The sequence below is a fragment of the Cyprinus carpio genome, chromosome A8, assembly GCF_018340385.1.
Source record: "Cyprinus carpio isolate SPL01 chromosome A8, ASM1834038v1, whole genome shotgun sequence".
NCBI classification, from domain to species: domain Eukaryota; kingdom Metazoa; phylum Chordata; class Actinopteri; order Cypriniformes; family Cyprinidae; genus Cyprinus; species Cyprinus carpio.
The window spans coordinates 6072166-6216344 of NC_056579.1; the positions used below are offsets into that span (position 1 = coordinate 6072166).

At 35.1% G+C, this 144179-nt stretch overlaps 5 protein-coding genes across 16 annotated transcripts in view; 3 read left to right on the top strand and 2 right to left on the bottom strand.

The window, feature by feature from the left end:
- Positions 1-1442: 1442 nt before the first annotated feature.
- On the top strand, positions 1443-84219 carry LOC109094839 (tight junction protein ZO-2-like). Of its 7 annotated transcripts, none has more exons than XM_042761785.1 (23): positions 1443-1555; positions 53317-53370; positions 56520-56644; positions 57997-58099; positions 59121-59736; positions 61020-61123; positions 62463-62616; positions 67205-67316; positions 67690-67811; positions 68543-68609; positions 70125-70275; positions 70654-70762; positions 73306-73525; positions 73729-73910; positions 74717-74812; positions 75220-75299; positions 75444-75654; positions 76176-76276; positions 77741-77962; positions 79721-79837; positions 81306-81653; positions 82441-82526; positions 83059-84219. In XM_042761785.1, exons 1-23 carry the CDS (start codon positions 1475-1477, stop codon positions 83228-83230), a joined length of 3633 nt encoding a protein of 1210 aa, XP_042617719.1. In that variant the 5' UTR covers positions 1443-1474; the 3' UTR covers positions 83231-84219. The 7 variants fall into 7 exon arrangements, with proteins under 7 accessions (XP_042617719.1, XP_042617717.1, XP_042617718.1 ...); XM_042761783.1 differs by lacking the exon at positions 1443-1555 and adding an exon at positions 12793-12954; XM_042761784.1 differs by lacking the exon at positions 1443-1555 and adding an exon at positions 12793-12954 and having other exon boundaries at positions 68546-68609.
- Positions 84220-84388: 169 nt separating this feature from the next.
- ca8h9orf116 (chromosome A8 C9orf116 homolog) lies at positions 84389-85992 on the bottom strand. Its single transcript, XM_019108907.2, has 3 exons — positions 85703-85992; positions 84786-84864; positions 84389-84708 (listed from the first exon to the last, which is right to left on the bottom strand). Exons 1-3 carry the CDS (start codon positions 85912-85914, stop codon positions 84526-84528), a joined length of 474 nt encoding a protein of 157 aa, XP_018964452.1. The 5' UTR covers positions 85915-85992; the 3' UTR covers positions 84389-84525.
- Positions 85993-98568: 12576 nt separating this feature from the next.
- On the bottom strand, positions 98569-123209 carry LOC109095219 (formin-binding protein 1-like). 5 transcript variants are annotated; one of them, XM_042761792.1, is made up of 18 exons: positions 122886-123208; positions 121008-121123; positions 117822-117878; positions 116623-116770; positions 114698-114760; positions 114212-114316; positions 112491-112505; positions 108430-108558; positions 108179-108325; positions 105628-105807; positions 104386-104571; positions 104158-104172; positions 103790-103899; positions 102669-102801; positions 102376-102503; positions 101827-101984; positions 100643-100801; positions 98569-99259 (listed from the first exon to the last, which is right to left on the bottom strand). In XM_042761792.1, the coding sequence occupies exons 1-18, from the start codon at positions 122958-122960 to the stop codon at positions 99252-99254; spliced, it is 1932 nt and encodes a 643-aa protein (XP_042617726.1). In that variant the 5' UTR covers positions 122961-123208; the 3' UTR covers positions 98569-99251. The 5 variants fall into 5 exon arrangements, with proteins under 5 accessions (XP_042617726.1, XP_042617727.1, XP_042617725.1 ...); XM_042761791.1 differs by lacking the exon at positions 98569-99259 and having other exon boundaries at positions 99273-100801; XM_019108903.2 differs by lacking the exon at positions 98569-99259 and having other exon boundaries at positions 99275-100801; positions 101827-101969; positions 122886-123207.
- A 1027-nt stretch (positions 123210-124236) lies between these two features.
- Positions 124237-139611, top strand: ift81 (intraflagellar transport 81 homolog). Its single transcript, XM_042761794.1, is given in 18 exon segments — positions 124237-124639; positions 124910-125010; positions 125162-125339; positions 126177-126266; positions 126349-126414; positions 126669-126779; positions 126927-127008; positions 128315-128478; positions 128849-128944; positions 129662-129808; positions 133850-133999; positions 135138-135266; positions 136171-136260; positions 136411-136497; positions 136622-136660; positions 136747-136832; positions 137739-137784; positions 138562-139611. Coding segments are annotated over 18 exon segments (2019 nt in total). The 5' UTR covers positions 124237-124465; the 3' UTR covers positions 138745-139611.
- A 1969-nt stretch (positions 139612-141580) lies between these two features.
- The window catches only part of LOC109094837 (sarcoplasmic/endoplasmic reticulum calcium ATPase 2), a 25249-nt gene continuing 22650 nt past the window's right edge, over positions 141581-144179 (top strand). Inside the window, exons 1-4 of one of the 2 annotated variants that reach the window (XM_042761799.1) lie at positions 141581-141934; positions 142036-142186; positions 143571-143588; positions 143672-143754. In XM_042761799.1, coding sequence (XP_042617733.1) covers positions 142069-142186; positions 143571-143588; positions 143672-143754 — 219 coding nt within the window. In that variant the 5' untranslated portion in view covers positions 141581-141934; positions 142036-142068. The remainder of the gene's footprint in view (positions 141935-142035; positions 142187-143570; positions 143589-143671; positions 143755-144179) is intronic. The other variant, XM_042761800.1, reaches the window with a different exon arrangement.

Below are 144179 nucleotides of genomic sequence, written 5' to 3' on the forward strand. Positions count from 1 at the left end.
TTACCTCTGCAAAAAAATCTTAAGGTTTTGGAAGCCTGTGTGTTGCTATGTGTGTTTGCAGTGTTTTATTTATTTAAATTTTTGTAGTATATTTCTATGTGGTTGCACTCAAACTCTTCCAGAGCATTAACAGTCTCTGGCATGGCTTATCAAGCATTGTGATGGCTGTATGTGGCCAGATGTATGCATCCTAAATCATTAAAAATTTTTTTAAAAAAGACATCACTCACAGTAACATGAACTTGACCATCTTGCAGACACTTGACTTCATTATATTACATGATTTGGACAAATAATAATACTTTTATTCAGCAAGGATGCATTAAATCTATCTTTTTTTTTCATTGTTACTATATGTATATATATATAATATATACAAATAAACAGATTTTCCTTTGAAGTTTGTATGAATTTTATTTATTGTGGTTTTAAGAAAAATATTAAAGAGCACAACCATTTTCAACACTGATAATAATAAGAAATATTTAAGCAACAAATCAGCATATTAGAATGATTTCTGATGGATCATATGACCTTAAAGCCTAGAGTAATGTCGCTGAAAATTCAGCTTTGTCACATGAATAAATTTTACATTTTAAAATATATGAAATAGAAAAAAATATTTTAAAATGTAAAACTATTCACAATTTTTTTTTGATCAAATGTTAATGTATGTGTAAACATATGTCTCATTGTTTTTTTTACCTTAATGTCATTGCAAACCTGTAAGTTTTTCCTTTGGAACACAAAAGAAGCTATTTTGAACAATCAAACAACCCCACTGCCTTCATTATACGGGGTTATAACGGGGTTTTTAAAAGAAAAGCATGCTGAATAAATGTCACTCAGTTGCTTTGTATTTGTTTTTACAACTTTGTTCATGAGAGTGTGTGTTTGTTAGAAAGAGCATCATGTGTGCTCTATATCCTGTATGTCACATCCACATGCTGAGGAAGATTTACACAGAAACACCCTACAGTGTGCAGAGGGCTGACTGTGTTATTGGATGCATGTTTATGTGTGTGAGAGAGCATGTCAGCCAGAATCAAGGCTCATGACTCTGTGTGTGTGTGTGTGTGTGTGTGTGTGTGTGTGTGTGTGTGTGTGTGTGTGTGTGGAGGGGGAGGACAGTTGCCATTGGCTGGCTGGTTCGGGGCTGCACCTGTTGTGTGTATGTGTGTGTGTGTGTGTGTGTGTGTGTGTGTGTGTGTGTGTGTGTGTGTGTGTGTGTGTGAGTGAGTGTGCACGGGTTCAGAGCACATAGGTCCTACGCTAGAGAGTGGAGGCAACAACCTTCTCTCTCTCTTTCTCTCTTTCACTCTTTCTCTCTTTCTCTCTCTTTCTCCTCGTCTCTCCCACTCGTGCCTCACTCTCAGCTCTGACAACATCCAGGGACCCAAACCTCTCCTCCCTTCTTTTTTCATCTTCAACTCTTTCATTCTGTCTGTCCATCTGTCCCTCTTGAGCCGTCACCATGCGTCTGGGAATTACGGGCTTCATTACGGATATCCTCAGCACCTCCAGCAACATCTGCTTCTGCTGGATGGAGGGGAAGGTAGAGTGACCCTTCTCCTCTCCTCTGGAGAGCAGGAGAGGAACTTAACTTTTTTAACACTTTGTCTTTCTCTTTTATGACGTGCTGCTTTGGTGTTTTATTGTATCGAATGAGCCTGGTTTAGTTGGAATGATCTTAGTGTGAATGTTTCTTGGCAAACAGGGGTGTTTTGATGTGTTGAGCGGCGGCATCTCGCTGTCACAACATGTGGCCACCGAGTGTGGGAAGACAAATAGACAAAGAGAGAAACCTCTAGATTAATGACAAATAACTCAGAGGCGGACGTCTTGATGACACTCCTACTTGTTAGAAACCAGACTGACAGCTCTAGATGGATTTTATTCTGTAGGATGTGTTCTGTTGCAGTCACCTTGTTGATTGAAAGCACTGTTCACCCAAAAAATAACAATTCTGTCATCATTTACACAGCCTTGTGTTGTTTCAGACCTGTATGAGAAGTTTAGTAAAATACTGATGCTGATCTTGTCCATAAGATGAGAGTGAATTGGAACTGGGGCTGCCAAGCCACAACAAATTATCATAAAAATAGAGAAAAAAAGTAGTCAATATGAGTGCTATATTTCAAATCCTCTGAAGTCATTTGATAGTTTTGTTATATTATTTGGTGCTTTGCCCTTGAAATAAATTTCCAAAATGTTGGATTTCAATGGCATTTTATTATATATATATATATATATATATATATATATATATATATATATATATATATATATATATATATATATATATATATATATATATAAAGACATTATTTTAAAGTATAAACTGTAAATATACTGTACTTTAATGCTAAATTACATATTTTATATTTCTATATATTTTATCATGTATATTATACATTCAATTTATATATAATATATACAATTTATATTTTGCTCATATTTTGAACCTCTTTTTTTATTCTATTTTGACTGACAATTACAGACCTCAGAGTTTTGTGGTTTTTGGTCCATGTCTGTTAGTTCTGAGGTGTTCTACATGCTAGTGTACTCTAAAAAGTCGGGAGAACTAACTTAGATATGCACATTTATTAAAAGTAATAACAAGTGGCAAATCATGTTTCAAATCTCATTCACTTGCATTCAAATATCTATCAGTAAGTATTGCGACAAGTTTAATGTTAGATACATCAGTTGATCTTGCATGTTGCATCATTGTTGCCAAGCCTGAATGTATGAGCATTTTACTTTTTCAGTGAAATGTTCCTTTAAATTCTGTGCTTACGGCTTTGGAGACTCATTGTACCTGTATTTCTATTCATAATTGGCAGTTGTTGTTTTTTTATATTTTGTGTGGGGTTTCAGCTCAGAATTGCTAAGGATAATGGGAATGATATGTTTAGTGCCTCTTTCACAAGCTTTCACAAGTCTTTGTGATCTTAGAGGAGAAATCAACAAGTTTTGACAAGCGATAAATCCACGCTCACCACCCAGCGACAGACATTCATTTGCTTTTATTTGCTTTGGAGTCCTACATACAAGATCCTAGAGCTACAAAACTGTCATTAAAAATGAAATAAAGAGCAAAATTGTTGTTTTCACATGACACTTCTAGCCTACTTTCCTTGGACTTTTCACATTGCTTTTAAAGCACTGTAATTACAGAGTCAGTAATTGAATAGCACAGCCTAAGTGTGTCACCAGTAATTCTGTTTAAACAATTTTGTTTCCAGTAATGTGTAATACATGTCTGTGTGTGGGTTTAAGCAGAGGCATTTTCCCTCCCATCCCAAACGCTGTGAATCTCCCAGCTCAACGTGAGTGGGAGGACATATTTCATTTTCTAATCAGTCTGTCCTGGATGTATTACGACATCACTTGGCCAGATTAATGCTTCCATATTGATTGATCAATTTGGACGTGTAGATCTATGACTGTGATGTAGCTGGCCAGCTTAACTCATCCGACACTGTTTATTCCCAGAGGTCCAATAGATCATACTGTCTCCAGAGTGCTGCTCTTCTGCATAATGGAGCCACATACCCATTCCTATCCATCTCTGCCCATAATATTCATGGATATCTGATTAACAGTGGCATATTTTAAAATAAAGGATTTTTTTTTTGTTTTTTGTTTTTTGTAAATGATCTTTGTGAAATGCCACAAATAGTGTTTAAATGAAATGCTGGCACACCCATCTTGCCCTCTTCTCATAATTGTTAAGTCTGGGTAAAATCAGATGACAAGAACTGGCCAATTTTGGTTGGTTGTCCTGTATTGCATGTATACTGTCAAAATGCTGCCTTTAGATGGAGTTTATTCAGTAGGATGTTGTGTTATGCTCACGTAGTTGCTTAACGGCAACAAATTATGGCAGTTGTGCCATCTTTTACTCATCCTCATGTCATTTCAAACTTTTATGACTTTCTTTTATCTGTGGAACACAAAAAGAGAAGTTTAGCTAACTGTTATTGCTATTCTTTTCTATATAGTTCTCAAGTCTGATTGTCTCCATTTTGGGTGGTTGTCCTTTTGAGATGTTGTGTTACTGTTAAAATGCCTTAAAGGTTATTGAAAATGTGGTTCAAGGAGGTTTAGAGTCCCAAAGGTGTATTGGTACACCAAAATAGACTGTTCTTCTTTAAAGCATTGGAAAAATCGCTTCATCTGCAAAATGCAAATGAACCCAGAGACTTTGCATCGATCCCGAATGACCCGGTGAAACACGACATTGCTGTTGATTTTAGCAATAGTTCATCTGCTTTTAAAGCTCTAAAAACCAAAGATGATTTGCATTAGTTGCATCCGTGTTGAACAGGATGGCTGATCTTCGCTGACATTCCTCCCAAGGCTGAAATGTTTGAAGCCTGCGGGACAGCAATCATGTGTGCCGTTTTTAGGATGCTGAGCTCGTCCGCAGGCGTCAATATGTGTCAGGTCACTGTGGTTCTGCGAGCAGCCAGTATCCAGTAAAGCCAACCCGTTTGGAACAGACAAGCTTAACCATGTTTTCGTTACTTAAATTTTGATGAGCTTGTAAATAATGGATGGCATTATAATGAATAGAGTGAAGTGCACATTGAGGTCACGGTTTGTTTCAAGCAAGATTTTGGAAAACATTTGCCATTTTTGACCTTGAAATAAATTGCTGAAACAAGACAACCACATGATTTCTTTCTTCCAGGTGGATGCCAGTGTCTTTTGCAATATTCCTCTGGGATGCATGAGTATGCATTTATTTAGATGTATATGTTTATGCTGTAGTTAGTGCTGTAGTGGCAAACTGACTCTCCTATCAACAACATGTCCTGACCAGATTTCATCCCAAAATCAAAAATCATATGAAGTAAAATATAATACTTTGCTTAAAGGAAATTAAACTGTTTTAGGACTATTTCAGATCTATTATGTATTTATTTATTGTTTGTTTGTGTTGCTTTGCATTGCGTTGTGACCTTAATTTCATGGCAAAAGGATTGGATTTTTTTTTTCTTCCAGGGGAACAAACCCAAAATATTCATGACTATCAAATCAGCTTTCTAGATCGAAAACAGCTGTATATGTAATATTGTATTGTATTGTTAAAATATATATCTGAATGTATGAAATATGTAATAATTGAGCTTTTCTTTTCTTTTCTTTTTAAATATAAATTAGTTTGTTGTTTAATTGTTTTTATAATTTATATCTTAAAATATTGCATATATATATATATATATATATATATATATATATGATATATTAATCTATATAGATTAAATATAGATTATAAATAATAATGTAATAGTTTAAAATAAATACATTTATTTATTTAATAAATTGTAAAATGTATGAATCAATTAATTAAAAGAAAAAATAAATTACATATTTTGTTGATGTTTATTTATACATAACTCCTCATAGACCACTCCACGATGCATTTTAGAAAATTGCTCATTAACAGCCTGTAGTGAAACTCCTGTTACTGTGATATTCATGCACTGCCCTTTAACCTTTGTATATTTAAAGGGCACAAGTAAAGTTTGTACACTTGATCATACACACACATACACACACACACACACACACACACACACACACACACACACACACTGGAGATTATACTGACTGGAGATTCTCGTCACATTTATGTGGTCTCCTGTGCTCTGCTGATTAGAATTTAATAAGGTGTTTTTCATATAGATATACTCAATTGATCGTATTCTGCATGCTGGAATGTCATTTGCCATTTTCAGAATTATGTCACATTACTTGTGGAGGACGGGCATGTTTAATAGATTCATGTGGAGGATGTGACATTCTGCTGTGTTTTATGGGAAAGATTAAAGAGATTTAAGTGCATCACCGTGTCAGTGTCTTCCCACTGAGCAGCTTGGTGCTGCAGAAAACAGCAGCAGATAGGGCTGATTGCATCTGACCTATGAACCCTGTGGACTGCAGGCTCTTCCTTCCAGCTGTTATGATCAAGGTGGTCTATAATAACTGGAGAAATCTATCTATTAGCTTTCCCATTCATTTCAAAGGCAGTGCAATATTATATTATATTATATTATATTATATTATATTATATTATATTATATTATATTATATTATATTATTATATTATATTATATTATATTATATTATATTATATTATATTATATTATATTATATTATATTATATTATATTATATTATATTATATTATATTATAAAGCTAACCAGCTAAACTCTGACCTGTTGGTTATGATATGCTACTAGAGATTTAGAAAATCCCTCGACTGATTTTATAGCTAGTACAAAGGGCCATCACGTGAACCATGAAACACAGATGAAGGTTAACACAAGAGGGTCATTATCTCTCTTCCCATGGCCTCCTCTGCCCCCTCTCTTCATCATCTTCTGTCCTCTAATCCTTCCCGGGCCTTCTGGCTTTCCTCCGCTGTTTCCTGTGCTCTGTCCTTCCCTCTCCTGGAGATTCCCTGTGATGTTCAAACTGTGATTCAGTCCGATGACTGTCAGGAGAAGGCATCCGCCTCATTTCAGTGAGGTCTCATGTAAATTAATCTCAGTAATGATCTACAGGTTTGCTGTGGATATGTGATAGTTAGTTTTAACTTTTTTTTTTTTTTTTTGCCTTTATGAGACTTAGTAATAAAGTCTACTCATCTTTTTTCAAACTGCTTTATTAAACCATGTTTAACAATTTAATAAAATATAAATATAAATTTAAATATACATTTATAAAAAAAGAACAAATTTTATAAAAACATGACTGACTTTTTGGTCTTTAGTCTGCTGATTGTTATTTAACAAGGCATTTTCCATATTGATTATATGTTCTCAGGTCATTATGAATTTAAAATGTCAGAAAGAGTCTGCTCTTTTTGGGTGCTGTTCACAGATTATATCCAAAATAGATTCTTGATTCACTAAGTGAATTCAAGAATCACTTAAACATCTCAACAAGTGAGTGAGTTTAACCCTAGAACTGCTTGTGAATGAATAATTCAGACAGGTTTAGTGAACTGAATCAATCAATCAATCATTTAATATATTATCAATAATCACCTGAGCCAATTCTTTAAACGAGTAATTTGTTAACCACAGAACTATTTGCAAATGAATAATTTTTTTGTGAACTGAATCAACCAATGAATTAATAATTACAATTTAAAAACTGATTAATTTGTTCATGAATCAAATATTTATCAGGCATTTTATTCTATACTGTACTGTGAATCATTACGAAAAATATTCTTGATTCAGTGAGTCAGTTAGTTCAAGAATTGGTTGTACCAGCTCTTTAAGTGAATGAGAGTGAGTGAATATGAGAACTGCTTGTGAATGAATCATTCAAACTAAATACATTATACTGTACTCACTGTAAGTACTGTAAAGTGATGCTGCAAGCTGGATTCAAACTTACATCACTCACATGAACACCACAGACGATACTCAATTGTTTGTTTATCAGTACCCAACATGACATCAGTTTAGTAGATGGGATCCTCTCCTGGTATCTTCTCTCGTGTTTTCCAGCTCTCTCAACACCCCCACCACTCACGTCCTGATCACAGAGAAAAGGAGAGGTAATTAACTGCAAGACAGATGGTAGAGGGAAACGGGACATATTCGCAGTACAGACACAATGCCCATAATTACTCTTTTCTGAACCGCTGTACTGAGAACACTGCGGGCCATCATTACATAATCACCTTATGGTTCAGACCATGGCAAATACACTCGGAGATGACACAACACTTTCTCACGTCACAAACGATGATTGATAACCAATCTCACAAATGAAATGAGTGCAGACTATTTGCAGTACTTGTGTCCTCCGCACTGTCAGTCAAACGGCACTCTCTGGGCAAACATTGCTGGAAATGTTGGCAAGTTGCATTGAGGAATGACACAGGGCAGTCTTGCTGAAGTTGGCACAGATATTCATGACTGGCATTTGGCTGTGAACCACTGCCCAGGTGCACTGCAGTGCCGGTGGAAGACAACTGGCTTTCTCAGCAAAATACTGTACTTTGGATGTATATTTCAAGGACAAATACGTGCCCTCATGGTACCACCTGAGAAATTCATTTTTCCTCTTGTTTTATCACTTTCTTTAATGCCTGAACTCTATAAATGTCCAGAGCAGAATGTGATTTGTACATAAAAAGTTATATGCAAGTCAAAGATCTGTGTGACGGCCGACTCCAGATAAAGCATGCGGAGGCTTTCTTGTCAATTATTGTGCTGGGCTTCAAGAGGGAAAAACGAGGAAAGCTTGTATTATTTTGACAGGTCTGGCATGTGAATCCCTTTAGTCTGTGGGTCTGCTCATGCATGAACAATCACTTTTATTTAACCAACCATTTTTTATATATTTTTATATATACCAGTTTAAGATGTGGTGCAATGAAAATGCTGACTACATCAGCAGAAATATGTGTAGTGTCAAACTTTGACAAATCTAGTGATTATTTTGTAACATATGGAAGCCTCATAGTAAAAAAATAAAACCGGTAATTGTGAAAAAGTTTTAAAATAAGTGAGATTTAAAATAGCAATTATGAGAAATAAAATAGCTGTGCCAATATCATGGAATCAATTACAAGTTGCAGGAAGAGATAAAATATATACCTCTCTAATGCACTGTAAGTTGCTATGGATAAAAGCACCTGACAAATGCATAAATGTAAATTACAAGAATCAAAATATATTAAGATATGTAGACCTAATTGCAAGAAATGGTAACACTTTATAATAAGGTCCATTTAGTTAGCATTAGTTAATGCAGTAACTAACAAGTATGTAGCGATGAACAATACATTTGTTAAAGTATTTATTTATCTCAACTGTTTGTTGGTAGTTCATGTTAGCATTTGCCCATTGAATAATATTAAGAAATACAACTTTTGTTTTTAATAATGTATTGGTATATGTTAAAAAGAAATTAACATTAACAGAGATTTATAAATGCTTTTTATATTTTTCATCCTTAGTTCATGTTAACTAATGTTAACAGATAGAAACTTATTGTAATGTATTGAAATTATGTTTTTAATAGTTTTTTGCTCTTCACTCTGAGGCACAAACAAAAAAGAAAGAAAGAAATAGAAAAAAAAAAACAGAAAAAGTAGCTGCTATGGAATACAGATATCTTTTGCTAAACCAACTAGAATTTCCTTTTGAAGCCATGACCCTCACAATAACACTCATTCTGTCTGTCTTTCTGGAAAAATCGTGATTGTGATCATATGCACTTGTAAATGGCCCTGTATCGTTTGGCAGAATTGAAACACTTATTCATGTATGTTTTTATGAAGCATAAAGCATCACTGACATTATGTTTTACATCATAGTGGCACAATGCCACAACACCATCATCAGCACCGCGCTTCAGTGGTAGGCTTATTGAATCAGGACCTTGGAGGTGTTTTTCTATCAACCCGCCATCTTTTTGAGTGTGTGTGTGTGTGTGTGTGTGTGTGTGTGTGTGTGTGTGTGTGTGTGTGTGTGTGTGTGTGTGTGTGTGTGTGTGTGTGTGTGTGTCTGTTTTTCATGAGTCAGAGCAGATGAGGCTCGGGTGAGCCCTGCAGGTCAGTTGTATAGGGAGGTGTCACATCAGAGTCTGATCCCCGCTGTCAGTTTGAGATTGATGTCTGGCCGTGACATTGCCTACTCAAAATCCCTTCTCACACGCAGCTCTGCTGGCATCCAGCGATACAAAAATAAACACATCGCTCTCAGAGCAAGACAGCACTGTGTATTTATCATAGACTGCCACCAATGAGTTCTGGGATGGATTTTGAGGTTGAGGGATCTGTCACCTTCAGTGTTTCCATTTCCTGTCACACACACTACTCCTCCCTTTCACTCTCTCTCACCTCAGACAAGAGGTCAAATAAGGGTTACGTAATACTATCCTGAAATGGTGTGTGTGTGTGTGTGTGTGTGTGTGTGTGTGTATCTGATGATGTATGTTCTCATCTATCTGTCCATCCATATGAACATATTTACGCCAGTCTTCAGTGTCACATGATCCTTCAGAAATCATTCTAATGTGCTTATTTGGTGCTCAGTTATTATAAATTATTACTGTAAAAGGTGAAATGTTTTTTTTGTGAATAAAACATATGAATAAAGAACAGCATTTATATGAAAAATAAATATTTTAGTCACTTTGTAAATGATAAAATGAAATATGAAAATTCTTTGTTCTTGTTGTCTGTCTTTAAACTTTTGCATGGTATCATGGTTTCTTCAAAAATATTAAGCAGCAAAAACTCTTTTGAACATTAATAATAATTAGAAATGTTTCTTCATCACAAGAAACAGATACACACACACACTTTTATACACACAGTTACCACAAAAATAAGATACTAATTTATTATATTTCATAGTCATTAAATTACAAAATATCAAACCAAGTGACTTTTATTTTGAAGAAAGCGACCACAAGCACACTTTTCTAGCAATAGTTTGCACAAACATGTTTGTTAGGTTTAAAATGATAAAACAATGCATATGCTGTTCAAAATGATGACAAAAAGTGTTAATCCAGTTCAGTTCACATTTACTGTATTTATATAGCACTTTTCATGATAGATATCATTTTAAAGCCGCTTTACGTGAGATGCATGTTTATGCAAGTGTTAGTGCATCATGTTCTCAGTTAATGTGAAGGACAAGACACTAGTTAACCATTTTAATGTCTATCCACCCCTCTGCTCCTAAAAAACATTTTAAACATTAGCTACTGATAATCTTGCCAGAATAAATGCCAGATGCTTGCATGGCTCTCCACTTGAGTCATCTGTGGTGTGAAGAGGCCGTTCTCTTTAACCGTGTGTTTTCCCTCCACTCCTTCTGTCTCTTTTGGGATGACAGTTTGCATTGTGGGCTGTTTTGTCCTGTTCTGTTTCTTCCATTAGAGACAGATTGTGTGACTGCTAGCACCGCTAACCAGCCTCCTACACCCCTCTCAGCAGGGCAGCTCCAGCCCATATCTCCTCTCTTGCTGTCACATCCTATTACAGCAGACCCGGTTCTCGTGCATCTGCACAGCTTGTGGCAACGGTCGCCTGCGTCTCAGACCTGCTGTCTGGGGCCAGTAGTCTGACTGCTGCTAGACGCGGCCTTCATCGAACATCTATACATGTGTGTCCCTTTCTTCGCGTACTTTGTAGGGTGTGTCGGTGATTTTTGACATTAAGTGTGTGAGACAGAAGTCTTTGTTCACATGTGTGGCAACATACAGTACAGGAGTGTGTTTATGTATGCCTGACTGCCCAGGTTAGCTGCGGTAGTCCAGTGTCAAATGAGTCTGTCTGGTGGCTCGTTTGCCTCTGAATTGATGGACTAAACTCTGCGGGTTTACTAACGAGGCCCTGGACAGCAATGCCTCAGGCCAGAGCCCACATACATCACGTCATGGACCGCCACCACGCTGTGTGTGGGAGATTATATTAGCTTTAGAAAGAGACACTGTCCTTCTGAAAGCATCAACAACTGAGAGACTTTCTATCTATCTATAGATCTGTCTGTCTATTGCTCTGTCTGTCTGTCTGTCTATCTATCGGTTGGTCTGTCTGTCTGTCTGTCTGTCTGTCTATCTATCTGTCTATCTATCTGTCGGTCTGTCTGTCTGTCTGTCTGTCTGACTGTCTGTCTGTCTATCTGTCGGTCTGTCTGTCTGTCTGTCTGTCTGTCTGTCTGTCTATCTATCGGTCGGTCGGTCTGTCTGTCTGTCTGTCTGTCTGTCTATCTATCTGTCGGTCGGTCGGTCTGTCTGTCTGTCTGTCTGTCTGTCGGTCGGTCGGTCGGTCTGTCTTTCTGTCTGTCTGTCTGTCTGTCTGTCTATCTATCTATCGGTTGGTCTGTCTGTCTGTCTGTCTGTCTGTCTATCTATCTATCTATCTATCTGTCGGTCTGTCTGACTGACTGTCTGTCTGTCTGTCTGTCTGTCTGTCTGTCGGTCTGTCTGTCTGTCTGTCTGTCTGTCTGTCTATCTATCTATCTATCTATCTATCGGTCGGTCGGTCGGTCTGTCTGTCTGTCTGTCTGTCTGTCTGTCTGTCTGTCTGTCTGTCTGTCTGTCTATCGGTCGGTCGGTCGGTCTTTCTGTCTGTCTGTCTGTCTGTCTATCTATCGGTCGGTCTGTCTGTCTGTCTGTCTGACTGTCTGTCTGTCTGTCTGTCTGTCTGTCTGTCGGTCGGTCGGTCTGTCTGACTGTCTGTCTGTCTGTCTGTCTATCGGTCTGTCTGACTGTCTGTCTGTCTGTCTGTCTGTCTGTCTATCGGTCTGTTTGACTGTCTGTCTGTCTGTCTGTCTATCTATCTGTCGGTCTGTCTGTCTGTCTGTCTGTCTGTCTGTCTGTCGGTCGGTCGGTCTGTCTGACTGTCTGTCTGTCTGTCTGTCTGTCTGTCTGTCTGTCTGTCTGTCTGTCTATCGGTCTGTTTGACTGTCTGTCTGTCTGTCTGTGTCTATCTGTCTATGTGTGTGTCTGTCTGTCTGTCTGTCTGTCTGTCTGTCTGTCTATCTATCTATCTATCGATTGGTCTGTCTGCCTATCTGTCTGTCTGTCTGTTTATCTATCTATCTACACAGAACAAATGACATTAGGCTTGTTATGATAATTTCCCGACTATTCTTTTAGAAGGCTATTGTTTTAATATCACGTTTTCTTCTCATGACAACTAATTGCTTTAACAATCTCCAATCAATCAGTGAGCTAAATAAATGGAAGTAAACTGAACTGATAGCTGCAGTCATCCAGGTTAGGCTACAGCTGGCATATGTGCTAATCTGCATGTTCTATTATAGGGACCAATACTCCTCAGAGTTGTTCCCCTCCAGCTACTCCAGGGAGAACAATTACTGGACCAGCGAACCACAATACATGTACCTAGCAGAGTTACGCCGCTCATCTGTATGCAGTTTAACACCGCTGTGGAAGGTATTTCATGTTTCCATTCATTTTCATTCTTTTTAATGTTTCTTTGAATTCACCCAATCATGTCATCTGATATCTTTTCATTTTCATTTAAAATTTTATAGTGGACATATTCTACCTTTTCATACCATTATGTTTCTTGGGCTATACTTATAATGTTAGACAATGTTAAAAATAGCTATAATTTCGTTTTTATATAACCACGTTCACCTTCACTCTGGTTCTGTAAACTCTGGATAGAAATAAATCTGACCCAAAAGCTTTTTATTCTTTTGACATTATTGCATCTTATACATATTCATCATGCTATTATTACCGAACAATTGTTTTTCACCCAAGAGCATTTCCATTTGTCGTGTCATAGACCTAACATGATCAACAACAGGGCCACAGGGTCCACATAAAGAGCAACAGCACCAGAGCCCTTGCAGAAATATCTTGTTTATAAAACCACATCATTTCAGTGCAAGTTTTCTTTGTTTATTTAGTCGGCATCTCCTTCAGATTAAAAATTCACATACAGGTGCATCTCAATAAATTAGAATGTTGTGGAAAAGTTCATTTATTTCAGTAATTCAACTCAAATTGTGAAAGTCATGTATTAAATAAATTCAGTGCACACAGACTGAATTAGTTTAAGTCTTTGGTTCTTTTAATTGTGATGATTTTGGCTCGCATTTAACAAAAACCCACCAATTCACTATCTCAACAAATTAGAATATGGTGACATGCCAATCAGTTAATCAACTCAAAACACCTGCAAAGGTTTCCTGAGCCTTCAAAATGGTCTCTAAGTTTGGTTCACTAGGCTACACAATCATGGGGAAAACTGCTGATCTGACAGTTGTCCAGAAGACAATCATTGACACCCTTCACAATAAGGGTAAGACACAAACATTCATTGCCAAAGAAGCTGGCTGTTCACAGAGTGCTGTATCCAAGCATGTTAACAGAAAATTGAGTGGAAGGAAAAAGTGTAATAGAAAAAGATGCACAACCAACCTAGAGAATTATAGCCTTATGAGGATTGTCAAGCAAAATCGATTCAAGAATTTGAGTGAACTTCCCAAGGAATGGACTTTTCAAGAGCCACCACACACAGACGTGTCAAGGAATCTGGCTACAGTTGTTGTATTCCCCTTGTTAAGCCACTCCTGAGGCGTCTTACCCGGGCTAAGGAGAAGAAGAACTGGACTGTTGCCCAGTGGTCCAAAGTCCTCTTTTCAGATGAGAGCAAGTTTTGTATTTCATTTGGAAACCAAGGTCGTAGAGTCTGGAGGAAGGATGGAGAAGCTCATAGCCCAAGTTGCTTGAAGTCCAGTGTTAAGTTTCCATAGTCTGTGATGATTTGGGGTACAGTGTCTTCTGCTGGTGTTGGTCCATTGTGTTTTTTGAAAACCAAAGTCACTGTACCTGTTTACCAAGAAATTTTGGAGCACTTTATGCTTCCTTCTGCTGACCAGCTTTTTGAAGATGCTGATTTAATTTTCCACCAGGATTTGGCACCTGCCCACACTACCAAAAGCACCAAAAGTTGGTTAAATGACCATGGTGTTTGTGTGCTTGACTGGCCCGCAAACTCACCAGACCTGAACCCCATAGAGAATCTACGTGGTATTGTCAAGAGGAAAATGAGAAACAAGAGACCAAAAAAATGCAGATGAGCTGAAGGCCACTGTCAAAGAAACCAGGGCTTCCATATCACCTCAGCAGTGCCACAAACTGATCACCTCCATGCCACGCCGAATTGAGGCAGTAATTAAAGCAGAAGGAGCCCATACCAAGTATTGAGTACATGTACAGTAAATGAACATACTTTCCAGAAGGCCAACAATTCACTAAAAAAAATTTTATTGGTCTTATGAAGTATTCTAATTTGTTGAGGTGAATTGGTGGGTTTTTGTTAAATGTAAGCCAAAATCATCACAATTAAAAGAACCAAAGACTTAAATGACTTCATTCTGTGTGCATTGAATTTATTTAATACACGAGTTTCACAATTTGAGTTGAATTACTGAAATGAACTTTTCCACGACATTCTAATTTATTGAGATGCACCTGTATATATATAGGTCATTTTGACATTATTAACATCATGCAAACAGTTGAAATCCTGCAGACTGCATGGAAAACTTGCCTTTAATTTAAAGTCTAAGCCTTTAATAAGCATTCAACAAAATCTACCTTTGTGTCCTACGTGTGACATTTCACTCAATCTCTATTCAATGAGCAGAGCCAGAAAGGGTTTGATGGTTTAATGCATCTGGCAAATCAGACAGAGGTGTAATGTAGTTGTTTGTATTGTACTTGTATTGTATTCTCTCTTGGGTGTCTTTATTATTTTACTGCTCTAAAGATATTAGCATAAATCCCATTAGTTCCTATGCAAAGTTCATTTAATGTTGGTGGCTATTACATCCAAATTTATTTAAATATTAAAAGTGAAGTGTGTATTTATTAAATGTTATTTTTTCCATTTGCATCTATCTAATGTGATGATGAAACTCAAGCTTGCTTGAGCATTTCATAATGTAAATTTAAAGCTCAATCAATGCTGCATAAACTTTTTGAAAGTAAAAAAATTAAGGGCAAGCAGGAGAAAATATTTTCATTTCGAAAAATTACACATCCTTTTTGAATTGGGTCAACTACACAACTGCCCCTCAGTCTATTCATATTTTGGAAATTATTCATATCTCTTGTTCCTCTCATTACATCAACAGGCTGCAACAGCATTTATTTTCATGCATAATGCATGTAAAAAAGTGATGCATCATGCATGTTAAAACAACTTGAACCACTAAGCTGACATAATAGTTCAGATGTGACCTGTATCATCTCTGGCTGGACACATTAGCTGGGTTGGCCTTTTAATATGTCTGCTGATTTAGACTTTTCACTGAAGCTGGCATTTGGTAGCTCTGATTTATGTGCTGACCCAGAGGGAGAACATAAAGGAGATGGTCAGGGTGACCTTCATCCATCCATTGCTTTCAGTCCAGCACAGAGGATGTGTCTTATACTCTTGTTGTCATGAATGAACTAATCAGTTATTGTCATCACAGGCAGGTGCACAATTGTTCTGTACTCTGTACAAACTTTTAGCTTATTATCACATCCACATAAATATCTTTGGGCTGTTTGCAAATACAGTAGATCTCATTTCTCTTCATTTTTTTAAATAATTAATGATTTTTCAGGCTAATGAGATATGGGACATTCATACTATTCAGTACATGTTCAGATAATTTCAATATTGGATAAATAAAATAAGTTATATGTTATACCAAATATGTTAGTTTTCTATGATCACAATGTCCCAGTTAAGTGAATTCCAGATAATTTCTCACTTTCAAATTAATTCATATTAACTAGATGTGTCTTTCTTCCGTTTCTTTAATTGAAATGTTTCAAATAAAACAGGTTTTGTTGGGAACATTGTTGATGTTCTCAATACCACTTTATGTGTTGTTAGAATTTTGTTCAAGGATCCAATATATTTTGTTTAGATTTATTTTTATTTATCTTTTCATAGTTATGGATACTAAATTAAGTCTGTATATTTGCATTTGCTCTTTTTTTAGGTATATTTTTGTGATAATATTAAATGGATTTGATTAATTCTGTGATGTTTTGTGGTTTTAGTTTTTGTAAAATTACAGAAATTGGTAAAACAATATTAAAAATATTCTCAAAATCTGGAAATATTGTTTTGTAGAACTTCTATAAATTAAAGCACAAGCATAATTTTAAGGTTAGAGTTCAAAAGGTACTGCATAGAACTGGAATGATCCATGTGCCTAGTGTATAATAGGAAATTATTATTTCTTTTTTTTTTTGTATATGTAAATGTTACACTCTGTAAATCCCTTGCCTAGTCAATCTGGTTAATCATTCTTAATCAAATGAATGAGATCTAGTCACTCATGTGAAAAGAACCCCTCTTGTGTTTAAAAGTGGTATTACATGAACAATTCTTACCAGCTGAGTGTAGAGATTCTGGACCATTCAGCTTTTATTCATAATGATGGTAACCTAAACCGCAAGTTAAGACAGCTTCACATGCTATACATAAATCTAAAGTATGCTTAAAATGATGAGATTGAGACTATGTCCGATCTGTTGTGTTCCAGCTGACATGACTGTTCTGCAGCAGGAACTGGACACTGACTCAAATGGGTGTACTTTGTGTGGACTTATTTATTTATTCATCCATTCATATCGGTTATTTCTGTCCTGGTCGAGATTGGCTCATGGTTTTGAGATGTATTATTCACTCAAGCGTAGCTTCAGGCAGTGTAATCTAGACAGAGGGCACACCCTTCATACTTCATGTCAATGCATATTTCAGCAGCAATACCAGTCTTACACTTTGAGAGTCCAGCCAGTGCTGTGCAGGATGAAACATTATTACTGACCTTTGACCTGTAATGATGTGTGATATCCAGAGGGTGGGCTTTTATTTATAATGCCTTTCTTGAGAAATGATGATGCATGTGCATTCTGATTGGTCAGTTTAAAATCAAAGGAGCCTTTATGCTAACAGCCTCCTCTGACAGTGTAGTATTTAACCTCTAAAGCCTGACATATTACATAATAGTAAAATATATATATATATATATATATATATATACATTTTTTTCCCTAATAGAATGGTTTATTGAACTTTAACACAAATTCTAGAAATAAATTAATAAATAAAAGTTTGCATATGTGTTTTTGTTGAGTATCATATTTGATATATAGTGTTAAAATTTTTGCTCATATAATGAGAATATGGAGCTTGAGTAGGAAAAAAACTCCTCGATTTTTTGGTGCAGTTGCTGATATGATTCTGAGTTGATCTGACAGCTTGTAATGTAAAACAATGAGATCTTTATGAAAATATAGCAGACTACTTACATAAAATGCATAAAAATATCAGTCATCACACCATAATTCCCAATAATGTATCAAATAAACATTCCTCAAAGGCCTGATTTTAATCACATTATAACTGCTTTCTCTAAAGTATATATGGATAATTAAGTAAACCTAAATTGCTACAGTATAGTGTGTTGATCTTGAAATATTACTAAAAATACAAAAGTTATTCTTATGCAGCAAAAAGACATGAACTTGACTTGAAGGGGGACATTTTTACAATTACTTTAATTTTACGATTACTAAATGGCCTTTTACTTGCTGAAAAAGTAAACTTTCATTCAGACAACAGAAGGCATGCAGTAGATTGTGTGCAACAGGTTTTTCAGCAAATTTTTGATCATGTTGATAATTTAGAGGGGTTTTGCGTATCAAATATGATACAGTAGGTTTACAGGGTTAAAACTCACTTGAGCTACTTCAAAATAGATGTGTTTGCATTATATCCATCTAGGTTATGCACGTTACTAAGTGAACTGATTAAGGGAACAGAACATTTTGTTTCTTTGGTTTATTTTGCTTCTTTGCCTCCTCTGATAGACTGTCATTGCTTTTTAAGGTTTTTTTTCATGGTCAACATGTTGATTGTGGTGAGAAGCATGCCCATTTTCTGATTAAATTGAAATAAGGGCTTCAGCAAACTAGTGATAACTGCAAAGCCGCCACACTGTGCTTCATCTCCACTCCATGAACTCAACAGCCTGTTAATCTTTTCTAATTAAAATGTGTAAGACAGCTGAATCAAATCATGCCCGCTAGGCCACGCTCGACTATTTCACTGGATCACAATATTTTTTTAGACTTCATTCTAAGCTGCATCTTCACTCCAGAGTGCTTTTACATAATTTTATGCGGCTCTACTGACATGCTTTTTCTGTAGGTGCTAATTATGCCAGATTATATTGAACCCTTGTTATTTTTCTCACCTTTCCTCACACCTAACATGGATTTGCCGAGGGATAGAGCAGCTTTCGTATACTCTTTCATTTCAGTGACAGATCCAATCCGGCTTTTGTGTTCTGCTGAGTTCACACTTGATGCACCTGTGCGACACAAAAGGTCCCTTCTTGCTTCTATTCCGCACATCTCAGAGTTTTATGAATTATAAATTCAAAGCAGTGTAGAGAGAGAGAGTACTGTATCTTAAATGTTGTGTAGCCAACAGAATTTTAATTCATAAGTTGGAACTGTATTTAAATTTGAATTATTCCCTGAAATGTAGAATGCATTTTTATTAGACCTATTCCTCTAAACTAAGTAGTGTCACAATTATTCAAAATATGAACAAAACATTTTCAAATGTTGCCATATTGCTTAAAAATAAAGTTTCTTTATTGTCATATATGGTTAAATGAAGAACCTTCAACAGAATCTTTTCATTCCACAGAAAGATTCTTTATAGTAGAAAAAGGTTCTTAAGATTAATAAAGTTTTTCACACTAATAAAAAAATTGGTTCTTTGGGGAAAGCAAAATGGTTCTTCTATGGCATCACTAAAAAAAAAAAAACCCTATTGATAAAGTGCCACAAAAATGTCCACCACATTTTTAAATATATAGCCTAATCATGTTTCAATATATAGGCTAATCATATTGAGGACATATTGAGGTAAATTAGAGCATTCTGGGATTTTTACCACCATTTAATTATCACCATCAATGTTTATTGTTATCATCTAATGTTTTTGGAAGTACCGCACATGTTGTATGATATAATGTTTATGGGTTATTCATAATGGAATTTATTAATGTGAACATTGCCATTTTCCACATATTTTACCTCTTCCAGGATATTCAGCTAGAATAAAATGTAGGACGGGACTTGATTTTAGCCATTACAAATTGGTTTCTATCATTAAAAGTTGGTGTTATACAGTATACCAGAAAAGATGGGCAAAGTGAAATCAGCAGTCAAGGAAAGTCATTTCAGAACAATGGAAGAACATAGAAGCCATAGAAGAAAGATTTTTGGTTCTCCAAAGCACCTTTCAGTGACCAGTTTCTAAAATAACCATTTTATTCTTAGTGTGAAGAACATTTTTTTACTATAAAGAATGTTTTGTGCAATGAAAACATCCAATGGAGAATTAAATTATATTAACATAATTCCTTTTTAGTCCTACGTCTTTAAATTTAAATTTGAATTATACTGTTTGTTCAAATTCAGCATTTGAATCTGAATCAAAAAGGCTTTCTCAATTCAATGCTGAATGGCACACAACCCAGTAAAGCCACTTGTGATAAAGAGGCCAGTCACTGAATCAGACTGGTTCATGATTACAGCAAGGTCAGTCACCAGAATATCACTTAACACAACACACTCCATCACTTGTGCACACATTCACAACAAATATGCAGACATGTTTGACCACACATTATGACATAAAAGATGTCATAAGAATGCTAATGCATGTGAAACATGATTCAACAAGCTAAAATATACTTGAACACACATCATGACATCACTCACTCAGATACTTAATAAATGCTGCTCTAATCCGTAATGTTGTTGGCCAACACAGCCCCTTGTGGTGACATCATCTATAAGAGAGGATGCTGGGAGATGTCAAAAGACTTCTGTGACAGAGTTCATGTATGAGTAAACAAGCTCACTGGGTGTTTCTGTTCTGTTGACAGTACGCTGCTCTGAGTGGGACCATCGAGGTCATAGCTGTATCTCGGACAGGGTGTTTCTCATATACGCACATACAATTATGTTCTGTTGCTTTAAGCACTTTGAGAATTAATTATAGCAGTTTCTTTACACTCAGATATGAGTTATACCAGAAGCTTCTGCATGTTCCAAAGGTTTCTTTTGTAATTTAGATGTTTTAAATTTAGATCTAAACAGATAAATTTAGATCCTCGTGAAAATATCTCATGAAAAGACTTTGGCTTTGGAGTCTGGTTTTGAGAGCGTTGACAAGTTTGGTCTGAAAAATCAGACTGGAGTTTTGACACTTTGTCATTTGGTCCTTCGTGTTTCAGTGAGGGCTTTGGATGGACTGTTGTTGACATAGGCCAAAAACACCAGGCACATTTATAATGTTACTTCATTTCGTTTTGGAAATAGTAGTTGTTTTCTGTTCTATAGTATATATATATATATATATATGCACACTACCGTTGTCATTGATAGCAACATGCCCAGCCAGCTATATTAGAAGTACATAGGCTATGTAAGTATATATATAATATAATATATATATATATATATATATATATATATATATATATATATATATATATATATATATATTATATATATATATATATATACGCTACCGTTCAAAAGTTTGGTATCAGTAAGTCTTGTAATGTTTTTTAAAGAATTCTCTTCTGCTCATCAAGGCTGCATTTATTTTATCAAAAATGCAAAAAAAAAAAAAAAAAAAAAAAAAAAACTGTAATCTTGCAAAATGTTATTAAAATATAAAATAATGGTTTCTATTTAATTATCCTTTAATATATATATTATATCTTTATATCTGTGATGCAAAGCTGAATTTCTAGCATCATGACTCCAGTATAAAAGTGTCACATGATCCTTCAGAAATCATTCCAATATGCGGATTTATTATTAGAATTATCAATGTTGGCAACAGTTGTACTGCCAAATATTGTTTTGAAAACTGCGATACTTTTTTCAGGATTCTTTGATGAATAAAAAGTTAAAAAGAACAGCATTTATTCAAAATAGAAATCTTTTCTAACAATATAAATCTTTTCTATCACTTATTATCAATTTATATATATATATACTTACATAGCCTATGTACTTCTAATATAGCTGGCTGGGCATGTTGCTATCAACGACAATGTCATGGGTTCAATTCTAAGAGACTGACAATATGTATATGTACACTACTATGTCTACACTTCTTACAAGACTTCTTAAATACTAACAGTACATATAGCTAGAATTAAGTTATGAAACATTGATTTTGTCTTGCACATTTTGTCTTGCACCAGGTATGTATGTGTACACCTCACGATTTATCATTTTTATTAAGATTTTAATGACTATCATCAATATCTGACTTGTTTCAAAATAAATACTGTATCTGCGTTTTATAAACACCTATCATTAAACTTTTTCTGTAATAAACCATGTTTATATTAAACATGACATACTTTCTTATAGTATTAACACAGATTAAAGCTTCTCTTTCGTGATATCAGAAGTTGTTCTCTACCCTTGACAGTAAACACGGTTTTAGTGTATTATCATGCAACTCTCTCAGGGAACAGTTAAATCAATGTTTGCCCGCTGGGCGCAACCATTCCTTGAGCGGGGGAGGATGATTAATTAAGAAACGCGTACATTAAAGAGCATTTGAAGGTAACAGATTAAACTGGATTATTTTTAATTAACTATAAATATGTTGTTTATATTATATACATATTCTTTAATTACAACGCGGGGCATGTACATAAGCTGTGCGCGAGCACATGAAATCCCTTTCCAGTAATTGGTGCAATCGTGAAGTAGGTTGGCTCGGGTTGAAAGTCGCTCGTAGCAAAAAATGTTTCCCAGACTCTGCCTTCGCGTACTCAGACGCTGATCACTCCACCAGGAACGATTGCACAAGGATCTCTTGCTCAAAGCCATGCGGAATCCAAGAGGCTGACGACAACGACAGATCCGAAATAATCGCCATTATTCCAGCGCTGAAGTAGTTTTTTTGAACAAAGAAATCAGGATGCCCGTGAGAGGCGGAGGAAGAGTTGCTTATCCGAGTAAAAGCGACAATGTTGTAAGTATCGCTGCTCGGAGGAATGTCATGTACAGTTTTTCCGAAACAGTTTTTTGTTTGTTTGTGGAATAAAAACCTAAGCGTTAGAATATAAGAATGTTTTAACCCACATATTGTATATTAATTTTGTTTATGATAATAAGGTTGCTTCAGCTAATGGAATGCTGCACTGTGAACTTCACCTGTTGAGTTTCCCTCAGGGCAGCACTCTCCTGTCAACTTTATCCCAAATAATTTCTAATGGTCTTTAGTTGTGTTTTATTGTCATTTAGAGACGCCCACGTCTAAATACCATTTCATAGAAACAAAACAGGGATTGTTGTACAGTTGTAGTGCTTTCGCTTTGGGAGTTTCTGACATGTTTGGCCTGAAAAGTCAGGATTGAAGTTTACTTTGACGCTTTGTCGTTCGGTCTCGTGTGTTCCGGTGAGGACTTGAGAGAGAGATTGTTGTTATAAGCCAAAAACACTACAGGCACAGGTGTTGTTTTCACATTCTTTTCCCAATTCCAGGTTTAGCTAATTTCTATTCTGTTTCTAACAGCACAATTTGATATTGAGCATTTTGTACTTCTAAAATATAAATTATTAAGCAAGTTGTTAAGCACTAGTATATACATTTTTAATATTTGTTTTTGGACAATATGAGTCAAAAGTTTGTACACAGTATTTTTTTTAAATTAGTATGCACATTTTATATAACAGTAAAGTTTAAGTTATGAAATAACACAAAACGAAGTAAAGGAATTATATAGTGACTACAAAATGATAAACAAATGTAAATGATTTTATGTGTAATTTCATTAGTCAATCCTAGGATGCTTTTTAAACAGTATTGGAGATTGAAAGTATGCTAGACACTTGTTGATTGCGTTTCCTTCACTTTCTCTGATATTCAGTATGTATTTTAATATATTTTGCATTTGCAACATTAAGAAAAAAATATTTTTCTTCATGAAAAAGGCATGATCTACTGAGTACATAACAGTCTACAGCTTTCAATGAAATGAACACAAAAGGTACAATAAAATCCTGTTTTATATCGGCAGCAAAATTATCACAAGCATCTGGCCTCTACTGTCTAGGCAATAAAAAAACCCATGTGATTTATATTTGCCTACAAAACTAGTTCCTTCAAGCATTTACATAAAAAAAAAAAAATCAGGATAAAGATTAAATAATTCAGTCAAGTCTTTCTTAACTTGTGAGTGGCAGTGAACTTTCCTATAACTCAATCTTTGCATCAGCTCTAGTATTTATGATTTGATATCGCTCAACTACTATTGCATCAGAAAATAATGTTTTTTAAGTGTTAGTGATGCAGACAGTATTCCTGGAGCTCTCTGTGAGTGCTGGGACCAGGTCACCTTGACTCGCTTTGAGTAAAACTCTGGTTGTGTCTCATTACATATCGTGAGCTGCCTAGGTACTGTAGAATGCATTTTGGGGCATTTTAGGCAAGTTTTCAACCAGCTGAGCTGATGTTGCCCAAAAATGCAGTTTAGGTAGGCAGCACACTACATTTTACAACTCAGACTATCTTGCCCCTTGTTGCCTCATCCGAATGGACAGCTGATGTTGTCACCTCAGTGTGGAGGTGTTGCGTTCACCCCTATGGCCCCCTCATTTGGCTTGGTATTTTCTGTCTGGTTTGGCCCAGCGGGAGAGCAGCTTGGGCTGCAGATTATCAGACCTCATTATTCAGGAGTGAAGAGGCCTGGTTCTGATGTTAGGATGAGAAGAGTTGTGAAAGTGAAAGTGACGTGACATTCAGCCAAGTATGGTGACCCATACTCAGAATTCGTGCTCTGCATTTAACCCATCCGAAGTGCACACACACAGAGCAGTGAACACACACACACACACTGTGAACACACACCCGGAGCAGTGGGCAGCCCATTTTTATGCTGCGGCGCCCGGGGAGCAGTTGGGGGGTTCGATGCCTTGCTCAAGGGCACCTAAGTCATGGTATTGAAGGTGGAGAGAGAACTGTACATGCACTCCCCCCACCCACAATTCCTGCCGGCCCGAGACTCGAACTCACAACCCTTCGATTGGGAGTCCGACTCTCTAACCATTAGGCCACGACTTCCCACAAATCACACCGGGACTTATGGCTTCTCAAGAGCCAATCTTCTTATACTCACTCTCACAAAACCGATTTAAAGTCTTTACTACTACTGTGAGCATTATTCTGGTTCACGTAATGAAAGTTTTAGGACTCGTTTGTCTGTAGAATGTGCACAAATGCAATCATGCATAACATCCAGATGCGTTCAGATGCAATATTAATGTTCTTATGCATGTGTGTTATTCTAAAAACTAAATTTCTATTATTTATTTAAATTAAATTAAAGTAGTCTATGAGGCTTGTATACTGAATTTCAAATCTAACGAATTTCTTTGATAGCTTTGTGGGAGGGACAGACCACTCTATGGAAATCTCTTTGATCATTCTGCACATTTGAACTGAGGTGACTCATTCAGTGACAGACACATCTACCTGATTTGCATCCGTTTTCAGAATAAAATAGACATGGCAACGTATTACTCCTGGTTTGGTGTCATTGATTCCAAATCGTCATTGATTATTTCATTTGTTGTAGCAGAACGTGACTTGTCAAATGAGATTTGAGAGATGCTGTGTAGGGAAATCATTTCTGCATGTTTGTCAAATGACTTCTAAATACTCTGTATATAGTGCATGAGTCATACAAACTACTTTAAAAAAATTTCTGATTATTTATTTTTTTAAACTAAACAACTATTGGTCACCATGAACACAATGTCATTGCTGGAAAAGAGAAAGTCATAGTGGTTTGAAATAACATGAGTATGAGTAAATGATGATTGAATCTTCACTGCTGGGTGAACTAACAGTGTAGATACGGTCTTCCTTAGGGCTTGATGCTTACTTTTCCACCAAGCTGAAAAATAGGAGCACATGAAAAAAATTTAGAGACACACAATGAAAATGATCAAATAATGTGTTTTTCCTTGATAAAGGGATACAAGGAGATATTTAATGTAATACAAAATGTGCAGGTTTTTAAATATTTTTATATAAAAACCTATATATATAATATATTTATATTATGATATATTCAATTGTATTTATTAATTATGCAATTATTTATAGGCCTACTTTAAACTATAAACAGTGTGTATACTAGTAAAAAAAATGTTGTGCGAGCTCTATTAAAATATTTAATAAAGCATTATTAAATATGTGTTCTGAGTTCGTCACACCATAGAAAAATGTTAACCACCCAGCCAAATTTAAATGAGAAAAAAAAGCCAAGTAAGTTTCTGCTCTCAAGCACTGGGGGCGTGTCCACTGATGGCACAGAAACCACGCCCACTCGCGGGAAAGCTTCCGTCTCTCTCAACTGTCAGATACCGCTACAACATGAATAAATGCTCCCTCTAGCAGCTTATTTGGATTTGCCATACTCGTTTGGTAAAATACATTTACTAGCTAGCAAACTGTAGGCTATAGTAACTAACTAACCTAACTGATGGTCTCTAGATATTAATTGTGTTTGACTTAAAGCGGTGCTGCGCAGACAGATTAGTGTACGACATCAAAGTACCACAAGAGCTACTGTATAAGAGAGCAGATGACTCTGCATGCTTTCGATTCATTCCCGTGGTACTTTGATGTCATACACCGATTGGTCTGCACAGTGCTGCTTCAAGCTGAAAACACTTATTATCGTGTTAGGGGAGGGGCCATACTCAGTGGCTCCAGTGCCAGATACAGTTTACTGATGCCAGATACAGTTTACTGATGCTAGCAACAGTTTATTGTGTAGCCAAAATACCAATTATCATAGGAAGAAAATAAAAACTACATGCATGCTGCGGGACTTTTATATATAAACAGTCCTGAAATATACCAAGACTCTTATTTTAAAATGGGAATGCTTTACTATTGCTGGCAGCTCATTCAAAAAGATAAAATATGCGCTCTTATAACCATCTACAGCAAAGTACAATATAAAAACTAAACACTGTCATAATATATCAACAGTAAATATGCAGTATTCACTGATTGATTGCCATGCTGTTACTTTAAAACATGCAACGCTCATATTTATTTGATTAAATCATAGGCTTTTGAAGTTTAACAATCACATTAGGCTGTGTTGTGATTCCTGAGGACCTTTTGTCACACCCATGTTCCTAAATACATTTTAGTTGCAAATGCGAGTGAAAAGCTCATGCTATCGGGTCCTGATTACTGTTAAAATTACCTATTGTATTGTTTTTAGCATTTTAGTGTAGTTTCTTATTGGGCACATCTGGGGTGGCTTGCTCCCCCGGACCAAACACGTGGAGCAACATACTTGAATCCGGCCTAATCCACTAGAAGGCTTTTAATTCTGGCTAGTTGCCTCTAATCTCCCACAAGGCTGCTTGGCTTTGGTTTTTCTGCTTCAATCATACCTTTTAATTAGGATTCTCTGTTTGCAGATTCATATTCAGACATAATTTCCTCTGATAATATGTCATGCACGTCCTGAACGAGGACAAAAACAACACACAAAGTACTGTAGTCTTGTTGTTTTTGTGCATTATCTTGATAGACATCCTGATGTTTTCAGGCTGTATTACGTCTGCACATACACCAGTGCATGTCATATCACAGCTGGTTTATTGCAAACGCTTTGTGCCAGACACAAGGGCACTCCGTTTACATTCCTCCTGCACAGGCTGCACTGCTGTAGTGGTTCGGACGCAATAATGGTTCCACCTGTCTCTCACATTCACTTCAAAGGATTAAATTAATAAAATTACTAGTATATGTTAATAATCAGTTTTGACACCAAATTTGCCATCTCACTATAAGTCTAAATGGGGTGTGTGGCATGATTGTGTCAAATGTGATTGCCAAATGTTTCTTGGAGGGGAAGAGCTGTAATTTGCTTCTGCATGAAGATGAACTATAATTCTGTAATAAAAATCTTTTGTTTGGCGTATCTGGCTCACCAAGAGCCAAGGCTGTAACCATGTCTTGAACATTGAGGGTAGGGTGATTTTTCTAATTTATAGATTCATTTATTTTTTGGGGGATTTATTTTTTTTTTTTTTTTTTTTTTATTATTCGTAAGCCTAATACCGTATGTCGGAAAACAAAAAATGGCAAAATATTTCTTGTCTCATCAAATTAAAATCGAATTACGTAAATTACGCAAATGATTCAGCCTATATATTCAATTTTTAAAAAGTATTTATTTAAAAAAGTTGAAGTATTTTGTCACTGAATATTACTGTTGGTTGTCTAACATTTTGTAAAACAATATTCAAATATTAAATGTTTAGCTACTTAAATATTAAATATGTAATATCTCACACTGAGAAAAAACAAACAAAACTGAAGCATCTTGCTGGGATTTGTGTTTGGTAACAGTACAACCCGCTGCCTTTGATTTGATTGGCCCTCTCAAAAACATTTTGACAATGACGATCGCTGTTAGACCAATGGCCAGCCTAAAAATGTAACTTAAAACTTTTTTCATCCTACTAACAAACGGAACCGCATCAAAAATATCAAATATTGAGGTAGACAATCTGGCCTTTTCTGATTATTGGGGATGATTTGTAACCCTCAATGTTTATGGTGGTTACAGCCTTTTAAAGGCTTGTTCACACCAGTCATTATAAATATAAAAGAATTGCAAGAAGAGTTCACACCAGAACTATAACCATAATGACACAAAGGAATAATATTGCTGGAATCACTTTAAAATGATTTTTTTTGCCAGCTGATGAATGATCAAAACATTGACAAAAATAGCATTAATCGGAATCCATCCTGATGGATGGCAAAACTGCAGTGCACGTTTATAATAAACAGAACGTAATCGTGCATTGGTGTGGATGCTAATGTAGTCATAGTTCTCGTTCTTGTTGTGAACAGATCTTAAGAGCTGCTAGGCATCTAGCTGAGGCACTTTTTGAACATTTTAGCCTGAAATAGTAATGTTTTTCTTTGTAGTTTGTGGCAGGATATGCTTCTAAATGACATGGAACAGTTTGAGCTTCTGTGTTGAATATTTTGGGCCTTTGCCCCTCTCTCAGGGTGTACATCCTGTATACATACACATTTATCAGTAGTTCAGTTCATGCAAGCTGTGTGATTGTTTGATCTCTGTTGGACACACAGAGTGATGTCAAGATCAGTTCTCATGTACTGTTGTTTCCTGTCTTCTCATCAAAATTTTGTTTAAAGAAAAAGGTCCACTTGTTTTCTTAAAAAGTGACGTGACATTCAGCCAAGTATGGTGACCCATACTCAGAATTAGTGCTCTGCATTTAACCCATCCGAAGTGCACACACACAGAGCAGTGAACACACACACACACACTGTGAAACACAGTCCGGAGCAGTGGGCAGCCATTTTTATGCTGCGGCGCCCGGGGAGCAGTTGGGGGTTCGATGCCTTGCTCAAGGGCACCTAAGTCGTGGTATTGAAGGTGGAGAGAGAACTGTACATACACTCCCCCCACCCACAATTCCTGCCGGCCCGAGACTCGAACTCACAACCCTTCGATTGGGAGTCCGACTCTCTAACCATTAGGCCACGACTCCCCCTTCTTTCAGATTGACTTGTTAGACAAAGTCTTATGACTTTCCAGAATTTGTTATTTCCTCTCTGGTTGCAAGGAATAAGATTGGGCTTATCTAGGAACGTACAGGATGAGGACAGTTTACAGTTTGCTTCCTCTGCTGCATTGCTTCCCTTCTGAACTGTACCACACCCTAAAGATTGCCGACCCTGTGCACAGAGAAAACTCATTAGATCCCTACGGCTCTCCAGACGTTGGGCTAATCACCATGTTGATGACAGAGATTTCTGGGAAGTTCATCTCTGTCCTCCTCTATCATATTTGACATGAGTCATGTGTTGTGGATGCAATAAACATTTTGTTATTGCATCCAGAGTCATGTGTTGTGGATGCAATAACCATTTTGTAATCCCAGGTCATGCTTATTATTTTTGTTGTGTTACTTCAATTTATGCTTTAATTGAATTTACCTCAGTGTCAATTATATAGCAGATATGCGCCAGTTCGTTTTCAGGTTTCTGCAATTACTTGGTCATAAAAAGATGCTTCTTTTAGCTGGAGGGCAAATGTGTTGTTTAGAAGGGCTTTTTTGATATCCCCTGAGAATATAGTTCATTAGCGATTTCTAGGTGAGATTACTTAACAGGGCCAACAGCATGTAATTGTTTTTGAAAAAACAATGATACAGGACAACAATTTATATATTCTTTTTAGTCTTTCAGTTGCATTTTATGGCAATTTATTATTTTCATTTGTTAGTAAAGTACTAGCTTAAAGTTGCCATGAATTTTTTTGAATGCATATTATAGATCTTCTTGTGAGTGATTCATCCATTTATGTTTCTTGTTTCATTAAAAAAAATAAAAATAAAAAATTGACCACGGAATGTTTAATCAAAATTCCTAACTCAATCTGCTGGTGAACAGTTTAAATAAGGTATGATACTGTTGAACCAATTTTTATTTGTACATTTTCCATTTTTAATTTTAATTTTAGTTAGTTTTAGTAATAGTAATTTTGTTGTGTGTGTTAGTTAACTACTGTATAATAACCTTGATGGCAAAAATGACAAAGGTCTCTCCTTTGATCTATGCCAGACATCTCCAATTATTTAGTCTGGCGCTTCTGTGTCATTGTGAATTAAAATATAATTTACTAAAACTGAAATGTATAATTATAAGTAATAATTTTGTCTATGACATAAAAACTACAGTGAAGTTAACAATCCATTGAGTAACTAAAATTAAACTTAAAATTAAACTAAAGTTTAAAGGAAATTTTAAAACTTTTAAATTAAAATGAAATTAAATCATTTTATATCTAAATATTTAAATGTATTCAGCAAAAACAATTAAATATTGAATCTGACCTTATTACACTTCATTAAAAAAGTATTTTAATCCTCAATTAACCCAACTAGATCCTTTGCATTTATCTGTGAAAAAAAAAACACTAATGCTTTGGGAATTACAAATATTTGCACAAATCCATTTATAGAGCAATTAGTGTGTGTCAGAGATGTGATCTCAGACAGACAGCAGAAGAGGGGCGGACAGGAGCGGGCCAGTGGATGAATAAAGAGTTGTTTACACTAGTGCACCGAGACACTGGCAGTGAAAGCGGAGCATTGTTCCTCCATAGACGCTCTCTGAAACAATAAAGCTCTCATGCTGGATAGACCCTCAGACGAAGAGAGGGGGAGATTGAGGATGGGAAAACTGTTAAGCCTGCTTACTGTATGTGATATAAAGGTGATCCCAGATCTAAATTTCCACTTGTGTGGGAAGAAAACTAGTCTTCTTCCTGGTGCTCTTATACTGTGTGTGTATATGGTGTTACTTTAAACATTGGGTGTATTTTGTCAAGTAATGCCTCAGGACCAAGAGCGCTACGTTATTTTCATTGATTTAAAGAATCTTAAAGTAACATGAAAATGCCTTCCGTGCTAATATATTTGCTACAGTATTATTTGTAAGAACTTGTAATAGGCTTTTGAACACTCTTTTATTTAAAATTAAATATTATTTATGAATTGATCTAATTCATTATTTTAGGGCTACAACTAATTGATAAAATCGATAATGAAAATGATCAACAACGGATGTCATTATCGATTGGTTACATCCACCCACCACGCATGGAAAACTTCTGCCCATCACGTTAAATTGCAGCAATGAATAATGCATTGACAGATTGTCATTATGTTCAATTGCAGATGTCATTAACGAATTGGTAGTGTGTGTTAATATTTATATTTAGTTGTGATATTAATTTTGTTGATATATGTTATTGGATGTTAAATTTAGGTTTAAAAGTCAACATGTAATTCAAGTATTTTATGATGGTAAGTAACTGTAAAGGGATAACCGGGTGATTGAATATAAATGTAATATGTTTTTTTGTACATTTACAGAATAAAGAAATGACCGTAACAGGTTACTGTGTTCAGAGTGAATGTGTGTGTTCCTGCAGAACATTCCTCTTATCTGTTAAGACTGAGTTTGTGGTTTTTCTTCATCATTATTACTTCCATTTTTAATATTGGGAATTAAACTGGCCTTTCTCCATTTGTCTGTTTAAACTGTGCTTTATAACTCCTTTACACATTAATGTATAGCATATAGATATATTCACCTTACAGTATGTTTTCATAGCATTCATATTTATCATGATCAGGCCCACAGGCTTTTTACTACTTTAGACATTATTGCACCTTGGATTATTTTAATATATTAATATTTAATTTATTACTAATATTTATTTTTTTCATTATTTGATTTTAGTTGATTTTAATTTAATTATTACTTTATTTGAAACTGTATAAATACATATTTTTATTGTAGTATTGAAGTGCTGGTTCTTTGTGACATCCCTGTTGTCCCTAAACTCACATTGTCTGGAACATGAAATTGCTTTGGTGCTCATATATTCCTACACCCTAAGCTCAAATACCGCTCTTTCTCAGAAAGCGTTGTGATCCGTCAGCACATTAGCTGAGAGAAAACAAGAATAAGACCACGAGGTTTGAAATGTCAATAAGAATCCACTGTCCTTAAAAATGAAACAAACCTTCCCTACCCACCCTCCCCCCGCTGGCCTGCGGCCTGTTGGCATTCGACATGCTTTGGTTTTGAGGTTTCTTTTATTTAGTGACTGCTCTCGTATTCCCAGCGGAGCTCTACTCAGTCATTCGGAAACGTCTTGGTATCCCTCATGGAAAACAAAGGGAGGGAGTGTTGGTTTCGTGAGCGGCAGGTTTGTGTCGTCTGCTGCGAGTGAGAGAGTCTCCTGTGTTCATCATATTACCTTTCAGCTCATCATCAGAAAGCCTCAACCTCATTGGCTGAAACCTGCACAGTGGGCAGAGCCAAGTGCCCTTATATGTCCCTGAGGGTAGATCCATTTTTTTCCCCTATGCAAAGCATTGTGGGAAGTATACAGGTGTAATCTGCTACCTTCTTATCTTTCCTCATTTGTTTGTTTTATTTTAATGTGTTTACTTTGCAAAGCAATGGAATGTGGATAGTTGAGGATCTCGGATCCACTTGAGAATCGCTGCGCAGGATGGCTGTTAGGTTTCTGCATCAGGTAACCTCTGCCGGGCTGTAGGTGTGCACCTGACACCTAAAGGAAAAGCTTACAGTTCACCGGCTTTTTCTGTGCTGTATGAACGCTGTTGTTGACTTTTGACTTGATGTAAAGCTCGTCCTGAGCTGCGTAAGATGCAGGCATTCATAACTGATGCTGGTGTTTGGCTTTAATTACTGAATCAAGTGAAGCAAAATTCACTTTTGCAAATAAGAACTAGAGCTAAAACCTGAATCTACTAGATGACTGCATCTGCTAAACCTTACCAGTCTTTTATTAGGAATTAATTTTTAAAGGTTTTAGATAGGACTATCTGTCTGTCTGTCTGTCTGTCTGTTGTCGTTCAGTTGTTTTATGTGCTTTCATTCTTTCTGTCATAACCCTCTATGGACACCTTGGCAATTGAATCGCCATTGGCTAGTAAATTTTATAGATTACTCGCCAGACTGAAAAAAATATATATATGTTTTTAAAATGACACAGCTTTTTAAATACCTGAAAGTACACTCTTAACATCAGTCATTCTATCTGTCTGTTGTTCTATCCTTTAGAAAAAGTTTTATCTTTTGTTCTTTACTCCTTTAACAATTATACTAAGTATTACAAAAAAGTTTTACGTATTTGTAATAAATAACAGGTGTTATTTTTCATAGAATTGCATTTTTCTTTGATAACACATTGAAGTTTGGGCTTATTATATGTGTTTTGATGGCTTGTTTGGGGTTTCTTTGCTTGCTTTACCTTCAGCTGATTAAATAACAAGATTGCATGTATCAGTTTACCAAACACAGAGGACCATAAACAGCAACTGTTTTGGCAAACAAATTCTCTTTCTTGGCACAGCCTTTTTTTGTGTTATTTTGAACTAGAGCTTTTCTTCTGGCATTAGCAAATGTTTTGGCATGTTGGAATGTACGGAAAACTCTGGAAATCCCGGCGGATTGTTTCATTAACACATTGCCATTTAAAAACAAGTGAGTGTTGCATGGTATCCTGAGTGACTCACTTATATGCAATTATAGCTGCCCATGATACAATACAATCTGTTTAGTTTGATGTGCTTGAGGGATTTAGTTGTACCAAACAGGATATACATGAAAACATCTGTAGAACTTGATTTCTGTAGTTTTGGTCTTTGATTAATGAAGAAGAGTCTTACACATACATGTTTGTGGAATGTACACTGTTAGACATTTCAAAGGGTGTCTACAGTAACTTACTGGCAGCACAGTAGCAAACTGTACCGTTTTACAGTAAATTACTATAAAAAATCCAATTCATCAGTATACTACTGTAGTTAATTTATTTTAATATAGATTTAATTTGATTTTATATATTTTTTTTTTTTATATAGACTTAATTTGATTTTTTTTATCCTATACTGTATGTACTACTGGCATTCAATTAAAACAGACACAATAATTACAAAATATCAAATTCTTTATTTAAAACATTGCATGTATAACACTTAAAAATACAGTCTTCCAGTGCTGAAACAGTTTATCTTCACCATCTCTCCTGTCTTAGGGCATTTTGCAGTGCATTATGTTGTATTATCTGGATTTATCCTCATAAAAATCTTTAGGCAACAGAAACATAATGGGAAAATAAATACATAGCTGTCTTTGCTCACCATCCACTTTGTTAGTGACAGAAATGTGTTCCCTGAAATACAAGAAGTATAGAAGTGACACACTTTTAAAATGCAAATCCCATACAAAATACACAATCCTCTCAAAACCATAACTTACTTGTTCTCTTACCTGAATTATCAGTCTCAGGGTGGTTGGCATGCTCATGTCTTTCTAGATGCTTCATTGCAGTTGCCTTTAAACCACAAATACAAAAAAATGCAGTAAAACTTAAATTCTATTAAAAACTATAACAAACGAATTCTAAAACTAAGGCAGCTAGCCATAAAACTAGTTTAACCTAGCTAACATATGAATTTATTTTCTCAATAGGCTACTGGCCAACATTAACTAACACCTGAACAAAGATAAGCGTTGCTCGATAAAAATAATTTTAATTCAGTATGTTAATTCAGTATGCTGACATAGTCGTTTGAAAGGACAGCGCAGTTTAACTTGGTAAAGTTACCTCAATGTTACCGGGTAATTTGTTAACTGGTGTGCAAAAATCTGACAAAACACACACACACACAGATATACATACCTATATTTTTACCTTGCTTGCTGGACTTATTCTGACGTAAGGTGCATCGATACACAGCGCAGATGTTCTCCAGAACTCTTCCACTCCCGTGGGTTCATCAGACAATTACAGAAATGTCTAACAGTGTAGGGTCGGGTCAGATGGGAAGTGGGTAAAATTAGTCTCTAAACATGCCTGGGAGTTTGTCACCTTGAATAGATGTTTGGGTGTGCGTCAAGCTTGGCTTCCTAATGACCTCTGTTTTCGGGATGAGCAAGCTTTGCACATCCTCTTTTCACTAATAGTTAGACAACTATTGTTTTAGTCTCATTGTTTACAGTGCAAGCGTGACCTCTTTCTCAGTGCTCAAGTTATTTTAGAAAAGGCTCCACAAATTATGCATCAGTGTAAAACTCATTATAAGATTACGTGAGCACTGGTTTACATGAACCCTCCAATCCCACGCCGAGATCACGGGAAACATGCTGCTGTTCTGGATTAGATGCCTCTTTGTTCCAGGGATGTAAAATCACTGTGGCAGAATAACTGACGACGCACTCTGCACTTTTTCTTTTGAAAATTTTAGCGAGTGGCGTCAGATTGCACAGCAGGAATGCTCTATATATGGAGATGAGGTTGGAAACCCTCACAGAAGATGACACTGTGACCTTCAGATCTCCTTACTGCATGTACTTCAGTGTCAGAATGGTTGTGATGTTTGTGGCTTTTGGATATTTGGCTTGCAGGGATGCTGTCACCAGCAGCATTTGCCATAACCCTGACCTGCCCTAAAAATACCTGAGCTCCTTGATGATGCCTCTTGTTTAAGAGTGCTTCTGTATACTTGAGCACTAGAGGTCAGAGTTGGACTACGTTTACACTAGTGCATTTTTTTATTTTAATACGCAAAACTTTTGCTTTGTCGTTTACACTGTTTTTCGACCCTCGAAAACGCTGCAGACCCAGTATTAGTTTGAAAACACTGGGGTTGCTTTCAGTGTATATGAACCAAAACGGAGACTTTTGAAAACGATGGTGTGGCTGCCCACATTTGCGCTGCGTAACCTTGACAACTGTGTAAACCGTAACATCATGCACATTGTTGTACCTGCATGAATGGTCATGTGACCTACATTTTTGGTTGTGAAGTGTGGACGGAGAACGTTTCTGAAATGTGAAAATGCGAGTGTAGACGAGGATCGTTTTCATTTTAAAACGAAAACGCACTAGTGTAAACGTAGCCTTAGGGTTGCATGCAAAGGGTTGAATTCTTGTTAACTGAACAACTAACAGCTGAAATGAGCCCAATATTCTTTAGTGCTAATTTTGAATACAGAGGTCTTTAAGTCAGCCCTCTTCAAAAGTACCAGTAGTGCTAAGTCGATTTTATTTATTTAGTAATACTTGCATTAATGTCATCCAGGTTCTTATTAGGGTTATTTTAGTAATAATAAATATGCTATTATAATAAATGTTTATTTATTTTTATCTTTATTTAAATTTTTCATTTAAATTTTACTTTTAGCAATTTTGTTATGTGGTTTTGTCCTTTTTATTGTTTTAACTTAAATTTGTTTTGTTACAGTTAGTAACAAACATTAAAAAAAAAATATATATATATATATTAACCTTGTTTTTCATCTAATGATTGTTTTATAAAAATAGTGTTTAAAACAAGTTTAGAAAAATAAATAAAAAATTAAACGTTTGTTAGTCAATATTAATTTATTTTTATTTATTTATTTATTTTTTGGTATAGTATTAGTTTTAGTTTACTAATAACCCTGGTCTGACTATTTGTGTTCTCTGTTTGCTTGTCTTGAATAATTGCTAGACTTCTTGGACTTCATCTAGGATGCATTCATTTAGATAACTGTTGATTAAATTACTGGTTTTCATGCTGTTTATTTATTTATTTTTTGATTACCCTTACATCCTTCAACTGTGGATCTACAATAACACAGGCTCTATAAATTTTTGAAATATTATTTAAAGGTGACATGGCATGAAAATCTGACTTTTCCAGGTTTTAAGTGTTATGATCAGGTCCCCGGTGCATCTACAAATCAAGGAAATGCGAAAAAGATTAACCCAGTAACTTTGTTTTGGTAAGCCTTTTTCTGCAAGCGTCTGAAATAATGAGTACGTCTGATTTTGCTTTTAAACGTGACATATCATGGGATTTTGTTTTAATATTAAAGCATTTTAGTGTGTAATTTTATGAAAATGTGACTTTTATTTTTTTTCGCAAGCGACAAGGCTTTATTTTTTCTAATGCCATGGTGAAAGTTTGAGCAAAACATGCTAACTGTTCTGTCTTTGGCTGCACAGAGCAGACGAGAGAGCAGTGGATTTATTGATTTATTTACTGTATATTGCCGCTGCCACACAGATCTAAAATAAACATGCGATTTATTTCCCAGCTGTTTACCTTCACAGACATAATCGACCTTTTTCATAACTCCTGTGTTTTTAACGTAAAACTTGAGAGCTTAGTTTAGTACTCACGTGCTGTGACAGCCGCTTTCTGTCCATGTGCTTCAGATGTGTGCACTCAGAAAACCCTAGATCAGAAGTTTAAACTAATATGGTTCAAAACGCATGATTTCAGCGTGATAAACATGATAATCAGAACCAAAACAGATGTTTTTAGCAGGTCCGAGCTGTAATGACGCAGCTCTATTCTGGAAAAGAGGGAGGGGAGCAGCAGCTCATTTGCATTTAAAGACACAGGCCCAAAAAACAGCGTGTTTCTGCTTAACACTCAAAATTATATAATGAATGATCTGTGGGTTTTTTTTTAGCTGAAACTTCACAGACACATTATAAGGACACCAGAGACTTATATTGTAAACACCAGAGACTTATATATTGTAAAAAGGGGGATAATATGTCTCCTTTAAATAAATGGGCGGCTGCAGACTGTAAAACAAACAGTGCAGTTGTGAATGTCATTGTTGATCAGTGTTATATTGACTCAAAACAAACTCCATTCCAAATAGAGATTGACACGCCGACCTCAAAATGACCCTCAGACTGATTATTGGATACTCAAGCACTCATGTATCCACAAATGTACTACATGAGATACTTTAAACTTTTAAATTTCACTTTTGGCCCTTCACATTCATACCAGCACCCTGCAGGACCCAGCATGAGGATAGCAAGCACAGATAACAAACACCAGCGATAGGCGTTCGGCCCAGTTTCCACTTCTGCTTAGAGGCTTTAGCCTGGACTCAGATGAGCTTCATGAGGACACGACTGATAAACAGCCAGGAGAAGCTTCCCCTGCATGGGCTGATTTACGTTTTACCCACTTTACATGCTCTTTTTTTTTTTTTTTTTCTTCAATGTCCACCATTTAACATGCCTCCAGCTGCATAGTAGGCAATTACCGAGTGTAGTTGCTATTCTGAGATGCTAAGTCTCTCTCTTTATGTGTGTGTGTGTGTGTGTATAATGTTTCAACATCCAATGCCAGAAACCTGTTCATGGTATCATTTACATCACATAGCAGAAGTGTGCGTGGCTAAGTGAGGTGTCATCCCTCAGAACACGGAGGCTGGGATGGCATCGGTAGCAGTTGTATTATTAGCAGAAGGAGTGGCTCTAGAAGAATTCGCCTAATTTCTTGTAGCCTTTTGGACGTGTTTTTATGTCCGACACCCCTCAACCAGCCACTTGAAGGAATTCAATATGATATACAGATGAGCCTGGGCCATCCACACATTTATCTCACACCATGATTTAAATGTGCCAGCCGTCTCCTGCCCTGCTACAGAACACTGGATCCCTGTCTAAGATGCACACTGACCCTCTTTATAAACGTCAATAAGATGTAGACAACACTGTTTTAAAGTCTCATAACCGGATGGGAAATAGTTGGGCATCGGTTAGTTTTGTACTCTAGGTTGGCGGTGGAGAAAAATGTGGCAGCTGCTTGGGGAAACGGCACGATTTGTTTCTCTTTGGAGATGAAACGGCGCTTCAAATGAGTCGGAACAGAACAGGGTCATCTGATTTAGGACGCTGGAAGAGGATGTGGACTTGGGTAATGCGCTTGTGTTTCTGTACTTTCATCTTGATTTATTGTCTAATAGAGGTGTCACTGGGAATTTGGACTTTCTGAAGTGTCTCTTAAGAACATGCCAAAGTATTCAGCCAGCTTTTCTATCAATTTTTTAAGCTTTACTTTGATGACGTTGATGTTAAAATGCTGACACTTTTCCATAATTTCTGACTGCATGATTTTTTAATTTGTGGGGAACAGAATTGTTTAATATTTTAGAGTGGTTAGAGATGACTTTTAATAAGACATGAACATGGCGTAGGTTTAATGCGTTAGTTTCTCAGAACAGTGCTGATTCACTTCATGTCAACTGATCCAACTCTTCCGATCAAGTTTTGAATTACATTTTGAGTTTTTTCTTTCTTCATCTCTTGTTTTGACGCATTCACTGCCATTCAAAAGTTTGTGGGTCGGTGGGTTTTAAAAAAGTTTTAATGTCTTATGTTCACCTAGGCTGTGTTTATTTGATCAAAAATACAGAAAAATTGTGAAATATTGTAATTCCTACTTATTCTTATTCCTATAATGGCAAAGCTGAATTTTCAGCATCATTACTCCATTCTTCAGTGTCACATGATCCTTCAGAAATCATTCTAGAAACATTTTTCATTACTGTCAATGTTGAAAACAGTTGTGCTGCTTAATATTTTTGTGGAAACTGTAATATATTTTATTTTTTCATTTTTTTTTTTAAAGAACAGCTTTTATTTGATAGAGAATTCTTTTGAAACATTATAAATGTCTTTACTGTCACTTTTGATGAATTTAATGCATTCTTGCTGAATAAAGGTATTAATATCTTTAAAAAAAATCTTACTACTCTCAAACTTCTGAACGGCAGTGCTAGCTGGTTTTTGCTATAGATGAATGCTTTTAGATTTATCACAATGTGCCATAACTGTTTTAAGCATTAATTGTAAAATTCATTTGTTATGGGCTGTTAGGTGCTAAAATATGTTAAGTGTCTTTTATTTAAGGAAACATGCAGAAAGGGGGAAATGTTTTATTACAGGAGAAACCATATGGAAAGTGACAATGAATTTCAAGAAGGCTCTTAATCATGTGCTAACAGTCTGCTCACAGCTTGAGCAGAATTCTCTCTGAATCCTCCGCAGTTTCTCTGAGCTTGTTATATGTCATGGTGTATGCAGAGAGGACTGTGTATGTGGTGTTGAAAAAGTATTTGTTAAACTGCAAGGTAGAAATAGTGAAGGGCATTTGCAGCATTTACACTGTGATCTTATTTTTTTTAACCACACATGAAATGGTTAGCTTCCTGACAGATATCACTGACATAGGTGTCTTCACAAATCACACTAGTCTCTGTGACAGCATTATAGAGTCTAATGCAGCCTCTGTTTGTCATTTGTGATGCTTACATTGGATTGGCTTAAATCTCTTTTGTAGAGAAGCTGTGTTGTTTAAGGGTGCGTTCACACTTGTAGTTCGGTTCTCTTGGTTCGTTTGGTCCGGACCAAAAAAAACCTGATTCATTTGGTCCTGGTCCGCTTAGCGCTAACACTGGCATTTTTGACAGCAAACCTAAAGATACCGAACCTAAAGGCATAGTGATATGTTTACAACCTGATTGGTTGGGTTGAATGACGTATATTTCGTGACGGAACTCACTGAACACCACAAACGAAAGGCTTGTTCAAGTGCATCTGTGCATCTGTGCTGCACACTCTGATCGACGTATGACATCAAAGTAACGGGAGATTGATTGGAGTGCAGACGACTTTTTAATGCTTTGAATCGCTCTCGTGGTACTTTGATGTCGTACAGCAATCATTCTGCGCAGACTGATTGGTGTATGACATCAAAGTACCCATATACCAAACGGTCTGCTAAGCACCGCTTTAAGTTGAGTACACTAATGCCGTCTGCAGGACTAAGCGTGCTCATTGCAGCGTGTACTTGTGATTTTATTTTCACCATCTGCGAACTCACAAAGAGCTCATAAAAGGCACTTTATCTCCTCGTTGCTCCACGTTTGCCCTCTACTCATTTTGTTTTAGATACACTGCTCGTTCTGCGTCATCAAATTGCATGACGTCATTCGAACCGCACCAGAGGTTGTTTGGAAGCGGACTGAGACCAATCTTTTAGCGGTCTGCTTGTGTGGTACGCACCAGGGTTCGGATGGCAGTGTTCACACTTACTCAAACGAACTGCACTAACAGAGCAATTGCACCAGAGTTCGTTTTAATCGAACCAAACATGACAAGTGTGAACACACCCTAAGGGTTTGGTTTTAATTTTGCCAAACATGTGAAGTTTTTGATTTGAATGGGTGATTAAATTGTATTCTTATTAAAATGTATTTTTATTTTATTTGATACTTTATATAGATAAATCAGATACAGTATCTTTATAGCAAATGATTTTACCCTTTTTTTATTATTATATTACATTTTATGTTTTTTTTATAACACAACAACTAGATTACATTAATTTGAATGGCTCCAACAAACAGTGTTTGTACATGAATTTTGATTAATTCTGCAGGGATTTTTTTTTTTTTTTGTAAATTTTTTGTTAACATTTAGAAAAAAATATTACTGCTATCGCTACCTATTTTTGCCATGTTTTCAGAGTATTTTTTTTTTCCAAAAGACACACTGATTTCTGTATTACATTTTTCAGTGTCACTCCCCAGAGTTTCTTGTTCAAGTATATCTAGATTATAAAGACTTTCTTTCTCCATCCATTGTTGCAGTTGTTTTCTGAGACAGTTAGTGCTTTATTTTGGAGGACTGCCTGTCTAGTGGAGCAAACAAAGAGCATCAGTCTGTGGATGTCTGTCCCTGTGCTGCTTTCTCTGGAAGTGGAAGTTCACTCGCTCTAGTTTACACCCCAGTGTTCTGAGGAATGAGTGACTGTGCCCCAGTAAGTTTTTTTTTTCTTCTTCTGTTGGGGATTTATTGTTTTCTCATAGGAATAATGTCAAGCCTTTTTGCTTTTTGGTCACATGTTAAATTACTGTCTGTTTTAGTGTCAGTAGTGAATAATAGAAATAAACCACTTATATCATGTTTGTCATGAAACAGCTTGTGAATACACATTGTTGCTGTTATTGTAAGACAGTATGACATTCCTATACATTTACATTTAATAATTTAGCAGACGCTTTTATCCAAAGTGACTTACAAATGAGAACAATAGAAGCAATCAGACCAACGAGAGAACAACAACAGCATACAAGTGCCATGACAAGTCTCAGTTAGTCTAGTACAGAACTCATAGCAAGGTTTTTTTTTTTTTTCCAAGAATAGGATAGACCAGAAAAGAAAAGGTAAGTACTAGTATTAGTTGGTTAAGTGCTGGTGAAAAAGATGAGTCTTTAGATGTTTTTTGAAAATGAGTAAAGACTCGGATGTTCGAATTGAGATCGGGAGGTCATTCCACCAGCTGGGCGCAGTCCAGGAAAAGGTCCATGAGAGTGACTTTGAACCTCTTTGGGATGGCAACACAAGGTGCCGTTAACTTGCAGAATGCAAGCTAGCCTTTAGTGCTAGCAACACCAAGGTATTGATTGAAATAAATGAAATTATAATGTTCAGTGTTAGTTGCTTTTGATCAAAGTGTCTGCCAGATGCACAAATGTAAGTGTAATTATACTGTGTAAGAACTATTTTCATAATCAATTAATCTGTTGATTATTCCTTTCGTTAATCAGATATTTGACATCTAGCCATAAAAACAATGTGCAAGTACAAATGAATAAAAGTTACAATGTAGTGATTGGTTAAAAAAATCATATATATATCAGATGTTTGGGATCAGTAATTTTTTTTTAAAAGAAACTAATATTTTCATTCAGTAAGGATGCATTAAACTTATAAAAATATTTGTCACAAAAGATTTTTATTTCAAATTAATCAAAATACTGAATTCATCAAAAATTTCCATTTTTACAAAAATACTAAGCAGCACAACTTTTTTTAAAATTGATAAGACATTTGTTTATTTGTATATATTTCTTGCAAATCAGCATATGAGAATGATTTCTGAAGGATCATGTGACACTGAAGACTGGAGTAATGATGATGAAAATTCAGCTTTGTCCCCACAGAAATAAATGTAATTTTAAAATATATTAAAATAAAAAAAAATATTTTGCAATGTTGCCGTGGAACACACATTTTTAAGGTAATGTGTAAATTCATAATCAGTCATTATATTTGTCTGAGTTGAAAATGCCTAGGCCTGTATAATTAAATTGTACAGTAACTGAAATGATGTCAAGCATGAATGTATTAGCTGCTAGGTGCATCAACGGGTAGTCATCATCTTGTAAGGTATTAGTTAAGGACTAGGGGTCGTGCTAATATGGACAGTGACAGCAAGAGATTGTTAGTGGGCGTAAAGCCTTCTAATCTTTTCACTGCTAACAGAGATAGCGTTGTGAGTGCCTGGTTTATGACCCATGATCTCTTATTGTCTCATGTTTACAAATCCAGCTGTCTCTTTCAGGTTTGAGTGACATCAAGCCTACATCACTAAGAGAATGCTTGGAAATAGATTAGATTAAAAGGGGGCGTTTTCACAATTTCCTCATTTAGTTAATCTCGTTTCTGCCTCCATAGGTGCCTAATTCACTAAACAAGGAAGTGATTAATCTCCCAGCTGAACGTTTTCTTCCTGAAATGTATTGTAATGTAATAAGTGAGTTGCAACATAAATTTGCAAGAGGTTTTGGGTTTGTATCCCATTTAGAACATTCCTGATATAAATGCAATAAGCCACATTTTGTTTTGAGACATAAATAGTAGAAATGCACTGAATATATTCGGCTGTAAATAATAAATAATTATAATAATAATTAAGTTTATATAAAAAAATAGCCTTAAATGTTTATTTACAGCGATTTTTTTTTTGTGTGTGTTGATTTTTAAATAAATTTGTTTAAATAATTGATTATTTATTAAACTATTTTCAGTTCCAGTTTTCGGCTAAATGAAAACTTAAATTTCAGTAAAAAAAATGCATCTCTGATAAATAGATAACACTAAAATACTTACTGTATATGCTATGAATACATATGCAAGTGGAAGCTATCCTGCTAAAGCGTTTTTAAAAACATGGCAAAGTTTCCTCAGCGGTACGCAATGTTGTATCGCTGCAGTCTCTTGAGATTTCTTGAGAGTGTGTGCATAGGCTTATATTGTATACACGCCGTCTGTAGGTATTGATCTGTGTGTGTGTGTGTGTGTGCGTGTGTAAATGTAGGCCAGTTGTGTATTAGGATTACATAAGAAGAGAGCCGGCAGAATCATAGTGAGAGTACGAGAGAGAGAGCACCGACATGAAAACGGTGCTGTGCCGAAAGTGGGCACGCGCTGTGCAGTCTTTCAGGACTCGCCGTGGCTCCGTGAGTCTTATTTATAGTCCCTCTCTCTCTCCCTCTCCCTCTCTCTCTCCGGGCACCTAATCTTCTCCGCCTCAGAGCTTAATTAGATTGGAGGTTGAGTGGCCATGGGGAGAGATGAGTGTGAACTGGCTCCCCTTTGGTTGCTGCGTGCGCCTGCAGAGAGCCCAGAGATGGAGGCGGCGTGGAGGGGCGCGAATCGAGGTGCGGGGGGAGACCGAGGAGCTAAGGAACAGCTTCATCATCCTCTTCTCACCCAGGCATGCGTCATGCCTGCTCAGACTGCTGGTGGGGATGGAAAAAAAGGCGCTTGCGGTGGCTTGATCCTCCAGGGATAAACCCTTCCATCAGCTGCCACCTTAGAGAGAAGATTGTCGTGTTTCTACCCCCTTTCCTAGATCCCGCAGTAGGCTCGATTTGTACGGAGTTGGTTTGTATCGCGTTAGTGGGCGTGTTTTGTGATTGTGTGCAAAGTTTCGTGACGTGTCGTATTGTATGTCAGCAAAGCGTTTGGGTTTGTGGATTGTTTGTGCTTGGGGAAATTTGTGGTTTTATGTTGCTCGTTGAAATGAAACTTTGGGAACTAATGATAATGAGCGGAATGTAAACCGCAGATTGAATGTTTGAACGAAGCATCCTAGTTGGCGTGTGTGAGCCGGTAATGCCGGTGCAGGTGTGTGCGTGTGGATTTCACTGGCTCCTGTCGCATAGCGTAGCTTTTGCTGGCAGTGGCTGCACTGCCTCTGTTGATCCATCTGTTTAAACACTTCCTCTGTCTGGGGTTTCTGCTTCAGTCATTACCGTGAGAGGCAGAGGGGAGCAGGTGTTTGGGTCTCTGTATCCCCCAGGTGTGAGGAGTATTTTTAGAGTGACTGGCAAAGCGGTGTTTGTGGATTGATGTGTATGAGTGCGTGTGCTTGGGCTGGGCGATGTAATGAATATATTCACAGTGATTTAGCAATGAAGTTAAGCTATGTTATGTATAGCGCAATTTATTTTATTGCATTTTTCATTAAGTGGACTAAAGTCATTCGACTAATTTCACAGTCCTGCTTTAAAGGAGTGGTTGACTGGGTTTTTTTTTTCTAGGCTTGATTGTGTCTATGGGGTGAAGTCTAACATGTGTTAATGCTTCGTAAAAAAAAAAAAAGCATTATTTTTCACATAATTTACCTTTATTCCAGAACCCCACTGTCCCTTCTTCTGTAAACGTGCTGATATTTTCCTGCTTTTATGAAGCCCCTCCCTCAGAAATACGCGATCGGCTCTGATTGGTTAGCTAATCCAGTGTGTTGTGATTGGCTAAACTGCCTCTAGTGCACGTCTAAAGGTCCCACCCCTCACCTTGGTGCTCCGGTTGTATTGTAAACAATGGCGTCGTCTATATTGCTTATCAATTTGAGCCCGATTGAGATGCAGAGAATATTAATGAAGCGGACCGCGCAGAACCTGTGCAAGCACTGCTCTTAATGGTATGTTTTTTTTGTTTGTTTGTTGTCTCATACTTTTAGATATACTGTTATTTGTAAATGCTTCTGCTTCTGTTAGCTATTAATATACGGTTTTATCCAGATTAAAGCTTTAACAGCAACCACACATGCGTCCATGTTTAACGCTTCTCATAGCTATGTGAAAATAAGTTTATAAATGGAACAGTTCATTGTTTGAGCTGAGCTGGTGATCTGAATGAGAGAGAGAGAGAGAGTTGCAGAGCATGTGCAGAGCAGGGGGACGCGAGGAGAGAGAGCAGTTGGACACGAGGTGCTTTATTAAGTTGAGCTTTTGTGGGTCATTTAGATTTTTTAGATTGTGGTTTCGCGATTCATATATGAATAGATTTTTACGTGCACTCCTATTTTTCTCTCTCTTCTCTACACTGGGTTTGTGATGTCATAAACCCAGTAAGTAACTCGTTGTAGTCCCTAAAAGCCGTTTTTGTAGGCATTAAACTACCAGAATTTTAAGACAATATCTCCATTTGCGTTCAGAGCTGCAACTTTGCAGATAGTGTGTAATGTTGCAGTTTGAGCATAGACAATAACTAATGGTAAAAAAGTGAAATTGCAATCAACCATCCCTTTAAGTATTAAGACAGATGTCTCATTAGCATCTATGTTAGATGTGTTATTTTAATTTATTTAATTAAACTCTTTTTTAATTTGTTTTGTGATTAATTTGTTTTTTTTTTTTTTTTTTTTTTGTAAAATACATATAAACATATCTGTTTAAAACTAAGTATAGTAATATTGGTGTAATTAATATATATAATATTTTTTGTGTTAGTTTCGAAAACATGCCTTGATTATTTTAAGTAGATTTCTAACGTGTTTTAGTTGCATTTAAGCAAACAAATTTATACTACTAGTCTTCTCAACAGATCTGTAAATACCCTTTTAAGCCAATACAAAAAAATACTTAAAAAAAAAAAAAAAATGTAAGTATATGTGTGTATTTTTTCTGAAATGGCTTAATAGGGTCTTTACAGATCTGTTGGACATATCTTTATTTATTTTTTAAAGCTTTAATATCTAAATATTGAATACTGTTTATCTTATTTTATCTTAAAACACACAGCCCTTGTATGTACACTCTAAAAACAAATCTGTAAAAATAGGGCACAATGTACTGTATAATTTGAAGGATTTTTTTTTTTTTATTTATTTAGGTGTTGTGATATTAAGGAACGTCTTTTTGCTCTTTTCATAGCACAAAGTTCAAACATATCAACATTAGTGACAGACAGATATATTGTCCAAGCCGATTAATCGACCAATTTGGTATTACTGACCTGATCATGATCATGCTGGATTAGGTGATTTACAAAAGGTTTTTTTTTTTTTCCATTCTTTTGTCAAAAATCTACCATAAGCTTTGTCAAATAAGTAATATATTTATAAAACATTTTCAGTCAATTTTGTTTAAAAAAAAAAGTGTATGTTTGATTTTACAATTTTGTAAACGTTGTCATAACTTTTATAAGTATTATAATCAATCACCCTGCTTTACTGATATCAGCATCAGGTATTAAAAAACCCATAGTGGTGGACTGCTAATAAATATCAACCAGGACATCCCTGTCATATGGAGGGGTGTATTATTATACAGTTTTGCCTTTGTTTTCTTTTGACAAGTGTGACAGTCGATTTACTGCTCTAGTGTGTGTGTGTGTGCGTGTGTGTGTGCGTCACATACCCTACTCCTTGTCATACGTCTAACCTGTTGTATCTGCCTGTGTGGACAGACGGTTCAGACATGTTAGTGTGATGGGCTGCAGTCTGCAGGTTGAGTTTACAGGCTGTCCCGGCGGCCCTGTTCCCCTAGGTCTGTGTGGTGTGGACTGCTTCATGCTGATAGGCCTGTTGACAGGAAACAGTGTTGCAGAAACATCTCAGCTTATTGGGACCATCAGGGTCCTCCTCACAGGCTGCTCTCAGGGTCCTGAGCCAAGCCAGAGAGAGATGAGAGTCTTGACCTTGTTGTGAGGAGTTTACTAAATAAGACTGGAGAAAGAGATGGAGAGTTTTTTTTTTTTTTTTTAGGTTAGTTCTCAGGAGGGGTGGGTGTTGGAGATGAGATGTCTTAAGTATTGCAGTCAGAATGTTCTTTCAGTGTTTACTTAAAACAAAACATTTTCCCTGAAAGTTTGAAATAGAATAGTGTGCAAGAGTACGATTATAAAGACTTTGGAGCTGTGAAAGGACCCGTTAAATGTCTCCGACAACTTCTGTATTCCCATTTAGCCACATGTTAGAAACCGCCTTTTTCAAGACAAGTAAATGCTTTTAAAAATCTCAAGGGGGTATTACTGATGTATTTTATGTTGTAGAATAAAACATGAAAATATCTTGAGCTTGTGTTCACAACAGACCTTACTTCAAGGGATAGCTCACCCAAAAATTAAAATAACCGATGATTTACTCACTCTCAAGCAGGGGTGTGCGATATGACGATTTTTCATCGTGGATGATAAAAATGTCTCCATGATCTGCTTTTGAAGAAATATCGTAGTATCGTGCTACAGTGCACATTCCATCAGCTGCAGTTCTGGCACCTCCGTCAAATACTGTACAACGCCACATGCATTCACATCAGTGTTAACTCAGCGGTAGTTACTCTCACAGGAGTTACTCTCTCATTATTTGCATGTGCTTTTCAATGTTTCATTCCCGCGCTGGTCTGACCTGTGCTTTTTCTGAAAAGCATGCACGCTAAAGCCTGTCAAACAGCGCCTGATTATTGAACTAAGTTATCTTTTGCGCTAATACTGTCAAAACACACATAGTATTTTAGAACAAAACACAAAGAGAAAAATTACTCGCTGCTCTTGACTGAAGAAATATAATACAGTGGCTTTAGGAATCAGTTTATATAGCATTTTATTTTTATATTTGTTCATTCAATTTCTTGAATGCTCCTGCCAAATACACCTATTGTACCTGAAAATTTAGTTTGTTTTATTTGTATATTATGTGTAGTTGTAATGTGTATCTTTGTCATTCTTTTATCCATGTTGTTAAAAATAAGAACAAAGATTTTTATCTTCACCCTCTTTGGCCTAAATATCTGCCATTCTTTTTTTTTTGTTTTACCTTGAAATTCTTTGACTTTATGATAGGGAAGTTAGTTTGGCTGTAATGCTCAGACAACTTGCAAAATAGTAAAACCAACATGACAAAAAAACGTGATAAAATCGTGAATCGTGATATTTCATGATATGATTTTTTTTCCATATCGCCCACCCCCACTCTCAAGGCATCCTAGGTGTATATAACTTTATTCTTTCAGTCTAATACTACCAGAGTTCTATTAAAAAATGTCCTGGCTCTTCCAAGCTTTATAATGGCAGTGAATGGGTGTTATTTTTCAATGGTCCAAAATAAATCCAATAAACTGCATCCATCCATCATAAGATGTGTCCCACACAGCTCCGAGGGTAAGCCAAGAGGAGGCTGGTTTTTCTTTGCAAAACAAAGGAAACTTTGCTCCTGAAAACAAAATCTTGGTTTTTGCGAGGCTAGCATATTCTCAACGGACCTAGTGCTACGCTTACATCCCATGTCAAGTGCTAGAACGTGACTCTCTCTCACGTGCGACAGTTAGTGGAAGCTAGAGATTACTGTTTATAAAGTTTTAAATATGGATATTTTTCTTACAATAAAATAATCAAGGTCTTTGTTAAACCCCGAAGCCTTGTGGAGCACTTTTTATGATGGATGGATGCGGTTAATGGGCTTCTTTTGGACTATTGAAAAATAACACCCATTCACTGCCATTATAAAGCTTGGAAGAGCCAGGACATTTTTTAATAGAACTCTGATTGGATTCGTCTGAAAGAAGAAAGTCATATACACCTAGGATGCCTTGAGGGTGAGTAAATTGGGTAATTTTTCATTCTTGGGGGAGCCATCCCTTTCAGGCATTTAAACAAAAACACATTCCAACAAACATTGATTTCAGGATGACAGACCTGGAAGTGCTAATGTGCATTCGTTTACAGTTTTGGCCTACAAGAATATTCATCCCTGCAGCACTCTATAGGGATGGGGCCTGTCCAGCTTTAACAATGACTTTACAAAAATGTCATAAAAAAAAAAGCCCATTCGATTACATTCCTCTAAGTAACTCATCTGAAGCTATGCAATGGTACAATATGAAACTGAAATGTAAAGTTTTGTTTGCTGAGAACCTTCCCCACCTTCGTAGCTCTTTAATCCTGTCATGTGAGTTCAGATAAGTTTTGATATTAGAGATGATCGACCAGTGATATTTTATGATTTTCACTGACATCAAACCTGATGGTGCAGAAAGAAAAATATGGGTTTGGAACAACATGAGGGTGAATTTAAATTTTGGGGGTGAACTGTTAGTTAATGCTCATATATAGGGATGTAACGATTCACTCAACTCACAATTCGATTCACGATTTTGATTTCACGATTCGATTCAATTCATGATTTATATATATATTTTTAAACAAAATATTTAAAACAAATCATGAATTAAATGTGTCCTTTTAATATTGCTTGGACAAAATTCTGTACATTTCTTTGTGAAATTGAAATAACTATAATAATATACTAATATAGCACTTGCACATTATTGCTCTTTTGTTGGTTTTGATTACTTCTGTGGTCCTCATTTGTAAGTCGCTTTGGATAAAAGCATCTGCTAAATGACAAAATTTAAGCAGAATGTAAATGTAAATAAAAAAACTACATTGAAATTTTAAAACAGGCCCCAAATCAAATAAATAACACAAATAAAATAAATCTCTTCATATAAACAAAATAAGGCTTTGTCTGTTCTCTTTCCATTTAAAGAATCAACCACTGCATTTCAATCATGTTCCAAACAAAGATGCTGCATACATGCAACAAGAGCAGTTTTTCAATTTCGAAATTTTAAGTTCATGTGGTTTTCAGTACGTTTCTTAAATTGTACAACTCGATCTTTTAGAATGGGCAGTTTATGATAAACAAAACTTGATCATTGATCAATACAGTATTATTTTTCTTTTGAATTATTATTATATATTTTTTTTGCAATTGTATCCACTTAAAAAGTCCAAAGTTTCAGGATTTTCAGCCATTTCACTGCTCTTCTCCAGTTGGCGGTTGCCCATGTGTGAAGGCAAGAAAGGAGCAATGCGGTCAGCTGTTCTATAAATGTTAAAAGCGGTTTAAACACATTAAGAAATACTCACTGTCAATGTACATTTCACGTCTCATGGATATCTAGTTTAGCATCTCAACCAATTTGAATCGCCACATATTTGAATCGATTTTCACTCATATACTCATAAGTGAATTTTTGTTTATTAACTTGCTCAGGCAAACTAGATTTAGAGAACATGCTCATAATTGTTGTTCATTTTAACATTTGGAAACTCCTCAGGGACATTCCTGTGGCGTTCTTTGATTTATGAAGCAAGCAGCTTGATAATTTTCCATTTAGCTATGAAACTTTCCATCATTTTTCCAGAACAAGGAGGTGAGTGCATTATAGAAGCAGCCTTCAAATGATACAGCATCTTTAGCTCTCTTGCTATCTGTCTTTCTCATCACCGTCTTATAAACAATATATCTCCACTAGCCACCCACAGAAAACATCCCAGCGCAGGAGGAGAGGAGGATAGCTGTCTTAACATATCAGCATCAGGCTCTTTATTCACTTTATCTCTCTAGATTAGTTTTATTTGCTGCATAGCGCACTCTCTGAGCGCTTGTGGAGAGCCAAACAAATGCACGTCCACACTAATTGAATGCTTCCGTAGTAGTTTGAGGGCAGATATCTGCAGGCACAATCCTCTAATTAGAGCCGCATGCCAACCCGGGGAGGGGAAGTGTGGGTTTGTAAGGAAAAGCTAAAGAGAAGTGCAGAAAATGAAAAACAAAATGTAGATAAATGTACATTTTACTTGACATGGAGAGGAGAATCAGGTGTAGATTAGGATATTGTTTAGATTAAACAGAAACGTATTTAATTAAAGGCAGCTATTTTAAGAAGCTTAAACCGGACCGGTTGTCAACGTCACCATGGTTTAACCTTGTGTCCTCATGGTTTAGTTGAGGTTGGATGGTACTGTGACTCTTTCTAGTTAATCATCAATATTGATGGGTACGTCTGTCTATTATATTGAACAAACACACCCTTGAGCTGTATGTGTGTGTATGTGTGAGGTTGTCTGGCCGGTTGTTTATATGTGTCCTAGAGAGGGATATGCAGAACCAGGTGTCGTGTTTAAGGACATTGGCTAGCATAGATCCGTGAGTTGACATGGATTCAGCCCTCATATGTCTTTATTATTCTTTAAAAAAAAAAAAAAAGTGCTTTCGCCCTTGTGAGCTGTGGAAATGACAGGCCCATCCTTCATACACACTCTTCTGCCATATCTGGTAGACCCTCAGTTTGATGCAGTGACGTAATGAGTCGTACCAAATAATGAGGCGTTCACAGGTATTTCTGGATGATACCATATAGCCGGGGAGGGTCTTCATTTATTGATTATTGATTAATATTCATTTTCATAATCTCATTTTAAGGAATATACTGGGTTATTTACAACTTTATGGTGAAGTGTGTATAATAAAATAATGTGATAAAAATAAGATGTACACTACTGTTCAAAAGTTTGGGGTTGGATGGATTTTAAAATGTTTTTGAATGCGTCTTGGGCACAAGAAAGTTGTATTTATTTGATCAAAAATACAGTTAAAACAGTAATATTATTATTTTTCCAGTTTAAAATATTGTAAAATGACAAAGCTGAATTTTCAACATCATCACTCCAGTCTTCAGTGTCACATGATCCATGAAATCATTCTAATATGCTGATTTGCTGCCCAAGAAACATTTCTTACTATTGTGTTGGTTAATATTTTCGTGGAAATTGTTATATTTTTTTCAGGATTCTTTGATTTAAATATAAAAGTAAAAATGCATTTAAAAAAAAAAACTGAAATATTTGTAACATTATAAATGTCTTTATGCATCAATTTAAGTATTAAGTACAAAGTATTTTAACCCTAAAAAATGACACACTTCACCTTTAAACTGTATAGATAGAATCTGTGGTATGCTGTTGATTAGATAAAATTGCAGAAATTTTGACTTCAGTTTGACGTCAGTTTGTAAAAAAAAAAAAGGTTTTTAAGGTGGGTTTTTTTTTATTCCAGGAGAAGGAACTGCTGATTATGTGTGTCCAGTGTAATTGCCACAGATGCTGTCATGCTTAAGTTGTACTTGACCAGGAATATTCCTTTAATGTTATGTGTGCATCCATGTAATTATGAAATAATTCATTCAGGACACTTCATTTAAGACCAATTTGTGTATGAGCCACTCAACCCTGCATGTCACTCCACACAGCATACTGACATTAGTGATGCCTGGCTGGTGATTAATGATGGTTTCTTTCTCTTTCCACACAGAGCTCAGGAATGGAGGAGACGGTTTGGGAGCAGTACACTGTGACTTTACAGCGGGTATGAAACTCTTTTACATTAACTAACATAAACTAGCTCACTCAGTGCAGGTTTAGGAGTTGCATGTTTACTCAGGCTAAACGCCAGCCTCTCTAACACACAACAATATCTGAAACTCACCATCACTGATGTGCAGGGTGTAGAGATTATGATTATATCTGAATATTAACATTGACCATGTTTACATCCACATTTGGTTTAGACTTTATTCCAGTGCACACTACTGTTCAAAAGTTTGGAGTATGAAAGAAGCCTTAAATGCTCAAAAAGTCAGTAAATACAGTAAAATTGTTAAATATTATTAGTTTCAAATTAATATTTTGTATTTTAATAGGTTTTAAAATTGCATCACAGAAATAAATACAAAGCTGAATTTTCAGCATCATTACTCCAGTCTTCAGTGTCACATGATCCTTCAGAAATCATTCTAATATGCTGATTTGCTGCACAAGAAACATTTCTTATTATCAGCATTGCAAAGCAGTCATGTTGCTTTATGTGTAATGTATATTTTTTTGGAATCCTTGATACATTTATTTTTTTTCGGAATCAAAATGACAGCTTTTTTATAAATCTAAATATAAATCTAGTGTAACATAATATAAATGTCTTTACTGTCACTTTTGGTCAGTTTAATTTGTCCATGCTGAATAACAGTATTGATTTCTGTCAAAAAAAAAAATCTTACTGACCCCAAACTTGACCAGTAATGTGTAATCACTTGCATGTTCTTTTCTCTCTATTCTCTTATGGATATACTGGAGGTGCTTGCAATTAATTTGATTAATTCAGTACAACAGTTAAATTTCTCATTCATGCTTTTGATAACTGAACTTGAGTCTTCTTACCATCATATTATGTCCATATGGACACATGCATGTATAAATGAACAGTGGATATTCCAAATAAGGTGTTTTCGTGAAACATAGTTGTCATTTTACCAACAGCTTATGAGCATCAAAATGTTTTGTGCTTGGGATCTCTTTGTACAAGTACTTCTGTCCATCAGATAAAGTTACCCCTCCTCCTTTCTCTTCTCATCTCCTCCTTCTTTCCACTCAAGCACAACAGGATGTGCATCTTTGTGTTCACACACGCTATCCAAACACACATTGATGCTATCGCCAACATCTACATCAGACTCATGCTGGGAAAACATCACAGTGCTTTGGCATGTCAGATCTCTGGGTTCAGATAAGAATAGACTCATCTTATCTCTGCAACATAAAAGGATAGATATAAGCTATAAGCTTTGGAAATTTTGGGACAAAAGGGTACTTAGAAGTTTATGTGGCATATCATGATCTATATCGTTTCTGTGATATTCAGTTACTCAGAAACGTAATATAAGCTTTTGGTTACTGCCCACTGGCAGTCTGTACGGTATCTCTTATCATGGAAAAAGGTCAGATAGATCTAGGGATGCACTGATCATGATTTTTCACAAGCGATTCTGATTGACAGCCAATTCCCAATTATTATTATTTTTTATTAAGCAATAGACGAAAAAAAATGAAATAGTACATGAATAAGAAATACAATATAGCATCAACAGTTTTTGTGGTTAAAATTAGAGCAAAACAAAAAAACAACAAAACCCAGAATGGTTTGACTTAAGCTTTGTACAATTTCACAGTTTCATAAAAATAGATTAAAATAATTTAAAACATAAAGATGCTACCAGCAGTTGTTTTTTTTTTAATCAAATTGTAGTTTTAAGATAAAATAAAATGACAATCCTACACAAAACTAGGGTTGAGTGATGCACCTAAAAAGTTAGTACGTTTACATGAACAACAATACTCCAAGTTTAATACGATTAAGACAATACTCTGATTAAGAATCTACCATGTAAACCGAGATTCTTGCTTACCTTAATCCGGCTGAAGTCATAATCAAGTAAACACTAATCAAATTAAGACGTGGAGTATTCCTATTTTAGTCACATTACTGAAGACATGTGAACACCTTAATCACATTATTACCATCGTGTAGGACTTTGCACCGTATTTTGCGACAGGACACACACGGCAGTGGTCAACTGTTTGACGGCAAATAAAAGCGCTTCATTACCGCCATCGTCTGTATGCCCATACAAAAAAATTAACTGCACTTGAAGCTTTCATAAAATTAAAAATGAAACACCCAAAACTGTACATGGCATCATCACGAAGACAAACTATATGTTTATACTTGAAATTCCACAGGGGACGTTGGATGGCGTCGTGTGGTGACGTAATGACGTGTGCCATTAATCGAACTATGTACTATAACATGTAAAATGGGACCATTCTAAAATCAGCTCATGTAAACACCTTAATCATAATATTGACTTGTTTAGAATATGGTAAATAATTAGATTACTGATGTCCATGTAAATGTAGTCATTGATGGCTCGATATCTAAATTATGCAAGTATTTGACAAGCTAAGAACACAAGTCTATCAATGGTTTCTGGTTTAAGTGATGCTCTGTGGCATGTCATTATGTTCCCACTGGCATTAAAAACACTTTGTATGGGGAGTTAGCTGCTGGAATGCATAAGCACTTTTTGGCTAGTTTTGCAGGAGAAGTGAAATTTCCTGTTGGTGTCGACCTTGACACATTAATCTAAAATTTCAACAATATTTGTTATTGACAATATTCTGTAATTTTATTGTGATTATTAGCTTTCATCACTTAAATACAGTATATTGTTCAGCCCTACACAGAATTAGGCCAAAAATGCCCTCAAAAAATGGTTTTGATTGAGGATTTTTTGACCAGTGTATCTCTAAATAAATCCATCCAACACTGCAACACAGATTGCATTAAGCCTGTGATACCCACTCATTAGAGTTCCTCTGAGGCAGGTACAGCAGGTTGTTATTTGGCCAAGCACTGTGGTGGAACCATGTCTCCATTAGCATTAGCTAGGCATGCAATAGCTTTCTGAAAAACGCACTGTGGTGGCACACAGTCACCGCTTATGAAAGATTCATCTTATAAGCACATGGATGTGATTGTGTAACACCACTGGCCATTTGCGCATTTCTATGAAGTGATATTAAACACTCCTGCCCTGGGCAGGCTAGCTGTGATGTATGACTGAGGAAATGCGTTAGTGGTATTTTCTCACTGAAAGTGATTTCTCTCTCTTTCTCTTGCAGGACTCTAAGATGGGCTTTGGAATTGCTGTGTCCGGGGGCCGGGACAATCCAAACGTGGAAACCGGAGAGATGTCCATCATTGTATCAGATGTGCTGCCAGGAGGACCGGCCGATGGACTGCTCTTGTACGTTACACTCACCTAATGCATACATGTTTAGCATATTGGTAAACCATTATTTTGACACCAGCATAGGCAGGTTGATAAGCATTGAGTTTGCATGTAGAGCTCTTCAAAACGACATGAAATCATATATAACCATGTTTACTGTCCTAATAAATGTCCTTGGTGTTATTGTGCATGCTATATTAGTGCATGTTATCGTAAAGTAATTAAGACTGGGTAAAATTATATAATTCAATAATAGAGCAATGCAGTGATGACATATTTTTGTAGGCCGACCCCAAAGTTTGCATCATTCTGGTTTCATTGACAAAACCTGATAAGATTTTTTCATTGGCTTTTGGATTATTGCGGGAAAAAATAAGCTCTGTGACCAAAACAAAAGTTTATGATTCTTTCACGATTTGTTTATCATAGCAATCTTCACAATTTAACACAACTTTTATGGATTCTGAAGCCAAACTTTCGCTCCTTTCCAAAATATTAGAGAAGGTTGTTTTTACACAATTGCAATCATTTTTAAGTCAACATGGTTTGCAGGAAGTATTTAAGTCTGGTTTTAAATCACTCCACAGCACAGAAATGTTCCTGTTGAAAGTTTATATTGACCTGTTACTAGCTACTGACTCAGGTGATTATGCTGTCCTCATGCTCCTGGATCTTACGGCTGGATTTTACCCTGTAGACCATAACATCCTGATTTCTCGGTTGGAGCATTGCGTGGGAGTTAGGGGAACTGCGTTGGAGTCGTTTAGATCTTATTTATCTGACAGAAGTTTTTCAGTCCATCTTGGGTATTTTATGTCATACTCTGCATCCCTCTCGTGTGATGTCCCTCAGGGTTCCATTCTTGGTCCTATTTTATTTCATAAACTAACATCACCACCACTGAGCTTCTCACAACTCTCTCGGTCTTTCTTTAAAAACATTATTTCTAAAAGTTTGAGTTCAAGTAAATTGTAAGAGTCACAAAAGGGGTATTACTAATGTATTTTATTATGCAGAATTTAATGTGTAAATATCTTGAGCTTGTGTAAACCACAGACCTCATTTCAAAAATCCCACTGACTTCAGGACAATGGAAGCGGATAGCTAAAATGCTAACTTGTTTTCAGGTTTTGGCCTGCAAAAATATGTCATCCCTGCATGACTCTATATCACAGCCTACTTTTTACATTCCAGTGTGACACTAATTCAATGAAAAAAAAAAATCAGTCCTACATTATTTCATACATTATAATCATTCTCAGAAATGCATTGCATACCACATTATGGAGGTGAAATGCTTTGCAAGTGGCAAGTGTTTTAACAATGAATGTGTCGGTATTTTGTTGTTTTGGTTTTCTTGGGGACAGTGAGAATGACCGCGTGATGCAGGTCAATACCGTCACCATGGATAATGTGCCTCATTCATTTGCTGTGCAGTCACTTCGGAAATGTGGGAAAGTGGCAAAAATAGTAAGTATTTTTCAAGTTGTCCATTATGAGAGGCCTTCTAGAATAAGTTTACTTACTTTGGATACTAGCATTGGTTAGCAGTGTCAGATATTAGCATTTTTATATTTAAGGGCCAGTATGTGCCTCCTGGAATTTATTTTTCAGGGTAATTTTTTAACTTTTATGAACACATTTTTGAAACATATTTCTAACTATCCATTTATGTCAAATACGTGAATTTAAAGTAAATTAATATAATTATGGTTTTGTAATTGAATTGAAGCTGTAATAAATAATAGATGAAAAACTTTCAAATAAATTAAAAAATTAAGAAAATGTAAAAATTAGAAATTAAAAAATAATAAAATGCCGAAAACACGAAATTACTAAAACTTAAATTAAAATAAAAACCGAAAATATATAAAACTATGATATTATATAAATAATCCTAAAATAATATTATATTAATGATTATAATATGAATTAAATAAATGTAGCAGATGTTACCTATGAATTAAAATTAGTTAAAGAAGTAATGCAAGATATCATAAATGCATAAATAATGTAAAATCATAAATTCTTTACTCAAATAAATTTTAAATATTCAACATGTACATAATGACAGTATTTTTTTTAGGTTAATTTATTTTGAGTTTATATTTTATGAATATTAAGAAATCTATTAAAAGTTAAAAATAATAGTAAAAAAAAAAATTATAAAATAAATAATAATAAAAAACATTCATTTTACCTCCCAAATTTAATTTTTTTTGCATATTTATTTGTTTTTTATTTGTTTTTTATTTATTTTTTTTACACTTTTGTTTGCATTATTTCTCTGGTAATTGCTGTATATGTAGTGTAGTGCTTTCTGTGTGTTTTAAAACATGCTAATTCACAAGCAGCCTTCAAATGAATGTACTGCAAGTGATCCAAGATTAAGTAATGATCATACAGTAAGATAAATGTTTGCTTTTAGATATGGTTCTTTTGATAACAGTGGGCTGAATGAAAGACTAATTTTATTCATCGCTTCCCACAGACTGTAAAGAGGCCTCGCAAGGTGGCTGTCCTCAAGCGTCCACCGTCCCCGAGCGGGGATAGCCGCGATTACAACATATCCAGCTATTATCCTGAGGACAACCGCAGCGTTCACAGTGACCCGGACTCTGATTACCCCCGGGGAAATGGCGGCCTGGGCTACCCCCGTGAAAGAGAGCACGACCGCAGCCTCGACAAGAACCGGATAGACTACCTGGAGCCGGATTACCGCAGCCAGGACTATGACTCCCGGCGGGAATGGAGCAGAGGCAGGAGTGCGGAGAGGTCGCCCAGCTCTGACAGCGGTTACCGCAGGGACGGCAGCCGGGGCCGGACACTGGAGCGCGGAGCCAGCCCAGAGCCTCGCTCTCACAAGCAGCACAGTAGAGGCCGCGGTGCGGGAGGAAGCCCTGCCGGAAGCTATGGGAGGGACCAGGGCTATGACACTCGGAGGTATGACACTCGTTTGGATGACAAGATGATCAGGAGTCACAGCAGGGACCGGCTGCAGGATCGCACACCTTCACCCAGCAGAGAGCGAGACAGAGGAAAAGACAACTATGAGCCCCTGGAGCCGCCCATCAATGTGATGCTGGTGAAAAACAGGCCCAATGAAGGTGAGCGTTGCGGGACTTTTGTCACTAATAGCATATTTTGACATTAAAGTTAGGTGACTGGAAAAAAAAGAATAAAACAGTTTAGTGGGATTAAAGTTAGGTGACTGGAAAAAAAATAACAGTTCCACTGAGCACTAAAAACAGCTTTGGGAATACATGTCTACTTTATCCAAAATGACAGTCAAGGGGTCCCAGTAACAAGTTTAAATATTTTTTTCTAAACTGGAATTAATTATTTTATTGTTTGTGGCAGTGAGGGTTATAATTAATATTTTTTTTAGGTTTTAATTTTTATTGTGAGTGGTTATAATTTTTTTTTTTTTTTTTTTTTTAAATTAATTTTTTTTGATTAATTTTTCTGTAAATAGTTTTTTTTTTTTTTTTTTTGAAGGATTGTTTTGTTTATTTTTTTTTTTTTTGAATAAATTGATCAAAAGTGACAGTAAAGACATTTATAATGTAATGGATGGTGTGAATGTGATTTTTGGATTTATTGATGTAGAACAAAAAGTTATTTTAAACATTGCAGCATACTTCCATACTACATCAAACATTTTTATCTCAAAAGAGTCAAATATGGCTTGATATGACCCTTTTTCAAGAGCAGAGCCTTTATTCCTGCTCTAGAGATCAGGTCAGATGCTGTGGAAATAATACACAATATAAAAGGACCGTATGATCTTTTTCCCATTTCTTTTTTCACTCTCTCTCGTGTCCTTTCACACTGTTTCCTTTGGACCTCCACACATCCATCCTAAGACAGTTTGTCCTCATTGGAGTTTGATGATATTTAAATCTGATTTATTTTTGAAGGCCCTGTCAGATTTCAGAAGACATATATTCTTGTGACTACACATAAAGCGGCCCGTCTCCTCTGATTTCCTCACCAGCCCTTCATAATTCACAGCCCACAAGGGCAAAGTGGGTCGTGCTGTTTATTACCAGATTATCTTGCCTAGGGTTGTGAAATCGGAATCGGTTGTTTTTTTTAGAACTGGGTTTAGTTTTTAGAACAAATTTGGAACTGAAAGAGTTTCATCATGTTCAGTTTTGTAAGTGATTCTTGTACGTTCGGCAGAGAGCTCTGATTCTGATCAATACTCCACATTTTCATTTTCCATTTAAATTGTTTGTGGTGTTTGAGCCATTCAGCAGCCATTAACTAACAGCTGGAGGGATTGCTGTGTACTTAAAAGGGTCAAGGTCATCAGGCTGTTAGGCTCATGTTAGGATCATGTTAGCGTTGCTGCACAGAACCAATGTTTCGTTTTGATTTGCTGTAGAGTACGGCCTCCGGCTGGGCAGCCAGATCTTCATCAAAGAGATGACCAGCACTGGATTGGCTGCCAGAGATGGAAGTCTCCAGGAGGGTGACATCATTCTCAAGGTGCCTATCAGACCCTTCACACTTGACATAAAATTGCTGGATTTACTCCAGTGCTTTACATATTCAATGGCTGATTCATGTGGCTGATGACAATATCTAGAGCAATGTTAAGAATAATTTTTGTTGAATAAAGCTAAAATGTAGAAGAAAAAAAAAACTAAAAAAAAAGTATATATATATATATATATATATATATATATTATATATATATATATATATATATATATATTATTATTTTTTTTTTTTTTTTTTTTTTGATGAATAAATATTAAATTAAAATGCTTAAACAACAACAAAAAAATCTTTCCTTGGCAACTAACTGAAATAATGTTAAATAGTGCTAAATTAATACAACTACAACGGAAATTAAAAATACGTTAAAGCTATAAAAAAACATAATAAAATAAAAATAAAACCCAATGCAAAATATTAATTAATATTATATAAATAATACCAAAATAAAGCTGTATAGACCATGGTGGCTGATGGCCAATGTAATGCAGATACATTAATAATATTACACAGTTTAAAGATGAATGATATACAAACTATTTATCAAAATACAATACATTTACATTATTTTACAATACTTGTTTTATTTAATTTTACCAAATATTTACTTAAAAATAAACTTTGTAAAAACAAGTAATTATCAAAATAACAAGATTTAAAAAGAATATAAATGTGTAATTTCAGACATAAATTTTGAATATTATATTTTTATATAATAATTTTTAATTATTTATATATATATATATATATATATATATATTTAATATATATATATATATATATATATATATATATATATATATATATATATATATATATATATATATATACATATATATATATATATATATATATATATACACATATATACATATATACATATATATATACACATATATATATATACACATATATATATATATACACATATACATATATATTATATATACACATATTATATATATATATATATATATATATATATATATAAATGCATGTGTTATTTTAGTTAACATTTAAGAAACAAAAATTTTTTTTTATGTTTTTGGATTCATTCTAATTGTTTTGAAAAGTGTATGGACATATATGGATCTAAATATTATATTTTAATATAATCTATTAATTGACATTAATAGTAGTAGTATTTGCAATGACAGTATCAGGGGAAGTTACCAATTATAATGATTTATTTTGTTCTAATGATGAATATTAGTGTTGTTAATGTAATTGTCCATCAACCATTCACACATCTCCATCCACTCAAACTCCTTAACATCAGGCTTAAACCAATAATGATATGTCTTTTTTTCTTCTTCTTTTTTTTCAGATCAACGGGACGGTGACGGAGAACCTCTCTCTGAGTGACGCTGGCAAGCTGATTGAGAAATCACGGGGCAGGCTGCAACTGGTGGTCCAGAGAGACCACCGACAGATCCTGGTGCGCATTCCTGCCCTGGCAGACAGCGACTCGGAGCCTGATGGTAAGTTCCTCCTACCACACTGCATTTCTTCATAGACTAGTATTCATTACAGCGCTTCCAGAGCCGTGATGCTCACCCTCTGACTGCTTGCTCTCCAACACTATGCTTTAATTAAAATCAGGTAGCATGAATTGGCCCTGATAAATCAGATTAGCAATATCATGTACACATTTGCTAGGCACTGAGATTGTAATAAATTACCCGTAATTATGCACGTCACTATTAATAGACTCGAAATGAGTGCTGAAGCACAAAACCCAATTTGTCACCGTCTGTGTCAGAGCAGGGTTATCATCCAGTGACATAATTTCAGATGTATGTCATGGATTTAATGAGTCTGGTCCTCTATAGAGGTGATACAGCGGTAATGCAGTTGGACACGGGTTATAAAACTTCCTCTGGGTGTAGAGTTATAGATTGATAGTATATTTAACAGAAACACATAGTTATTTAGAAATTACAAGACTGTTTTGTCAGATGCAGACTGTGTCTTTTTAGCAAAGAGCTGAGATTTACAGCCCCTATTCATATCTGCTATTAACATCCGTCTCGGGTGATCTGCCCACTAGTGGACCACATCAGAGATAGTATAGTGAGACAGACCATTTATAGAAAATAAGAATGGGAGGAATAGTAACACTCAATATAGCAGCTGTGTTAAAGTCTTATAATTCACGTCATCTAAATGGATTCAAATAGTATGTTAAATAAAAAATAAATTAAATTAAATGTAAATTGATTTAAATAAAAACAATGTTCCATTTTAATTTTAATAGTTGTTAAATCATTTTTTTTATTTTTACTAGTTTTTGTTTTTATGTATGTTTATAGTTTTTTTTTTTTTTTTTTCAGTTTTAGTTCTTTTGTTACATGAAGTTAAACTAAATTAAAAGGAGAAATGTAGCTGAAATAGTTTTTTTGTATTTTATTTCATTTCAGTCAACATTTTTTTTATTTCAAGATTTTTTTTTAATGGTTTTAGTTTCAGTTTTAGCTAACTATATTAACCCTATTTTAACCCTATTTTAAATTTTATTTAATTTATTGTAATTGTTTTGAAAGTACATGGACATATATGGATGTTGATAGCAGTTATCTTAACCCTACTATCAGATACATAGACACGGTTGTTTACACTCACAACACAATTAATATTTTAAGACCAGAAAGATGCGCTTAAATGAGAAAAAGCAAACCGCATTGTTACAACAGAAATGCTATTTTTGTGTTCTCTTTTTACAGATAATACAGCTATGTCATACTTTTAGCTGATGGACCGCAGAGACACAACAAGTCTGGTTGTCTTTGATCTTTAATAATGACTGTGCCTCAACAAACCTGTAAAACTTTCACACTGTGCTCTTATATTTTTATGCTAACCTCCTTTTTTAATACCTTCTTTAATCAATAAATAAGTCTACTCAATGTTATGTCTGTGTGGTGGTGACTTATTTAATCTTGGTGGAGAAGCTGTGTCTGGAAGGGTGTCACAGTCTCTCAGATGCTATTTCATACTGTTCAGCTGTTGTTAGGGTGGGACAGCTGGATATCCTATGGCTTTTTCTGAACTACCATCTTCGAGGTATTAAATGAAGGTGGAAGGAAGTATATTTCAGTGCAGAAAAAGCACCTGCTTGTTGAGTGGGGCTGGGCGGTACAACTTAATGCATTCCCACTGTATTCAACGACGTAGGAAAATGAGTCACCGTAGGCATTGTGTGTGCTGCTTTGAGCCGGTTGGAGAAGTAGAATCAAGATTAGATTTACACCCTGCCATAAAAATGCAGCACATACTGTTTCCTTCTTACGCGCCATTGTGCACTACTTTTCATTTTGACTAGATGATTTGATTGCCAGCTTTCAGCTATTTCCTCATTTTTATTGTTCATTGTATTCAAGAAGCTGTGACTTTGGTAGCATAGCGTTCATAGATAGGTTGAACAGTGATGCTCAAGGCTTGCTGTTGTAAATCAGTGTCGTCCCCTGTGTCTTTATCCTGATTTAGTTTAGTGTGCAATTGAATATGACCCCAGCATGTTCATGTTTTTCATAAGTCTATGGAAATTCAGGTGATTGTGTCTAAAGACAACATGCATTCACAACACATTTAACTTCCGTAATGCAACATAATTATTGGTAAAACAGTATAGTCAATAAAAAATGAATGTGGGTTGGGACTTGACTCTGTGTTGGATTTGATTCAATTGCTATGAATGGGAAGAAGGTTTTTTTGTTGTTGTTTTTTCAATTTAGTAAAAAAGAAAGAATTTTTTTTTTCTTTAAATAAGAAATAAAAAATTGGTTTCTTTTGAGGGAATAAAATAAGACCAAGGACATGTTACAAAAGTATATATAATTATTTTTTTTTTTTATGAAACTCCTTATATATATATATATATATATATATATATATATATATATATATATATATATATATATATATATATATATATATATATATATATTTTTTATGAAACTCCTAAGATTATATTATATATATATATTACTTTATTTTAATTTATTTGTTGGATTTTTTGTTGTTTTAAGTATGTGGGTAAATTTTGATATTTAAAGCAAATATTTTTTTTCCCCAAGCATTATCACCCAGCCCTACTCCCTAACCTTTTCTGTGTGTGTCATACTCTTTGTCAGTATCTCGGTTATATGGTGTGTGCGTGTGTTGTCACAGTAGTGCTGCGAACTGAATCAGTGATGGTGGTTGGTCGTGCTGTTTTGGGTTGTATTCAGGGAATGTATACACAGCTGTCTCAACTCTGGTTTGTTCTCCCCCTTTTAAGAAGCAGACTGTAATTTCATCCCCGCCGAACAGATGGAAACACACCTCTCTCCTCCACAGCATTGAAAACACCAGCTCCCTGCTCCTTCCTGATAGTCCTCGGAAACTACTTTTACATGCAGCCTAATAATCTATAAATGATCTGACCAACAGCCTAATCAAAATGAAAAAAACCTTCAAGCAAACAGTTAAAGATTAAATTACAGCTTTATTTAAATAAATTATAAATATATTGGGATGCTACTTCTGATTTTCCTTTTAAATTCATTAAGCCACATGAGAAGAAACTTTCTTAGGATCATTTTAGATGAGTTATAAAAGCAAACATTCAGAAGTGATGCTGACTGTCTTCTTTGCAGGATTCAAGCTTCTCGCTTTTATGGTAACATGACACTTAATGCTGCTCTTGCACAACATTCTCAGTGAATTTAGTTAGGATATTTATTTAACACATGTAAATAGATGTTTTCATCATATTGCAGATTTTAAGGTACATATAAATAGTACAGTTAGAATCTGCAGTTAAATGGAATTTAATGTGGAGCAAAGGAAATTTTGTGCTTGAAAACATAGAAGATAGATTTACATTTTTATTTTTTGCAGTTTTCTTATTGAATGCATTCTCTTTTTATAAATGGTGCAGAATATATATATATATTGGATTTGTGATCCCAGATTTTCATTTACAGAGAAAAATGTTACCAATTTTGTGAATTATACTGTATCTTTATCTCCAGACAGTGCTATGAGCATATTTATCTCTGTTAGCTCTGAGCATTAACCCCCGAACTCTGAAGCAGGTGGGCGGCAGTGTCCTTTTGCTCTGTTATGGATGGAGTGTGTTGTAGATTTGGAGGACACTCGGCGCTCAGAAGAGCAGAGGAGTTCTGTTAATGCACTGGACATGCACTTAGATCACCAGCAGACCACACAGTAACTCTTTCCTTCCTCCCTGGCCGTCACTACTTCTGTCTTGCTTTCCCTTTCAGGGCGATACTTCATTTTCCTTGCTGTGCTTCTTGTTGGTTTTACTTGTAATTGAATAATTCTCAACGATCCTGGACAAAGTAAAGCTTTAGAATAAGAAATTAAAGGAATAGTTCACCCTCATATTGTTAAAAAAGCTGTGATACTACGTTTCTTTTGTGTAGCAAAAATTGTAATATTTAGAAGAACGTTCATGCAGGAAAACTGACTATGGTCTGGAAATGACACAAAAGTAGTTAATATGAGCTGTAAACTCGAGAAATGCTGCAGCTGATTCACTGAACTATTCCTTTAACTGTCAATATACTGTAGTGTCAGTGTATGCAAGCACTAGCTGCTTTTGCACACAAATCTGCTTTCCAAGACAGTTTCTATAGATATCACTTCCTGTCTGTCCTTTTTTCTCTTCCTCTCTCAGGGTGTTTTGTTCCTAAAGATTAATCACACCTGTCCGACACACCTTCTGCCTCTGTATAACGCTGCTATTAGTCTCTCCATGACAGCTTTATGAAATTCTGGGCACTTGGGTCACGTAGGCATTGTAAATCAGCACGATTTGGGTCGTGTGTTTGGTCAAACCACATGGATATGCTGTGGTCAGAACCACAGAATATCTAAACATAAGTGATTGTTATAACGGGGCAGATCTTGGCAAATTAACACCAAGTCATCAGTAACACGGTGGTCTGTTCTCTGTGGTTGTGGGTCCATTTAATTCTGTCTCTTCTGGGCCTCGTCTCTTTCCTGTCCTAGAAGTTGAAGGAAAGTCTATTGCTTCTCATTGTAGACTTTTATTTCTTTCAGATATTTCTGAGATGGAGTCGTACCATTCCTACTCACCTCAAGATGACCAAAGGTCACGTCAATCTGACCTCTCCTCACACTCTTCCAATGACGTAGCACGAGAGCACGCCAGGTGAGGACCACCTGAAGATCAGCTCCTGATATTAGGGATACATAATACGATGGTTCAAAAAGTCTTTGGACATTTAAATTGATAGTTCGCCAAAACAATTGACATTTTCTACACAAAGATTAAAAAAAAATGCCATGCAATGACAGTCAGTGTGGTCCAGTGTTTGGAAACCAGTGATCTGGATGAATATCTGCATTAAATAACAAAACATCAAACTAAGTGATACTTAAAGAAAAGAGCACAAGCACATCTTTCAGTCAGTATATTTAATAAATAGCTTAAGATATTCAAAAGCTGGTTGTGAAATGTTATTGGAACATGTATATTCTCAGTCAGAAATTGTGTTAGATCTAAACTGTTGTTGTATTTTCAGGGAAGATCCTCAAAGCAGATTGGCAAAGACTGCTGTAACTTCCTCTCCTTACAAATCTCCAGAGAAGCCACGTCCAGCCCAGGAGGAGAGAGTAGAACCACAGGAAGAAGATCCACCACCACGTAAGAACATGATTCTGTACATACCTCGAAGTTTGATAGTAGATAAAGACCCACACTTTTGGTTTGTTGATGAAGCGGAGAATTGACAGAAACTATTAGAAACTGCAGCATTGCATAGGTTAAAAACAATGGATGTTAGGGATTCAAAATCACCAAAAACAAAACCACCTTTACCTCCATCAAGTTTATGCAGGATCCCCAAATTTGTCACTAAAACTGTCATTGTTAAAGAAAAGAATAGCTGCATAAGCCGATTGTAACACGACAGATTTATTTATAATATATTTTTAAAAAAAGAATAATAAAAAAGATTGTGGAAAAATTATTTTTTTAAAAATTAAATATTGTTTTTCTATTTTAATATATTTGAACATGTAAAATATTCCTTTTATCATTTATTCTGTCACATGATCCTTCAGAAATCATTTTCTGCCCAAAAAACATTTCTTATTGTTATCAATGTTGAAAACAGTTGAGTTGCTAAATATTTTTTTGTGGAAACTTACATTTTGTTTTGTCACATAAATGTATTTACTGTCGCTTTTGATCAATTTAATGCGTCCTTGCTGAATAAAAGTATTAATTTATTTTAAAAAAATCTTACTGACCCCAAAAATTTGATCAGTATATTTCTTTAACCTGCCATTGGCAGGTTTGATAAAAAGAAAAATTGTCTGCTTTCAGTTGTTTCAGAATGAAACTGATATAAGACCATTTTTTAATTCAATGTGCAGCAGCAATAAAGACGACACCCAAGATCCTGCTCAGACCGAGCCCAGAAGATGAGGCCATTTACGGGTGAGTGGATCCTGTTCATATCCCACAGGTTCAGCCCTCCTCACACATGATCCTATTCACTGAACTAACCAAACCTGAGGACTCACTGAGGGCTGGAGTTCAAATCCCACACACACACATGCACACACACACACACACATTGGTTAATAGTTCACCAAAAAAAAAAAAGAATCATGTTCCAAAAAAAACAACATTTGGATAAGTAAATAATGACAGAATTTTAATTTGGTGGTGAACTATCTGTTTAAACTATTGCACTTGTGGATGAGTGAGCAGGAAGACAAGGAATAGGAAATGAAATCGAGATAGAGGAAGAGAGGTGAAGTGTCATCTGCATCACAGCCTCACGACGGGCTGGATACCTCTGCAGTCCCCCTCTCTCTCTTAATCATTTTCTCCATCAGTTCCTCCATATTCATGAAGAAGAGGCAGTCTGCTGTTGCTCGCATCCGCTGGGAGAGGTTATTTTTGTGTCCTGCTTTAAGACCAGAGCTCCAGTGTGTTTTTACTTGAGCACAGAATGAGAGAGGTGGAGAGCAGGGGAAACCCTGCTGAAAAATCACAAGCCATGATGGTGCATTTGGCTTTTGGTGTGATTGGAAAGGGTCAATAGAAATGCGACAAAAAAAAAAAAATCTAATTTTCTGATTTTAAACTGTTTATTAGATAAAATCTATAATTATATGCCTGTGTACTATTATTTAATTGTTTAAAATGTGTGTATGTATATATATATATTATATATATAATATATATATACACATGTATGTGTGTGTGTGTGTGTATATACAAGGTAAACTGGAATATTACAAAAAAAAACTTTAACTTATTTTATTTCAGCTAGTTGACAAAACAACATTTCTTAATTTCATTTAGTTTAAATCTCGTGGAATTTTCTATTTCTGTTTATTGTCTTATTTGATTTTTGTATTTATTTTCAAGCCAGATTATTGTGGTCTATAGGGATTTTAATATGAGGGTGAAATATCCCTTTAAGTTATGAATTTAATTAGGGTAAATAAACTGAAGGTAATAAATGAAAGATAGACATTTAAAAAAAATTAAAAAAAAATAAAAAAGGACAAAAACACAAAACAAAATTACTAAAACTTTAACTAAAACTAATTTGAAAACTTGAAAATATGAAAATAATATCTAATTCAAAATGCCATCTCAAGCTAAAAAAATTAATATGTTGAGCCTAATAGGAAAATTATGACTTCGCTATAATTCCTATAAATTCAATAATCAAAATTCACAAACAGAGAAATTATCCTATTTTAATTTATTTATTTAAATTCAATATTCAATTTCAAATTGATTCTATATTTATATGCACACATTATGCAATGGTATATTTTTTAAAAAGCTATGGTCCATTTTTTTTTTTTGCATGTTTTTTTTTAGGATTGGTGTTTTTGTCAGACATTTTTTAAAAGCTTTCTAAAATGATGTCACAGGAAAACTCTCTCTGTTAAGATTTTAGCAAATCCCCAACTGTCACGTTCTTTTGAAGCCTAACACAGTGATGGTGAGCTTTCAGAAAGGAGAGAGTGTTGGCCTGAGGTTGGCTGGAGGAAATGATGTGGGAATATTCATAGCTGGAGTTCAGGAGGGCAGTCCGGCCGAAGAAGAGGGTCTTCGTGTAGGGGATCAGATCATGAAGGTATGAAAACAACAGTTCTGTTGACTTTAGCTGCTCTGATCATTTTGGGTCATCTTGTTTCTGATGTTATAATAATCAAGCTGTTTTTGTTATTTTATCTTTAAATCTTCTGTATGTAAATGACCACTCTTATGATTATATAACCTTATTATGCTTATTATGTTGTCATCATAGTTTTCAGAAATAGCCTGGGTGGACTGGGGAGGGAGGGAGCTTTAAGTTGACATTAAGTCAACATACTAGTGCAGTTTTCCATGTTATGATCCCTTTAGGAGGAGAGAACATGCTTTGAATTTGATTTGCATTTGCCACATTTCCTTTTCAACTGTGTGTGTGTGTGTGTGTGTGTGTGTGTGTGTGTGTTCTGTCTCTCTAAAGGTGAATAACGTTGACTTTCGGGGCATTGTGCGGGAGGAGGCCGTGCTGTTCCTGCTGGAGATCCCGCGGGGTGAGGTCGTGACCATTTTGGCACAGAATAAAATTGAGGGTGAGAGCAAGAAAACATGAGCCAACAACAAAACTCACAAAACTGCTCCTCGCTTCACTTCAGGGAACACACAAACATCGAGAAAAAAAACAAAACTTTTTTTTAACAGTCTTCACTTGGCACACTTGTATAATTCTATGACTGTGTACCATTATTTTTTAATTTTAATTTTTTATATCAATTAATTTCTTTTTATATTTGTTTTATCTTTTTTCACAACACCTTTAGATTTTTTTATAGTATTGTTTAGTTTTATTAGATTTTTTTAATATATATTTATGTATTTTTTTTACAGACCCTTTTGATTTTTATAATAATGTGTTTATTTATTTGTTTGTTATACAGCAATATTTTATTGTAATGATGTATTTTATTTATTGGTATATTTATTAGTGTATATTTATAAATTTTTATCTATCTGTTTATTTATTGTTAATTTGTTTACAACACCTTTTGTTTTTATTATAATTAAATATTTATTTATTTATTATCGTGTATCTTTTTGTTATTTTTTTCAATATTTTTATTTGTTTGCAATATCTTTTGCTTTTATTATAATTCAATATTATTTTTATATTATCTATTTTTAATTTGTTTTTGTTAAGCGCCTTTTTAATAATAATAATAAAAAATAGTAATAAATTGAAAATTTAAATAATAACATTTTCCACATTTTTCTAAATAATTATTATAATAATAATAATAATAATACTTTTTTTTTTGCTTTAGTACAATGACAATGTAAATACCAATTATTTTATTCTTAAACAACATGTTTTCATAATATCTCACGCAGTATAAACAGGTCTTAAAATATATATCTACTGTTATTTTAAGAAGGAGGTCCATTGCAACAGGATTGTCATATTTGGAGGTCTTTGGCCTTAAAAAGTTTGAAAGCAGTAGAACTAGTTACCAATATTCCATCACTGTATGTGTGAATGTGCCCGGAAGCGCGGTCTCTTTACTTTTCCCCTCCCCCTATACACACTGGCCTCGGCTTCTTGCTCATCACTACAAAACCAGTTGTAGCCAGTTTTGGCTCTTCCAGGGACTGCCGTGTCAAGTGCGGTCATGTGAACATGTGCACAAACATACCATAATCCAGATTTTCATGTTTGTGAGCTTTGTTTTCTCTTGCCTGTTATGTGATGAACTAAATTTCTCACACGAAAACCCCATGCTGATGTTTATTGGTTCAGTCCTTATAAAGACACGTCTGTCGAAGTGTTTTGGATTTGGAGTCCAACCAAAAACAAGTTCCTAACCTCATCACAAGACGGCAGGGCGTCAGCACTGAGCTCTGCTGTCAGCACTGACACGGCTCTCTCTGCTCTATCCCTCTTTTTCTGCTGTCATGCCATCCTTCCATCACTCTCTCTCCCTGGCTCCATCTCTCTTCCTCTTAGTCCAGCTCCTCTCTGTGTGGGTGTCTCATGGGAAAGCGAGGTCTGGCGCTGTCAGGGGTTGAAGCTCTTTTGTTCTGCGCTGAGACAGATGTGGTGTCAGAGCTTTAATCAAGAGGGTGACTGCACCACTATAGAAAATCTGGTCGCTGAAACTTTTATCCTCGACACTGTAAATCCTAAGTCAGATAACACTAAAGTTGTCTATTAATTAACAGTTTCAGCACTTCACAAATTATAAAATTACATCAACCATGGAAATCTTACATAATTTATGATAATTGAATTGTGTGGAGAATTTAATTAAATGTCACCAATTTAAAATTTACAAAGGACAGCAGAGTTCATTATCAGCATTGGTTTGGAGAAGGAGAAAGATTTAAAATCACTTACAACATAGAATAAATAATTTATTTATTTATTATGTATTTATTTTTTATGTTTACCTATGCATTTATATTAGATTTCTTTATATATTTTTGTATTTTTTTACAGACTTTATAATTTTTTTATAATGTATATATTTATTTGTTATTATTTATTATTTTATATTTACAGCAAGATTTTATTGTAATGATATATTTTATTTATTGATATTATTTAATTATTTTTAACTATTATGTTTAACTATGTTTATCCATTTTAGTATTTCATTTGTATCTATGTATTTTATTTTTTACAGAACCTTTTGGATTCTATTATAATTAATATATTTATTTCCATCTTTGTTAAATTTTGTCTACTTATTTTCATTTAGTTTTTTAATTTTTTTAATCATTAGATTTTTTTAGTGTAATGATGCATTTATTTTTTTGTATTTTATATTTATTTCATTTATATATTTATCTATTATTTATTTTTCTATTATTGTATATTTTTCTTTTTTTCTTTATATATTTATTTTTTATTGTTATGTTTAAAGCATTTTTTTTATCTATTTATTTATTTTTTAAATGATAGTGCTATTAATTTTAGTCTTGTTTCACATAGTCTCAGTCTCATCCTTCTGATGTATATTGCACAGAGAATTGAAATGCATTTTCAGTTGACCCTAAAACATTGGCATTGCTTGCATCATGCTCTACTAGTTAAGTCTGAGACATGTTTGGGAATTTCTGTTTCTGTTTTGTTTCCTAGTTTATGAAGACATCATGGCGTCCGGTCGAGGGGACTCATTTTTTATCCGGACTCATTTTGAGTATGAGAAGGAGCTGCCTCACTGTCTCGCCTTCTCTCGGGGAGAGATCGTCAAGGTAGTGGACACCTTATATGACGGCAAGCTGGGAAACTGGCTGGCCATCCGCTTGGGCAAAGACAACAAGCTGCTGGAGAAGGGCATCATTCCCAGCAAGAGCAGGTGAGATGGGAGAAGGGCGGACAGTCTTTGCATGAGATTAAAAGATATGTCCAAGCTAAAAGCCTTTAACATCAAACATCAAATGGAATATGAAGTTGTATTTATACTGGACATAACCAGAAAGCAGACTCTGCTCTATAATGACTTATCGCTTTCTTTGCATAACCCTGCTGCTGCATAACCCCTGCTCCTGTACTGATCAGAGCGGAGCAGATGGCAAGTGTCCAGAACACACATAAGGGCTCAGGAAGTGACAGGGCAGACTTCTGGAGGCTACGTGGTCAGAGGGCGTCCAAGAAGAAAGATGTGCGGAAGAGCCGAGAGGAAAGCTCTGCGGCCGTCTCAACCCGCTTCCCTGCCTATGAGAGGGTGGTGCTGAGAGAAGGTGGGTGGGATTGACGGCTCTTTGTGCTGCTTCGCTAAAGATAGGCGCTTAGTCTATTTTTGACAGATGCCGCATCCTAGCGACACATAATTAGAAAATTGAGGATGTATTTTTTTTAAACGAAGAAGAAACAGCTCCAAATCTTTTATGCCTGTCGTTCATAACTGGACTGGTCATTCATAAGTGTATTAACTTTGCCTGTAGGATACAGCATGCTAATTAATGCTACCTTATTATATAAATAACAAGTGTGTAGGGAGCAGTAAACACTGCGTAGGGACCCTGTTATTCAGAAAACAGCCAGAAAATACAACTCGAACAACTGATGCGACGGATGGCAAACATTGTAATTTACTTATCACAGTACCTGTATCATTTACACAATAAACAGTCTCAATATGATGATGGCTGCTTGCACACAACATAAGTCAAATCTCTGAGCGGACCGGCCTCATACCGCTAATGAAAGTCTCTGCATACCCACACAGACAGCTGAGGCATTTTTAATACTTTTGAAAAATGGGCTCATCACTGAGAAAGATTGCTCTCGAGTCTCTACACACTGTTCAAGAAAAATTACACCAAAAAATTGATTTATGTGACCAAAACCACAGTCAAGAATTTGAAAATGTCTGTTTTGAATCGTCAGTCAAAACTCTTCTGACTCTCCTTTAATCCTTTCTAAACCCTATTAACATGAAGGAGTGTTTATTACCATTAATATAAACCATTTTGTATTTTAGTAAGGCTAAAACAGATTTCCTCTGCTGTGAAACCCTGATTGTAAGCTTTGTCTTCTCCCATAGCGGGATTCCGAAGGCCGGTTGTGCTGTTTGGACCAATCGCTGATGCTGCCAATGAAAAACTGGCCGCAGAGCTTCCAGACGAGTTTGTAATTGCCAGTGAGTTCATGCTGCTGTCTCTGTGATACCATCAATAATGTCTGAAGGGATGCTCACAATGGATTTTAAGCAAAATCATTTAGACTCTGTAATTAATATTAGCAACATGATATGATGCTTTTGAAATTCTGTTTGGAATAATAATTATAATTTTTCATATATTAAAATTTTTATTTTATTATTATAATAAAAATTGTTTGCATACCCACTTTTCCATGTTCATAAACTCTGCATGCATATGAATGGTGGCGAATGGATGATAAAATGTAGTGTGACAGCATTATAAGACCCAAAAGCCAGTGCTTTAGCTAGCATTGTATAAAAAGTTGCATTAGTACATGTTGAGTAAGTATTCTTATTTGTAGTTTAATAATACTCGTTGTTTTTTTCGTTCAATGGCACTTTAGAAACTGAACCCAAAGACGCAGGGTCGGAAAAATCCTCCGGGGTGGTTCGTCTCAACACTATTCGACAGATCATTGAACAGGTAATTGAGTATGCACACACACAAATTAATAATCAAAACTTACTGCATTCTATTGTTTCACTCAAAGTCAATGACATAAATGTCCCTTTAAGCTGTGCATATTTTACCTACTTTCAACAATGACCAATTCTGTCATTGATGCAGGACAAGCATGCTCTCCTGGACGTCACCCCTAAAGCTGTGGACACCCTGAACTATACCCAGTGGTACCCCATAGTCATCCTCTTCAGCCCGGACAGCAAACATGGGGTGAAGGCCATGAGACAGAGGATCATCCCCAGCTCTAATCGCAGTGCCCGCAAACTCTACGACCAGGCTCTGAAGCTCAGGAAAACCTGCTCACACCTGTTTACCGGTCAGTCCTGGGGGTCCAGACACCACATAAAAAAAAAAAAAACTCTCATTATTTTCTCAACCCTGTATTGTCTCAAACCTGTATGACTTTCTTTCTGGAACATTAAAGTCTTATAATTAGCTTAAATTTAAATTATTTCATTATTTACTTATTTTAATTAAAGATCATAGCATTATAGAAGTGAGTTTTGCTTGGTTAAGCGTGTACAATTATTATTAATTTTTTTTGAAATTGTAAAAATACACTCTAAAATTATTCTCTTTATTAAAATGGTTAAGATCTGAATCAAGGGGAAGTGCAGTAAAGAGAAGCTTTGGTGTATTGTGATTGGCACATATCAATATAAACTGACTTTGATACAGATTCCAATTTGAAAATCTCCAAGTGATTAAAGCAGCTGATGGGAACACAGTGAGATAAATAGATCAGGTTGAACCTAGAGAACAGCTGACCCGTATCTAAAGGTTTTGATTTCCTCTCTCTTTCTCCCTCCATCCATCCATCCCCCATCGGTCTGTTAGCTGTTATTGATCTGAACTCGGCTAATGATGCCTGGTACGGCAGTTTGAAGGAGACCATACGAGACCAGCAGACCCGCGCTGTGTGGGTCTCAGAGGGGAAGGTAAAAACAATGGACGATATAGTTCTCCACCACCTTCTATCCACTCTTCAACAAAACCTTCTATTAAAGTCAACATCAAACACTGTTTACACACCATTTTGCTTCTGCTATCTGATGCTTGAAATGAATCGCTTATATTCCTCAATTGTTTGTCACTTTGGATAAAAGCATATGCTAACTGAATAAATGTAAATGTAAATAATTAAATGTAGATATGCAGCAAGATTATCCTAATATTAATTAAACTAGGAATGAAGCGATTACTGGTTTGATGATAAATCATGTTAAAATTCCCCACAATTAGTATTACTGTTTCATATTTATATATTCATTAAAACTGTATTCGATTACTGGCAAAAGAGTGCTAAGGGAATTATACAAAAGAATATATGAATGAATTAATTATATGAATCCACCTCTAAAGGTTCTGAATGTCTTCAGAAAAGATTAATAGATTTTATATAAAAGGTATTCTATAAAATTATATTTTTAAGTTTAAGTCCTTAACGGGTTTATGGGTCAGTCCTGTTAACCAGTTCCTCTAATTTATAATATAAAAATATAGCTAATGTAACATATCAAAATATATTTGAAAAATACAACTTAAATTAATAATAATAAATGCATAAGTAATACATAAATATTATAATATTATTTATTTATATATTAACAAAAATATTTTATGTCAGTATGATCAAATAGAGCAATGTCATGCATGCAGTATCTCCACCATTAATAATGATAATAGAAAATATTATAAAAAATATATATTTATAAAAATCTAAATATAATGTAAAAATCTAAAAGGTTATAGCTTATGATAATATTATTATTATTATTATTATTAAACTTTTTAATTTTTTGCTATTCTGTAAAGGATGAAAATGAAGAGCTAGAAATACTGTAGTTAGAAACAGACCTGGCAACATCCCCTCAAAACTACAGTAAAAATATTTAAAATTTACCCCATGATTACCGAATTATGTTGTCAAGACAAAAAAAATGATGGTTTTCATCTTATACGAATATGAAATATTTAATTCAATGAAAATATAATGAAATGTATCTAAAATATTAACATGATGAATCATGTAAAGTACAGAACCATGTACATGTACAGATCAGGAATGTGCATTAAAAAATAAATCAATTATGTTTTTTATGTTGACTTTAATGCAACATTTTACAACATCTCTTTACTTTAAGACTCCTTCAGTCACATTTTCCCACTTTATCTTTCCCAGTATTCTTGAATGTTTTCCTTACAGTTAAACCCATAGTTTACCTGCTAATGCATGCCTTCCTTTTCTGAAAGTCATGATAGTCATTCCTCCTGTTTTTCTGTGCTTTTACTGTTCATCATTCTTCGGTGGTGCACTACAGCTTTCGTTCTGTTTTGTTTTTGTGTTTTCTTTTGTTTTTTACTCCTCTCTGTACACAAGATCCATCATGTGTCTCTTTTAGCGTGACGGGACTGAAGGGGACCTTGACGTTCATGACGATCGCATGTCGTATCTCTCGGCCATGAGCGCAGACTATCTCAGCATGGACAGCCGGCTGACCAGTGACTATGACGACACGGCGGATGAGGGCGGAACTTACACAGATAATGAAACAGATGAGCCGCTCGATCGCCAGCGGGTGTCGGCCATTAGCCGCTCCTCTGAGCCAGTCATGCCAGAGGAGGTTAGAGCACGCATGCACACGTTTAACATGTATACAGGGTTCCCACTGCCATGCAAAACCTGGAAATATCAGAGAAATTCCACTTACATGCATGCCTAGTAATTCCAAAATATTGTTGGCTATTTATAATGCCCAAAAACACATATGGACACATACATCTTTCACACTGATGCGAACTGCATGCAGATGCATTGACATCTACACACTTAAATATGCTTGCTGCAATGGCATCCCTCTTAGTTGCCTGGATCAGCACGAAGTCAGATATGTATTCAAGTAAAGAGGGAAATTCATTTTCATGTTGAGAACAAGACATCAGCACACACTTGTCATGCATGCATTACATGCTGTAAATGCAGGAAGTGTATGATAATGAGTTTACATGGCAAATCACATGGATTTCATGCTTCCCCAAAAAGCTAAACATTCAGTGCATCTGTAAATCCAAAGAGCAGACTCTTCTGCCCCCTTCTGTTAGATTTTGGAACTACAAGATTCTTTATCACTAAATACTTACTGAATAGAGTAACATGAATTATGATTATTCTAGCAAATATAATTATCAGGGTTTTTGTAAATCCAAAAAATCTGGAAAAATATCAGGGTTTATATATATATATATATATATATATATATATATATATATATATTATTATATATATATATATTCCAAAAAAAAAAAAAAATATATATATATATATATATAGTATATTATATATATACTATACTAGTATATATAATATCTATATATATATATATATTCAAAAAAATTTAAAAAAGTAATTTGGAGTACTAAACTTACTAAAACTAAGACTGAAGTAAAAATAAAGCTAAATATAAATATTTTAAAAAATACATTTTAATAAGTAAAATATTTTTTCATATGGGATTTAGTACATTTAATAAAATATATGTAATAAAAACGACAAAAGCACATGACAAAATTACTAAAATGTAAATTGAAAATAAAAAATAAAAGCTAATTCAGATAAAAATAAATTAAAGCTAAATAGAGATATTTAAAAAAAACTAATAAAAATGACAAAAGCACATAAAAATGACTAACTTAAAATTAAAATTTAAAAAGGTAACGTTTAATTTAAAATGAGCTTTTACAGTAATAAATATTATAATAAATAGTAAAAATATGCTATAACCGTATATAAATAATGCTAATCAAATTTTGGTTTATAAGGCCTTATAAAATATAATTAATAAATTACATATAATAATAATAACAATAATAATAATAATAATAGTTGATTAAAATGTTATTTTTATAGTATTTTTTAATCTAGGTTAGTATAAATGTGTTATGTATTATATTAATTTTTTTTATTTCATAATACAAAGTGATGATTTAACTTTAAATATGGTAAAAATGTATTAATATGTGTAGAAATTAACAGCATGGATAAACTAGATAAATAATAGTTAATTAAATTTTTTATCTTAGTATTTTAATCTAGTTTAGTGGTCATTTATATTATACTATATTACATTTATATTATATATATATAACTTTTAACTTCAGAAATCAGAAATCATACTGTAAAATCAGAATCATACTGTACTGTTGGCCCAAAAAGACAAACATATTCATGACTGTATGTTTGCTGTAGTGTGTGTGTGTGTGTGTGTGTGTGTGTGTGTGTGTGTGTGTGTGTGTGTGTGTGTGTGTGTGTGTGCGTGTGCGTGAATGCATTCCCCTGCCTAGATGTCTTGCTATGTTATCTGAATTCTTTATTGCTCCCCCAGATCCTCAGGAAGTCCAGTCCAGAGATTCGAGGTCGTATCCGTCGGGTGGGCAGCAGGGAGATGCTGACTGAGGCTAGTCGTCCCTTAATGTCCACCTTCCTGCCTGAACCTGCAAAGGTGAGCTCATGTCATGCTCCCCAGTGGCTTTCCTTTCTTAAAAACAGCATTCATCAAGATTTTACAATAGTGTCAAAAATACTAAACTAGGAAGACTAGAAATTTGCATACAGTGGACACAGCACATTGACACTTAAGCCACATTTTAAACGGCTGAATTGCATTGATATTTTATTATGTGACATGCATCCATTAAGTTTCCTGATACTTCATAGAGACTCTTTGCAGTAAAGGTTATAAAGTGACCCTGACTAACACAGCTCTTCTCCTGACTGCACCCACATTCATGCAGAAGAATGGCCTGATTTGGTGCCGCCAGTTTTCCAGCAGTTCAGAATCGTCTCGCAGCAGCTCAGTGACACATTGTGGTACGCTGTAGAGCCAAGCTGTGATCGCTGTTGTGCCAGATGATTGGTTAAAGTACTAGTATATTGTATTTGAAAGCTAGTTCATTTTGAACAAACTGTGCCAGACACGTAAAAGAAGTTAACTGGAGGTGAAGTAGTTTGGTTAAGCATTTAAAATAAGGTTCAACTCTGTAACAGTAGTTAATAAATAATGTTATTTTTATAGTATTTTTTTGATCTCAGTTAGTGTAAATGTGTTATATTAATTAGTATTTTTTTTCATAATACATTAAGTCATGATTTAACTTTAAATATGGTACAAAATCTATTAATATATGTAGAAATTAACAGCATGGATAAACTAAATAAATAAGTTAATATTTTTTATTAACTGTATTTTTAATCTAGTGATAATTTATATTATAATTAATTTAATGTTTCAAAATACATTAGCTCATAATTAAAATTAAAATGTTAAAAATATTCATATATGTAGAAATTAACAGCTAACATCTAACTTAAATATATGTTATAAAAATAGTTGTTTATTGTTAATTCATGACAAGGTATTTAGTACTTTTTAAATTAGCTTTTATTTTCATATTTTAGTTTTAGTTTTTTATATTTCTATTTAGCTTTTCTTTTCAGTTTTAGTAATTTATTACATTCAACTTTTTTTCTTTAGGTTTTCTTTTTAATTTATTACATTCAACTTTTTTTTTTTATTTTTAATTTATTTCATCTTTATCGCAATTAACAAAAATAAATAAATAAATAATTAGTTTTAGTTAATTATAACTGTTACATTATAACGCATTAACGAACTGAACCTTATTATAAACTGTTACTAGTAGATTTTAGTATTTTGGCAGTGTTTATAGAAAACCTGGAGCAATTAGAAAGTGTTTGAGATTTTGCTAGTGGGTAGTGTTGCGTTAGTAGGTTTTGTGTTTGGAGTTCAGTGTGAAAAATGCTGTGGTGACGACTTTATCCAGTGCTAAAACTGGCCTTCAGCTGTGGTTTAGGAAGAGGTTAACCCATGGTTAAATGTAGTGGGAACCGACCCTGTGATACGGTTCAGTACTGCTGTTCTCCAACACACATATTCAATTGTCTTTCAGGTAAAACTGCAGTCTCAATCGGAGGTGTCGCGGGGGCAGTACGACCTCTCTCGAAACTACGACTCTCGTTCAAGCAGCCCCGCGAGCAGCGAGCACCCGCGCAGCCAGGACTCTCCCGCAAAAACCAAGCCCCCACCTCCCCCCACTCCTCTTAAACCTACCTACGTGTCCCGCACCTCCAGGGGCCTCTTAAGCAGCCCCCCGGTACGCGACAGTAAACCCCTGGAGGACAGTCCTGGCGATCCCTCTAAGAGGTCTTTCCTGGGCAAAGTGAAGGCCTTTGAGCAGATGGATCATTTGGCCCGGACACAGAAAGTCCTGGACATCCAACAGGCTCAGAACGCCAGGGTGAGTGTTCTCCATCTTTAGGCTTCTATACAGTATGTCTCTTGTACACGTCAGCCAGTAACTTGGCATCTGTTGGGACTATTCATTCCAGAAACCTACCCTACATGTCATTTTAATTGGTCAAAAAAAATTTGACCTAAATAAAAAGAGCATCACTTTTTTTTTTTTTTTTTTTTCAATCTGTGTGAAAGAGCCAATAGATTGTTTAATTTTTCAATCATTGTTTAATTTAACATTTTTATTATTAATTATATATTTTTTTTCCATTGTTCCTGTATCTCTTGGATTTTTGTCTTGTCTGTAAAGATGCTTTGGAGCAATTCTTTTTTTTGTTTTAATTTTTATTTTTTTTATACATACTGTGCATTATAAAACAGTATATTGAGTGCTATACAAATAAATTGAATGGAATTTTATGAAATTGTATGGAATTTTTTGTGAAAAGTTCAGTTTTTGTGCCTTATCGATGTGTATTAGCTAAGCAATAATCTGTATGCTAGGTAGCTTGACAAACACAACTTAAAATTAATATATCGTTAGAGAGAAACAATAAAAATTCTATATTAAACAAAATTATATATTAAAATTTACACCCTTTCTCTTATGGAAAAAACATCAAAAATATTGATGATGTATTTTGCATATTAAAATGTTGTCCAATAAAATGCACTCTTGAAAATGTTCTCAAATAATAATAATAATTTCATGCAGCAAATTGTTGTTCTTACTCATTTTCTGCCAAAATATTCATATAATATTCTGATGTGTTGAATTTGTTTATTTTCAGTTGGAGATTGCTCAGAAACATCCAGACATCTATGCCGTCCCTATGAAGTCTCAGAAACTGGACCACAGCAGGCCTCAACCTATTGGGTAAGAGTCTGGAGCAGTATTGTTTATCGTCAGTGGTGTAGCAATGTATCAAGCACTGCTTGCACAGAAGTTACTTTCAAACCACACAGCTTTTTTGTTGGTTAACGTGGCAAATTGGCATGACCAACTCAAAATTGTTGTGAAAACAAATTCCCAATTACATGGATTCCTATTAAACCAACTAGATTTCACCTACAAAAATTTGCTGAATAAATGTGACCGTACCTTAAAGGTTGTTACCCAGAAATTAAAATTGTGTCACTATTAACTCACCCTCAAGGTGTTCCAAACCTGTATCAGTTTATTTTCTCTGCTGAACACAAAACAAGATATTCTGAAAAACAGTGCTAACCAAACTGTTGCTGGTAGCCATTGACTTATATAGTATGCAAAAAAATCTGGAAGTCAATAGCTACCAACAACTGAGTGGGCGAGTAAATGACAGAATTTTCAATTTTGCTTCCTGTCCCTTTAAGTGTCAAAAAGTGCAGTCAATCATTCACTTATGTTGCTGCATTTGCTTTGTGTGCAGCTCCAGTGCGCGACCAGAGCCCCAGACGCCTCCTTGCAAGCTGCCGTACACAGAGAGCCGCCCGCTCGGCCTTGGCGAGGAGCCCGGAGAGGGATTTCAACATCAGCTGGCAGAGCAGACCAAGCGCGGCTATTACACCACCACACAAAAGTATCAGGACACTGAGCTGTAGAGTTCCTCTGCTTCGGCTCACCGCACAGCTTCACCATTCCACCGGGGCGCCGCCCTGCACCAAAACTGCTGCTGACTTGGAAGTCCTGTTTGCTTTTAAGTTTCCCACGCTTATATTTGTCTTTTTCACTTCAAAGAAGTTACACTTTCTGTCCATGAGGACAGAATCTTATTGTTTTTATATATATATATCAATCTATTTGCATTAGTTTTGTTTCCCTCCATGTGATCCGAGAACCATGTTTTCTTGCCTATGCAATTTTTTAAGTTTCTGCCACGCAACAGAAACGTCCCGCCACGAGTTTCTCTCTCTCTTCGCTCCATGAAAACCTTAAACGTGTCGTGTGCTACAGACCCGCTTTTTGTTACTTTCTTTTTATAAACCTGATAAAGCAAAACTGTTTTAAATCATCACTCTCTTTAAGGTTTATACTGTCTTTACATTCCTTCATTTCTGATCATGTGTGTATATGATGTGAGACAATACACTGGATTTTGTTACAACATTTTGAAGTGCCTTTTACTTTACGAATAACATTGGAGGTCTGTGGACTTGACAATCCAGCCCTCTGGACAATATTTTTTGCTGCTTACAGCTCCAAGGAAAAACAGGGAAAAGTCAACACCAAAACCCTTAATACCATCCGCCCATGTCCTCAGTGTAGCGACAGCAACGACTGACGAGTTTCCAAAGGGACGCTTCATGATTCAGGTTGATGCTGGTTGGTTCTCGAGATTGAAATTGCTGTTGTCACGGTTTATCTTATGTCAGCCCAACCGCATTATGTTCTTAACACGCTTGATTGTACGTTGGTCCGCTTTTACCTCCACACACTGATTCAAAGTGCTTCTAAAACTCGTGGATTATATTTTGATGGCTTCCACTGTGTGTGAGGGTCACACGCTGAGAGAATATTCCCTGGACATTTACGTTCAGGTCTACTGTGGAATTTCACTCTACTACACCAAATAAAAGAACCTATATTGACATTCTTGACGTAGTTGTGCTTCTTATTAATTCAACAGGAAGTGTCTTGGAATCCATCATCACGCATCGTTCCAAACAAGATATTTTGGAGAACGTTGGGAACCAAACAACATTTGAACCCACTGACATAAAACACAAAATATATTTTATGTTTCACAGAAGAAAGTCATATAGGTTTGGAACAACATGAGGGTAAGTAACTGTCCTTGAAAACACCCCAATAACAGAAAGTGATCAAAGCATTACTACATCACAATTTAGCCTGACTTGTTTATTACTTTACTGTACAAACAAAATGGAGATTGTTTTTACTGAGATTTCCCATCTGTGTGGTATAAGTAATGGAAATTGATTCTGTCGTGAAACGTGGTCGTTGCATCGGGTCCAGTGAGTCGGCTCTTGTCCAGCGCCGTGTTGAAGCCGTTATCCTTGTACATGCCGCTTCTCAGAAGATGCTCAGAAAACTTCCGACGACTTCCGTTAAAGGTTATCTGAAAAATAAACAGTATGTGTAAATACTATTGTCTGAATAATCTTAACGATAGGTCAACGTGTGCTGCATACTCACCGGCATTTCATGAACTGTTGGTTTCTTGCTTCCATATGTTTGATTTGTTGTTTGGTATAAAGGGTTGATCATTTTTTGCCTGGAAAGCATATTGAGGCTTATTATTCTTAGTATTCTATTACATGAAAATGGGATCAACAACATATATATATATATATATATATATATATATATATATATATATATACAAACACACACACACACACTGCTGCTCAAAAGTTTGGGATCAGTAAGATTTTTAATGTGATGTAAAGAAGTCTCTTGTAGAATTGTTTGTTGAATTTATTTGATGAATGTTACAGTAAAAAGTAATAATGTAAAGGTTTATTTTTATGTTTTCTATTGTAATATACTTTAAAATATAATTTATTTCTGTGATGAAAAGCTCTTTTTTATCATCATTACTCCAGTCTTCAGTGTCACATGATCCTTCAGAAATCATTCTAATATGCTGATTTATTATCAATGTTGGAAACTGTTGTGCTACTTAATATATTTTTGGAACCTTTGATACTTTTTTCGGGATTATTTGATGAATAAAGTTAAAAAGAACAGCATTTATTTAAAATATAAATATTTTCTAACAATAGAAGTCTTTATTATCACTTATTTTTTATTTTAATTTTTACCAATTTAACATCCCTTCTTAATAAAAGTATTAGTTTCTTTAAAAAAAATAAATAATAAATAAAAAAATACTGACCCAAACTTTTGAACGGTAACGTTAGTGTATAATGTAACAAAATATTTCTATTTTGAATAAATGCTGTTGTTTCTAACTTTTTATTCATCAAATAATTATGAAAGAATAGTCTATTAATATATATATATATATATATATATATATATATAATGAATAAACGAATAAATAAATTTAGGTCCCACATGATGCACTGCGGCTGAATGTTTGTTCTCACCTGTATCCTCTGAAACACTCCGGATTATTGAAGCGAGCTGGTAAATTTATATCCACCTTGTACACATCGCTTGTCTTTATTTCAGTTGTATTAAACAACGGTTCAGGCTCCGTTCTTGTTCCTTCATCTGCGGAATGATCGTCCATTTTTCCGTTTGCTTCAAGCCCCCAGTGAGTCTTTATGCATCCCGTACGCGTGGTTGCTATCAACATTGTAACTAAGTAACGTGTTGAGCTTTGATCTCGCCGCCACGCGGTCACGTGGTTAATGGAGCTCTCAATAGTTTTGAATGGGTTTAATCGGGACAGGCAGCAGTTCCACTATATTAGTTGGCAACACCTAATGTGCATTGATTGTGCATTAATAACTAAACTGACTACGCTTTACAAGATGCCACATTCGACTGCTCCATACAAGTTGATGAGTCCGCCACTCAATAAAAAATAACAACGCCTACATTTAAATTCCTGACCAAACTGGATAAACTTTCCCAGGTAAGAATGTGTTGGTTTGTGTGTTTAATCTGAATTTACTCAGTAAGCCTATTAAAGGTTTTTAATCTAAAGTAGCCTAGCGTTTAAATGTTCTTTTGGTTAACGACTATTAGTAAAGTAAAGAGAAACAAGTATTCAAATGTAAACAAATTGTACATAATTTTTATTTAGTAAAAAAAAAAAAAAAAAAAACATTTAAACATGATTTACACATTACCATTTTCTTGATCTATCTGCATCAGCTGCATATTGCACCAATGCTGAGGAAAGTTACATAGAAAAAAAACCTACAATATCTTGTCTGGGCTGGGCTTGCTTCTGTACAGTTAAGGGCGCAGCTCAAACAAACCTTTCAGCTTTGCTACCATTCTGGATTTCATGAAGTATAAGATGCAGGAAGAAAGTTCAGCACTCTTAAGCAATAAAAAACAAAACAAAAAAATTTTTTTAAACCCATTTGTTCTGTTTATCTAAAGTATTTTTTGTACAATTATTGCACTGTGATGAAATTTGTTTTATTACAAAAGCAAATAGATACAAATGCATACTAAAATTAGCACATTCAGGTCAGACATCCACAGACCTATACGGACAACAAAAGAACATCTGATTCAACCATTATTACTTCTTTACAAAATAAATTATTCTTAGATTCATTTATTTAGACATCATGCAACCACTTCTACATGAACCTGTAACACACTTCTTACATTTACATTACATCACATAGTTTTCTTCTACATAGAAAATAATAGTAAAACCCAGATTTAGGGCCTCTTGATTTCAGCTGGAACTGATGTTTAGATTTTCCAGCTGCTTGACTGTTTTAAATGCTGCATATGAAATGTCATGCTGCATACCCTTTACAAACATTTTGAGTTATCATCCAGAATTTCCACTCCTTGGATTGTATGCAGTTTAATTAATTTCAAACCTAAAATGAAAACAATACAGATTTCAGAGGCCTGTCATCAAGTCTCAAGTGCCACAACACAGGGAAGTAGGTGTTGGCATGGTTGGCTTTTTATGGAAGTGGGAAGTGTGCATTTATGCAAGTGAAACATTGAAATGTTTCCTCTTCATGCATTTGCTTCCCACCTGTTTTGAGTTTCTCCTCGCTGATAAACAAACTGCCACAGTGCATTATTACTCACGGTACGAGTTTGAGTCTGGCCTAGCGCGTACCAAAAGTAATAATGGACTGTGAAGCAGTTAAAAAGGGCTCCTTTCTTCTCATCAAGGCACAACTTTGTCAAATTAAACAGTGTATATGGTTTTAAAACATGCAGAATGTAGACATATTTAATTTTTTTTGTACTTTTCCTTTTGCAGACTTCAGAAGTTACATCTTAGTCTTCACTTTTCTCCATTAGTGACCCTCAGAGGTGCCTGAATAATTCTGAGAAGTTAAGTCCATCCATTGCTGCAGTGGTGTAGAAAAACATGTAATGCTTCAAACAATGCAGTATTGTTAGACTAATTAACAGAGGCTTCTCTATCAGAAATCACATTGTTCAGAATAATACTGAAAAGTTCCAGTCTAACAAGGCCTCATAATTATTATAAACATGCAGTAGGCAAACCATTCTATATAAATATAAATACACGCAGGAAACAAATCATTTAACAATTCAACGCCCTGCTTAATATTACAATTTGCCAACAGAGGGCGTGATATAGTGTGATAAAAAATTAGGCTACAAAATTAGGTTTCTAAAATGTTAAAACTAATGTTTTATTAAATAAAACAGATTAGAATGCTCTTTAATTATTGTATAATACTTTTTCAGTAAAATCAGGTGATCTAATAAAAAGGGAAAAGTCTCTCACATAATCCATAGCATTTTATACTGACAACAAGACATCTAAATTATGCATTAAGGCAACTTTGGGAGTAAAGCCAACGGCCAGCTGAAACATACTGCAATACTTATCATTGCAGTGTCCATATATATATTAAATATTACTGTAATGAACTTAAATATTACCAAAACTTGGCGTAGGCCTAAATAAAGTAGCTCCAAAAAGCAGTGACATATTGTTCATGTAGCATGTAATGTAAAGTTTGACCCAAAAAGCTTGGAAAAATGTTAGTTCTATAAACTCTACCTGAAAATGATGGATCTGTTTCCAAATATGTGCTGGTCCAGGTCCATAGACGAATGTTTGAGCTCCAGAAACAGGACTTTAGTGATGTGGTCATTGTAGAACTGTACAGCTCTGTCCGGACATGTGAGAAATGAAATGCCTTTGTCCTGTTAGAGGTTCTTTTTATTTAACCTTCCTGTGTAAGAGAGGAATCAGGATGGTCATTCCCCAAACCGGAATTCCTGTGTGTGTTTGGAACTGATAAAACAGCTGTAAAGAACCAGCTCCATCCTTCTAACCGCTGGAGTCTGTCAGTGAACTCTGAGAAGAATTGAGCATTCTTTTGAAGTGGAAAGTTCGGCTCACTTAAGAAAAAAACAATCTGTTTTTAGAATTACTGCATCATCTTATTATGAATTTTACATAGGTTTCATTGGGTTGTTGTAATACGGCAAATGAAAAACCTGTCCTCCAAAACATGCGCGTTATAGTTTTTAATGCAAATTTTGAATTGGCTTCTGTTTTTATGTTTTCGATGTTCTTTTTAAATTTAGTTTAAATAATTTCTATTTAGCTTTATTTTTAAGTTTCAGTTTTAGTCATTTGAATTTAAAGGCAACAAACAACAACAAAATCAGAAGCCAGGGCGGTAACTATCCATTTAATAAAAATAATCTAATAAAAAAATTAACATAAAAAGTAAGCCATTGTAAATCAAGTAAAAACAAGAGCCCAACAGGTTTTAATTTATGCCTGAAAGTTAGCACGAGGAGGGGGTGAGAAATGCAGCATTTCCAGTGCCAGAGGAAACAGGAAGCTGCTGGTGGATGAAGATAGCAGGGTCTGCTTCATCCGAACAATAAAAATCTCACCCGCTCAGGAAAAGGATCTGCGTCAGCAGTGAGTGACAGATTTTAGAAAGACAAAATGGTGCCAAATCCAAAGTGGCGGGAGAAAATCAGGGTTTTGCTAAAAGAGCTCAAAAGCACAATGCTGTGTTCCTTATGTTTCATCGAAAGTAAATTCCACGTTGCTCTGGAATTGCTGTTATGAAACATTTCAGTGGGCAGGGTCAAAGATTATTTCACAAATACAAACCCTTCTCTTAAACCTTTAACACACTTCTTGGTCGTTCAAATATGTGGACACTTAAACTAGGATTAAAATAGATGTCACTGCATTAAATAACAAAATATCAAACCATTTTTACATTTCGCAAAAGTATGTTAGTTAGTTTTTTTTAATATTAAAACTATAGAGTAAACCCAAAGTGGTGAAAAATCGACACAAACGGCAGCTAAAAAAACTAAACACAAACACAATGAGACAGCAGTTAAAACACTTAAGAGCACAGATGTGACTTTAAACTTCAAAACATTCTGAGTTCTATAGTCTCAGACTCGCCAAAGAAAAACCCAATCTCTTTTAAATTTGTGTTGCGACCGGGGAATGTATAAGAGCAGATTATTAACTATGTATAATGTGTATAGTAGGCCGATGAAAATGTTCTGTGTGCATATACCTGGACGAGCTGTGTTATATTACTAAAAAGCAGAACACACAGATGTGTAGCTTATCCCACAATGCACAGTGGGTTATTAATTAATTGTTAATTAATCAGTAGTATAAATTGTGATTAGTCATGTCTTCTTCTTTCAGCTTGTTAGGGGTCAGCACAGTGGATCATCCATCTCCATTTTGCTCTGTCCTTTGTGTTCCTCCGTCACACTAACCACCCGCATGTCCTCCATCACCACACCCATGAACCTACTCTTTATAAACTAATTTATACCATCTTTTTAAAATTCTTTACTTACTATTTGTTAAAACTAGCAAAATTTGATTAAAATGCAGAATATCCATTTGTATTTTTGAGATGCCAATCATGAAATTAAACATGCATGCAATGACAGCAATGAAGCATATTACTGCTTGGAATATTTATAGTTCCATAATGCACACTATTCCACAAGTCGTCTTTCTTTTTTTTTTCTTCAAATGCATTTATATAGATATTTTCAGAATACACATTGTTTCAAAGCAATTTTACAGATGTTTGTAATATCTTAATATTTTCATGGCTGTTTGCATTTTGTTGATACAAGCAATCAAGCAGTTGAGGAATGATATATAGTACAAATTGTATGGTTGGATATACTTATAGTAATTGTATAATTTGTTATTAATTATTAATTTATGTGATATTGAGAATAATGAAATCTGTTATTTATATAGTATTATTTATATACTATTATAGTATTTATTCATACTTTGAATTAGCTTCTATTTACATTTTAAGTATTTCTATTTAGCTTCAGTTTTATTTTTAGTAATTTAAAGGGGTCATATGATGTTGCTTAAAATAACATTATTTTGTGTATTTGGTGTAATGAAATGTGTTTATGCGGTTTAACCCCTTAAGTGTCACTGGCCCACCGGTGGGCCCAAAGTCATTACATATTTAAAACCATAATATTCTATACTAAACCTAAACTAATCTTGACAAACTATATATCATTGGAGACCTTAGAGATTGTATTTTTCATATTTGACCACTGTTTTATATTTAAAATTATGTAGTGACAGTAATTCATTAATTTGTGACAAGAAAATTTAGCAAAAAAAAAAAAAACCCACCAAGAAGTTGGCTTTTGTTACAAAAAGCTGATACATACACATACAATCACGAATGTATATATTTTTTTATTTTTTTTTTGGCTGCCAATAATTCAGACAAAACATCTTTTCTAGTTTTTATCAAAAACTTTGAGAATAAATTGAATATGTATATTTGTATATGTATGATTGTTGCAAGTATTCAGTAAAAAATGTAATGCATGTCAATTTCATGTATGATCATACATGAAATAAACTTTTTTTTGTGAAGTTTCTGTAAAAACACTCTAGTAGCTATGTTTGATTAAGATTTCTGATTAGAAAGAGCCCACCCTCATAAGTTTATGCAGTAATGAACAGGGGAGATATTCAGATAAGTCTCAGTAAGCAGCCAGAGCTGTTTCTAAGGCCAATGTGTTTTCTGCCATAGTAGTTGTTTTATTGTATATGGTCATATTAAATTTTTATATGTCATATTTATGGTTTAAAAAATAATTTACAACCTATCTAGAATGTTTTTATTGCTGTTTGAAAAAAAAAAAAAAAATTGTAAATCAAATCAGTCGTCCATTACAAATTCATACAAGGAGCATGACTAGTACCTAGTGGACATTGTTGGTATAGCGACTAAAAATAACACAGAAACCTCATTTTTTGTGATATCAATGTCAAATTTGGAACACAACTTCTTTAGACTTAAGGCTTTTCATTTGACATGAAATTAAATTCAACACATATTTTATTTTAATTTTTTTAAAATAAAATATAAAATAAATATTAAATTACTTTTTTTTATTACAACAAACTTAAACACCTATAAACTTTTTTTTGTTTTTAAATTTTATTCAACTTCTTTCACATGTACAAGAAACTTCCAAGTGTGTTTTTAAAAACGAGCCCAAAATTAGGTTCATATTCCAAACCGTTCCAGAATTACATTAATTTGAATCTGGAGACCCCCTTTTCAGCTCTACCCCCAAAAAGGGGGGTGTTCAAAAAACATTATTTTCCACATAATGTACATTATTGTTGTTCCTCTATGCCCGGCCTTTCTGAAACGTGTCAATTTTTACAAAGCTCATCAGTCTGAAAAGCGAGGTGTTCTACGATTGGCCAGCTGTGCGTTGTGATTGGCTGAATACCTCAAGTGTGTGACGAAAATGTTACGGGTGACATTTACTGTGATGCCGTGTTTCCCAGCGCGATAAGACAAAACCAATAAAACACATTACATTTTTTGCATCCAGTGGGGACATAATTACTGATTATAATGATACTCTTCACTGCTTAGAACTCACGTTTGAATCATCAGTGGCAAATTCTTTAAATTTAAAAAAACGTACTTACAGGCTGTGAGTCAGAAGCGCCAGTCTGTCCTTGCAAAGTTGAAACTGCCAAACTTTATAGAACAGCCTTTGATCATAGACCCATTCTAGGTTACTCTGCAGGTTCAGGAAACAGTCCTCCATAAAATGTGTCACCACGCCCACCTAGCTCGACGGCGGTGACAGCAGCGGCAATCCACCTGTCACTCAAGTGGCCACGCCCTTAATTATGCAGAACTTTAAGGCTTAATATAATTTAAACGAACGAGTTATAAAAAAAAATTCACCCCCCTCACAGTTGTCATGATGGGCAAAATTAGCTATATATATATTGTTTCTGCTGTAAAGTTGGGCATTTTAACATGGGGAGTCTATGGGACTGACTCCCTTTTGGAACCAGCCTCTAGTGGCCAGTTGATGAATTGCAGTTTTAGTCACTTCTGTGTTGGTTTCACGAGAGATAGCGGAAGGTTGCCGCTCGGTTTAAACGAGGCGTTTCAGGAGGCCATGGATAAGTCTTAATTTTTATAAAGAATATCTCTTTGGATTTGAGACTTTAGTCTTTGCAACTTTACAGATCTTCTTTATGCACCTAGAGCTTGTAAAACTCCATAGAGAAAGGAAAAATTGAAATCACATCATATGACCCCTTTAAGTAATTCAACTTAAACGTTATTATTTCAGTTGTTTTTAGTTCAGTTAGTAGTTTTCCAGATTTCAGCTTTATTTCAATTAACAAAAGATATTTGTAATAGTTTAGTAATCTTTAATTAACAACACTTTCACATACAAATTTTCTAAAAATAAATAAAAGTATTCTAAGCAGGACACTAGTATTTTTGTTACAAAATAGAACTTTTTCCTCCAGAACAGCAGGGGCGCTGAGTAGCTGTATATTTATCCTCAGTATGGCTGTTGTACATGTCTGGCCACATGGCAGTGCCACTTCTTGTTACTCACCCCACCTATTTACAGTAAATGTGAATGTGAAAATCTTAAGCAAAAGTGAACATTACTTTGTACCATCAGAATCAACTGAAGAGGGGTTTCAGGAAATCAGTTCTTGGAGGCTGAAGGATGTGTATTGTGGAAAGGCCTTTGTGATATTAGGGTGGGGTGGTCAAACACGGCTTTAAAAAGAAGACGCTATTCAAACTCAATGAACTTGTTTTGAATTCCTTGCCTCCTGAATGGCAAAGCATTCCATCACTTGGAAATAGAGAGAAGAACAAACAGCGGAAGTGATGCAAGAAATTCTGTTCTTTATCTGGCATTCCCAGCCCTCACCTGCTGAACCAATCACACCCCCCTTTCCTCCTGAATCCTCCTAAACTTTGAGCTTAAGACCGCCGGGTACATTTTTAGGACCGAGAGGAAACCATTCATCTGAAGCTCTGGATTCCTGTTAGAGCGGTCAGGAAAAACACGGCTTAGCAATCCACGTTCCCACACCGGATGATCGAGGATATGACCTGTTACACGGTGTACGAGAGTTTCTTTAGAGTTCTGAGAAGAGGCTGAGATCTCCTGAGATTTTTTGTAATGGTGTTTTGCATCCAATCAAATGAATGGTCATTATATTACACAGCCGACTCACCTGAGACTTTTTACACTCATTTCCCATCCATTTATTTAAACCTTGCATTGGTGCATAAAATCTAAATCCACCATAACAGATCTTTAAAAAACCTCTACAGTCTCGTTGTTGTCTCACAACATCTCATCTATATCTCTGTTCTTGCTCATTCTGTGGAACATACTGTGGCATTATTCAGTTTTAAAATTAGTAAATGCACGTAGACTTCAGAAATATTAGAACTTGCAGAGTTCAGGATGGTGAAAGGCATTGTTTTTTTAAATAATGCACTGTAGGTCAAACACACTTCATTTGGATCTGATGCCCCCTTGTGGTCACATTTACAAACACACATTTACATTTTTTAAAGAATTGCAGACAGCAGGCTAAAAATTATGCTTATTCTAGTGTCATTTATTTATTTTATACGATTATAAATATTTATTAATATTTGAAATGGCTTTTATTTTTATGTTTTCCGTTTATTTTAGTTTGAATGAGTAATTTTAAGTGTTTTTTCTCATTTTAAAGTTTATATGTATACTTAGCTTTTAATAAATATTGTTTCATGTTTAGTTTTAGTAATTTTAGTACTTCAAGTTATACCAGTTAGTTGCAAAGGCAACATTTATATATATATATATATATATATATATATATATATATATATATATATCTATATATATATATATATATATATATATATATATATATATAAAATGTAGGTTTTTCCAACTAATATTTATGTCAATTACCAAAAACAATGTTTAATAGTTTCAGGTAACAATAGCAATAGCCTACCTGCTAATACAAATAATAAAAGGCATATAACTTAGTTAAGGTGGCAAAATAAAAGGAGAAAACATTCCTCTTGTGTTTTAAAGTTAACTATGATATATACAGTAATAGTAAAAGTTAAATTAGGGACATAAACAGGTTGAGTGACATGCACTAATTTAAGCAAGACTACATTAATTACAGGTTCAATTTCACTGAGCTTACATGCTTTGTGTTCAAATATTGCCAATATTCACTGTGTTTTTAAGATTTAGATGAGATTTTTTTGTATTAATATTATTATAATTATATTATTATTATTATATTATAAAAAAAAAGGCAATCCAGTACAAAAATTTTAAATTTTAAGTAAATAATATCCCTAAAATCAAAAAATGTACATGCATTTTTTGATTTTAGGGATATTATTTACTTAAAATTTAAAATTTTGGTACTGGATTGCCTTTTTTTTTTAATAATTTCAGACCAGGGTCAGTAAGTACAACCAGTTGAGATCTGCTGATCTACATGATGTTACACAGTCATGCAGTTAGATGATAAATAGGACAAATACACACATTCTTAAATGACCTTTAATTTGTTAAACTTCTACATAAAAACTGCCTCGTTTCACAGACATACAATGTTGACTTATACAATATGAATGATCTGATAACTAAAATAAAACTCAACTCAATGTCTACTATACAGGTTAGCATTTGCAAAAAGTCACAAGCCTCTCACGCTTGATTTGGCAGTTTTATGTTCATGAGGTCTTCAAAGGAAGGGATGCAGCAAGTTCAAAAGCACAATATACAGATAAACAGACATTTCAGCTCTGCAGTAGTGTTTCTTCATGAATGGATATGACAGTATTTCTCATGTTCAGAACCTATTATTGAAGAGCAGCTCAAATCTATGCTGAATGAGGTAAATACTTGTGTTTAACATCAAAAATGAAATCAGAATGATATTGACAGGGTCCAAAATTAACAAATGACAGACTTTATCAGCCATAAATATTTCTTATGCACTAACAAACTCTATTTTGTGATATTTTTTTTTATTCAAAATACATGGCAGTTGAATTATTTAAGCTGTTTTTCCCCATTTTATATTGGTAGAAAGTTCAGGTAAAAACTAAAAAGACCAGTATTTTGAAATATAAAACATATAGTTCCAGAAGAAAAGAAAAATCTTATTAGTAGTATTAAATATTCAAGCATTTTGTCTTTGAATCACAAATAAATCACTTAAAACCAGCACGTTTTATAGACCTAACGTATTTATTGTCACATTTCTTCATAGTTACAAGCCAGCTGGCAAGTAACATTTTATTTTACTCACCAAAGCCAGTTTTTTTTTACTTGCACGTGACACTTGGTGACTGTTAATCTTGGACCCCAGATTGCAATCATTCAGAGCGATTCAACAAAAGAATCTAAAACAGTGTAAACAATTGAAAAGAATAACTTAGGGGGGATGTGTAGACGCAAGACCATGCATATATTTTCCAAAAGAAATAAAACACTCAAGAAGATAAAAGTAGAGAAGAAAAAACAGGCACAAACACAATTGAAAAAGCTTAAGTTCAACCGTCAGAAACCGAAGGCTTGAACTTTATGGAGAATTGGACCCCCTAAGACTGGCACATACACAGAGACAGGGCAAGCATGCATGCGTCGAAACACAGCACTAGCTGAGGACCACCATCAACATCTACTGCACCACTACAGCTACACCATACACAGCCACATCCACCGCGCTGAGAGAGAGAGAGAGAGAGAGAGAGAGAGAGAGAGAGAGAGAGAGAGAGAGAGAGAGAGAGAGAAAAGAGGCTGAAGCCTTAATGACAGTTAAGTTGCATTTATTAATAGAGGACGACTGGGATTTCATCAGCTGATTCTGATGGAGTCCAATTCTATGATTATGCAACAGTTGGTTGAAGTTGTATTCAATAGAGTATAATAGCAGTGGGTTTTTCATGTTTGTCTGTTTGCAGGCTTTATTACATTTATTACATGTACATTATTACCAGCACAATGTTTCAGTTTCATTTATTTTATTTCACAACTGTTTCACAATAGAAATGCAAAATGACCAACAGTAATATCCTCTGATGCAAACTACTTGAATTTTTTTTTTTTTGGTCAAATTTCACTGTTTTGAATTGAAAATATAGGATGGATCATTTACGTGATTTATGTAATTCATAGCTGAATGTGATGAAACAAGAAATGTTTTGCTGTTTTGCATTATCAACATTATGCACACATTTATTCTTATTTGTATTTTAAAATACAAATATTAGTTAAAAATAATTACACTTATTAAAAAAAAAACTGTGAATGATATTTCTTTTACTGTTGTTCTTTCTTTTTTCCCTTAAATCAATTTTAATTAAATACTTTAATTCCTTTAAATAAAAAGAACATTACAAAAATACAACACCACCAAAAATAAATAAATAATTTGTCCTCCTCGATGTTCAAGACATGGTTACAGCCTTGCGTTTTAACCCAGAGTACACCATAAAAAACTGTCAATTGAAAAAAGAAATTGCTAGTAAAAGTACATTTTTACTACACCGTTTTTTTTTTCAGTGTATGTGAGTGCCTTTTTCAAATTTTTAATATTTCTTGCTCCACGATAAGTATCAACTATTAACTAAGTAATCAACTAACTTGAATCAACTTCTTACCTAGTAATTTGGCAAAAAGTTTAAATTCTAGTTTAAAGTCTACCAGGAGGCACAATGAGACATTTAGTCTCAACTAGCATATTTGTGAAACAATAATGTACTGTAAATCACAGACAGTCTTATCCAGATTAGGCTGTGTAAAAAGATAGGTAGTTTGCTCTGGAAATTTTACTGTGGTTGTTTGGAAAAAACTCCATGTGTGATGTGTGTTTAAATGAATCTGTGAAACATTAATTTACTTGACTAACTCCGGTAAAACCAACCTGTCAAAACAGGGCAGACACAGAAAAACAGGTCAAGAAAAAAAGGCAAAGAAAAAATCTGCCTGAGAGAGCGGAGTTTGAGACAGCAACAGTGAGAGAAACAGAAGACAGTGAGAGGAAGAAGGGAGCAGCTGTGCACACATCGCAGGAAGAAAGTGTGAATGAGTGAGTGAGTGAGTGAGTGAGGTGACACTTCTTTCTTCTCTGGGAGGAAAGAGTAAGAGAACCAGAAAAGATGCTTACCGCTTCACCTGCCATAGAGAACTATTCATCTACAACAGCACCTCACACAAAATGTAGGGGATGTTAAGCATTCATCATCATATTAATAATAATAACTAGATTTGCATTTCCTGATGGAAATATCAGTGCTTGCAAGACAGCAAAAGTGTTAGGGGAAAATTATAGCTTGAAAAGAAATAATTCAGTATGCAAATATTACAATGACTGTATGTTATTATAACACTGTTAGATAATAAAAAATAAAAAAACACAGTCAAAAGTAAGTTTGGGGTTTGTAAGATTTGTATTGTTTTTGAAAAAAGCCTTGTATGCTCTCCAAGGCTGCATAGTTTGATAAAAAAAACAGTAATATCTTGAAATATTATTACAATTTAAAATAACTTTTTTTTTTTTTTTTTGTATAAAATGTAATTTATTAATTTGATGGCAAAGCTAAATTTTCATCTCTCCAGTCTTCAGTGTCTCATGATCCTTCAGAAATCATCCTAATAAACTGATTTGCTGCTTAAGAATTTTGTTTTTTATTATTAATGTTGAAAACATTTATTTATTTATTACATTTTTCATTTTTTGTGGAAAACATGGTATTTTTTTTCAGGATTCTTAAACTTCAAAAGAACAACATTTATTATTTTGTCTTTACTGTCACTTTTGATCGATTTAAAGCATTGCTTTAATGCTCGCAGTGTAAAGTATTATTTTTATTAATTATTTATTCTTTGTTCAATTTAACGTATTTTTGTAAAGTAGTGTTATTTATTTTTTTTTCTTTTTTTGCTTTTGATATGTCCATCCCTGACTTAAATAGGAAATACTTCATCACAGGAAAGAAAACTGCATTCATCAGTCCATTTCAAGATGTCTTTTTGAAGAAAAAAAAAAGCTTAATCTTTAATTTCCATGAACTAATCATGAACTTCAGAAAACTGGGCAGAAGATTAAAATACACTGCCGCCTTGCAAACACTGTAATAATAACTGTAAAAACAACACTAGTATATAATGTATAAAATGAGTCCCATTTATCCCCCACATTTTTATAGTTTTCACATAACTGAACAGTCTGCACTGACAAATATTCATTAAGTCTATTAATGTCTTCATGAGAAACTCCTCTTGGCTCTGAAGCAGGCCAGGCAATAACAAGACATGTACACGGCACTTACTCTGTGCCTCAGCAAACAAACCTAAAGGCTCAGCTTTGACGGCAAGCAGCTACGGCACAAGGCTAAATACTCTAGGTCCATACGAGAAGCAAGCTTTTGCAAATAATCAGCAAGCTAGTCATGAAAAAGATCAGTTTGCGTTCATATGGCAGACGAGAGGGTTCAGTGAAAGTGGTTGCGTTAAAAATGGAACATCCTTTCAGTTAGTCCCCCATTTGCCAGCTCTCTGACTACAGTTACAAGAGGAGGACGTTTCACGCAAGGACGCTTGCCCTGCCACTCCTGTGCCAGCCAAACACTTTTAGGGATCTGCAAAGAAAGGAACAGAAACAAAAAGCAAAAAAAAAATAAAAATAAATAAAAAACAAAAATCACACAAGACATGTTAGAGATGCTGCACAAGAACTCCTGTACAATCGTTGATTCACAGACAGCAATGGGTTAAAAACATTCAGTTAATCTCGGAAGCTCAACTTCAGAGTGCAGCCCCACTATGAAGTGTGAATTAAAGAGAGGAACAGTATAAAACCATACAAAATGCGACACTATCAAGCATATTTAACAGATGCTGATTTTTCAAATTATGTACATTTTATTAAAAGCAGCAATATTAATAGCCTGTCTGGTTTTATAGCATGCACATAGAGCGGTATTCCTGCTGTAGGTATTTCTAACACACACCGCGATGACCTTCTGGAAAAATTTCTATTTAACTTTATGTTAACTGTTAGTTTTCCATGCTGGTCAGTGTATGAATAACATGCATCTTTTCAATTATTGCTTCAATGCTCACAACACCGAAAGGCATCGCGTTAACTATGGGTTCATGAGTATATATTTTTTTTTATCTTTTTTGTACAGCAATAAATGCAAAGCTAGCAAAAGTCTCACAGATGCATGCATTATTTACTTAAGCTCTTCACATTTAATGATATGCTTTTAAATGGAATGTGATTTGCCGTTGGAGAAAAAAATCCCCTACATTCCGGATTTTTTGAGGTACAAGGATGTACAGCAAAAGTAAACACCTGAGAAAATATTCTATTCCATCTCTCAAGGCAGATATTTTGACATCTTAAAAAATTATTATAATTAAAAACACAGTTTGACTATAGTTAAAATGCAGGATTGCTACTTATTCTGTAGTTTGAAGGTCAAAATGTCAGTAAATAATTATCTTTATTCCCAGAAGGATTCAGAATATTTGCTTTTGACATTTTCTAATCATTTCATTCTTAATCTAAAAGTATCTGATTGCTTGTAGATCATTAAAAATATGAACATGTACATGAGTATCTACATATCTTGGTTACAGCTTAAAACCACCATAATGCCAAGCTATAATGCTACTGTAAATATGGAAATGATATGTTGATAAAGCAGCCATTTCCATCAGGTATGTCAGAAATACACAGCAGCTGTGTCTTTATTGCCTAATTTCACTGTACCCTTATGGATGCAGAATTTGTTTAATACTGATAAAGTCTAAGGGAGCAATAATTAAAAACGTAAATAAGGACCAAACAGAGAAATGGTACATGGCATCTTGAACTTGTAAAAACAGGAATTGCTCTGCTGTCTGCTCCTCTGTTCAATAAGAACATTTTCATGATGTATGTACAGTTAAACAGCGTTCACTAATGGCGCTTTCCGGGTGTTCAGTGACGTGGGATTATATGTATGTCATAGCACCTTTGGCATTCGTGTCCAAAAAGAGTTTGATGTAGGATGTGGGCACGTATCCTTCCTCGTCCTCGTTTCTGCGCACACGGGTCCATCCGTCCCCCTTATCCTCCTCGATTACGTACAGCATCTCACCCTCGGCCATGGATATGGTACCTTCATTCTGACCTAAAGACACAAAAACCCACAATGTGGGTTTGATTCCAAAACAAACATGCCAACTTATTAAAAAAAAAAATAATTTGAACTTTTATTATATCAGTCTCATCTAATTACCAGTTTGACGCTTTGTTTTTTAATTTTGAGTACATTTATTAATTTAGCAGATATTTCATGGTAAATTAAGTAAATAATAATAGTGTAAATTTACTAAGTTTATTTATTTTTAGTTAAGTAATTTGTTTAAATGTTTACTTTTGTGAAGTTTAATTAATTTATTATTGTTAATTTAATTTGATATATTAATTGATTTTAGTTATTTTTTTATTTATTAATTTTTCAGTTAAAAAGTATTTTTCAGAATACTTTTTGTACACGAAGAAAACAAAAATAACAACTTTATTCAACAATTCCTCTCCTCTGTGTCTCTCCAAATCAGCGTAGCGCCATCTGACTAGTACTCAAGCGGCGTACGCTTTTCTGTGTCAGCCGCGTCACAAGGGTAAATTTTTTTTACGTGTATTTATGCTTTGGTTTGAAAGCAAACAGCGCATCGGCGCAGCACGGCTGACACAGAAGAGCGGATTTGGAGAGACAGAGGAGAGGAATTGTTGAATAAAGTCGTTATTTTTGTTTTCTTTGTGTACAAAAAGTATTCTCGTCGCTTCATAACGTTACGGTTGAATCACTGATGGCAGATGGAGTATTCTGACGATGCTTTTCATACTTTCCTGGACCTTGACACTGTTATTTAGACTTGGCAGTCTATGGGACAGTCACAAGCCTCTCGGTTTTCATCCAAAATATCTTAAATTGTGTTCCGAAGATGAACGAAGCTTTTACGAGTTTGGAACGACATGGGGGTAAGTAAATAATGACAAAATTTTCATTTTGGGATGGAATATCCCTTTAAAACTTCTTATTGCAAAAACTGCAAATAGACTCAGTGACTATTTTATAATCATGAATTCCTGACATAATTTTTAACACATTTTCCTTCTGGAAGATGATCCAGTTAGTGTTTTTTCTGTTACCTTCAAATGGATAAAGTGCTTTGCATGTTCCAATGGTGGGTAAAGGCTCCTCCTCGTCAAATTCCTCATCAAACTCAGTGCTGCGAGATTTGAACTGCATGCTCGTCTCTGTGCTGGGGTCTTCCGTGTAGCTGCCATCCGGACTATGTGCAGAAGACATGCAATACGTAAAACAGACCAAATTAACTTTGGCGTTATAGTCAGATTATACAGTTAATGTTAAAGCGTCTCATATGAGGTGGTCAAAATAAGATCAAGTATTAATAGCATTAAACGCCATGAACAGCATTAAACATCAAGTTTGCTTTTTTTTGCCTTAAGTCCACTTTTAATGTTAAAGTTTTTTTTTTCTTTCTAATGTCAAAAAGTTCAGAGATGCATCCATATCCATTCTGAACTGGGGAATTATGGAAGTTAGGTTTTCGTAATTAACATAAATGATCTTTTCATTACAAAAGCCCTAAAGAAATGTAACAATGTCAATCATTTTTATATAATCTCATTCAGTGCATCATGTTGGGTAGCCCTGCTGTCTAGGGACTGAAGTACCTCTCTCGGTTTTGACCGTAGTTGTTTGTTAGTGGGGTGTTGCCCTGCGAGTCAAAATGACTGCTCTGTCTTCTCTGAGACTCAGATCCCTTTTCAAGTAGCTTCCTCTCCACCTCTGTCAGCCAGCCCTGAAAAGACACGAACGACAGATCTTTCCATTTATTTGTAATCGTTAATCTATCCATTGACTGAATAGCACAATTTACTTATATTGTAAATTTCTTGGATCTCAAAATCCATATTTTAAACCAACTTTTGAAGGTATCTGAGGACTGAACTTGTGAGGGCCTCACCTCAAATTTATGCGCCTCAAGCTGCAGTTTTTCCAAGCTTTGTGTGATTTCCTCTAACCGTGGGTCTATACTGTCGGGATCCCCCAAGTGAGGATTCTTAATGTAAACATCTTTCATTTTGGTCAGGGCGTCCCTGCAAATAATTTTAAGAAGAAGAGTTAGTAAAAACAAGAAGCATGTGCATATGTACTGCATATGACAATTTGTTTCATCATGTCTGGTCATGTATATTACATAAAGTGCACTATCATTCTAAAGCTTGGGGTTAGTAAATTTTTTTTTGTTGGTTAAAAATTACAATTATCTTATGCTTGCCAAAGTTTCATTTATTTGATCAGAAATACAGTAAAAACAGAAATATATTGTGAAATATTTTTACAATTTAAAATAACCGTTTTCTATGTTCATATATTTTCAAATGTATTTTATTCCTGTGATGGCAAAACTGAATTTTCAGCAGCAGATTCTCCAGTCTTCAGTGTCACATGATCCTTCAGAAATCATTATAATATGATTTGGTGCACAGAAAAATTTCTTCTTCTTCTTCTTATTATTATTATCAATATTAAAAACAGTTGTGCTGCTTAACACTTTTGTTGAAACCATGATACTGTGTTTCAGCAGGATTTTTTGAATAGAAAGTTCGGTAACACTTTATTTTAAGGTCCAGTTCTCTCTATTAACTAACTATTAACTACAACTTTAGCCTCAATAAACTCCTAACTTGCTGCTTATTAATAGTTAGTAGGGTAGTTAGGTATTAGGGATGTAGAATATGGTCATGCAGAATATGTGCTTAATAAGTATTAATAAACAGTAAATATGCTAGTAATATGCACGATAATAAGCAACTAGTTAATATTGAGAGTTGATCTCTATACTAGTGTTACCGAAAGTTCAAAAGAACAGCTTGTATTTGAAATAGCAATCTTAAAAATCTTGTAAAATTATAAATGTCTTTACTATCACTTTTGATCAATTTAAGGCATCCTACAAAAAATTGTACTGCCCCCAAAGCTGAGCTGTAGTATTTCTTATAAACAATTTGGTACATGATGATGAAATCTGGCAGAAAGAAAGGCTGATACTATAACCAGCATGGCAGCTATAGGATGATTAACCTCTGATCCATCTCTTTCTGGATGTCCTTGTTGATGTCATTGAGCTTCGCTTGTAGTTTCTTCCTCCTTTGCTCAGGGGGCAGATGACTGTAGTCCTCCTGGCCTGTTCCCTGCAGAGAGACAGAACCAAACAAAACACAAACAGATTCAAAAACATTACATGAACAAGATAAATAAGAACCTAGTCTCAGCCCTAGAAAAAACATCCACTGACTGCCCAGCACATACTGCATTCAAAAAATGTGCCTTTTTTTATAACTCATTTTTCTTCAAGCATTGAAACTGGAAAAACAGTCGACATAAAATACAAATTCTTAAATATTTATTATGAAAATAGTTTTGTGGATTTTATAGAAAGTCAGACTTACCAGCTTTAGAGAAAGCTGTGAACGTTAAGACAAGAAAAAAGTGTTAATACACACACTTATGTAGCTGTTTAGACAGATATGTTTAGGATGGTGCATGAGAATGAGACATGTTACACATCCACACATCACTTTATAACCAAACTGAGCTGATGGTGCTTTAGTCTTTGGAGTCGTCCAATCAGATCCACACGGAAGACACAGAGGTGATGTGGCGGCTCGTGAACTTACCCCACGTTTCAGGCTCCGCAGGCAGTGCATTTTGTGTTTGGTGCCCATGAAGTCATTGAGGCGCTGGCTGAGGGGCTCCTTGGGTTGCTGCGGGGACTGGGGGCCGTTGAGGAGGCCGTCCGGGGACGGGGATGTGGGGGGAGGGGGGAGGAGGGGCTGGCGGGGCGACGCTAACAAAGACATAAGCTACAGATGAAGGTGTGATGGAGCACATTGAGAAATGGAATGGAGGAAGACAGGAAGAGAAAATATGAGGAGAGAGAAACTTTCAGGGCAAAGCAAATGTTCAGAACTTCTCACATTACGACAAACCTGCCGCAAACTTTATTAAAGGGGATGCATGTCAGAAATATGTTCTCCAATCCAATCAAAAAAAATAAAAAATAGGGGTGCACGATAAATATCGGCCGATAATTAATGCGCATCTCGTCATTAAAGCCGGTTCTCTAATCAGCGGTAAATTCCATCAGGTGTGTGATTTCAGGTGCTGTTACTACACACAGCTGTTGTTAACTGACAAGCTGCGCAAATCCACATTCATTATCAGCATGATTAGAGAACTGGCTTTACTGACAATATGCACATTAATTATCGGCCGATATTTATCGTGCACCCCTAAAATAAAAAAAATAACGTATAAAACATATTATTCATTTTCATAATCATCAGAATAAAAAGATTCTATCATAACAAGCTGCATCAAACAAGTTACAAGAAACTGCCATTGTAAACACTCCTTAATGGCAATAAAACTACTTGAATATAAATAACATGATTTATATTTGGCTGTTAAATCTACATGACTGCATTGCAGTGAGTTATAAATGATTAACAGTTTTCTGTTCTTTTATGTGCTTATTTGTGACTTTAGCAGCTGTTTACAATCTACAGATCCGTCCTATGTGTCCTAATCTTTAAAATACTTTTTCCTATCTCATTAATATTATTAAAATTTAAATACTATGGCACTATTAAAATGCATAAACAGATAATGAGTCTTGTTAATCATCAGAACTACAAGATTCCATTATAACAAGCTGCATCAAACTGGTTGTGTAAAATAGCCACTTCAAACGCTCTTTAAGGGCAATAAAACTACTTGAATATAAATAGCACAAATAATTTATTCAGCTTTTCTAGGACATAAAAACATACAAGACTGCATCTCAATTGACCATTAATGAGCAGCATAGTTTTCTGTTCTTTTTTTGTGGCTTCAGTAGCTGTTGTCTGATGGCGCACCTTATTCCTCTTGAGTAAAGGCCACAGTTTGCTCCTGCTCCGGCGTCTGCTCTCTCCGCGAGCGTTCAGGAAGCTCGATTCTGACACCGCCCTCTTCATCGACATGCTGTAGTCCTCGAACTCCACATCACCCGGCGGCTCAAAGCCCGACTTATATGATTCTACAACTTGCTTACTGTCCTGAGATTAAAAAGAGTAATAAAAAAATGTCAGGCTTTGTGCCATAACAAAAAAGAGAGCGATCAGGCTGAAACCTAGCCCTGCTTTTAGAAGTCAATGTTAGTTACACTTAAATCTCTTTTCTAATCTATCTCTTTTCTAAGTCTTTTTAAATTAGTAGTAGATACTTCTAGTATTGCTGTAAATAATCGTGTGTGTGTGTGTGTGTGAACATATAATTAAATTAACAACATTACTATTTTCTAATTATTTATAAAAAATAAAATATTTATAAATAAAATTATTAATATCAATCTAGGTATTCAACTACTTAAAAAGTGGAAATATTAGTGTGGAAATGCAGACCCTACCTTCCAACTGACATCATAATCGCAGCAGTTATGTACTACAGACTATGAGATGCACATCCACCATAGAAATAAAACTGCTGCAAATCCCCTCCATATAATCCCTCTACTGCTGTTCAGGTCAGACCAAGAGACTATTTTTAGCATTTATATGAAGCATCCATAACCCTACAATGTAAACAAATAACTTTCTACAGGAGGATGTTTTTATGGAGGTCTGCTTCATATGGCCAGCACAATTTCTCTGAAAGGACACACACACACACACACACACACACACACACACACACACACACACACACACACACACACACACGAAGTCCAGAAGCCACAGGGAAGCTTAAGTCTTTCTTACTAAGCCACTTCAAATCTGCTGCAAAACCCAGCTTGTATGAGTCAATTAGTGCTGCGGTGGAAATTAGACTCCCCATCTGCCGTATTTGGACAGGATGGCTATGGCCACATGAGCGTTGGAACAGGATTTAGCAGATGAGACAAACAAAGAGCACATCAGCCCCGTTAGCTGCCAGAGATCCCCCCGCAGCTGTAAATTATTGATGCTAACATGGGTGACGATGCTCCATGACAATCACTACTCGTTAGCTTGTAAGTGGGCCAGCGATAAACAGAAATCCAGTCAGCATTTTGAACTGCTATATTATTCATCTGCTGGCTTCATTTGGAAAAGTTAATTCAGAAATATGTACATCAATATGTCATTGTATTGAATCTTTATTATTTTCCCCCTATGTTTCACTTGTATTTTTGCTCTTATTGGTTACATTTTTTTTTTAAGCGTTGAGCTGAATTTTAGGTATACTATTGTTGAAAAGTTTATTTTATTTGATTTATTGAATTATCACTTTTATTCAGCAAAGCTGCATTAAAACAATCATAAGTGACGGTAAAGACATTTATAATGTTACAAAAGATTTATTTTCAATTCAGCAAAGAATCCTGCAAAAATGTATCATGGTTTCAACAAAAATATTAAGCAGAACATTACACTGTTAAACTATTAGAATGATTTCTGAAGGATCATGTGACACTGAAGAGTGGAGTAATGTGATGCTGACAATTCAGCTTTGCATCACAGGAATAAATTACCATTTAAAATTATATTTAAATAGAAAACAGTTATTTTAAATTGTAGTAATATTTCACAGCAGTATTTTTGATCAAGTAAATGCAGCCTTGTTGAGCATAAAATATTAAAAAACATATTTTATTGACCCCACATTTTGAACGGTAGTGAATGAAAAGGTCCAATTAAAATTGTTTATTACACGTTCTTAGAAACTGCAGATTTTTATGGATAGGAATTAGTAGCACAGATTTAAGTAGTAGATCTGAGTCTAGAATCTTTTTGACTGATTCATTAAAAGAACTGACTCAGAAGAGTCATTAGTTCTTGAAACAAACAATCACTGATGGGGCATTGTGTAAGTGTGTTTTTATATATATATATATTAGGGCTGTCAAATGATTAATCACGATTAATCACATCCAAAATAAAAGTTTTGTTTACATAATATATGTATGTGTACAGGGTATATTTATTATGTATATATAAATACACACACATAAATTATATATTTAGAAAATATTTACATGTATATACATTTATATATTTATATTCTTATATTTTATATTATATATAAATATAATTAATATATAAACATTACATATTCTTCTTAAATATATACATGCATGTGTGTGTATTTATATATACATAATAAATATACACAGTATACACACATATATTATGTAAACAAAAGTTTTATTTTGGATGTGATTAATCGTGATTAGTTATTTGACAGCCCTAATATATATATATATATATATATATATATATATATATATGAAACTTTTCTAAACAAGAACCTTGATTCTCAAACACTGATAAAAAAAACAAAAAGTACTTTATGGCTTAATAAAAGATTTTCACTGAATAGGATTTTCCAGCAGTTGGCTGATCAACAGATGGCTATGTAATCCGGAAGCAGTCGCAGCACTTAACGTACCATTTTAGGCTCGATGGATTCAGCTGCCTTGGTCATGCCGTCCAGACACTTGCTGACGATGGGCAATACTTTACGCTCGACCTCAGTGTACACCCGCATGCTCTCCCTCACCCTGCCCACCCGCCTCTCCTCCATCTCCTGTATCCTCTGCAAGACAGAAAACACCACATAATGAACACTCAATATGCCATTCATGGTCCATCTGCCAAAATTTTTTACATATTTGTCATTTATCAGTGAGAGATTCTCACCTGAAAGATATGTGGTATAAGCGTGTAGTAGTGCTCATGTTGGTCCTTGTTGAACTTCTGCAGGTAGGTCAGGTACTCGTTTTTACTGTCCTCTGCTATCTGATGCCTCAGCTGAGCTTGCTGTTTCGCCTAGACAGACAGAAAACACAAGACACAGAGAGCAGAAAAGACATTAAGATCCTTTCTACAGGGATGACATCAGAACGTAAAGGGCAAGGACTGACAAATAAAACGATCACCTTTATGACATGACAAGTCAACAAACACTAAAAGTCAATTAGCAGATTACAGAAAGACATAAGCGTAGTCTGGTGTCAACTTCAGATCGATACAGTCAGTGATCTACACACTTAACCAAACGCTCTGTGCAAGAGTGAGAGAGGACAAACAACGCAAACGTCACAAATCAAACACAGAAATATAATCAAGTGATGTTCTCAGTAAATAACGGCGCTAAAGATCTATGTTTATCAGTAATTCATTCAGCAGATTTGTGGGTCATAGTATCTTTTATAGAGTTTAACTGATATATGAATGATTTTTTTAGTAGACAATTCCACTGAGATATGAGTATGAGATGTAAATAATTTACTTGACATAATATTCACGGAGCGTCCACTCAGAAAATGTGCATTATCCAAAAACAAGGCTGTCGAATACTTTCATATATAAAAAGACATTTATACTGTGATAAAATTAAAAATAGAATAAAATAATTAGTGAATAATCTTATTTTAGTTTTATTTCTGACAGAAAGTGTTCAGAAAGCAGAATGAATAACATCAAATTTGGTCAATTAATTCATGTCGTTATTGTTAGTAGTAATTATATATTTTTCATATTAAAATTACATATTTTGCATATTATACAATATGCATTATACAAATTAAAAAATGTTTTAAAAATAGTTTGTTATATATATATATATATATATATATATATATATCACACACACATATATATATATATTTTTTTTTTATATATCTTTTTTTGGCCACAAATTAAGAATTTGTTCCCTCATTTTAGTAAATTGTGGACATTTTTTTCCCCTCATTTTAATTAAAGTACACCTATTATGGATTTTTGAAAGTTACCTTTCATGCAGTGTGTAACACAGCTGTAAGTGAATGAAAACATCATGCAATGTTTTAAATCTGAAAGTGCACTGTGTATAAAGTTATTGTCTCTCAGAAGAAAGATTCAACTCTGAATCATTGAAACGAGTTGTTTTTAAAACGAATCATAAGCCGTTTCATGTTGATGTCAACATAAACATTAGCATATTGCCCCACTTGTTGGTCTTTTCGTGGTGGTCTGAATGAAAATGCAAATTCATTCTTTGCCACTAGGTGCCGCTTTTGGAGCAGTAAAATAGCAGTTTCCCCGGTAATGCTGTACACAAAACAGCACTGCGCTCACAAAAGTGCTTTATCAGGTTTTATGGGCATGATGACATGAAATTGGACCAATCGACCAATCACAGCAGATTAGCGTCACGCAAAGGAGGGGTTTGGAAAATTGAATCATTGAACAAATTGTTTGGGAGTCATTGAGCAAGTAAGGTAAAAATAAATGCATATTATAAGACAATGAAAGTGTTTTTGACCTCTTGATCTTGCATGCATGTCAACCTGTTGTTGGGGACTCCCAAAACCAAAATATGAACCTTTCATAACCCATAATACGGGCACTTTAAATCAAAACAAGGGAAAAAATCAGTAGAACTTGGCCACCAGTTACTAAAATGAGGGAACTAATTAAAAAAATTTATTAAATTAAGAAATAGTTACCACAACTTAGCTAAAACGAGGGAATGGAATAATAAAATGAAGGAACATATTTTTAAATCACGGCCATGATAAATATATTTCTGTTCTCATGCCATGTGTGGAGCTCTGTAGAAATGGAAGGTCAAGCTGAAAGTATTGCATTGTGGGATATCTTACTCTTTGTGCTCTGCTTGTATGTGTACAGCACATTTTGGGTAATGTAGGTTGAGTACTCTATTATACATAAACAATATATCCCAGAAGTAGTATGAGTAGTATGGTAGTGTGTTTTCGATGAAGAAGACTTGACAAGAAGAACATGATGGTGTACCAACAGTGAATGAGGACACAAACACACATAAACACACACACACAAAAATTACAATGAATGTTCGAAAAACAAAATCTCAAAGTGGTCCACATGAACCGCACCAGACATCCATTCATCATGCATACTAACTAAACATACAGCAGACCAAAAAAAAACATTTAGACACTTAAGTCACCCGCACAAATTTGTGAGTATCATTGCGTTAAACACAAAATATACTGTAAATCCAAGTTGCATGATCAAAACAATTAAGTAGGGATGCACCGATAGGATTTTTTTGGGGCTGATGCTGATTTTAACAAACTCGATACCGATATTTGTCACTTCCTCCATCATTTGAAATTTTGGCATCAAAATAGTATTTTGATCATGATTTAAATCAGCAACGTTCAAAAACACCTGCATTAAATTATAATAGCAATTTTATTGCTGCATTATCAAATAATTTCGAATGAACATGGATTGGATCCATTTAACAATCAGCAGGCCTACATAAATACAACATAACAAAGATAAATATTAAATAAACAGTGCTTTTTAGGTAGGTTTAACAGTTACTGTATAAATTAAATACATATTAATCCTTTATTGTAACAGACTTTATTATGATTAATCTTCTAATTTGCTTTTGTATACATTTTAATATTTTTTGTTAGTTTATATATGTATGAGATCTCCTTTACTAAGGCGGGACTCTTATTTTGCTGGGTTTTCTAGTCTATGGAGCTATATGGGTAATGAAAGCACGCAGTTCTTCGGATTTAAAGTTTGTCAGTTTATAATGCACCCCCAAAAAGGCATGAGATCTGTATATATTTGTTTACTGTTAGTTGTAATAAATGTAATGTATGTTTATGATAATGCAACTGAGAGTGAGAGTTTAATGTGCACTTCTCGTGCTGTGTTTTGTTTAGTTCTCATGGTGAATTTTAAGAGTGAAAAAGGATGCAATAAACTTATTAAAACCTCAGTAAAGTTTTAGTCATCATTCAGATGAGGTTCGCTACACTTATGAAAGTTACAAAAGTTATTTAGTCAAGAATAGTGTGCGATCCTTTGTCCTTTGTTATTTGATTAGCATTATAGTGCAGACAGCAGCGCTAGGATTATGCAACATACATTATACAGCTCAGTGCTTCATGCAGTTAATTAATATTAATAAACCATTGGTTTGTTATATCGGCATTAATTCCTTATATAGCCGATATGCCGATGGTTGTAAATTGAGGAAAAATCGGCTGATAAATATCGGCGGCCGATACATCGGTGCAACCCTACAATTAAGCTACCATTTTTGCTCAATGTCTTTCAATCAACTGGTGTTTTTGTGATTTTTAATGAAAGTCCTAGCACTGTAACCACAGATATAGTTCATCACAGTAATTATGAACATGTTCCGATAAACTTTTACAGCCACAAAGTGTCACAGTATTTTTTTAATTAATTATAAACAATATTTCTATAGTTAATAATGCAAAACTTAATAAAAAGCTTGAAAAGTGTGCTTCTGCCACTTCATTTAATACTGAAACTAATGTAATGAAAATCATCCATTTTTAAATGTCTAAATGCTTTTTGGGGCCACTGTACATAAACAACTGCATGTACATGAACCAGACAGTGTGCACAGACTCTCAGACTCAGGACTTTTTGTGGTTGACAGTAAATTGTGCAGTAATAACAATTGATTTAGTGAAATCAGTCTCCGCTGTAACCCTTACAACATAGCCCATTTTCGCAATCGAAATCCATTTTAACGTCTTCCATGACAAGTCTTATTCTGTACATTTATTCAAGGTGAATACAGGAAAGATTCGCTGCAAGCATAGACGTGAACGTAACAAAAGCTAAAACTGAAAAACAACGAAAATTACGACAAACACTCTTTGCTGATATGGGTAATACACCGAACAAGTTAACAAACTCCCCACCAACAAAGACGACTCTTGGATCAAACCTACCTTGAGAGAACACCGCTTTAAGACATGTTAAAAAACAAAGAGAGTCGATTAGTGTCACAGACACACTAATAACAGAAGGTACTTAAGAAGACATCTACACATGGGCAAAACCAAATCTGTTCATTTGGCCTTAGATTCATAACAAACAGGCCACTGCCATATTAGTTGTCTTTGTCTCTTATCGTTAAAGCTACTGTACCTTCCTTTTTGCGCCGTGTGAGCTTATTATTTTCATTATTGAACATTTAATGTTGTTGATTCTGCATTTTAAGTAGGCCTATATTTTCAAATGTTTATAATTGTCATTGAAATAGTTTTAAAAAATGAGTCATTTTTAGAATTGAGGAACTCTGTCTTTACACTCTAATACTAGACAGTAACAGTTTATACAAATGTATTTCTATAGAATTACTGTCTATTGAAAAGTTTAGATGGTATTTTTTCTTTTCATCTTGCCTCTGTATAATGCATATTAAAGTTCATAAGTGCAGCGCTGTTTTGTTTACAGTGGAAACCAAGGAAAGCGCCTCCTGCTGGTAGAGAGTGAATCTGCGTCTCATTCAGCTCGTCTGCTGTTTCTGTTTCATGCATATATTTTTGATGTATAGTTTCACAAAATTCAGATAGATTATTAACAGAAAGTCAAATCTTTCTGTTTTTGCTTCAAATTTCGAAATTATACAATCTAATTTAGATTAAAAACTGCTCATGTTGCATTTATCTTTGTTTGGATCATGATCATTGCATTTAATTTTAAATAGAAAGAGCAGACAAAGCCTTATTTTGTTTAAATGAAGAGATTTCTTTTATTTGTGTTATTTATTTGATTGGGGCTAGTTTTAAAATTTCAATTTAGTTTTGTTATTTACATTTACATTAGATAAAAATTGTGTTATCTAGCAGATGCTTTTATCCAAAGCGACTTACAAATGACGACCACAGAAGCAATCAAAACCAACAAAAGAGCAATAATATGCAAGTGCTATATTAGTATATTATTATAATGTTATATTTCAATTTCACAAAGAAACGTGCAGCGTTTTGTCCAAGCAATAATAAAAGGACTCATTTAATTTATAATTTGTCTTAAATTTCATTTTGTGAAAAAAATCATGAATCGAATCGAATTGTGAGTTGAGTGAATCGTTACATCCCTATTCAGTGTTACTTAATTTTATTAATTAAATTCAGTCCTCATGTTCAATCTAAAGCTTCAGTTAATAATTTTGCTTATGTATTTCAGTAGAAAAGATACAGGGTACACTGTTTGCATCTTAGAAACCTGGAATTGTACTAGAAATGATTTGGTTTGTTTAAATTGGAAAAAAATAAATATGATCTGTTTTAAACATCACCCAATGAGCGCAACGGTTTAATCACCCAATGCCAAAACCAAAACCCCTTAAATATTAGCAGGTACTAATATGGTCACAGGTTTTTTGTGCTTACTGTCCCTTTGAGAAAAAAAAGGTAATTTTCTGCAATACAGGGAAGGTACAATAAGGTAGCAGCAGGTGAGGTATAAGGTATGAGAAGGGCAGATTCACTCTTAACTTTCAGAAAGTTGAACTTGACATCAGTTATATCAGCATCCGTCACCACCGCCTCATTTCAAAGAGGGATCATCCACACAGACTCACAGAAAAGCATGAAAGCAGTCATGGAAAATGAGGGGCTTGTGACAGGATCTGTCTCTTTTCACGCACACACTCGAACCATACCTTTTCCACATCTGCTTTAGTCACGTTAATGTCGGCGTCCATCTTGTCGAAGTAATGCTGGGCACGATCCGCTTCCTTACAGTCTCTCTCAAATCTTCTCTTACTCTGAAAGAGACAAAAAAAATAAAAATAATAATAGCTTACATTAAAATGAGAAATTACAATTTTAGATTATAGCACTCATTGCTGAAAAAAATGTATGCCACTGTCATGTGACTGAAAAATGTAGTTCAGCTTTTAGTTAGGTACTCTTTATGTACCATTAGTTTTATATTTTATATGTATTAGAAACCTGTAGCTGTAGGTTATTGTTTATTTTGAAAGAGACTTTTCTTTTACAGGCACCTGTGGCTGATGTTACACAAGTGTTTATTGTATAAGGCGGCCCAGCCCTAGCTCATATCTTAGACAGGTGATAAAAGAGAGACCAGTATCAGGAAAAATTTGAATATTCAAACTATGTTCTGTTTAGCTAAACTGACTCACCGATTCCAGCTGCTTCCAGGAATTCTCAATGTGTTGTTGCGCTCTGCGGCCATCATGGAAATGCTTTAGGAAAGAAAAGACAAGAAATAGATCTAAAATTCAGAACACTACTGCTCAAATTTTGGGGTCAGTATAAGATAAAAATGCTCACCAAGGCTGTATTTATTTGATATAAAAATATAGTGATATTGTAAAAAATTGTTACAATTTAAAATATGTTTGAATATATATTAAAATATAATTTATTCCTGTGATGAAAGCTGAATTTTCAGCATCATTACTCCAGTCTTCAGTGTCACATGGTCCTTCAGAAATTATTCTAATATGCTGATTTGCTGCTCAAGACACATTTCTTATTATTATCTATGTTGAAAACAGCTGTGCTGCTTAATATTTCTGTGAAAACTGATACATTTTAGGATTCTTTGATAGAAAGATGAAAAGAAATTTTGCATGAAGAAAATGCAAAGAAAATGCACGAAACTCACTGCCACAGTTCTGTAAAAAGAAAAATAGCACATAAAACAAAGTTGCAGTGGAGTCTGTACCTATTATAATAAAAACAGTACAGGATAATAAAATCAGTACAGAACATTAAATACATTAGGATAATATTAGTTATAAAACAAAGTGACTGCTCTAAAATCTGATCTGATGAGATGCATTCAAAGCCAATATATTAACAGCTCATCCAAAAATGAACATTTTCATGAACTCTAAAGGGAGATATAAAGCAAAACAGTTCTTTACCACACAAATTGGACAGTGAAGTGTCATAAAAGTAGCTTGTTCAATATATTCCAAAATTTGAATTTTTAGGTGAACTGCTTTTTGTTCCTTTAAAGCACCAAGTAGATATATAACTGTATTACTTGGTAATAAAATAGTTTAATCTGATTACTATTAATATTTTTTTTTAAAAAAAATTAAATATTGCTGTTAAATATTTAACTATTTATACCGGAAACCAACCATGAGAGACTGTATTTTTAACAAATAAGGCACTCCATTTCAGGTAAAACAATTATATTTCAGTTCTTGCACAGTCATGACAACTATCTTATTATTGTGTTACTGACATCTCCTTTTAAAATATTATGCTGAAAAGACATTTAATTGGAATTTAAGCTGATTAAATGAAATATGACACAATCAAGCCAGACAGCAGCTGCTAGAAAGATTATATTCCAGAGCTATTGCTGAATCCAAATCCCTCGTCATTCCATAAAGAACTCAATTACGGAAGCAAAGACGTACTCATGTACAATAAATGTTAATTAACTGCAGAATTCCTCACTGGAACACAAATCATTTATTTAGGGGCTCTCACTATCATAAACATCACTGACAAACCAGCACAGGAGATCGCTTGTGTCACGGCATACCACGACTCTCTATATGAAAAATACATAAAGATCACTTTCTTTCGGCATGACGTTTGAACACAAAAGAGGTCGGATGCGAACGAAGCCTCCCTCAGCTCGAGCGTGGTGGCGTTTTACTCCGCTGTCATATTACTTCCAGCCAGTAGCCTCAGACAGAGGCCTCTTGAACCTGCGCGAGAACCTTTAGACAAGAGAGGCCAAGAGCGGGGGGAGGGCGACCTTCTTAGACTCCACTGACCTGAATACATGACCCACATTGGTCCTGGCTTCATTCCACAGAGCTGGGAGAAATCATAAACATTAATACCATATTCCTATGTGATTAACCCTGGATTTGAAAGAGGCGAGCGCTGTGCTGGAGAGCAGAGAAGGAATTACTTTTGTGGTTTCACACATGTCTTTAACTGGTGATTTACATTATTGAGGGATTTGATTCTTTTTTCAGAAGATAATCTTTTGTAAACGATCTCTAGAAAGCTGAAAGCGGGATTTTTTGGCATCGTCGTTGACAAGAGAAGTTTAGGAAAGACATGTTCTTACCGATTTTCGTTCAGCCTTCAGTTCTTGAGTGTAGCGGCTCAACTCTGCGATTATCTGAGTGGACAGGTTTTCGGCGATGACCTCGTGTTGACCCGCGTAGTCGTTCAGCTCATTTAAGGTCATCAGAAATGCTCTACTTGTGGTGTACCTGATGGCAAATGTGAAAACGATAATACATCACAAAGAAGCAAGATGAGACAAGTAGTTTCTCTTTGAAAAGTAAAATAAATTCAAAAGCAAAATCAACACAATAGTGGTCAACTTAATTAAAGTTTTTTTAATGTCTGGTACTGGTGTTGATATGAATGCTGGCCAATATAATGACAAAATACATAGTGGCCCCGAAATATGAACATTTTTGGACCCTCAAGTCTCATTAAAAATGTCTGAATGTCACTTTTACCCAATTGGTGTTGACTCGTAACAATAGATTTCTTTTTGTGAAAGATTTATCTCGAAAAGCGTGTTATTTTTCTTAATAATATTTTTCTTAATAAAATAATATTTTTAAAAGTTTGATATTTTATATTCAAGTAAGTCTGGCTTAAGTGTCCAAATAGTTTTGGGGCAAATGAATAATGCAATTTTATAACAGCAAATGAGACATGCACAAATTGCTCAAATGAACACTCTTCACACAACAGATCTTTAAATTAACTGGTAATTATTTCAAACAACTTTGATTATACCTAAACAAAATCTAATTTGTGTATATACTCTACCAGTCAAAAGTTTGGGTTAGATTTTTTTTTATTTATTATTATTATTATTTTTTATGAAGTATTGTCAACATGGTTAATAATTAGAAAAGTTTCTTGAGCACTACATCAGCATATTAGAATGATTTCTGAAGGATCACGTGACACTGAAGACTGGAGTAATGATGCTGAAAATTCAGTTTTGCCAACACAAGAATAAATTACATTTTAAAATATATAAACACAGAAAACTGTTATTTTAAATTTTAATAATATTTCACTATGTAACTGTTTTTACAGTATTTCTGATCAAATAAATGCAGCCTTGGTGACCATAAAAGACTTCTTTCAAAAACACTTGAATCTTAACCCAAACTTTTGAACAGAAGTAAGACATAAATTGTTTTGTGTAAGTAAATCTGAAACATCATTAGTAAATAGCTACATTAACATTTTGATGAATATGTATGTTGTATGTATGCCAAACTGTTCATAACTCACTTGAATTCTTCCTCCTCTTTGGAATTCTTCTTGAGCTGATACTTCTTGGACAGATTCCTATAAGAAGACAGATAAGACAGTTGGTCAAAATGTTAAAACACTTTATTCTATAAAGCAACTATGAACAAGAAATTTGTAAATTATGTTTGAACCAGCCTGACATTGGCTCAACCAATGGTGTGAGAATTAGGGTGAGACTATCTGTTTGTCCAACCAATGGCAGATAGAGGGAGTGTTTAGTCCTTATCTTTGCAATCAAGTTTGGTGAAGCTAGTGGTGCATAAAGTCAACATTTTAAATAGTCATTCAGAAAAATAACTGGTTTCTTAACTAACAGCCTCCTAGTTACCCTAACATAAAAAACAGCAATTTAGCAACATTTCTTCCACCAAAAAAACTATTTGTTTTGCAGCAAGCAAGGCAAACCAAGACATTTCACTAGAGATGTAACAATTAGCTGGTTGAAAATCGATTCAAATATGTGACGATTCAAATCGGTTGAGATGCTAAACAATTCGCGATTTATTTAGGGGTAAGAGCTTATATGAATGCATGTCTGAGGGGAACCTACTGTCTTTAGAAAAGTTTAGATGGTATTTTTTCTTTTCATCTTGCCTCTGTATAATGCATATTAAAGTTCATAAGTGCAGCTCTGTTTTGTTTACAGTGGAAACCAAGGAAACGCTTTAAGCGCCACCTGCTGGTAGCGAGTTAATCTGCATCCCGTTCAGCTCGTCTGCTGTTTCTGCTTCATGCAGGTATTTTTTATGTATAGTTTCACAAAACCGAAGTCAAATCATTCTGTTTTTGCTTCAAATTTCGAAATTATACAATCTAATTTAGATTAAAAACTGCTCATGTTGCAAATATGCAGCATCTTTGTTTGGATCATGATTAAAATGCAGTGGTTGCCTCTAATTTTAAATGGAAAGAGCACAGACAAAGCCTTATTTTGTTTATATGAAGAGATTTATTTTATTTGTGTTACTTATTTATTTTAATTTGGGGCTTGTTTTAAAATGTGTTATTTAAATTTACATTCTATTTAAATTTTGTTATTTAGCAGATGCTTTTATCCAAGGCGACTTACAAATGAGGACCACAGAAGTAATCAAAACCAACAACAGAGCAATAATATGCAAGTGCAATATTAGTATGTCATTGAAGTTTTATATTTCAATTTCACAAAGAAACGTGCAGCGTTTTGTCCAAGCAATAATAAAAGTACACATTTACTTTATCTTAAATCTCCTTTTGCTAAAAAAAATTGTGAATCGAATTGAATCGTGAGTTGAGTGAATCATTACATCCCTACATTTCACTAATTTCAAAGGTGTCTTTGTCTCCCAGTAATTTGAATGAGTGAAATTGTGCACGTCAATAACAAATAAGATCTAATGGTGCTTGTCGTGCAACGCGAGGCTGCGGCGCAAACAAAAGCTAATATTGTCACCATCAAAATAATTGTATCATCCCACTGAACAAAGCGTCCGATTCATGAGGCTGACCTTTGTCAATCAGAGTGGTAATCTGAGCACAGGAAGACGACAAATGACATAGTGAAAACGAGAAAATCACTGCTTTAAACATGAATATTATGTGATCAATTTCAAGAGGGCCTATAAATGGCTTAAAATCAATTATGATGGTGAGAGCGCATGCTGATGGTGCCGCCCCCTCGATGCTTTTTCCTGCATCTCTCCCTCTCTCCGCACACACCCAACGGTACCTCCCAGGAGTCTGACGTGTTGCTAGGCAGATCACCATCTTGCAGTTTCTTGACAAGACCACACCGATGCAGTTGCTTTATTGTCTGCTAGTTTCCCAGCGATCAGCCTAAATGGGCCGCCCTATGCGTCAATACGCAACGGCAAATGGGTTGACAAAGCCATAAATAAATCCTCATTAAAATAACCCAACCCAGTGGTTTTTATAAGACTATTATTCTTCGGCCAGACAGATCCATGTCGATGCCGGTTATCTGCTAACATGTGCTTAGCGCTTAATAAATCTTTCACCCATGGCTGCGATTTGACAAAAAAAAAAAAAAAAAAGCCTCTGGGAGATGTTGTGAATTAAAGACTCTTTCTTGAGAGCAAAATACAGTCTGACACAGTTCTTAAAAATAACAACAATGCACGGATTGAGTGAACGGCTGCAAAAAGAGGATTTTCTCTTATGTGAACAGAAAGTACAAACAGAAAGGTCCTGTTTGTTGCACGCTGTGGGGTTTATTATAAATGCTGAGGTTTCTCTCCATATGTCTTTGAGCAGGAGCCAGATGATGCTGGTAAGTCATCCGGTTTCATTGGGGTCAACATCTCCAGTGGAAACTGCTGCTCAATAAACTTCCAAAATGCAGCCAGCAAGAAATATTACAGAATCAGTGGTAGATAATAAAATGTGGGTCAGAGCCGTGGAAACCTGGTATCCATGGTAATACATGTTGGACATGTGACCTGTTTTATGTTTGTTCCCACTGACAACTTCATGAACATTTGTATGCTACAATGGTTATTTACTGTGAATCATAAGTTATATATAGAAACATATACATCACATACATTTTGACTGCAGTGTACTGACAGTTCAGTGATACACAAATCGATCAAAAATAATATTTAATTCATTGGATTTTCCAAAAACAGCAGGGAAAAAAATCCCCCCACATTGTTAATTAATTATTTTTTCACCAAGAATAACTATATTATAATATATACAATTACTGTAGTTACACCCCTACAAAATTCTATTATTTATTTTATTAAATTTTTAAAATATTATTGATTTTATTACAACAAAAAAGAACTCAATTAAACTGGATAATGACTGTTGTTTTCTAGAGCTGCTTTTGAAGTTTTTTCATAATTGATGAACTTTGCAACATTAAAAGTTTTTGATGTGATGTGTTTGATAATTGAATTTTTGTCTTTTATATAGCTGATTTTTTTGTCTTTTGTAGGGATTGTTTAAATATTTAATTGAAGCTGTTTCAGAACATTAAATACTGTTACCTTCCTGTTTATTACTGTGAAGCTGCTTTAAAACAATCTACTTTGAATACATTGCTATTGACTATAGACTTCAGCTGACAAAATATGAGCATCTAATTCATGATGACATCACCCTATCATTATAAGAAAATACAAAATACAAATATGAGCCACAAATCTGTCTTTATCTTACCTGATCTGTTTAGCATAGCTCAGTTCAATTTCAGACCGTTCCTTCACAAACTTGGTGTAGCGCTCCAAAAACTCAATGCCCCACTGAGTGTGTTTCTCTAGATTATCAAACTGATCCTGCAAAGAACAGAAAAACATCAGACTGAAAGTTAACCAATGAAGCACTAACCGTTTAGAGCATCTCATGTTCATATAACTGACAAAATATGAAACAGCAAAGAGGTACAGTGCCAAAAGAACACTTTGGGAGATAAAAATTATAGATTTTGCTTTGATGGATTTGATATAACTGTGAAAGAGGGCCCAAAGGAGAGATATCAAAATACCCTCAGAATGAAAGTCATCCCATATAATTTCATGAGTGTGCAGTATTCTCTGACACTGGCAACGTGTCAGATCCATTATTCAGCACTGCTGGCCCTCCAGCCGTAACATGCCCCATGCTTATCGCTATATACACAGTGCAAACTTCACAAAGCATTTAACTTGTTTTGAAACCTATTAACCACTAGGTTACTGTTACAAAACATTGATCTGAATCTCATGTGACTTCCATAGTCTAGCTTTTAGAGTGTTTGCCCATTTAAAACAGTCAATTTGAATAATTCCCTATTACTTATTAGTCAATTAACTGATGTCTTTTAATCAACAGCAACATTTTCAATGTCTGTAATTCGGTGAACAATATGTCTTAAACTTTAATACAATATTTCCATATTTATCTGCTACAAATTAAAGTATTTTTTAAAATACAATCTACAAGGAGCATTGTTGTCTTAACCTACTAATGGATGAATGCATTAATTTACAGTGGTTGTCAAATGTACGTTCAAATAACTTTTATACCATCCCTTACTAACCCTGATATGTATTTTAAACACAGTGATGGAAGGCTTTTAATTAAATGAAAAATGAAAAATTAAATGAAAAATGAAAACTTGCTGATTCAGATGATATGGGTTCTGTCACTTAACATCCATTAGCATGACCACAAATCAAATTCTAAACTTGGTTTTAGTCCTATAAATCCTTTTAAATTATTACTCTCATAATATTTTACAAAGTCTTACAGCTTCTACTGTCACCAGTGGTGACCATGTAAGATGATTTCACCCCATAACGAATTTCTAATTGGTTAAACTGATGATGTTACAACTTAGCCTACCCCATGTTTCCACATCCCCTGTTCTCCTCTACACATTTAACAGCAAATTGAAATTAAGTGGAACCTTGCAAGGTTTAAACTTTTTGGGTACCAGCCCCAATGTTTAACCACAGGCTACACAACCGTCCATATTTTATGCTACATTATGATGTTGTTACCACAGTAGGATAAGGTTGCGTGATGTTACAGCCAAAATGGAAATATTGAAAATATTAAGTATTTAAAATCATAATAGAAGCTGTAATGTGTGGTGCAACAATATTACACTCTTACTTTATTACAAACACATTGCAACATCAAAGCTGAAAAGGACATGCATGGGAATAACCTGTGCACCTGCTCCAGCCTCATTCACTTGCATGTGGTTAGGGACAGCAGTAGGCCAGGATTATTGCCATCCAGGGTATTTAGTCAATGCTGTTGGCTAATTACTGTATTAAACGAGCTTTAGAGAGCATGCATTTGTTTGCATTAAAAAAAAAAATCTGGACGTGTATGCATAAAATCCAGGGCTAAATTCTTGAAATGAAAGATTCCTGTAACAGTAGCTGGAATTTGCGGTGGGCAACACTCAAAATGGGCGGTGCGGTGGGCTATTTATCTGTCACTAATGGGCAAATGCATGTCACTAATGGAGATGCTAAATATTTTGTGCATTATATTGCTTAATATCTTGCAGATGCATTCGCCTCGGTGTCTCGCGGCTGTACTCACCCACAGCTCCGTCCCCCAACTGCAGCTCATGGTGTCGAGGCAGTTCCTCCGCGATAATCCTCTGTTTGAATGCATGCGTGATTCTCGCAGGGGAACAGCTTCCAGATAATAAATATAATACTAACTGGTGAAATACCAGCGTATACCGTCAAGGATTTATACCTCGATCGGCGAGTCCGGCTGTTTTCACCTCCGCATTCTGTAAATTGCCGATGAAACTGGAAATGAAGATAATGCCAATGTACTCGTGCATTCACGCGCCTCAGACAGAACTAGACGGCCACGCGCAGAGCAGCACGCAGCACCAAATCCACCTCACAACACCAGATACTCACAGATCAGCTGCTAAATAGTGAAATCAGGCGACAGACACGGACACAAAGGAAATGTTTTCATTTTTTTCTTTCTTCTTTTGTCCCATACCAGCTGTGAAAAATGCTTAGGTTATTAAGTTATTTACTAGTTGTTCTCTAGTTAGTTTATTTAGTGCCTATATAGTGTACACATTTGCTCTTGTAAAATAAAGAAAAATAGTCAAGAGGACAAAAGTTCAAGAAAAAATGAAAGAAAAGATTTTAAACAGTACTTTTAAACAGTACTTAGATTCCAGATTAAAAATAGTTTCAAAACATAGTTATATAATAATGTGTAACCTATAACAAGTAAATAATAATAATAATAACAACATAAAATTATTATTATATAATTATATTAATAATAATGATGATGATGATGATGATGATGATGATAAAAATTGGGATAACAAAACGATAGCTTTCCTCTATAATAGGCCCACCTTATTATCAAACATCAACATTTTAACATCATATTATGCTTATCAGATCATTATGTAGTGTCCACTTGAAATTAAAAATGTCATGAAAATTAAAAAAAATTAATTATATATATATATATTATATATCTTCTCCACGGGCTGCCTGAAGTACAGACCCCTGACTGAAAACCCTGGTTCTAAAGAAAATATTTTAATTGCTACCTGACATGCTATTGCAGGTATTTAGTTATAAGTTATGTCTTTGTAAACCAAGTTTGTTTAGTAATCATTGTGTAATTGGCAACTAAATAAAATAACACCCTATATAAAATTAAATAAAATGTATAACTACCCACTGACAAATCCAAGTCATTCACAGAGATTGATAGTATATATCACCTTTTTCCAATAATTCTTTTATTTTTTTGTTTATATATATATATAAATAAAATTGTATTATTATTATTATTTATTTATTTATTTATTTATTTATTTTTTGCAGTGCAGAAACCATTAAAAGTCTTTTATGGAGACTTTTATTTTAAAAAAACAATACGTTTCTTCAGATGACCAACTTCCTGTTAGCAACCAGGCCTTGTGTGACAACGGTTCCTAGGCAGAATTTGTTGATGTGCTCGCGGTACACGCAGTTACACAACGTATCCAAGTATTTATCATTTTCATTTTGCTAAAGTCAAATAAAAAACGACATTCTGCGGCAGAGAACTAACGTTATACTCCGATAATCAGCTCGACAATTAGCTAGTTGAAAAAAAAAAACTCATTTTCCAAGCATCTTAAACTGATGAGTTTTTTTTTTCTTCTTAGCTTTGAAACCCACAAACCCTTCAAGATGAGCGAACAGCTCAAATTTATCGTTGAACAGCTAAACAGGGAGCCTTTAAAGAAAAACTTCAATGTCATTACATTCGACTCTCTGCAGACTTTAAATGATGCTCTGGCTGAAACTGATCCAAAGGTAAGTCAAAAATCATCTTTATTATTAACTTACTGGTGCACAATATCAGTTAATTAATACAATACATAACAGTACATGCCTGTATTCTTTGTGTCAGTATCTGTCATCTGCTTTTTATTATCTATATTATATTTGAGAGGCTGGAGTGCTATACAGACCTTATCTGTCAGTTTTATTTGTACTGTATATTGTAAGTGTGTTCCCACGAATAGGCTGTTTTTAACACTTTATCTTGTCTCTTTATCTATCCATGCATCTTTTTTGTTTCAGCAAGCCATTGATATACGTGAGGAAATGCCTGAGCAGACAGCTAAGAGAATGTTTACTTTGGGGATGCTGAAATATAAACCTCCTGGAGGAATGTCTGAAGTGTAAGACAGAAATAGTGCAAAATGTTATATGGGTACCATATATGTGTTAGCCAAGTTTGTTTTCTGCTATCCTAACAGAAAGATGAAATGGATTAAAAAGTTTGTACATTTAAGTGTTTGAGATATGTTTGAGATGTGTATTCCTCGACAGAAGCAGTTTTCGTCAGGGTTTGGTGACAGGCAGTAAGTCTGTGGTGCACCCAGTCTTGGGCTGGCTGTTACAGAGGATCGAGCTGAAAAAGAGAGCGTACCTGGCCAGATTCCTCGTCAAACTAGAGATGCCTGCTGATGTTCTCCAAGATGATATAATTGCTGAGACCTACCACCAGGTATGACTACTGAACATACGGCTAAAAGTAATAGTTCACCCAAAAATGAAAACTGACACAATCTCAAGCAATCCAACAAGTTTGTTTCTTCATCTGAACAGATTTGGATGAGAGTCCAAGCAGCTGATAAAAACGTCACAACAATCCACAACACAAATTCAGACTCAATTAACATTGTGTGTAATGAAAAACTGTTTAAACTATCATTCTCATGGCACCCATTCACTGCAGTGGATCCATTGTTGAGCAAGTGATTTCTCCAAATCTGTTCTGATGAAGAGACATGCTCGTCTACATCTTGGATGGCCTGAGGGTGAGTAAATGTTAAAACAACAATAACAAAATCAAAATGTTTTTAGATTCTATTCTATCTGTTTTGTTTCTTTAGCACACTAGATATATATCTAAAACATTTATTTATTTAATTTATCAGAAATTCAATTAAAAACATTTAATTTGTATATTTATTGCTGGCAAATAATTAAATTATACAAATCAGTGTCCCAAATTTTTATGATAAGCTTGCAAAAAATTTTTAAAAAGAGCTGATATAATATTTTGAGTTATATGAACAAAGTCCTATTTTAAAGGATATATTGTGTAGAAATAAATAATTATGTATATTTTGTATTAATTTTGTATTATTCTGTATAAATAATGATGATTGCTTACTTTAAAGAAATATTTTGTCATTTGTTGAGAATGCTAAAGCCTCTTTTGTACCCTGTTTATGTACCTCCTATAGGTTCTGTTTGTGTATTTTTGCATGATTTTAGATTAACAGATGTTTATTTATTGTGCTTTATTCTAATGTTTTTCATTCTGTTGTTTTTATAGTATGAGGAGCTGGTGGAGGGATTCAAGAACATCCACAAAGAGTGTGAACAGCTGAAGAGCTCAGGTTTCTCCACCGCTGAGATTCGACGGGTAAGAAAGCCAGTGTTGCTGAAGTCCCATCTGGTCATGTAGAGTTTCTCATTGTATGCACAATAATAATGTGTCGCTGCAGGACATTGTTGCAATGGAGGAGGAGGAGGACCAACTCATAAAAAGGGTGGAGTGGCTTAAAAAGAGGGTGAGAAAGACAGAATGCTACTGAATCTGTTTACGAAACTAAATAAAATTATGGAATCGCACCTGCAAATACACTTATTTGCTGAGAACTATCAAAGTCAACTGCTGAGGTCATTGTTCGAAAGGCTTAATTGGATTAATGAATAGATTTAAATCCACACAAATTAAAGGACCACCATTGCATCTGAAATAAAAATAACGGGTTTAGGTTTACTAATTATTTAACAATTTTGTGATGCTGTTCTCTTCCACTAGGTGGAGGCAGTGTCAAACCACCAACGCATGCTGGAACTGGCCAGACAGCTAAGAGTGGAAAAAGAAAGAAAAGAATCTCTTGCTCATCAGAAACAGGAGCAGAAAAACCAGGTAGAGACAGTCTGTATATTTGCACGAATATGTCAGTTCGTATGTTTATGTCGAAAGAAACTCATTGGAGCTCCAAGACTTATTTTCAAACAGTCATTGTCTACTGTACATTCTGATAGCTCAGGCTGAGTTTTGTCTCTGTTGTAGCTCTTCCAGGCAGAGCAGAGACTGCAGAGATGTCAGATCCAGCTCAGATTGCAGCAGGCTGGTGCAGATGAAAAGCCAGAGAGTAAGTTGTTATACATAAGGACTCCTGTCTCAGAATGACTCAGAGTTTAAGCGTAGGTCACAGGTTCGATTCCCAGTGCACACCCATACTAAAAATGTACGTGAGTGATTCCTTAACTAATATTTTTTTAAAGTGCCCCAATTATGCCATTTTGAATACATTAGCGTGTAATAAAGCTGTATGTGAATGTAAACAATCTGGAAAGTTGTAAAGCCGAAAGTGCATGATAAATGAAATTATTGTCTCCCAAAAGAAAGAATTGACTAAAGTAGCCAGTAATTTGAATTCCACTACCGTGATTGCTACATGTCACGGGTTAATAGATTTGCATAATGTTCTATGCTGGCCGGCCGCGAACAACTGTAGCTTGTTCAAGTCGAGAAGATGCTCGAGAAGATGAAAGTAAATTATATTTATTTTCACTTCCGAAAGATTCGGCTGCAAATAATTAGTGGTTAAAATTAATTTTCTCCACTGTACCACAGCAGTACAACCCCAATATTTTTTTGTGTTCCCGTCATTTTACTATCAACTGCTTTTCTAATCTCGGGGAATTTAAAGTGGGATTTACAAAATGCTGGCTCTTGAAATATGCTTAGTACCCAGTTTATTTGGACCAGCTGGCTCCACTGAATCACAACCTCTAAGTATGATAAATGATAGATGTTTATATTTTCTATTGAGCATTCAAAATACAGAACTACAGCAATGGGCATATCATTTCCGACATGGGCTATACGCAGTAGAACAATCACAACAGACTGGGCCATCTGACCAATCAGAGCAGAGTAGTCTCACAGGTAAGAGGGGTTTAGAGAGACTGAATCTGAGAACTGAGAACTGAATTTAGAACTAATTGTCTGAGAATCATTGGAAAATAAGTTGATTAAATGCATATTTTGAAAAAAGGAAAAAAAATTTAGACCTTGGATGCATGTAAACCTAATGTAGGAGACTTTTTAAAAATGGCATAATAAGGGCACTTTAAACGAAAAACTTATTTTTCAAGTATATTTTATGTATATATAATGGTGATTTTGCTTTAGTGACTCATACCTTGTTTTGAGACCCTTTTGCACCTTTTACTCATATTTCAAGGATTTATTCACTGTGCATTTATTTGTAACTTTGTAAATATATCTTGTGCTCTCACATTGCAAGTTTCAGAACTCCACAACAGTTTCTTTGTAACGTTCACTGAATCTTATTACACTCTCACTGCAATAGACAAGTGTTGTGGCACAGAGTGAGATCAGTTTAGTACTTTTATTTATAAAGGTAACATGCATGTGATCCTAAACCACAGGCCTCATGAAGAGACTCGAAGAGGACATCAAGTTCAACTCCTACGTGGTGTCTGCAAAGCTGCCTTAAGAGCTGGAGAACATGAGAAAGGTGGTGCAGTACTTACAGAAGGTGGCGTCTGAGCCTGCTATGGGCCAAGCAGAACTGAGGGAGCTGGAGGACAAGGTCAGTCAGTGCTCATGAATTTGAATCTTAATGTTAAAGTCTGAACAGAGAACATTATAAAAACACATAGACGCGATCCTTCAGAAATCATTTTAATATGCTGATCTGGTGCTCAAAAACATTTCTTATTATTATCAATGTTGAAAACCATTGTGGTGCTGAAAGAAAGTATGGAATATAGTTTTTTCAGGGTTCTCTTATGAATAGAAGGTTCAAAAGAACAGCATTTATTTGAAATATAAATAATTTGTAACATTATATATGTCTTTTATTGTCACTTTTGATCAATTTAATGCATCCTAGCTGAAAAAAAAAGTATTTTTCTTTTACTGACCCCAAACATTTGAATGAAATGTCTTTTGTTCAGTAGATCAGAGAAACCAACACAGAGATCAACCGACTGATTGAGAAGAGGATGATGCGTAATGACCCAATGGATGATAAACTCTCTTTGTTCAGACAGCAGGTTAGGTGTTATCTCTTTTTTCCCCTTTCATCACGTACTTGAGGTAGGGTTTATTTTTGGTAGGGAAATTTCTGCCCAAACTTTGTTTTGCAGGCTATCTTTATTCATGCAGGTTTCAGTAATATTTGATTTAGTGTTTGCCCCTTAAGCCTTTGAAGCCAATCGTGCCCAGAATGGAAATACAGGGTATAGGTGACCATGTGGCCTTCATACCTGTATGGAGAGATGATGCACTTGCCCTGCATGTCTTTGAACTTGAAAGAATGTTTGATGTTCTCTGATTTGCTAATACAACAATGTGCATTTGTTTCATATGTAGTTGCCAGATGTCCATTATCATAGCCTATCACACGGCTCTCTTGATTCTGATTGGTCAGTGGCGGCATTCTGATGTCAAATATTTTTGTATAACAACTAGACTGTATAATCAACCTTTGTCCCAGGTAACTGATCATCCTACATGCAATGGTTTCCAAAGTCCTTTGGGGCCATTGACACAAAATATGTATTTATATTTAAAAATGCGAAATGCTGGGCAGTGAAATAGAAAAATGGTCTAGAGATGTTCCAGAGAAAAAAATAAAAATATACATATATATAAATATATATATATAAACTAAACTCTAATATTCTAAGTTAAATTAAGAAAACATGAGCATCAATAAACCAGCAAAAAGTTATTAAAATACATTTAAAACAATTAATTTGTGTGTTTAGGCTGCTATTATAGGCCGAAAGAAGGAGGCCAAGGTGGAGGAGTTGCAGGAGGCCCGTGAGGAGTTGGCGGCTGTGGAGAGAGAACTGAACATGAAGAGCAGTCAGGCACGAGAGCGGGGCGGAGTGGAGCTGATCCGTGGAGATGAGGTTCTGAAAACACACAGTCACTTTTCACAACACATAGAAACAGCTGCAAGTGCTTCAGGGTATACACACAAACTCATTCTCTTCTATTTAAAAATATTACATTTATTGTGTTAAAACTTTATTGTGTTACATTAATATACTTTTGCAATGTATATACCTAAATCACCAGATTTGGCTTGTTTCATGTGTAATAGAAAACAAAATCTGCAAGGCATAAAAACATGTAGTATGTACACTTAAGTTTGCAATTTGCAATAAGTTTACAGATTTCCAACCAGCTTTGTTTTGTTACAATGGCAGTTGTGTATGTAAATGAGCAGTGTGTACTCCTCTGTGTTATTTGTGACAATTATTTGTTAGGAAAGTTCTGCCAGATGCACATTTGCACCATCAGGTGTAATTTTGCTGGTTTTGACAGCTCCAGGGCTTTTTTTTTTTTTTTAAAACTGTAGATCAAACTTCTGCATTTTGTTTACTCGTTTCTGGATCAACAGAAGGATGGGACCAAAATCAAAGTTGCAAGTTTTATTAAAAGCCCTTCTTACCAGCAGTGAATTAGCCCTTTAAGCAGCACTGCTCCAATAGGGCAGGTGACAGTTATGTAATCTGGGTCACACTTTCTCACACTGGCCCCAGCTGTAATGTTCTGGCTCTGGGATAACTGTCGGAGTAACTGTCAGTGATGAACAGGCCTGTGTCTGAGACCTGTGAACTATCCTGTCCTCACTTTTTGCTGTCTGTCTGCAATTTTTTTTTTTTTTTAACAAGCAGACGTTCCATTCCCTGGCTGGCCATGTGCAGAGATATTTGCAGGCCGAGCAGATAGAGCATCTCCCTGGCTAAAATAGCCACCATCCCTCCCCCAGTTCTGGACTTCCTGCAATTTTATCAGCCTCTCCATGATAACACTCACTTCTGTCCATGGCTCATCCAACCGTGAACAGCAGCAGCCAAGTGATGGATAGCTGAAACTATAGAGAGAGTATGTGTCTATACATGTAACAGGGATGGGCAAGTCTGAACCGCTGAAATAGGCAATAACCAAGTATGGTCAACTTGAGGCACAATGTAGAAAGAAACAGAAGGGAAGAGGTCCATAAAAGGTATCAAAGTCGTCGTCAGAATACTCCATCTGCCATCAGACATGCAATCTGGGTTATATGAAGCGACAGGAACTCTTCTTTATCATCCGTGCCACAAGGATGCGCTGTTTTCTTTCAAATCAAAGCCAAATACACGTAGAAACAGCGCATCCTTGTAGCGTGGATGATACAGAAAAGCATACGCCGCATATGGTGATATGGAGAGACACAGACGAGACTGTTGAAAAAGGAATTGTTGAATAAAGTCGTTATTTTTGTTTTCTTCGCTAACAAAAAGTGTTATGGTCGCTTCATATAACCCAGATTGCACATCTGATGGCAGATGGAGTATTCTGACGACGACTTTCATACCTTTTATGGACCTTGACACTGTTATTTACTTGGCGGTCTGTGGGACAGTCTCAAGCCTCCAGGTTTTTATCCAAAATATCTTAAACTGTGTTCCAAAGACGAACGGAGCATTTACGGGTTTAGAACGACATGGGGGTAAGTGATTAATGACAAAATTTTCATTTTGGGGTGGAGTATCCCTTTAATTGTGAGTTAACAAACATTTAGAAAAGGTATTCAAAAGGTGATTTATTTTGTATTTTTATTACAATACTAGAAAGCAAAGTTAGATAAGAGAATATAGTTTCGTTTGCATTTTAACAAATAAAAAAAATTATTAAATCCTGATCCACACTCCTTGGTGGCAGTAATGCACCTTATGATGTATGCCAACTGCCACAAAAATCCCTAATAAGAAGAAGGACCCTGCAAACATACAGTACATAGATGGATCTGTAGGTCTGTCTTGTGTTTTTCCACACACACACCCTCGTGTTTCCCTTAAATGAATATTCCAAGTTCAATACAAATTCAACTCAACCAACAGCACTTGTGGTATAATGGTAATTACTAAAAAAAATAATTTCTACTAATCCTCTTTTTCTTCGAAAAAACAAAAATCCTATTGTGAGACACTTAAGGCTCAGGTATACTTTTTGTCATGTCCCGCTCCGTCTCACACACATGTCTTTCATAATGTTTTCTTTTCACAATGAGCATGGATGGAATCCGATTTGCAGTGGTGCAGGAAAGTGGAGTAGATTGTATATTTTTATGTTTTTTATATTTATAGAGACAAAGTTAAATTATTTTTTGGTAATCAGCATTACGCAACAAATGCTGTCGGTTAAGCTTAACTTGTATTGAACCTGCAAGGTATTATTGTTGCTCCCCTCCCAAACCGCACCAACCTTGTCTGCCCTTGCTGTCCCAAAATAGACAAAGCATAAACTCTCAAACACAATCTCTGCATGCCCCAAGTGACATACGGCACATTGTGTGATTTCTGGGTTTGCACTCCGGTGCCTCTCAACATTTATAGCCATTGGCAGTACTGACAGTAGAATAGCCTGAACGAATGAGCTGCCAGATGAAGATGTTTTTGTCACTCTGGCTGCATGCCTGCGGGCTCAGGTTTCTTTTGTTGAGATCCACTGAGATTTCCCAGCGGCACCCTGGTTGCCCCTTCTACACACCCACTCATTCCTCAGAGCTGATTTCTCCTAGAGATTCTCACTTTACCGGAAACAGAGCCAAGGCCACTATGTTCCCCTGACTTTGTCTCATTGCATCCCTTAACCCCGTACATGTACATGCAGCTCAGGTGCTGTTTGCATGTCATTACCATTTTCCTATTTGAGACGGTGGCTTTGCTTTGCTTTTAGTCATTAGTGAGACACAATCACTCAACCAGGTCTCATTGTGTGTTGTGATCTGTGTTTATCCCTTCTGAAATATCCTATGTCACATTTTCTCATTGCTAGGGATATGCCGGTATCAAATGTTCCTGCTGTGATTAATTCCTAATGCTTTTATCATGGTATATGGTATTATCACAGTATTGAAATTGATTTTAGAAAAAGTGGTCATAATACAGTATAACAGGTTTAATAACTTTTTTCTTATACCAAAAATAACAACATTTAAATACAAAGAAAAAGTATATAAAGTTAAAAGTTTTACACAGATTAAAGTGCAAAACAACTATAAAGATCAATAGGTATCACTTTACAATAAGACCTCATTAGTTAACTTTAGTTAATGCATTAACATTCACAATGAGCAATAGCTACATTTGCTACAGAAGTTATTAATCTTTGTTAAAAAATACAAGTCTTATACAAAAAATACAAAACCACAGCAAATCCACAAATCTGAATGGCTATTTAAATCTATTTAAATACATTTTAGAATGTAGCGCAGCTGCTTTATTTATGGGGTTTCCAGGCTGCATTTTCTGCAGTTTAGTGCCATCTGCTGTCAGAGAGTGAATGTGCTTTCATTCAGCGCATCTCTCACCTGTTCCCCTATGTGCTTCTCATGCGGACTTGTTTACATCATTTTGACCAGCTGATGGGAAAATTATTCTTAAAATGCATTTCAAATTCTGAACAATGTGTACTATATAATTATTCAAGGTATTTAGAAGTGCTAACGATAACAATATCGTGCATATTCATTACCGTGATATATAGCATTACCGAATACCGGCACATGTCTACTCATTGCACAGCAGATTATTCTGACGCTGATTCTTCTGATTTTAAACAGCATTTTGCTTTTCCTTTTTTTAATAGTTATTATGCATACGGATTTGATGACCTAAAATTAAACTATGATTAATTGCTTATGTCTTTAAAAAGTCATTTGTCACACCACGGGAGCATTTAAAATTAACTAGTGAAGGCAAAGGGGAGATTAAAAATAGTGAAAATTTACATGAAATGCAGAACAGTTAAACAGTCCATTTTGTCCTTATTTTCTTTTTTCTTATTGTTCTTTTTTCCTTTATTGTCCTTTTCATTTTATTAATGTTTTTTGTTATGGATTCTTTTTTTCATGTCTTAATTGAGATTTCGATTTGTTGTGTTTTTATCCTGTTTTTTAGTTTAAGCATTATGTGGCCAAGATGCGTGGCAAGAGCAGCACTTATAAGAAGAAACGTCAGGAGATCGCTGAGCTGAAGGTGGAGTACGGTGTTCTACAGAGGACTGAAGAGATCCTGAGAGAACGACACACAGCTGGACAACAGCAGCTGGTAAACATATTTATTCATCATTCTGTCGTTCTTTCTGTCCGCAAGGTCTATAAACGTTCATACTTTGTGAGCTTTCAAAGAAGTGTTTTTTTTTTTTTAAGCCAAACTTCATAAACTTTGCTTCATCATTTTCAAACTACAATTGTATGTAATTCTTTAACTTCAATTTATTTTAGTTCCCCCTCCTTACATTCAAATCTAGATTCTGCATCCTGTTTGCTACATCAATTAAAATCGAATTCAAATTCAGGAACTGAAATTGAAAATAGTACCCTGCTTAAAGTCCACCTTTGTTCTGCTAACATCACTGGTGTTTTAGCTTGTGTCTATCAGCATATCATTTCACCATCTTATACGCACTGGTACATAATCTACCTTCCCTGTACCCGTCCCTGTCTATTCAAATTGCATTAACGCTGAAGTTACAGCACCTTCCTGGAAATGACTTCACACCTCTGAACGCTCCCTGTCTCTAACTCTTATCAGCAAGCCCATTTGACGCAGAAAGGCTGAGCTTGGGCTATTTATGATCCCGGCATTTGCTCTCTGTCTGCATCCCATGCTGCAGTTTTTTGAGTAGGGGAATTTTTGTCCTCCGTTTGGCGGTTGGTTGAATGAGCCTGGGCCAAAACTGTATTCACTGTTGTTTCATATTTCAGAATATCAGAATATATTCAGAATATAGGCTCTGTGTAGTAAATGCTGCTCCATGTGAAAGCACGCATGTGTAGAGATTTACTGCTGATTACAGAACCGGCTTTACTGACGAGATGCGCATTAATATTGTGTAATTTTGGTCACAAAAGCAGACATGAAAAGTAATTTTAAGAGGCAGAGACCATTATTACATTTTATTTTGTTTTATGTTGTGTTGTGTAATTTTATTTTTTTGTTTAGTTAGGTTGGGTATAGGGATTTCATTATAAGATTGTTGCGACAAAGGTTGGCTAATATGGTTCAGATCTTGTTTGTTTTGTGGGCTGATATTATGCAGCTCGCAGTTCAAATGTTTTTCAGAAACATTGATTGTTTACTATATGCAAATAATCAAAATGAGGAACAGTAAGTAATCTAATCAAATTGACAAGGCGAATAAACAGTTGTTCTATTTATGCTTTGCTTGTGTTCTGGTGTTCAGCAATCTCTGGAGGCTCAGCAGGGGATCTCGGGCTACAGTGATACTCAGGAAGAGCTGGAGAGAGTCTCTGCTATCAAAAGCGAGCTGGACGAGATGAAGGGATGAACGCTGGGCGACATGTCTGAAATGGTCAGCTGGGCCAGGCAGATTGGATAATGATGCATAGCTCTCATCTTGAAATGTGTTGTTTCCTCCAAATGTTCTGTTCTGTGTTTTGGGAGACTGTCAATATGCATGTTTTGTTTTGTAGAATTGTTGTTTTTTGTGTTTTTAATCATTATCTTTACTATGAGATACACTACCGTTCAAAAGTTTGGGGTCAATAAGCTTAAAATAATAATAATAATTAATAATACTTTCATTAAGCGAGAATGCATTAAATTGACCAAAAGTGACAGTAAAGACTCTTGAAATAAATGCTGTTCTTTTGAAAGTTTTAGTCATCAAATAATCCTGAAAAAATGTATCACAGTTTCTATCAAATTAAAGAAGCACAACTGTTTTCAACATCAATAATAATAATAATAAAAAGAAGAAGAAGAAGAAGAATAACTGTTTCTTAATCACCAAATCAGTATATTAGAATGAATTTTGAAGGATCATGTGACACTATAGACTGTAGTAATGATGCTGAAAATTCAGCTTTGCATCACAGGAATAAATTAGATTTTAAAATATATTACAATAGAAAAGGTATTTTAAAGTATAATAATATTACACAATAATATTACTGTTTTGCTGTATTTTTATCAAATAAATACAATCTTGGTAAGCATAAGAGACTTCTTTACTTCTTTATCTTACTGACCCAAAATTTTTAAACGATAGTGTTTGAAGTCTAAGTTCTTTTTATGTGTATAATGTGTATATTGTTCAGTTGTTTATGAAACACCATTCTTGTTAAAAAAAAAAAAAAAAAAAGCTAATAAAATTTTCCATTATTTTTAAAAGATAATTTGATATATATTTCCCTAACATTTTGTTGATTCTCTCTCGGGTCATCATCTGTCATGAAGATGTGTGTTTATTTCAGGTAAAGAAGCTGAATTCAGTGATAGCACAGAAGAAGTCTGCTCTGTCTCCTCTGATAAAGGACCTGAGAGCTCTGAGACAGGATCATGCAGTGATTGACTGTTTAGCGTCAAGTGAGATACTGAAGATACAAAGCCATTTTCTCTCCCCCATACTGAGAATCACTATCAGCTACAAAGAGCCAATCAGCATATAAGCTCTGTCAGAATTGCATTCTCTTTTGTTTTGCTTGTTAAAACAGGAGCTCGCTCCATAGTATGAGCAAAAAAAGGCTCAGTATGACACCTGTGCTGTAGGACTGGAGAGCAACAGGTCCAAGCTGGAACAGGTATGATGGGGCTCAACCAGGGCTGTGTAACATTCATACTGTAATGATAGTTTCTTTTAAATTAAACAAAGATTGAACTGTATATTGTTATGTTATGTTATGTTATTGTTATGTTATGGCACAGGAAGAAAGCCGATATCATCACATTAACTGCATGAGAGAGGTAAAAACCATCTTCCTCTCAGACATCAGAGATTTCTAGTCCTGTGGTTTTCTCTCACTGTCTCCTCCCCGGCCTCTCTATCACAGATTATTGAGAGTCAAATGCAGAGAGCGGCAGATCAGAGTAAGATCAATCAGTCAATGGACTTACAGGTGCGGAGGACAGCTCTCAGGTGAGAAACTGGAGATATATCTGCTATAGATAAACCTAAAAGCTCCAGTGAAAAGACAGGCGTACACACAACACATGAATTCATGCTTCATAACTGACAAACAAATGATCCCTGAGAGAATCTTTTGAGCTGGCAGCTCTCAGCACGCCTGCCGGCCTACTGTTCAGAACCGTTGTTGTTTTTCTTCATGTCTTTTGTTTCAGTTATGCTTCAAGTATCTATTCACCCATTTCTGTTCCATGCAGCCTACACACTGGAAACCTTTAGCAGATTTTCTGCTAAACATGGAGGCGGGCGATAGCCTTGTGGTAAAGGATTTAAGCTGTTAACACAAAGGTTGCAGGTTCAGTCCTAATTAGGAGTGACTCAGGAGTTGGCAAATTGCTGTAATCATAAGTCATAAGTTCTTTTACCATTGTCAGGTTAGATTTGTTTTCCTTCCAAGCAGAGCTGTAAGGTTCATTTGGATTAACATTAACAGAAATTAAAAAATAGCCATAACTTCAACTTAAATTAAATAAAAATAAGAACATTTGTCTTTGCAACTAATGGAAATAAAGTTTGGTGTGAGAACAGACTAATAATAAGTTGTTTTTCAAAGATAATCATTCATTTCCTGCTATAAATCAAATTTTCATGTGCACATAAAATAAGGCTTTGAAAGACTTTGAAAGCATATGGATTTTTATGATACTTTTATGATTTTATCATAATTTTTTGGAGGTTGACTATATGGTTTTGCTGTATGAAAAAGATCCACTACATGGTTTTAGTGAATGGAAAAGAGCAGCTTAGACATAGAAAAAAAAGTCAAACAGGTTTGGAAAACATGAGAAAGAATTTTTAACTAAACTAAAACAAGTATTCCTTTAAGAAATCACTGTACTGTATATCCTTCCCTTACAGAGAGAAATACATTGCGAACACAGCAGAGCAGGAGTCCTTGGGCAAGGTGAGGAGACCGTCTTTGACCATCTGTCAAACCTCTCTGACTCATAACTTAGTTCCATCAGGTCATTTACTTGTCATTATCTCATCTGTCTGGGTCAACTTGGTGTTAGTTGGGGGGGGGGGGGGGGGGGGCTGGCCTCTGTGATATTTCTGCCGAACTGTGCATGCGATCATGCCAGTGTTTGAACAAATCTTGTGTCATCATTGCCCTGATGTACAACCAGTGGACCATCCTCTCAAAACGGGGGAAGGAGAGACGACACCATGCCAAACTCTCCCATAACTGCCCATCCTGCCCTTTAACTTGTTTACAGCTGCTACTTTACAAGCTTTCAGAATCCATGAATTATGCCTAAATTGACTGCCGGCACATGGGTACACTAAAGTTAATGGCTCAGCAAGAATTTGAGATTCGGATAAGGTATCATGGGTCATTTTTTCAGTAGCCCCTCACTGCAGAACACAAGATCCAGGGTGTGTGGTTTGATCCACATCTAGGGGGTGGAGATTGGTAGGTTTAGGGGTGGAGATAGGTGGGTTTAGGGATCAGGGGGTGGAGACGGGTAGGTTTAGATTTATGTAAGGTGGGAGGAGTTGGATCTGGATCCAACCACGCCCCCTGGATCTTGTGTTCTGTATTGAGGACCATCTCCATTTTTTTGGCACTGGCCATGCTTTGAACATATGTAAATGATTGTTTTATCTCTAAATAGAGTCGGAACATGTAGCACTAGGCAGTTTTTCAAAGCCGATGAACATTGTGTCTCTGGGCTTGCAGGTTCTACGTCAGCAGGTGAAGCAGGTGCGAGAGAACCAGGAGCCCAATATGAGACAGATGAAGATGTGGAAGGACCTGGAGATGCTGTTGGAGTGCAAGAAGCAGTGCTACCTCAAGGCTCAGAGTCAGGCGCCTATTGGGCACGTCATCCAGGATGTTGGCAAGGATATGCTGGTTCTGTGATGCCCGCGTGAAAGTTGACTTTCTGGTCATTAATATATGAATTACATAAACCATTGCATACATTATTGTATATGTACAAGTGTATGTATATTCATTTGTATGTTAAAGGAATAGTTGAAACAAAAATGAAAATATGCTGAAAAATTACTCACCAAGCTATTCAAGAAGTAAATGAGTTTGTTTCTTCATCTGAACAGATTCAGAGAAAATTAGCATAACATCTTATCTCATAACTTGATCACCAGTGGATCCTCTGCGGTAAATGGGTGCAAAAAAGTAATATGGCCAAACCTACCGCATATAGTCACTCTTTAGTGTAGAGGTATGTTGATTTTATCAGACGATATCGCTCTTATAAATCAGGATTTAAGGAGTAAAGTGAGAGCGACTCCTGGATAGCAATAAAATTAAAATGTATTTATATTTGTTTTATGTATGACAACAGAAAAAATGTGAACGGCTTTTTTGGCCATTCAGTTGTATACAGTATGTGAAAGTTCAGAGAGTAGAACAGATCCGAAGTGCTGAACGCAAACCCGATGTCATAAATATGCTAATTAATTTGACGTCATCTGCCGCCACAAGTCTCACAAAATCCTGTGGGAAACAGTGCCTCACAGCCGTATCAGGCAATGACTTTGCAGGCAGCGTTTTTGCATGAAGGCACCTCATGAAACTGATTTTGGACAGGCTTCTGAGGCAGAGTAATGGTTAAAATGATCTATAGCAAAATATAGAGAGTTTTGGTAATAACTAAGTGGATATTTCATTACTGCAATATTAATTTCTTGCTAGAAATTACATAAAAAGTGGAAAACGTTGATCAAAAACATACATTTAATCACAAACTGACCACCGGCCGCAACTTTCAGACGGCATCTTTATTTTTTGGCTTAACTGTCACAGAATGAAACGCACAGGACTGTGGGATATCAAAGGCAGTGAAGGATACATCTATGCTGCCTTCAAAAATCAGTCAGATGAGGGCATCTCAGGAGACAGGAACTGAAGCTAACATTGAATTCGGACGTGCCTTGATGCCTTCCTACCTTGGAATCCGTCCCTCAAAGGCAGCATTTTTCAGTTTTCGGATGCAGCCACTGTGAAGTGAAAAGAACTCATATAATGGGGGTTGTCTGGATAAGAGGGTTCAAAACTCTGACACACTTCCAACAAGTCCTTAGTCTCAGTTTTGACACATCTTCAAGAACAGAGCTCCAGGCTTTGTGTCCACAGATAATGCCCTACAAAGTGCTACACTTTGGATGCGTCCACACTCCAGGGTATTTTGGGAAACAGCAGCTATGACCTTGGGTAGAAGAGCTGTCCAATTTAGGAATTCAGTTGGATCTCCTTTTGTTGCTCTGTCAGGGTAGTGCTACAGTAGTAAACAGACTGACTTGTCCAATCATCATGTCTGATTAGCTTATTTACTAAATGTTCATTTTCTTTTTCTGTCTTTTTCCATCTTTTTCCACTGTATGGACAAGTGAGAAGACTGCTAGAATAGCTCACTTCTGTACTTTTTGAAAAGTTATTAAAAAAAAATGTATCATAAAGTCACACACATTGTAAATTAAAGATTTATACAATTATGCAGTTAATGTATCTATTTTTTAACTTTGTAATGTAGAATATTCAGCCGTTCTGATCCTCTCTATTGACCCTGCAGCTACAGGTGATACTGGTGATACTTTTTATAATACTCAGTAAAACTTTCTCTTTTTCTTTCTCTGTCTGGTGCATCCATCCATCCATCCAGAATGTCTTAGTTTGGATGAGAATCAATATCACCACAGCATACACATAAGCATATATAAATGGATCCTTTCTATAAAAATGGATATGCTAGAGCTCCAGGGTGATAATTAATTAATTTATCCATATATTAATAATATAATAATATGCATACAGTAGGTCACCCTGAGTAGGCGAAAGCACTGCATCCTGGTGTACGGATGCATATTCATGTGTCTGTGGTATAATGGACATCTGGCTGCTTAAATGATTTAATACTGAGTCAGTCTCATTCAAATTGGCCACATCATAATCAAAATTAGATTTTCTTTGATCAACAATTAGAATAGAATAGCTAATGTTTTATTAATTTTACATTGCAAAAGGGTGTATGAGGTGATAAAAAAGAGTTTTAAAAACTGGGTAGTTTTTATACCATTTTCTACTTATGATTAAAAAGCACTAAAATGCTTTAGTTTAACCTTGAATACATAGGAATGAACATTAATCATTATTTTCAAGAAAACACACACACACACACACACACACACGTTTGTCATGTTTTCTAATGACCTGAACAAAAATGCAATAAAAAGTGAACATTTGTGATATTTTTTATTGACACACTATGCAAAAGGTCTAAATGGGTCCTTTCTTTCTCATGATTCTTATGAATGATTCTTATTATAAAATTATAAAATATAAAAACGTTGTGTGTGTGTGTGTGTGTATATGTATATATATATATATATATATATATATATATATATATATATATATATATTTATTCACACTTTTAATAAAAACTTACACTAAAAATTCTTTATTCAATAATTGCAAACAGTTACATCAATATGAAAATCACATTTCGAGGCTGAGACATGAAAAAAATGACAAAGATATCTTTGCATCAATTTATTTTTTACATTGATGCATAGAGACACAAAAAGTAAAATACTAAGGATATAAAAAAGAAACACGTGCAGACAGCTTTTTAAGAACACCGTTTACCTGTGGCTTCAAGCATCCACCTGCGTTGAGGAGGCGGGGCAAAAGTTATAACAGCCGCCTTGAGTGGCAATCTGTTTAACCAATAAGCAAACGTCTGCTCAATCTACGTCAGTGCTGCTCGAGCCTGAGACGATTGAATGGATGTCGATGGGTTCCCTGGACACTCGCTGTCCAATCATCGTCCTCCACATGCGGCAGAGAGGCATTAGTGAGGCTCCTGCGATAAAACAAGAGTAAACGCCGCTTCCATCATCACTGAACGGGAGAGAAAGACGGCGAAAGGGGTCGACCGTCACATTTCCAGGCAGGCAGAGGCTTGGACGGGGGGTGAATGTGATGTACTAAGCAAGGATCTTTTCTTTTGGCTTCCACTGACTCCCAGTTCTTTGGGGAACAAGAAGAAGATAGAAGAACTCATCTGTTTGGATAAAACTCCTGGAAGGTGCATTTGCCCGTCTCAACTTTCTACATAAATTCTAAATTGGATGTCAATGCATGTGTAGCTCATTGGCATATTCGTATCTATTTTTCTGACCAAGGCAGATTTCTTGAGAGGGATTCTCTTCCCAGCTAACCATGGAGAATGCTCACGCCAGTAGTGTGGAAGAAGTTTATAGTTATTTCAGCGTCAACGAGAGCACGGGACTGACTTTAGACCAGGTGAAACTACAGAAAGAGAAATGGGGTCCCAACGGTACGTCTGATACTTTGTGTTTTTTACGGACAGAGACTCGCGACAGCCAGTTTAAAGTTGACATGAAATTGTTACATTTGTTGCAGTCATCCGGCTGGAGCGTTCGAAACAGCTGACTTCATCAAACACGTTTTTATGGCAAGCCACTGACACATTGATTTTTTGTTTTGTTTTGTTTTAAATCAAGCTAGTATCGGTTTTATGCTATTAGTACTTATTTACATTACTAGTAAGCAATTCAGTAGATACTAGTGTATTGTTAAATTCTGTAGATTAGGTGCTAGTACTTATTTTTAGTTTTACCATTTTACTTGCAGTTTTCCTAAATTAATAGACGCTAGTTGTTAATTCCGTTTGTTTCTTTCAGCGTTTTTAAGTTTATTGGTAAGATATTTAGCAGTAGTCATCCTGACTAGTCATTGACAAGTAAAGTAGTAATTGCAACTACTGAGATGCCAGTAACATCTGGGATTTGTTAGATACTAGTCTAATGAATAAGTACTAGTGAATCTTGAATGTGTTTAGAAGCAACTACTGGAATGGAAAAAAGCACTAGTACCTAATGAATAATTACTAGTAAAACTAGAATGGGTTCCAGTAGCATCTAAACTACAGACTAGTCAGAACCACAGATTTTCATTGAAATCAATGCCATTTTTTTTTAAATAGTTACCAATTACAGTGGAATAGACACCTTTCTTTACTGCCATAGTGATATGTACAGTAGCCAAGGAATCTGTACTCGTGAAACTGAAAAATATTAGTCACCGTTGTGATTAATAAGTGCTGATGGATGCTACTTAGGGAAAAAATGTTAAAATAGCTTGCCATGCTCATTTTCATTGACTTTGACAAGGTGGAAAACAGGCACACACAGGCCAGAAATAAGCTGAAAGAGATGTTTAACTCCCACCAATTTATTATGTCTAAGGCCGGTCTCCAGTCTTTCTCTTTCATCCTTTATACAGAATCATGCTTTTATGAAGATATGGATGAAAATAGTCCTGTCAGCACCCGGCTCAGAAACAGCTTGTAAATGTTTCACAGCATGTGTTCAAAGAAGGGCCAAATATTCACTCGTTTGGATTAAAACCAAATATTCATTCACATTTTTCCTCTCAGAGTGGAAGGTGCTTATGACTGTTAATCTCTTCTTAAATATTACATTACATCTTGGGAGTAGTGTTCATCAATGTTGTTTTTTTTTTTATTTTTTTATTTAATCTTTGAGTTTTAATCTTTTCTAATAAACCCACAGGTCTTAATGTAATTAACGATTGTGTTTTAATCAATGTCAAATCAATTGCTTCTTTGGAATGTATTCAGGATGTGTATTTGTAACTTTATACTTTGTCTTTTTCATATCCTTCAATAAACCACACAGAGTTGCCTGCTGAGGAAGGTAATATTACTTTTTAAACAATAACATGATGTTATCATTGTACTCCTCATGATTCTGATCGATTTAATTTTGATCTTTGACAGGAAAATCTATATGGGACCTTGTCATCGAGCAGTTTGAAGATTTACTTGTGCGGATTCTTCTACTGGCAGCTTGTATATCTTTTGTAAGTACATTTTGGTGACATGTTCTGGCAGATTTCTGCACTTATTGTTATTGTGCAATATTCTTTGAGTGCAAATGGGGTCAGAACAGGCATTTCTCAGATGTGATTTAGCACCGATTCATGTCAGGTGTTGATTGCTTTACACTAGAAACAAACCACAGTGATACATGCACTGAAATAAACACCAACTGCTATCCAGAAGTGCTGTGAATATGATGTCTTGTTAGCTCCTGGAGTCTTGCACGCCTCGTTTTGGGTTACTCGCAGATCAGAAGGGCTAAACAGCTGAGGAAGCGGAACTCCTTAGGAATGGTGACAACAGCATTCAGTGTGATTGAGTGTCTGTCACTAGCTGCCAAACAAGATGTCTTAGTAGTGCACTGTTGTTTTACAGCCGTGGTTTAAGGACCTCTTGATTTATTAGC

What these genes read in the sequence shown, in the direction of transcription:
- LOC109094839 (XM_042761783.1), top strand. Translation starts at nt 12,808, where the DNA reads ATGTTCTATTATAGGGACCAATACTCCTCAGAGTTGTTCCCCTCCAGC. An exon ending in AGCCAGTCATGCCAGAGGAG is followed by an intron (nt 77,963 to 79,720) that starts GTTAGAGCACGC and finishes TTGCTCCCCCAG; the next exon opens with ATCCTCAGGAAGTCCAGTCC. An exon ending in AACAGGCTCAGAACGCCAGG is followed by an intron (nt 81,654 to 82,440) that starts GTGAGTGTTCTC and finishes GTTTATTTTCAG; the next exon opens with TTGGAGATTGCTCAGAAACA.
- ca8h9orf116 (XM_019108907.2), bottom strand. Translation starts at nt 85,914, where the DNA reads ATGTTGATAGCAACCACGCGTACGGGATGCATAAAGACTCACTGGGGG. An exon ending in GAGTGTTTCAGAGGATACAG is followed by an intron (nt 84,865 to 85,702) that starts GTGAGAACAAAC and finishes TATGCTTTCCAG; the next exon opens with GCAAAAAATGATCAACCCTT. An exon ending in CAACAGTTCATGAAATGCCG is followed by an intron (nt 84,709 to 84,785) that starts GTGAGTATGCAG and finishes TTTATTTTTCAG; the next exon opens with ATAACCTTTAACGGAAGTCG.
- LOC109095219 (XM_042761791.1), bottom strand. Translation starts at nt 122,960, where the DNA reads ATGCATTCAAACAGAGGATTATCGCGGAGGAACTGCCTCGACACCATG. An exon ending in CCTGGAAGCAGCTGGAATCG is followed by an intron (nt 114,317 to 114,697) that starts GTGAGTCAGTTT and finishes TGTCTCTTTCAG; the next exon opens with AGTAAGAGAAGATTTGAGAG. An exon ending in AGCACTTTATCCATTTGAAG is followed by an intron (nt 100,802 to 101,826) that starts GTAACAGAAAAA and finishes TTGTGTCTTTAG; the next exon opens with GTCAGAATGAAGGTACCATA.